The 144,179-nt window shown below is 40.7% G+C and overlaps 3 protein-coding genes and 1 long non-coding RNA gene across 7 annotated transcripts; 2 read left to right on the forward strand and 2 right to left on the reverse strand.

The window, feature by feature from the left end:
• Nucleotides 1-8,123: 8,123 nt before the first annotated feature.
• Nucleotides 8,124-27,322, forward strand: TM6SF1 (transmembrane 6 superfamily member 1). 2 transcript variants are annotated; one of them, XM_033070585.2, is made up of 10 exons: nucleotides 8,124-8,310; nucleotides 10,125-10,228; nucleotides 10,726-10,823; nucleotides 11,763-11,866; nucleotides 12,657-12,739; nucleotides 14,039-14,160; nucleotides 18,508-18,612; nucleotides 20,620-20,712; nucleotides 21,679-21,798; nucleotides 26,947-27,322. In XM_033070585.2, the coding sequence occupies exons 1-10, from the start codon at nucleotides 8,219-8,221 to the stop codon at nucleotides 27,136-27,138; spliced, it is 1,113 nt and encodes a 370-aa protein (XP_032926476.1). In that variant the 5' UTR covers nucleotides 8,124-8,218; the 3' UTR covers nucleotides 27,139-27,322. The 2 variants fall into 2 exon arrangements, with proteins under 2 accessions (XP_032926476.1, XP_032926477.1); XM_033070586.2 differs by lacking the exons at nucleotides 14,039-14,160; nucleotides 18,508-18,612; nucleotides 20,620-20,712; nucleotides 26,947-27,322 and having other exon boundaries at nucleotides 8,184-8,310; nucleotides 21,679-21,850.
• Nucleotides 22,003-65,490, reverse strand: HDGFL3 (HDGF like 3). Its single transcript, XM_033070587.2, has 6 exons — nucleotides 65,351-65,490; nucleotides 43,142-43,218; nucleotides 39,737-39,875; nucleotides 38,290-38,448; nucleotides 36,591-36,737; nucleotides 22,003-29,889 (listed from the first exon to the last, which is right to left on the reverse strand). Exons 1-6 carry the CDS (start codon nucleotides 65,432-65,434, stop codon nucleotides 29,884-29,886), a joined length of 612 nt encoding a protein of 203 aa, XP_032926478.1. The 5' UTR covers nucleotides 65,435-65,490; the 3' UTR covers nucleotides 22,003-29,883.
• Nucleotides 64,972-96,286, forward strand: LOC117001897. Of its 2 annotated transcripts, none has more exons than XR_004419180.1 (4): nucleotides 64,972-65,084; nucleotides 66,943-67,033; nucleotides 67,800-67,942; nucleotides 96,208-96,286. It is a non-coding gene; the product is annotated as an uncharacterized LOC117001897 (long non-coding RNA). The 2 variants fall into 2 exon arrangements; XR_004419179.1 differs by lacking the exon at nucleotides 96,208-96,286 and adding an exon at nucleotides 81,815-82,203.
• On the reverse strand, nucleotides 90,699-111,198 carry BNC1 (basonuclin 1). 2 transcript variants are annotated; one of them, XM_033070584.1, is made up of 5 exons: nucleotides 110,988-111,198; nucleotides 99,116-99,218; nucleotides 98,719-98,954; nucleotides 95,584-97,502; nucleotides 90,699-93,536 (listed from the first exon to the last, which is right to left on the reverse strand). In XM_033070584.1, exons 1-5 carry the CDS (start codon nucleotides 110,994-110,996, stop codon nucleotides 92,855-92,857), a joined length of 2,949 nt encoding a protein of 982 aa, XP_032926475.1. In that variant the 5' UTR covers nucleotides 110,997-111,198; the 3' UTR covers nucleotides 90,699-92,854. The 2 variants fall into 2 exon arrangements, with proteins under 2 accessions (XP_032926475.1, XP_032926474.1); XM_033070583.1 differs by lacking the exon at nucleotides 110,988-111,198 and having other exon boundaries at nucleotides 99,116-100,146.
• Nucleotides 111,199-144,179: the final 32,981 nt, after the last annotated feature.

Here is a 144,179-nt window from a genome sequence, read left to right on the forward strand (position 1 = left end):
GCCCAGGCTCCCGGCCCGCCCGTGCGCAGGGAATGCGCTTCCGGAGCCGCGGAGCGGGAGCGAGGGACGGGCAGGCACGGAGCGGCAGGCACGGAGCGGTAGTGCTGGTATACCAGCGCTGCCCGTGCGAGCGATGGGTTGCTGCGACTGTGCTCAGGCACGTGAAGTGCAAATCCATTTCCATAACGCCCGTTTCGCTGTGGTAACAGCGAGAACAAGGGCTGGGGACCCATTTTACATATTTCTGAAGTGAAGTTGAAACATCGGCAGATTTTAAGGCAGATACACCTTACAGTCCTGTGTGTCTCGGCATTTCGTGTTTTAACCTGCGAGGAGCCGAAGCAGCGCTCGCACAATTCACCGCCCTCGCTGCGGGCGGCCGGATCAGCCTGCGGGGCTGTGCGCTGCCCTCCTGGCTTTTGGGAAAGAAAGGGGAAGGAATAAGAGGTGTCTGCGCTTCCCCTGTCCTGTCGAACCGCTGCAGAGCTGAGGCGATTCCTTTTGCCATCTGCTGGGGTTGTGCTGTAACCACAGCGGCGATTTGCACGGCGGCGCTGGGAGCTGTTTGTCACCGCTCCCGGCTTGTCAGCATTTATGGAAGCGTGTGGCTAAAAGAGGAATAGAACATGTCACCGCTCTGCATTCAGGTTTATAATTAGGACCAAACTGAGACCGAGCAAATGCGGTCCGTTTCGCAGAACAAGTTTTTGAGAACCTTTAGCAAGATGGAAGCAATTTCAGCAGGGTAAACTATAGTGGGAAAGGGCACCAGAAGATATAGTGTACCAACCAGCAGCTAGCTTTGCACAGAGGCTATATTTAAAAATAAAATCGTACTGTTGACTTAGAAGAAGAAGATACCATCTCTGCACTTTTCTTGTCCCAAGGTGGACGAAAAGGGGAAGGAAGGAGAGCCCCACATTCCCTTGATAGCTTAGGGACAGAGATGCGAAACACTGACACCTTGGGCACAAATGGATAATTTTAATTTAAATGGGACCCTTTTTTTTTTTTTTTTTTTTTCAGTGATGGGATGGCCTGGGTATTAATGAGCATTTCTGTCACTGCTGTCTTTTTGCTTTTATTGTTCTGTGCTCACTCACAGGTTAACCTGTCAGCTGAGAGCCAACAGCCATGACTGCTCTGCTTGGAGAGAACCTTTCTGCAAAAAGTGTCAGTAACACTCTAGAGGAAGTTAACAGGGATGGAAGAGGGCTGAAGAAAAAGGGAAGGGTACACCAGAGAAGTAAAAGGAGGTTGGCTGAGGCAGACAAAGTGTGTTAGACAATTTCGGGGATGAAAGATGGCAAAGCTATGCAACACAGGGGAAAAAATGGAAAGACCTGTGTAACGGTCTGAGAAAGAAAATGGAAAGAGAAAATGAGGGGACAGAAACAAAAATGAAATAAAATAAAACAGAAGTCAAAAAAAAAATAAAAATAGGAAAGGAGACAAAGACAAGGGAGAAAGAAAAGGAGAAATGTGACAAGGATGTCCATCTGATCTGTTCAGCTAAATGCCAAATGCACTAATTGAAGCAGTTTTGAAAGTGAGAACTAAGAGTATATTAGTAAAGTATTTCCTTTTGACACTGAGCTTTTCTTCATGTAGACAATGAGCCTCAGACATTTGTTTCACCTTGTTATCTTTGTGTTAGCTTCCTTGAAAAAAAACCCCACAAAACCAGCCGGCTTTTCTTTGACATTCCCAGTGGGTGGATCACAGCCATTTTTAAATGTGATGTCATGGGATTGTATTTGCCAGTCTAGATCTGAAATAATACACAATGCTTTTCCCAAGAGGGCTACAGATGAATGTCACTAAAATGCCACCCCATTATTTGATTTCTTAGTGTGCTCAGGTTTTGTCTAGGAAATATAGCAGAAATTAGTATAGGATAAAAAAAAACTTACATAAGCAGTTCAATAAGACATTCTTTTGTTTGATCTCACGTATCAAAATGGTTACATATCAAGGGCTGCAAACAAAAGTTCAACAGTATTGTATTATATTATGTAGCTGTGAAGGTTGTCCTGATCTCTAGCCAGAAAAACAGAAGATCAGGGAGTGTCTACACTTTTGAGCAGCTAATCTTCAAGGTCTACATAATAGCCTGAGCAAGCCAATACTGAGCTGGTGCCTTTTTTCTGTGGAAATTCATGAAGGAAATACTCTCTTCACCTGTCAGCAGGGAGAGAGAGGACGAAGTGTGTTTACAGGTACTGAAGAAGAAGCAGAGAATGCTGTGACCAAACTGCAGGGATTTCTGAGATACCTGTGATGCCAGGGATGTCCCAGGGACACAGGAATGCTGCCCTGGCCTCTCCTGCCCCTGAAACCGGGCCAGTTCTCAGAGAGCCATCAAAGAGGTTTCAGTTACTAAGAGTATTGTTTTCAACCATTTGTTCCTGAAATGATTTAAATTCTCCTCCCTTTCCTTCTTTTCCCCACATGAACTCAGCTTTGTGTATGCTCCAAGGAGCTGTTTGTTGTTATGATCAGAGTTTTTGAGCTGGCACATATTTTCACAGTGATTAGCAATTGTTCTCATAAGCAGTGAGCATCCTTTCTCTGCTTCAGGAGGGAAGGGAATAATTCAGAGTAAATCACAGATTTGTTTCTGATTAAGCTTCCTGGCTGGGGCCATTTGATGACATATTTTCCTTTCCATGCTCAATTAGACTCTTAAAATCCCCTCCATCTGATCCATGCCATTGCTGTGAATGACAGACATGCACATTACTGTTCCCATCACTGAATTACCAGTAGCATTACAGTTGCTCAAATGTGTAATCTTTAATAACTACAGTTAATAACAACCACAAAAACAATGTTGTATCTCTGGATTTTTTCTTGTGGCTGTTATGGTTATCTTCTCTCTGGCTTGCCTTAGCCTGGACGGTTGGGATGTGGGGTCTGCAGATAACAGAACCAGTTTTTGGAGCACAGGATCCACTCAGGCACAGAAAACTCAGATCTGAGTAACACTGAGGGCAGGGATTAAGTTTTATTCTTATGTCTTATAAAGTGCCTATATAATGTTGATTTTAAAAATCCATAATAAGAGAAACTGGTATTTTTTCTCTGGTTCTGTGTTCTAAAAGTGACCATAAGAATGCAACATTCTCAGAATTTTAAAAATTCGTAATAATTCTTTGCACTATCATTTCTACAAGTAATTCTTGTATCTGAGTATTTAATTTTGTATTTTCAGCTATGCTGCCTGGCTGTCCTGGAGTATTAAGGTAATTATGTATCTTGTGCCCTCTATTATAGTGGTAATTTCATCATTTTTAGTGACAGTTCTAATGATTTGTATTTCAATTTCTATTACTCTATAGTAATTATTACTTACAGTACAGTGTTACCGTAAACAGTCCTGCTAATCAAAGCATTTCTGTGAAATTTTTCAGAATTGTGGCTTAGAGATACAAATGTGGCATGGAAGTTTTTGAGGACTCCAGTTGTGGGAGCAGCTCTTTCATTTCTTGTTTGGCACATTTATGCATTTCAAAAGCTTACAGCAAGGGGCGACAGCAACATTCATCACATCTTTTCTCCAAAAGTAATTACAAAACAAAACCAATTATTTAAGCCATAGAAGATTCTACTCACCACATGCCTATTTTACATATAATTTCAAATACTGACATAGCTGGTTCTATGAAAAATGCTATACTTTGACATATATTTTAAAGAATTAAAAATATTCTGCTACTGCACAGCTGAAGAAGCAAAGGAGAGGAAATTATTTTGTTATTACCATCATGTCTTTATGACTGACCAGTGGCTATTTTGTGAAGCTATTTACCTTTCAATCCCTGCTAAATGTGTTGAGGCTCGGCAGTACTCCAGACAGAATCCTTATTTCCTACACTTCTACCACGGCATTTAGCTAGCAGCTTCATTTCCACATAATTAGCGAGATTCTTACTGAGAAATTGCACTTGCCATTTCCAGTTTAAGACAAATAATACAATTGACAGACTCCCTTTTAATATAATGCCTATTAATTTTACTCTGGCATGTCTTTTTTTTTCCTCTTAGCATCATTGTTTGGTGAATGGTGAGGTTGTAGCACAAAAATCAGCTCTGTTTTTGAGGTAGTGACACTCAAATTTGTAAAGTGGAATGGTCATAGATCACTAATTCCTCTTTGGATTCTTCTTTGATGCTGTGATGGCTGTTGGTGAATCCCCCCAAATCCTCAGCAGATCATCAGCACACGGCCTCCTGACCCCCAGTGCATTCCATGTGAGCTGCATTGTGTTGTCTCTGATGCACCATGCACTCTGAGATTTCCACTACAGCATCACTTAGTACCTGTTACACCCTCAGCAAACACAAAACTCAGAAGAGGTTGGCTTAAAAACTGTAAGAGGGTGGCAGTTATGTGTAGTCTAAGAGCTCTCTCAGAACATGAACACATTAACAAAAGACCTGAACATGAAGCTTTTAGTTCATCTCTTAATTCACCTTTTAATCCACCATCTTTTTCTGGACTATTGGTTACTGACTTCTCTTGCCTTAAAAACTCACTTCCATATACAGGAAAGTAGAGCCTCCAGAATGTATCATCTTAGTTCCATAAAAATTGAATGACACAAGTTGTTTTGTAGCAGGATGGCATTTTGTAGCTGGCATCATAATGCAATGAAAGCTTGCTGCTTGGCAGAGCCCTGTGAACACATGAGCAGTGCTTCCAAGAGATATAAATAGTGTCTCTTAATCCTTGCATTGATCTTCATGAGCTTGCTCAAGGTTCAGCTACCTATGTTTGTTTAGATTTTGATTTAAAATTAAGACAACTATGTTTAATATAATGTTAAATTCTACAAGTAGTCATGATTTAGTGGGCAGTTATTAAAGATAAAAGCTGTTTCTCAGGCTAAAAGTAGACACAAAGACCTAATGGCCAGTTAATCTCCTACTTTGTAGCTGATCATTAATAAATTACCTATTTTTATATTCTCCACAGTATTCTTTTGCTGGCACTTGAAAGTGCCTTTTCATTCCTGACATCAGAACTGATCTGCCACAATTTAGTACAGAGACTGGAGAGAAACAACTTCCATATGATAAGAAGTGATTAATGTTCTAATCAAGAAGCCAACAAACATCAACCCAAACATATTTCTTGCTTGTGAGCTGAGCTTTGCCAGCTGAGGGGCCACACAAGTGGAATGGCTTTTTGCTGGGGCCAGGATTCCCAGTGAGGAGTCTGACATGTGGCACAAGGCTGATACTTGTGATTTGACAGAGAGTTAAGTTGCCCATTTTAAAATGACTATTTTGACAGAAATTACGTAGCGTCTGACACAAGAACGTTGCAGTGGTCAAGGATCATCAGTTTTGTAACTGTGCTGTTGAAGGCACTATCTTTCACATGAAACATAAGTTCAGAACTCGAGGAATTTCTTGTTGTCAATAAATATGATCCTCTGGCACTTTCTGCATGGGAAGGAGTCTCCATTTTCATGTTTTCATTACTGCATTTTGCATTCCTAAGCTTCACTGCAGTTTGTGTAGGATATATGTATTTTTCAATCTTATCTGACATCTAATATTGCTAAACAGTTAAATAGTTGTTTGATTTTCTACAGGTTAGGGCATTCACATGTCTCATGATGGTGTTACCATTTATAAAATCTGGGGGGAAAAAAAGAAAAAAGGATTTTGCAACTTCAAGAAATTAATATAATTGGGTATATGACAGAGCGTTGGGAGGTTACATTTATTCTGGTGACAGCAGCTTACCAACACTGCTTTCATATAACACTTTGATTAGTAATTTTGTTGTTAAAGACACCCTATTCCTACCTTCATTTTTATATCACTGTTCTGGTACATGTGAATAGAGGGTGGTGTTACAAGCAGTTGAAGTTGAAGTTCTTTCCCCTTCCTCCCCCACAAGAACACTTAGAGTTGTCAAAAAATGCATGTGTTAGTTTTTGAGGACTCCTGGTTTTCAAGTGAGGGTGTTGTTTGATCAATGAGATTGTTTGCTGTTTGACTTAATTTCTAACTTGAGCCAAATTTTGAACTATTTGCCTTTGGGGAAGTTGGTCAGTGGTTTTGGACTGTGCCAACCAAGCAAGTTTTCCTTTTTCTCTAGAATTGGTTTCATCTGTAAAAATAAAGTCAACAAGAATGCTGGCGGTTTTATTTTCTTCCTAAAGCCTGAAATAGAAGCCAGGATATTTTGGCACAGAGCAGGAAGGCCAGAGTTAGAAGGAACTGTAGAGCAACAAAAAAGTTTTCTGCTATGGAAAGTGTGGCACACCAGAATCCAGATGTTCAGCACTATCATGGGTGGGCTTGGGGGTCTCCTCTGTCAGGACATGGAAAGGAACAATGGAGCTGGAAGGGTCACTAATGTTCCTTTCATGGGGTCAGAGATGAAAATAAAAGGGGAAAACCTGCCCTTTGAACAAACATTTTGAATATCCCATTACAGGAGACTTTGCTGCTCTCAGATGCTCATAATTATTTTTCTAATCAAAAGTGGATAGATCTCAACACAAAATGCAAACAATGCATCTCTACTGTTGAGTTGCTATGTGATCACCACAGGATGTGCCTTGACATTTTCTACTCAGAAGTTTAAATAGGACTTGAGGAACAAGCTGGATGCAAATCAGAGCTGGAATATGCTGGCAGAGTGGTAAGGAAGAAGTTTCCCATATAAGTGTTTGACTTCAGAGACACAGGAACTGAGAAGAGAAGCTTGAGACATGAATCTTGAGACTGCGCCGTGGCAGCTGCATACAAATAAGCAGCCTATACATTTGAAAGCTTGAGAAGTAAACCGGCTGTGCATTGAAAGGTAGGCATTTGGAGGTGGTAAATTTAGCCCTGACTCATCCAATGGCAATTTTGACACTTGGGTGGACTAAATTACTTTTAGGAGTTGCATCATGTTTTACCAAATAGTTTGATTGAGCATGGTTTAACCCTTTTGTATAGCTATGTCTAGATTCTAGATCTTTCTCACTTGAAATAACTATGCAAGAATTTGTTTGTATAGAACAGATAGGACACAGATACGTTCTGGATCACCAAGTTCCTTTCTGTATTATAGAGGCATTATATCAATTAGTCTATTGCTTAAACCGACCAAATTTACTGTAAAAGTCTCAGGATACCCTTTATTGCTCATAGCTGTTTCTGAAAACTAGTGACAGTTTCTTCACAGCTTCGTCCTTCAAATTAAAGAGTTCTTTCCTCTCGCTGGTGTTAACTCTCAAGTATTTACAGAGAGCACTCTAAGCCAAGTTCTTCAGCTTTTTCTGACAGGCAGGTGCCCTGTTTCCTCAGCCACCTTAGCAGTCCTCCTTTGTATCATTTCAACACGAGGGAGTCTGAACTGTGCCCATTATTGCAGAGGGTGCTTTTTCAACGGTGCTAATTCTTCCAGAAAGAGCTTGCCTGGCACGCTAGAAGTGCATTTGCTGTTTTCTTCAGGCAACACATGCTCACTTGCCAATGTCCTGGAATTAAATGCTCGGTAACTTCTAGGAACAGCGGTTTTTATTTCTGTTTGCCTTGCACACAAGGCTCATTCCACCGCTGACACTTCAGTGTTGATATTGAGGTCTAGGCAAAGTTTGAAGCCAGAAAGAAAAGGCTGATGGATAAGGTCAAACATATACCTAGTTTTTGCTAAATTTTTTTGGCACTTATATGGAAAAGATTAACTCCTTTTCCCCCCAGCATTTAAAAAACGCTAATGTCCTTGCTCTTAATAACCCAGCTAAATACTGAAAGAGATGCATAAATTTTTTACGGGTTTCTCAGGGAGTTCCGCACTAGCCGGACCAAGGACCCTCTCTCCATCCAGCATCTCTCATGAGCAGATCTCTCGGCGGTGCCCCTCGCCCCGGCTGTGGCCGCCCCGGTTCCTCGCCGCGCCCGCAGCCCGCAGTTAACCCGCGCCGCCTCGGCCGGCTGGGCTGTCCCCGCTGTCCCTTGGCACCGGAGAGCGGGGCTGGACCCGCACCCGCTGTCCAGAGGGCGGCATCGCCCGCCGGGCAGGGGCGAGGGGGAGCGGGGCGAGCCCCGGGCGGGCGGAGGCGCTCCCCGAGCGGCCGGAGCGGCGGCGGGCGGCTCCGGTTTCCGAGGCGGATTTAACCTTTGCGTGCCGGGGGGGCGGCGGGCAGGGGCCGGCGGGCGGTGCCTGGGGCTCGGCGCGGCGCTGGGCTGGGCTCCGGCCGCGGGGATGAGCGCCTCGGCGGCCACCGGCGTGTTCGTGCTCTCGCTCACCGCCATCCCCGTCACGTACCTCTTCAACTGCCTGGCGGCCACCGGCAGGTGAGCGGGACGGGCCCGCGGGGTGAGCGGGACGGGGCGGGCGGGAGCGCGGAGAGCGGGGCGGCCTCGCCTCGCCGCTCCTGCTCGGACGGGAGCCGAGCCGGGATGCAGAGACCGCTCGCCCGGCGCTGTGGCTGCCCGTGGCCATCACCCGGAGCGTGGCCCGGCCGTGCCCGGGGGCTGTGCCCGCTCCGCCACCCGCGGGCCCCCGGCATTCACGAACAGAATCCAGTTCTGTGTCAAACGGGGAGAACTCGGCAGCCCCGGAGAGCTCCCGAGCCGCAGGCTGACCCTCCGCTGGAAATGACCCCGTGCCCTCGCTCTGCAAAAACCGGGATCCCGGGAGAAACCGCAGGTCTAGAAAAGGAAAGTCTTTCCTCATGGCAAAAGCCGCTTCACTTAAAGGTCTGTGTGGTATTTTGTGATCCCACAGCCCGGGGTGTTTTGCAACTTTACTGCACAAATATTTGCTTCTTGTTTTTAGGGCTTTGCTACATCTGTTCCTTCCTCATTTTCCTCCTTCTGGCCCATAACTGATTTTTTTTTATTTCTCATTGCTAGAGTAATGTCAAATAACACATGGTGACTTACTTGATTACCTGCCAATATTTATTTCAAATTGATAGACTGCAGTGAAAAGTCACTGCAATATTAACAGCTGTAATGGTATGAAGAAATTCATCACTGGGAAAACAGACTAGCAAAAGATTCAAAGCATAAAATAAATCAACAAGCTAGTACTGCTCATCCTGACTTACACAGTATGTGTGTTTATTTTCTGAAATATTTGGTCTTGCAAATTCTTTGCAATAATTTTAAGTCATGTTTCACTAAGGGTGATGTTGTCATAATATAATTTGTTCATACACAAATTGCTTTTTTGATACAGGGTGGTACTACGTATAAAATGATGTACCAGATATTTTTAGCTTATGCTTCTGGACTTTAACTAATTTTCCCCTCCATTTTTTTTCCCTTGCACAAGGACAGAAGTGAAGACTAAGAAGAAGAATCTTACCTTAAGGAGAGCTGAAGATAATTTACGCCCCTAGATCTATGAAACAATTTTAAACTTATTTTCCTAGTTTGCATTTTCTTGGGGAAGGAGACAAATTTGCTTTGTGCCAAAGATTTTTTGTGCTTTATGCCAGTCCCACTGTACATGCAGTAACATTATAGCTCCATTGAAAAGATCCTTTTGCTGAGCCCACCCGTGCTGATCACTGAACCCCCTCAAGTGGTCCTGCCTTGTAGGGCCAGAGAGACTCTGGCAGCACTTCCAGAACTGAGCATTAAGCCCAGATCCATCAGAGGTGCCCACACTGCTACTCCTATTCCATGGGACTGATATGATTTATTTTTGAATTTTTAATTTCCTGAGGAGATAATTTATTGCTGAAGTTAGACAAAATGTCCCCAGCGATCCTTTTTGGCCTTGAAATCCCTGTGGGTTTGATCCTCATCTTTCATTGCCCTTTAATTTTCCCATAGTTTCTGTTTATTTTAATATGAAAGCTGATTTAGTCAGACAAATCTAGATTTCTGGATATGTTGTTTATCTAGTTATTTTCATATTTTCTTTTTTTAGCTGATCACAAGTGAAAAGAGAGGCACATAAATTCTTCAAAACTACAGAATGAATACTATAGCAGACTATGTAGTAAACTTTAAAATTCATATTTTAAATTATTAAAAGTTACTTTATGAGTATGTGCATTCGAGGATAGCTGGCTGACAAAACAAAATTCTGTTTTTTCTTTTAAATTCTTCCCTTTTTTTTTTTTTTTTTCTTTTTTTTTAATATACTGTTACAGTTCCTGGGTGATCGTTGCAGTTGGATTGCTGGTTCTGGTTCTTATTGCTCTGTCGGCTCGTGTTCTTGTCAAGAGAAAGCCACCCAAAGACCCACTGTTCTATGGTAAGGGTGGTAAAGCTGAATGTCCTGGCTCACAGCAGGGACTGCCTTACTCACAGCTCTGCTCCAGGCTGCTGTGGCTCTTTGCCTTGCTCACCTGCAAAACTGACAAGTCACGTTTTCCCCTCTGCCCCCTTTTTGTTGTCCTTTCTCCTTTCCAAGTGATGACCACAGTCAAGGCTGTGAACTCCATGTGCCCACGACTCTTGAAAGGCTGCACAGCCCTTTCTGCAGACACTGACCTTCTGTGGAGGCTGTGCCTACAGCTCTACAGAACTTCTCATTCCTCAGAAACGCTTCCTAAGAGCCGCGTTGACCAACCACTAATTAAAAAATCCAGAGCTGTGTGGGAAAGTCATATTGTGTGTTAAATATCTGTGACTTCAAAGTTGACACGTCTGGTTCAACAGATCTCTGCCTGACAATTTATTGGACTGGGAAGCAATTGTGTGATTCCAAGTATTTACTAATTTATGTTTTTCCCCTTTTTCTTATTACAGTTTATGCTGTATTTGCCTTTACCAGTGTAGTGAATCTAATAATTGGACTGGAACAGGATGGAATTATTGATGGATTCATGACTCATTACTTGAGAGAGGTAAATAATAGTTTGGCTCACAAATGTAAATAAAATCTTCACTATAAATAACATGGTGTAGTATTTGTCACAGAAAAATAGCCACTTACACATTCAAAATGGTCTTCTTGAATTTTGTAGTTGACTTGGTTCATTATTGTTATGGATAAAACCTTCATTGACCTGCAATCTACCGACTCATTTGGGAGAAATAATGCAGCTTTCAAGCTGCATTATTGTTACACTTTACTTCAGTAGCACTGTTCTGTGTTGACTTCTGTGGGAATTGTGCACCTGATTGCAGAAAACCACAGACAGCACTGGATGAGTGGATGAGTACTACAACACCAAAATGTGTTACCAAGGAGAAAACAAAATTGCCCCTTTATTTTTGCCTAATCACTTTACTAAAAGGAATTAAAGAAGAGTTAAAAATGATGATGCCAGATACCTAGTCAGCAGAATCTGTTGGCTGCTGAATATCAACATCCACCAAAAATAGCTCAGTAAGAGCTTGACAGGAAAGTCACTGAAGTCATTGAAAAGATTCCATGAACTTAAGTGTGAAATGAATTGGACCCTACAAGGTCATATGTCGACATCCATATATTCAGTACTGCTGCAGACCTCTAGGTTGCTACATATATCTGTATTTGTTGTATGCTAAATCTTTATTTTGCAGCTTTTTATCACGAAAAATGGAAAAGTCATATTTTCATAAAGTGGCAGAGTAATGCTGACAGTCACACCTGGAGTTTCCATCTTGCACCCTCTATTGCAAATGTAGAACTCATTCAGTGATGCCTGATCCTGCTAGGTCAGGTCTGTGCTTGGAAATGTGTGTTGTCAGTCAGAAGCTGTACCACTGCTTGAAGTGAACTTTTCTGAACTTGTTTCTTGCTGCTCTTTATGAATTGCTACTCCTGCTCTAAGCCCTGTGTCTTTTCCCAAACCCTGCAGGGTGAGCCGTACCTGAACACCGCCTACGGCCACGTCATCTGCTACTGGGACGGCTCCGCGCACTACCTGATGTACCTGCTGATGGTGGCAGCTATTGCATGGGAGTGAGTCTCATCTGGGCACTGATCACTTGTTTGTATCCTTATATCCTCTACAAAGGCCTTTCTTTTCCATGCAGCACTTAGATTTTTATTTCGGGGTGGTTTCATGTTCCAAGCCAAAGCAACACTGTTAAAATTTCATTACTTTCAGGGGTTCTACTCTTGCCAAGTTAGCCTTTGTCTCAGCACATCTACATGGCTTTGTGTTAGCTAAAAGCTGAAAGATGATGTGCATTAAAAGCATGTGTGAAAAAAACCTGTTTTTCAAATAAAAAATGATGATAGGAATAATGTATTGCTTAGCACCATGATGATCTCTCATACCTGTTAGAGAGTGACACGAAGTTTAAGAGAAAATGGTTATTTCTAGAGATTCTTATGCTTCTTGCTGTTGAATAAAGAGTTTGAGAGAATAAGTATACTTAAATTTCAGAGGCAAATGTACCTGCTGGTAATAGTAGCATTAACAGTATGAAATTAATTATTAATTGTTTTATAGTCTTGTACAGTCTGTGATGTGCAAACTCATGCAGTCAGCCCTCAGAGGAGTGACACAACAGCAAATAACTGAGTATGCCCAAAGCCTGTACTGTCCCTGTGATAACCTTGTCCACACAATTGTAGGATTTATCCATGACCCCTCTCAGAGGCAGCAATCCACTCTTGACTTGTGGTACAGATTTAAAAGCCTCTACTTGGTAAAATATGACCCCAGGAATGAGTATAATATTTAGGGTAGGGAATTTTTAGAAATGGTTCAATAATTATGCCTTGTTTTCTTTTTTTTTAACAGACAAAGCTATAGAACCATTGGTCTGTACTGGCTGGGTTCCATTATCATGAGCATCATTGTCTTTATGCCTGGAAATATTGTGGGTAAGGAAATAATTTATATGACCAGCTTTTTCCTGTGAAACATTTTCTAAATTCAGCATTGTGCTATCTATATTTTAGTGCAGTGTTGGTTCATTTCAGTGTTGGTAATAATATGAAAGAGGAATTTTAGGAATATCAGTAAAGAGACACAAGATATTCTAAAATTTAAATATGAGGAAGAAAAGATGGAGACTGGGGGAAAAAACCCTTTAAATTTACTTTGCTTTCAAGGGGAAAAAAAGAAAGCATTGTGTTTTGATATGTCTGTAAGACTTTAATCTAAACCAGGTTTAAGTAATGAGACAATAATATCTCTTAATATCATAAAAATACAAATCTTACTCTGCATAAAATTTCTGACTTTCCAGCAGCTTACAAGAGGCACCCAAATTACCTTTGAAAGTAAAATCTGGAAATCATTCTGTTTTCAAACTATATTTAACCTTCCTAAATTTCTTACATAAATCTGTGCATAGAGGTGCTGTTAGAGGTGAGGATTGCAATAAAAATATTTACAGCATTGTTACTGGCAGGTGATCCATTAAGGGTGAAACCTTTCTCAAGAAAAGATTTCCTTTTTAGCTAAGCTTAAACTGTTGCAAAGTTGACAAACGCTCAGCTGAGAAAAACGCTGGTGTGTCCAAGTCCTGTAGTCAGCTTTCAGGAAGGTCACTTGGTCCTGCTTTTTCTGCCAGAGGAGGAATATTCATGGCACAGGGTGGGGCCAGCCCAGCTCCCTCTGAAGATATGCTCACCACAGAGAAAACAGCAGGTTCAGTGTGACTGTCCCTTCCCCTTTCCTCTTAGAAAGGCTCTCAGGAGCGTGCCTGCCACCTTCCTTCCTGCCACACAGAGTGCCAGTGTCAAAGACCTGCATTGTCCTGGTTTACCTGAGGCTGAGGAGAGCTCTCTGAAAGTTTTGTCCTCAGTATAGGCCTGTGGGAGAAATCAGCACTTTGGAAAACAAATGCAGTATCAAATCTTGAAAAATGGATACATGTTTTCTCCCATTTTCAAAATAATGAGGTCTCTATTTGAAGCAGATTTGGCTTCCCATCTTCTCAAAAAGTGCCTAATTCTGAAATTGTTTCCTGTCTCATAGGCTCTCTTTGACCTCTGTCTCTACTCCTGTTGAGCATGTGATTTTCAAGAGGATTTGTGTGTTGACAGTGATTTCTAATGTTTTATGTTTGTTTACATTACCATAGTTGCTTCAGGTTTGATGTTACATAGCATACTTTTTAATTCTTCTTCAACAGAGCTTACAAATTCTCATAAATCTTGTAATATTTTTAACAGGTAAATATGGAGCAAAAGTGTGTCCTGCTATTTTCCTCAGCATACCTTATGTCTGCCTCCCCATATGGGCTGGGTTCAGAATTTATAACCAACCTTCAGTGACTCACGACACTCCAGTCAAGGTAATTCTACTGTATTTCAGTGCTGGCTACTCTTAGGGCAGCTGAAATATTCTGGCTGTTTCTGGTGGGTTTTATAGGTCCCCTGGTGAGCATGGAATGTGCTGTGACTGTTCACTCTTATGACAATTGCTGTCTGACTGAAGACTGCAAAAATATCTGTACTTCAGGACTATTTCATTATGGTGGAATAAAGAAAAAGCAAAAGAATCTTATGTCTAGAATAAAGAACCTATTTATAGGTGTAATTGTGTTTCTCCCCTCTCTGTATTCAGTTTCTGTCTGTTTCAGTTTTTTAGCTGATGAAAATACTGGCATTTACCAGCTTCAGAAAGCAGCACAAAGTCCTGTAGAAACACTGCAGGAAAGTACTTTTCTGCAGATAACTTACAGATGATGTGTAATTTAATAATTTTTGTATGTGCTTTCTGTAATATATTAGATTTTACAGGTAAGACACAGTACATAAATTGATATGAAAATTCTTTACACATTTCTTGTAAAAAATCTGTAAAAATGTTTACTTAAAACTTTTTAGACTTTTTCCTTTGAAATAACTAGATGGGTTGTAGTGAGGTTAACTAAGCCATCAAAATAATGCATTAATAGTTTATGCACTGTTTTATATTTTAAAAAATGTTTAAAAATCCCTGTAGTACATAGCACAGAACAGATCTTTTAGCTGCTGTAAGCAAGCCAGTTTATTGCTGCAGCACTCCATACCTGTTGTAAGCAATATAATCAATTAACATTTTTGCATCACAAGAGCTCCTGAGCCTTGGTCAGGTTCACTCTGTAACTGCAGACATGGACAGAGATGAAGGATTAGTGCTGAGCCAGCAGGCAGCCAGAGTGTGAGTGGCACTCAGCAGGCAGGACAGAGCTTCCCAAGGAGGTGTGAAACACAGCATCCAGCCAGCCATTCTTCAGAGGAAAGAGGAGCATGGAGAGATGTTCCTATCTCCTCAGGGCTGAAGAACACCTACAGAATCACAACTTTTAGGGCAAATCCCTATGGAAGGCAAATTGGAGGAATCTTCAGGTGCTAAACCTTCCTGCACAGGCTTACAGGAAACCACGTGTGCCATCCCAAAGCCATTTGAGCTGATTTATTTGAAGGAGTCACTAATTGTGGCCAGAAGCACATTCTTTAGACCCATCAAATGTAATTCAAGGTGTGATGGCAATTTTTACTGCACACATTAGTGAGAGCAGCCTTTGTGTGGAGCATGGATGAAAGTTTCAGTCTGTTTTCCTTGTATTAAGAATACTTGTATTAATACTTGTATTAAGAAATTTTCCTTGTATTAAGAAATAGATATTATAGAAAATATGTGATGGACTGAATACTTGCTGAAATACAGCTTTTTCTCCTGGGCTTACCAGGAGATAAACTGCTTACCTAGGTTTGATATTTTAATTTATTATATATTTTAGAGAAACTTAGATTTTAATATTCTGTTTCAAAAAGAGAGTATAGGAAAAGCTGGTGACCTGAAAACAGGTGAAAAATTTAACATTGCACTACTTCATGAATCCTTTCTTGGAAACCTAAACTTCCTTGCCCAGAAGGTTATAGAAAAAGCCTTGATTCCTTTCACTGGGACCTCATAGCCAACCCAAGCTGTTTGTTTTTCAGAAGTTGTATTTAATCATCACATAATTGTGTTTAATGCTACTAATCAGTGAGCCAAAAATTTTAAGTCCTGAACATATCAGTAGATAATTTGAAATTAGCTGTAAAATGTAACTTCTTAAAACTATAATTATTCAGAGTTGGCATTAAAAGATTTAGGAAGAAAATGTAACAATGGTTTTAAACATGCTATTGTTAGTGTACAGGAAAACACTTAGACGAAAACAACAGAAGCAAAGTGTATTCTGCTGGCCAAGGTATACATGGCTATAATATTATTACAGATCTGTTAATTAAGGAAAAAGTCACAGTGGGGCAGAGGAGAGGTATTCAAGTTTAGGTTGTTTTCTAATAGAGGGGGTGCAGGGGAGTGGAATGGAGCTATGCCCTCATTTGGAATCAAGCCAAGCTGTGCTGCAGTCTTTACAAAGCCCAACAGACTTATCTGCAACTATATCAGCTCAGAAAAGTTAAATATAATTTAAAATTCTTTCAAATTCAGATTTGTACATGACTTCTGAAGGCACTGACTTTTACAGTCAGCACACAAGATTATTCCAGTTCCTTAGAACTGATGATGTAAGAAGCCTCTCAGAAGTTATGGAAAATAACTTTTTCCTGGAAGTGAGAGAAATTGCAAAGTGTGCCTACTCACTTCCTTGCTGCACACAAGAATCCCTGGGGCTGCAGAGATCTGTGCAGAGTTCAATGTTGTTTGCAGTACATGGGAAACCCGTGGCAGGCCAGCTCTGCTTGGCCAGCACATAATTCAATTTAGCATGGGGTGATGGGGCTTTGCTGGGTAAAAGAAAGGTAAGGAGAAACTACTCTGTAGCTGAGGCCTGTCAGCAAAGTGCATCAAATTCTTGCTTCTCCTTTTTTCCTTTTATTTAAAGCTTTGCATTTTCATTTTGTTTGCATGCGTGCATAAAGAAAAAAGGTGTTTTTGTACCCTGGCAACTTCACAGAGTACTGCACCAAAGGTTGCTTCCACTTACACTGGCTTTGTCTCCAAACCCTCTAAGAACAAAGTTCTATTGCAGCTTTGTGAATACAGTAAATACACGCATCCATTTAATGTTTATAGAGGAATACTGAAATATTTGAAAAGAGGAGATTATATATATATATCTATAAGCTTCACACATAGTCCAAAAGGGAAAGAAAACATATCAGCTTTCCATTATCCTAGGTAGTTTACAATTGAAAATTATTTGTAACTCAGCCATAAGTGACTTTTTTCTTTTACAGGAAGAAATATTTGAATATAGGCATTCTTTGCAGGTAATATTAAAAATACTCCTACTCTGAATACTGTGCAGTGACACCATACTACCAAAACCTGTTACTCGTGTTTGAAAATCAAAGGTGTCACTTCCTCTTTTAATGGAAAAATATCCTTTAAAAGAAAATCAGAAAAAAAATTATGAAAGGGATGGCTTATGTTTGCCACAGCCTTATTTTTGTTCATCTGTAATCCAGATCTTGTAATATTTACTGAGAAATTTTGCTAGCAAGATTGATTCTCCTGTTTCAATAACTTTATTGTGAGTAGCTTGATCTTGTGTGCTTTTAACTGTGCCCCTGCACCCTAATTTTTGTTTTGCACTTTGGAGACAATTCCACAAGTGTATAACAGGAAGGAAATCGGGTTTTTCTTTTGCTGTTTGCATGCCAACAAACGGCCAATAAAAAGGAAGAGGAAATGAGTAACACATATACAGAGAGAAGTTTTCCCTCTGAACTACAGAAAGTACTCTGATGTGTTTATAATTTTGTCTGTGACTACACAGTGCAGAAAGTGTAGCTCAAATAATTTCCATGGGCCTTGTAGGTTTTACTGTGTAGACAAAGTGATGCCTTTGGCTCCCCCAAACCTCCTTCCCTGTTAGACTTTGCTCTGCAGAGTGGGAACTCCCCTCTGTCCCTGTAGCAGGGGGGATTCCTGTGCTGAGGAAAGGAGGCACGAGACCAGAGCCAGACCTTGGAGCAGCCTCAGTGCCATCCCAGGAATGCACAGTGTTCAGTGATGGAAAAGGAAGAGGTTTCACATACTCCATACACACACATTTCATTCTCTACTTCTGCATTGCACACTAAGATACAATATTTGCACACTAAGATACAATATTTACTCACTAAACTCAGCAGAGGACTCAACCAGCCACAGAAAAGCTTTTATTTTATGCCAGTGATAGTCCATTAATTTTAATAGTGTCACAAGCTGCTGAAAAGCAGCATTCAATAATGAGATGGACCCAGTCCTTTTACAAAGCATACTAGATTCAACTTCAAATGTTTGAGACAAACCTACATTTCCAAGGCTTTTCTACATAGGGACATTCAGGAAAATAAATTATTTCCAATTACAAAAAGACAGCTTTGAAGAAGTTATGCTGCTTTAAAGCTTTAGGTGATTGCAGAGTTAGTGTTCATTTGATTTAGGTTGCTTGAAATGACACTAATCTTTATTGGAATGGCTTCAGTTGGATCCATCCATTTCTAGAGTTTATTCAGATGAATTTTCCTCACTACATCCTGTAAAGTCTGGAGTCACATTTTTAGGTGGAAATCTTTTTGTCTCTGAAATCAGTGGATAGATGTGATGTTTCATGATGTCTCACCACTCTATGCTCTTAGCAGTGACTGATCTGGAGTTAAATATTTGTGACAGGGAACCAGGGTGTACCTACTAAACACGTTCTGTGTTGCAGGTGGTTCAGGAAGTCCAGAAGAAAGGACTTTTAAGACGACCAATAGATTTAATGTTAGCTGCATACCTCATTCTAGCCACGGGATTTTGCATATTTAGGGGCATGGTAAGTTAACAAATTTAATAATTTAAGCTAATTTTCAGTCAAACTTATAAATTTGAGCCTGTGAAAAAGCACGTACATTGTGGTTAGGGGAAATCTTGTAACGTTTGGGTTCAAACAGGCCTTAGATATAAAAGGATAAATTATATATGATAACTGTTGGTGCTTTGCTTCTCCATTTTGTGCTGTGTGCAGCATGTTTTTCAAAAAGAGGTGCACAATCACCAGAGTAAATAGCATCCCAAGAGGAAATCAACATGACCCAAAACTGTTTTCATTGGTCTGTTGTTCCATTTATGGCCAACAACATGGAGACAAAGCAACTAAAGTAATTGGGTATTCACGTTTTTCTAAGCAGTAATGCATATTTAAAATTATATACAGAACCAAGTAAGCTTACACTGCATGAGACAGAGGCGAACATTTCCACCTAAAAGGAAAAAAATTATCCACATTACCCGAACAACACACATTGTTTCTACTTACCAAGAGACAATTTTTAAAAATGGTTGCTCTCTAAGCATAGTTGATTGACTTAAAATTTCTGAGGGAAGAAAGCAGTACTGAAAATACTTTCAGGAGCAAATCCAGTAGTAGGTAAATCTATTCCCTTGTCAGCTCTAATGCATTTTCTGTCTTAAGCAGAATGAAACTTGTGTATCACTCACTCAGCACAGCTCAAATGTTTAGGCATCTCAGATAACTACCTGCTCTCTTGCTTTTTAGATTTGATCCTTTCTAGAATAATTCAAGTAGGAGGTGATGATAAATACCCACCAACATTTTATTTACCTAGTGCAGATTGTCCTTTTGTAGCTGTGCTGCTCACATTCCTCTCTCACCTCCTGCTTCTCTTAAAACTTGCCTCTCAGAAACATTTTTTTCTTCTCATTTGTCAGACAGTCTTATTTCTTATAGATCATGTTATTTCTGAGCACCACTGGTACAGGTTAAATCAGCTGGTTTACCTGTAATTTCACTGTGGAAAATGTTGGTCTCATGGTCTTACTTGGTTCTGCAGTCTCACTTTGTTTCTCAGAGGAATTTGTTTTGTTGACTTGGAGACTGTGGTATTTTTCTCATATAATTCCTTCACCAAGCAGGAATTGCTTACTGGACTTGCTTATACATAGAGAGATCAACTGAACACCTGTGTTAGGTGCAGGAACCATAATTTTGTGCAAAAGTCCATAAAACACAATCCATTATAGTCCACTCAGACCTGCTTCTTGGATGCCCATGTTGGTAAAGAACAAGGAGGAATATTGACTGTTTGTAAAGTTTTGCATTGCCCCCTCAGAATCACACAACAAATGCACAGGAAATCAAGCTGTGCAAAACTTACTGTTCAACTTACTGTAGCTCAGGCATGAATGATGCCACAGACATGCCCAGGGACAGCTGCTCACATGGATTGCTTGCTCAATTTAGAGCACAATTTTTTGTAGTAGTTTTAATGCCTACTACAAAAAGGAACTATTTTTGCCATCTCTCCATGTTTATTTTCAACTCTTCCTATAGGAATGTAAAATCCAATAATTTCTTCTTTACTACACTCAAAAATTATTACTTTAAATAACACCTGTCTCATGCATTGCTCTCCACTGCCACCTTGTCCCAGTGCAGCTCTTTCCTTGGACTACATCCATAGCTTGCTATCCTAAAACAGGGTGCTTATCCTGAAGTTTCCACTCTTAGAGCAATTTTCCATTGGAAAATTCATTTGGTGGGATCAAAGGCTATTTATCAGAGCACATCAATAGCAATTATACTTTTACAACAGCATAGACAACTGACTAAATTTTCCAGCATTTTGTCACAAACTCATGGAGCAGGAGTTGAGAGGAGGCTGCATTTCACCTTTAAAGTGGTGATCACATGGATCACCTTTGCAGACTCCAGGGCAGCTGTGCTGCAGACCATGAGTGCACCTCTAGGGCTGGTAATACGTGTCAGGTTGGCTGGTTTCAGAACAAATTGATCACTGGAAGTTTTAAAACTTCTTTTCAGATTGCCCTGGACTGCCCTGCTGAACTCTGCCGGCTGTACATTCAACTGCACGAGCCCTACATAAAAGATCCTGCTGCCTATCCCAAGCTTCAGGTAAAGCATTGACCCTGGAGTGGTAAGGAGTGATTTGTAAACTGGTGCAAAGATGAAGCCAAGGGTTTCAGAGATTACAAGATCAACATGGGAGTTATCATCCACGGCAAGTTAAAGGGTATTTTCTAGTACCATTTCTAGCCATTGTAGGATATCAACGCCTTGTTGTGATAAGTTTAACTTAGGTTCTAACTGGTTATATGGAGCTACACATCCTAATTACTCAGGGCTCTTTCAATACAGCCCATGAAACAGATCTACATGCTTTTTATGTTAATTTCCCCTCTTTAGAAAGGCAAAATAGACTTTCAGTCTGGAATTATGGAGCAAGAAGTGGTGCAATAGGACTAGATTCCTTAAGCTCATGTTACTTTTCTGTCCCCAGTGACACACTCTTGGAAAAGGGACTTCATACAAAAAGCATTGTAGATGAGGGAATGTTGTGCTTTAGTTCTGTAGAATTTGATGTTGACATTCTTTTGCAAGCCTGGCTGCTGCACAGGGACAGGGCCCAAAGCAGTCAGAGGACACAGGGGTGAGGAAATGAGCAGGAACCAAGTGTCACTGCTGGATGAGTTCTTTCTGGTAAATGGGGGCATGGCTGTGTCTCACAGCTCCTAGCTGAGAGTGCAGTGGAGCCTGACAGGCTCCCTGTGCTGCATGGACAAAGAGTTAAGCCAGGCCATGCTTTTTGGCATGGCCTCAAGACAGTGAAGGGCAGGAATACATGTCCTGGATGAAGTGGGTATGGATGGGGCAAGGAGACAACAGCCACCAATATTAGGAGAGACCTCAGGGTAGCTGGATCCAGTCAATAGTATCCAGGTGTGATAAAAAAAGCCTGGGAATAATTGCTGCTAGAAGTGTAGTTTTGAGTAGTCTCAACTTCTCAGTAAGCAGCTGGCTGATTTTTAAATGCATCTCCCTCACACTGCAAAGCAGCTAATATTTGTGTTTGAAATGCAGATGCTGGCGTACATGTTCTACTCGGTGCCGTACTATGTGATTGCTCTGTATGGCCTGCTGGTGCCTGGTTGTTCCTGGATGCCTGATTTGACCCTTATACACGCTGGAGGACTAGCTCAGGTATTTCTTTGCAAAATGTTCACTTTAAATTACATTAGTAGAGACCTATGGAATCAATAAGGGGCCCAGGGCTTGATCTCCCCACCCAGGTTTTGTGCTGATGTAATCCAGATCACCTTTTGTATCTGTAAAAACTCCTTAATTTAAGGGGGTGAAGAATCAAATCTACTACTCTCTAATGACCACATTCTTGCTTTAGCAGACTTCTCTCCTTCTACACAATGTTTTTATTGGGCTCATTTAAACCTTATTAAACACCATGCACTCTTTAGCCAGGATCATGAAGGAAGCCCATCTTAAAGCTATGACAGTCCATCATAAAAAAAATCCAACAAAGCCCAAACACAACACAGCAGCACAATACATTGTTTCCATTATATGTGTTGGCCAAGTAGGTAGTTTGAAATATATAAATGGAAAAAGTATCTCCTTGTCACACAAAATGTACAGTATCAGTGGATGATGGAGAGAGAAGTCAGGTGAACCTCCTGGGCCACAAACCACAGTAACACCCAGAGGTGTTTGTGTTGCCAAAGGCACAGAATGATCATGTTTCTTTTACTCATTCTTCTCTGGTTCTCTTAAACAAACAACTGTAGTTAATTACTAAATGGGGCTGATGCTTATGAGAAGACTGACCAAAACAAAACAATTCAGCAGGAACCAGTAAATTACTTATGACAGACAGATGAACGTTAAACAGATGAGACACAGGGACAATTGGTTTGTTCTGTACATAGGAAATGAAATGTGTGTGCTTAGAACATTCAGACAATGCATTAAACAAGCACAACAATCCTGCCAAAAAAAAAAAAAGCACAAGCTAGCTAAGTAGGCAAGGCTGTGTCCAGAACTTTTCTCTACTGACAGATTACTCAGGTTCCATAAATTGCCCAGACAATCAAGAAAGAAACAATTAAACAATTCCTTCAAGGATTTTTAAACACAAGAAAAAGTAAATCAGAAGTCAGAGTGTGCTGACTATCAAACCCTTGCAAACTTACCAGAAAGCTCAGCCTCCTGCTCTGGAGGTGATTTTTTTTTGGTTGGTTTGTTTTTTTGGTTTTTTTTTTTTCCTCCCATTTTATGTTTCCTGTAATAAAGCATCACTTATTTTTTTTTAACAGCCCTTTGCACTTTTTAGATGTGTGAATGCTACACTTTGTTTCTGAAGTCTGTAACTCCTCTGTTGTTCTTTGTGGTTCGGCCTCAGGATGTCCATTTACACATTAGATTAACACCCAAAATTTCCCACTGCACTATTTAAAGCTCATCCTGGCACCAGCAAATACTGTGGGCTGGCAGAAACTGATTAAGAGAACTCTATGTTGCTGTGCACTCTTCATATTTTATCTTGCTTCAAAAAACAGTTCTTGACATTTGCGAGGGTTTTTTTTGTCATTTTGACTTTAATGCACTGCAAGATGAACTTCAGTCATCCTACAAGTGAACGAGTTAATTGATTTGACTTGGTGAACTGTGACCAACCTGGCATATAAAATGCATGTGAGAGTGAATTGAGGATTCTTTCTAGATTATTTGGGTGTTTTGTCATTTTGAGGCAAAAACCACATTTACAGGTTTGTCTACTGTTATCTTAAGTTAAAAACACTTGTTTAATTGATAATTAAAACATAAGTAGTTACCAAAACACATTTTGCTTCCCCTCACACACAAAGGTCCAATAAAGGTAAGAATCTGCTCCTACAGATGGGGAACATGGAGATTTTAATTATTTTTATTTCTATCGTTATGATGTACTTTTTACAAAAACAAGTCACAAAATACCATGTGATGCATCTAAACTAAGAACCTCCAAAGTGCCTACTAGCCTTTCACACAGACACACATTTACTGATTTTCAGAATTACAAATAACTCTCAGCTTGAATGACTCCATTACTAACATTCAGACTCCAAAACTAGTTGTGACCCAATAATTACTAGACTTTCTAAAACTTTAGGAGGAGCTCTTTGAAATTCATATGAGTGAAGTACCAGGAGCTTTGATTATACAAAAGAGTTGGAAAAGCCTCTGAACTTAATGAAATTGGTATTTCCCTATGCAAGTGAGCCATGTGAGAAGGGATGAAGAGCCACAGCCTTGTTAGCCAAAATCATTCTGTCTCACCAGCTCTTTGGAGCCCATTTCTCTGTTTTCTCAGATGTAGAAAGTTTACCTCTATTCCCTCTTAGTGGTTTCCATAACCCTACCATTTTTGATGGTTACTTTCTACAGTGCTTCTTGTGTACTAGAGACCCTAAACCCAAGGAAAGTATTTTTCTAGGTTACTCCCCCTCTATTTGATGGCTTTGTTAGGTTCATGAGATGAGGTCAAAACCCTTCTAAACTTATAGTCTTTGCCTGATTTTAGTCAGTCTTAGGAGAGAAGGCACAGAGTGAAGAAGGACTCCTAACCTTTTTCTGGGTCCTTCTCCATCCTCAACTGCAGGGTAAAAAATACTTGAAATATTGCCTATGATTAGGCAAGAAGGCAAAAAATATTGTAAAAAGTCCAAATCCAGACTGCTTCACACAGACAAGCAGGTCAATGAGAAGCAGGCAGACACAGACTGCAGTTGCCAAGCTGGGCAGTGCCACATCCAGCACCAGGCAGCTTCCAACTGCTGTGGGAATGAATGCCTGAGGAGCAGAGGCCAAGGCTTCAGGGGTAACAAAGGCTGCATGTTAGGCATGTAAGGCTACCTTAGAAGGTGACCTGCAGCATCTCATCTGGTTGATTTCTCAGCCAAGGCTCAGGGGTTTATTGGAGCCTCGAAATTCTCCACCTGGAGAGGGCATCAGCAACAGAAAGCACCAAGGAATGGCTTATTTACTGAGAGACTCCAATCATGGCGAGGTAACACAACACTCAAGGTTTCTCTCACTGAGCACCAGCCTATGCACACAGGCATAGAGCTCTGCAGGGACTGACAGCTCAGAACTGGGGGTTTGGTGCCAGTCTGCCTGGTCCTTGAAGGAAGAGCAGGACTGGGCTACTGGTGAGTGAGAGATCTCTTTTAAGACATATCCCCTGCTCCAAGTAAGAAAAAAAAGGAGGGGAATGGAAAAAAAAGAACTAGCAGCAGAGAACAATCATGGAAGAGAAACACAGGAGATTAAAAACATAATACAATTTTCATGAAGGCAAAACAAATAAATTAAAAAAAAAAAGACTTTACAGACATAAATAACCTCCTTGGTAATAAAAGAAGAAGCCATGTGTTACAGTGAAAAACAAGTCTAATAAGCAATAACTTCATTATATAGTGCATCATTAACTACTAAAAATCTTTGTAGGCTACAGACAGGACATCATGTTACTGCTTTTTGGTTTTACAACAATTAAAGCTCACTAATGTGCCACAACTCCTGTAAGACACAAGACCACACAGTAAGGCTTAGATATTCAGGAATCTTGGAGGCTCTGGGAGTTCTGGGTGTCTCAGAAGCATCCCCTTACAGCTCCTTCTCACAAGGTTTACTGTGAATGATGAGAAATTTACTCTGATGCACAGCTGGCCACTCTCACAGACAGGCAGGGCTCACAACCCTCCACAGAGAAGTAGCAGCTTTGCAGCTTGTTCACCCCAGACAAGGCTCTAAAATGCAACCCAGAGGCTCTCAGTGTCTGGGGGAACATCCAAAGCTCCTGCCTGTGGCCTGCTGGCAGCTGTCTGTCCGTCTGTCTGGGACTCTCTGCCCTGTGCTACAAGAGGGCTTTGCTGCTGGGCTGCTCTGGCTGCCTGGGCTGAGAAGGCTCCCACACCAGCAGAGGTAGCAGGGATTTGAGCAAGCCCACCCAGGTGCCAAAGGCAGGGCCTGCTGAGGCAGGGGAGAACAAACAGGCTGCAAGAGACACAGTGAATTACCAGGCCTGCATAAAAAGGCTGCTGACAGTGTGCCCCTGAACATCTGTTTGCAGTGCAATAGCTATTTACAGAAACATGCTAAGTGGCACTCTGCTGAAGTGTGTTTGTGGATTTGATTTCCTTGATTACTTTTCTTCCTGGCTCAGGTTTGCTCAATGAGCTCTCTCAATTCAGTTGAGGTGGTTGGAATCACCTGAAATTTCTGTTTCTGTTTTGATGGATGGTCTCAGCCTAACCTTTTGCTTGGGCCATGTATTGAAACACCTGCCCTTTACTTCCTCTTCTACTTTGCTGTGACCAGAACTGTGTTCTACATGAGGCCAAAATGACTCCTGCTAAAGCCAGAACAGAAGATGTGACTTGGCTGTAGTGTACTCCTCTATGTTCCTAAAATCCTGGTGTCCCAGTGCTCTCCTTATGATCAAATTGGTATCTTCTCAGATCCTCTCCACTGCTAACTAACTAAATAGTAATAAAAAAATTGGACACACAATAGTTAATGTGAATGAGCTGTGGCTTGAAATAGCAGGTAACAGATGGAAACAAAAGACACTGACTATCCTGACACTTCTATCTTTAAATGTTTGTTTATGCTAAAAATATGCTTCAGGCCAGCAAGCCTGTCTGTGCCTATAACCTTCACTGTATGCTCAATCTATGCTTCAGAACAGCCCAAGCCCGAAACCCAAATATTAATTTTTAATGACATTTTCTGAACTCATCAGGAGTTCTGGGATTAGAATCTGGAACAATCTGGGTTTAAGATTAGAAAATCCAAATCCGAGAACTAACACAGGTTCCAAGACTTTCCTTTCTAACTTTATTCAGAGTGTCTGGCTGCTCCCACTGATGCCTAACTCCCAGGCAGGTGGGTGAGTGCCCTCCCCTGACTGGGCTCTGCAGGGATGTACCCTCCAGTGGCCACTTTTTTGGGGAAGGATTGTGGACCCTCTAGCACAAACTATGATCCAGAAAGTCAGGGTGGAATCCTGTACCTGACAAAATGATCAGTGCCACCATGCGCATAAAACAAACTTCTTACCATGCCACTGATGGTTCCAGTTATGCCTCATACACCAAGATATTAATGATTTTAGTTTAGACCGTATTTTTATATCACTGTGCAAAAGTATGATGGATAATTCTGGAATACGAATAAGGGCTGGCTTGGAAAATGTCACTGGAGATGCAGACTTGCATGCAGCTTATGCCATCTTTCCAAAAATATACATCAACTTTACCTTTTTTTAATATATGTGTTATATACACACCACAGGCTCAATTTTCCCATATTGGTGCTTCTCTTCATGCTCGAACTCCTTACATCTACAGAGTCCCTGAAGAAGCAAAAGAGTTTTTCCTGATATTGAACATAATGTATGGGATTCTTCCCCAGCTGTTCGCTTACAGGTGTGTCAACAAGCCAGAGTTTTTTATGAAACCAAAACCAGAAGAAAAAACAGAATAGCAGAACTGTTTCCAGCTCCTGTCCTTGGCTATGTATATAATTGGGTTGGGATGTAACTGAACTGCTCAAATGGAACCCAAATGAAGCGTGTAAGATGTGTAAAATTGCACAACTGTGTAGTCGCACGGTCTGCTTTGTTTATCCTACTGAAAAAGGGAAAATAAAGACGCTGCCTTTAGCACCACTTCTCAACATTGTGACTCTGCGCGGCAGTGGATTGCCAGTTCCCACAGCTATTTTTAAGTAAGCTGCTTTGACAGTTTTAGAAATACTGCATGAAGTTAAATAATAATAATGATGTCAGTGTTTAGCCTCCGCACGCTGAAGAATAGCAGTGCTAGCAGTCCCTGCACAGAGCTACTGCACAACATGAAGGTCAGCATTGTGAAGCATGAAAAATTAACATACATAACTCTGTCACATGCACATGTTTTATTTGTCAAAAAGTATGTCTTGTGGGTCAACCTTGTTAAAAATCCCAAGAAATCTTTTAAGAAGCAATCAACTCTTATGGTAAGACTCCATAGATGATAAGCAAATCATAAAGTTTTGTTAATTCTCTTCAGGATTCACTTCTGCAAGGACTGCTCACCTGCTTGCAGCTGAGCAGGGGCTCACCAGCACTTGTGGGATGGGCACAGAGGGCTCAGGACCATGAACCACTGGGCTCAGGCCGCTCCTGTGTTTCCAGAGGAGGGGTTTTGGCTGCGTCTCTGCAGATACTTTTGTTAATGCTGCTGGCTCAGAAACAAGCAGCAGCAAACACAGCGACCTTAGTTTGGGCAGCTTATGTTTCTATTTGCAATTACAGCTATTTCTATGCCTTCTATGTGATTTTATATTAAAAGCAGTACACCTAGTGCCTTCTCGCAGATGAAACTAGCTGATACATTTTAATTGGAAACACTTTATTTGGGTATGTTGACTTCTTGGTGTTTTGATTGAATTAATTTTATTTTTAAGCCAAATCAGTAACAAGGAAGCAGTTCACATGCCTGTGTGTTGTACCCTGCACGAGGGGACCTTCAGAGCACTGAGGAATTCAGGCTGTAACACTCTCCTGCTGGACACTGCTGTGCAGTTCACAGCAGCAGTCAGAGGAGAGGCCCCAGGTCTTACACCTCCAGCCAAAGGGGCAGGTCCAAAACAACCACAGCACACCCCAGGCAATGCTTGTTGGCACCCAGCATCCCCAGTGCAGCTCCTTAGGCTCTGGGATAGCTCCATCCCAGTGCCTCTTCCCAGGGAAACAAACCCAGTGCTGCCGGGCTGTCACAGGACACGCTGGCTCACAAACTGGTATTTGAGCTTCTGATGTGACTTCTGATGTCTTTAAAGAAACTTTGAATACATTCAAGGTGAATTTAATGACCTCCCGTTATCCAGAAAAGGCAAAGTACAGAAAAAATAAAGATCTCACCTGCACTTGTATCTATTATGGTCAACTCATGTTAACAGAATGTTTTGCTTTAATACTTGACTTACATTAATACCTCACATTATTACACGTATGAAGCCAAATATGACGCTAACTTAGTTGCTTACAACCTCAAACCTTACTCCCAATACACATTCCAATAAATTTATTCTGTAAAAACAATACATTTTTTTTTGTTTCCTTTTTGTTTTGTTTTGGTGGGTTTTTTTGTTTTTTTGTTTCTTTTTTTTCTTGTTTTTTTTTGGTATTTTTTTTAGTTTTTTACAGTAAACTCATCAACTACAAACCTTGAATACGCAAAAGATGTTCCAAGGACAAGCATAACAAGGATTGATAAAACCAGACTAAATATGTTTTCACAATAAAAGCTGGCATAAAAATAAATAAAAATCTCTATTATCACAATAGCAACAATAATGTACACAGAGTAATGGATTTGGAATGCTTACTTACTAGTCTAGTTCTATTTCCAAAAGGAAAAAAAAGCCAGAATGACAGCATCCTTTTTTAAGCCTTTCATTCTTTAAAATTGATGTTTTGTTTTGGTTTCCCATAGGGCTGTATATCACAGTAAGCTTAAAAATGGAAAGCATCCAAATGAAGGATTTCAAATTGTGTTGGCATTGGAAAAATCCTTGTATTAATCTAAAGAAACACAAAAAGACTTTCACTAACTCCACATATAGGAACTAAGTCAGATAGTGTACATTACATCATGGTTTGGAGAAGTATTAAGAGTATAACTAGCTAGGTACTTCTAATAAGGAAAGGTATTTTATTACATTATTGAACTTGGCGGTGATTTCAACTGAAGAATAATTTTTCTTTTATGTTGTAAATTGATCAAAACCCAAGAGAGAATGGATATAGGAAAATTTAAAATTATGTTTGTATGTGGAAGATAATTGTACCATTGTATGGAGGGGACTCATTTGTAAGATTTAGTTGTGTTTAAAAAATGTTAATTTAGAATGATATAATTTGGAGTTATGCCTTTTCTGACTAGAAAAGGAATCTAAAACATGTTCAAGTATGCAATATCTTCATAAACCTCAGCCACTGGAAAAGGGCAACTTCATGCAACCAAATAATATGAAAATCAAAAAGTAACCCTTAGAAAAAAGGGTAAAAATGTCATTTCTGCAAACACAACAGATAGGAATGTGAATAATGTGCATACAAACTGGGATGCTGTTGATGGTACTAATGAACAGATGTGGTGACTCATATCAAATCCAAGAATATTAGACAACCAAACATGTAACCTTCTTGTGTTTTCCCTTAATATTCAGCAGTCATTATGTTGGTTAAGTCTGAAAGAGAAAGAGAAAAAATTCACATTTAATGTAAGAAATAACATGCTGCATCAAACTTGATACAAGTGATGTCATATTTCCACATTTCAAAGTCACAGGTACAAGTGACTACCTGATCTGTTCAAACATTTTTTCTTCCAGAGAAAACTGCTTTGTTACATCAACTAAACATATCACTACAAAATATTAATAAGCACAGTTTAAAAAGTAAACATTTAGGGCTGTATTCAGTAAGCAGCTCCAGTGATGTATGTGGATGGGTTTTTCCTGCAATCACTCCATTACAAACCTTGTAGCACACTTCAGGCACAACTAATTTTTTTTTTCCACTGCTCTAAATCACTGATGGGCTTCATGCAGGAGCTCAGGCACTGCTGCATTCCTGGATGTCCAGCCACAAGAACACCCTCTCGTTCAAATACATGAAAGCTTAGCAAGCACGAGCAAAGATAAACATTTTCATTGCTAAGGGATCCAAACGCTGCTTCTGAAAAGGAAACAGTTTGGCTCCAGCTCACTGTAAAGTGAAGACAGAAAAGGAAGGAACTCCTACGGCTGAGTCAAGGTCAGCTCTTGCCTTTCCCTGACATTAGCAGGATCAGGATCAGGATCGGGACCAGGATCAGACTGTCCTGGCATGATCATGGCAAGTATCTACAAATTTTGGTTTTCTCAAATTGAACAGAGATGGGGAAATTCACCTGATGGCCCTGGGACATGTTACATTACCAGCAACACGAGAGCATGCAGTGCACCATGACCACCCACCTCTGGCCAAGGCATCCCTTCTCCTACAACACTACAATGTCTTTCCTGTGTTTGGTCAGTGCAGCTCTCTCCTGTGACAAGTGGTTTGTGAACAGTAAAAATGGAAACCTGTGCTTTCCGTGTGGGAGTCCTGGTACATCCTGATTAATGACACACGATCAGGGGCCATTATCAAGTGCTCAGGCATGCAGTGATGGTTTACAGGAACTACCAGAGCCCTGACTCCCCCAAAAGGTGTAACCATGTGCTGCCCATCCAGCACACCACACTCCAGAGGCCTCTCTCCTGTTTCAGAGTCAGTGAGATCATACTTGGAGATGCTTTGGGGAGGTTCACTGCTCTTCCTTTCCCTTCAGACTCAGACACCCACTAAAACAACTACATGTGATCAGTCAATCAAACCCTGCTTTCTGCCAAGGTTCCCATTGGCAGCTACTGTCCAGCACTGACTGGTAGGATAGGATGAGGTAACACAGTTGGTTCCTATTAACTCCCAGATCCAGTACAGAAAGATGTCCTTTTGGAGTATGAAGCCTTTGCAATTATTAACCACAACTCCCTTCTGGGCTATGTCCAGAAGATTGGGTAGGATCATTCTTACGTGGTGCTGGGAACATTAATACTTCCCCTCCACACTGTCTCACAGATACAGTGTGGCACAGGAGGGACAACAAAGAGACAGATAATGCAAGTCATCCTCTAAGGTTTTCACGGTTCCCAGTGCCATGTTCCATCATGGCACACATTTTGCCTGCTGGGTGCACTGCCAGGTGCCCCAGGAGTCAGCAGGTCCCCCGTGCCCAGAAGCAGAGAGCCCAGGGTGGCTGCTCAGGCCTGGCTCTCAGCCCTGCCCTGCAGCTCCCGCCGCAGCCGCTCATCAGGGATGCGGCAGAGCTGAGCACGTCCCCTGGTCTCCATGGTTTCATGTCTCTTCAGAAACACATCAACCCTCAAACATCTTTGTTTGAACAAGTCTCTCAGCTTCACTGTAAGCTATGGTACAACGTGTGCCATGCTGCCCAGCGCTGCTGCACACAAAGAGCACAGGATCTGACTGATTCGAGAGCAAAGCTTCTGTTTATCAGTGACAGCACAGAGAAAACAGAGCAGGGAACAAAACTAAATCCACAAACTGCCCTCTGTTTTTCTGGCATGGAAAATTTCTTCCTTAGCACTGTCTGACAACTAATTCAGCCATCCTGTACTTTAAAAGTGCATTGGCAGAAGGATAATTGTTTACTTGCTCTGTACAATAGCTGTTGTTCCAGGTTGGTTTGAGGTCTAAGTGGTTACAGGATTCAATGTACACAGAGTTGCAAATATTTCATCTGTACTGACTGCTTTAATCTCAACTTGCATTCAGACATTTATTTTTCCTCTGAGTTATGTCCCACATCCTTAGCCAGCAGTGCTGTTATTCTGAGCTACTGGAAGGCAGCACACAACAGAACTCTTTACACCCATATACTATGCCACTATTTGATTCTTACATAGACATTTTTACTGTGCAATGCTTAGACATATTCTTACAAATGTTATCTTTTGCTCTGAAGGGTAGATTTTAGCATGCCTCAAATTGCAGGAAAAGAAAATCAGACAGAAAAACATACTGTTTTCATTTTTTGTACAAAATGCTTTTACATTGAACCAAGCCCTAAATGCTATGCTTTCAATGCTGATATCCTCCCAAACCTGTTATAGAGCCTGAACAATGTTATTTTTGACAAGTAAAGAGGAGCAAAGGAACCAAACATCTCAAGACCACATCAGAAGGACACAGTAACCTGTGTTTCTCTGGCCAGTTGGGCCATTGCACTTGTACTTCCCAGCAGTAACTGGGATTGTTGTTACCCCACAAGAACAACACAACAAAAAAGCCTGGACACAGGCCATTTTAAATATGTTCTCCTAAATGCAATGGTGTCAGATGGCAGTAATTGTGGACCAGATTTTGATCCCCTTATTCATGCTGGCAGTTGCCTCTGCAAATAGATCCACTGACTCAGTTGGTAACTGATTGTCAGTGTGAGTAAAAGGATCACAGTCCTTTACTCCATTTTAATATTCAGGTTGTAGCAGAAGCAAGAAAATGTATTGCATTTCCAGCAAATTTATTCTCTGAAGACAGTAAAATCACTCCCCTCCTGCACCTGTACACCAAGTAAATGCCTCCTTTACCAACACACTGCCCAGACTGTCACTGAAACAGTGAATACCAAGATGAAAACTTGCCACATTACCCTGTGTGCTGACCCTGACCTTCTTTAATAAGGCCAGAACCATAGACAGCTTTTGAACATGAGTATGTGGGCATCCAGAAAGTAAAAGCAAAAAGTAGTTTAGGTATTCAGAGTTACGCCAGCCAAGAAGTAAAGACACAAGTCACCAGAGATTTAAATGAGGAATGTAAATCTGCTGCCATGATTTCACCAATTTATGAGCTAATTTAATATCATGAAAGTAAACAACATAGATCCATGAATAGCTTTCCACCAGAAAATTCTCTTTACGTGTTCTGAGACAGCCAAAATAATTTAGTATTTAACAGCAGGGAACAGTTCTGGGAAGATTCCGTGACTCAAGATTTGAGCAAACTCTGGGATGGGCTGTTTTAGCTAATACACTATTAATTAATACTGGATTATCAAGCCTTGGGGTTCAGGCTCTGCATCTTTCTGAGGAAAGAATCAAAGAACAGCAGTTAGGGAAAGAGCTTGAAAAACAGGTAGTGATGGCACACAATTACCAACTATGGCTGGGACTGAGGTCCCTTTCTTGAGAGTGCCTGTAGTACTCATGAATAGCTCAGAAACTAAGGGATGGAGATAAAAAAAGAAAGCACCTTTTTCTACCCAAGGGATAAAAAGCAAATCACAAGTTGAGCCCTTGAACAGTATGAAATTGACTGAAAAAAATATAATAGCTCTGAAAGTACTTTTATTTGCTCTGGGTTTGAGTCTTCAGGAAGCCATCACTTCGCATTTTCAAGCTTACCTCTACCACCTGGAGGTTAGAACTTTCATTAAAAAATATAGGTGAAGGTGCTCCTGCAATCATCTGACTTTGGCTTTTAGCCCTTCCAGAAGATCCCTATAATGCTGAGGGTAAGAGTGTGATTAAAAGGCAAGATTCCATCTGATCTGAGGAGGGGAGATGTGTCCAGGCATTATAAAAGCTAATTACCACCTCATTATTGGTGGTATTATTAAGAGGAAAGCTTGTCTCCTCGGTGGCTCCAGCGGGGAGTGAGGCCTGGGAGGGCAGAGAGGGGCTGGAGGCCTCTCAGCCCAGGGAGACGGCCCGGGGCAGGACGGCCCCAAGCAGCCGGTCCCAGTGGCAAAACCATGGGAATGGAACACGTCTGTCCTTGTTTTGCCTGTCTGTGCCTTCAGGGTGTCTCTGCACAGCTCATGTGAGGAGCAGGGTGTGCAGGCCGTGCCCACTGCACAGGGCTCTGGTGCCATCTCACGGCCACCCCAACGGCCTGGGCCGCTCTGGGCACCGCGAGCAGCGGCTGTGACAGCGCGGAACCCCATCCTCACCCACGGCCTGCTGCTGGCCCAGGGACCTGCTCACCAGCCAAGTCATTCTCAACAGACCATTATCTCATCTCAGCTCTGCTGGTGACATTCTTCTGAATTCATGTGTGCGAACAGAAGGATCACGTCCCATCTGCAGGTACCTGTCGGTCTTTTCCAGCCTTCCTTTCTACAGCAGAGAAGTCCAAGAGTGTGGGCTGGAGGAGCTCAATGCCCTCAGCAAAGCCCTGGTCTGGGTGTCCAGCAGGTCGTGGCTGCAATGCCCACAGGACAGCTGGCCCCGTGCCCCAGCTCGCCCATCCAGACACGCTGCTGTTCAACACCGACTGAACAAGAACCTGCCACTCTTCCCCCAGTGCCCTCTGTCTTCTAAAGGCAGATGTGAAAACATGCTTGGTCTGGTTCTGAGGAGCAGCAGGAGATGGAGTGTCCCCTCCTGGTGCTCAAAGAGAATTGCACTGACAAAACCTCAGTGAAACGCTGAAGAGATTAATGCGTGAAATGATGATTTTGCAGCAGAAATGCCCAAGGTGAAATATATGGATCAGGATGTGAACTTTTCCAAACTTATCAGTGCTTTTATCTCAAGCTGCCCTTAAAACCACATCCCCACTGACTCTTTAATCCATATTACTAAAACTCTACCTTCTCCATAACATTAAAAGCATCCAAGACCTAGTAACTGACTGGTTGTTCAAGCGTGAGTTCAAGGTTGCATGGTAGGGCTGCAGAAATCAGAGCAGAGCCACCTCCCCTCATGACAGTATTGACTGTGAGTATTTCTTCAACGTGATACTGGCAGGAAGGATAAGACTGTTGACAGTATTTCAGTATTTCAGTATTTCAGCACAGAGGCTAAAATATCTGAAATCCTAAAAATGCTGAGAAGCACCACAATGTTGTAGCATGCTGGACTCTACCTCCCAAGCATGTCACAAGCATGTCACATCCAGAAGAAAGAGCCATACGAATGTCAACAGCCACAAAGCCAACATCCTGTGTGATGTTTTAGCCACTTGACTGACCAAACTCAGTAAACATTTTGTCCGTACATGGAAAATGTGCCTGAAGTTCACAGACATATCCCCTGTCACTGCCACAAACATGGGAAACACAGCAGGCCCTGCTGAACCTCTTGCTACCTCGGTTTTCTCACTCATATACCTATTTGAAGACATGGAAGTGTCACAGGGTTCACTAGGCAGAATGTGGGCCACACTCATCATGCTGACACTCTGTGGGTGAGGAGCTGTGAGGGCACAGCTGGGCAGTGTCTCCTTGCAGCAGCCTCTAGCTCAAGCCAGCAGCTTTGTCAGAGTGAATGGGAGACACTCAGGGCACATTTTCCTCGTGTCCCCATGAGCCACCTATCAAAGTTTTTGTAAAGCAGAGTCACAAAACAATTACACTGCAGTGCAGAGAGACACAGGGAAGGAAGCTCTGGGAGGAGTTTTTTAGCAGGAGACAAGAGCAGCTCCCCAGAGGCTGTGTTTTGTGAGAAAGGGCTGTGGCTGAGCACACAGCTGGGTGCTAAGGCACCTCAGCAGTGTCAGATGAGAGCCTGTGCTGGCTGGTCTCCTGTCACACCTGGGGATTCGTGTCACTCAGCTCCTGTGACAGCCCAGCCCGGCTGCTGCCCACGTGACAGAGCCTTGGCATGGGACCTGCACAAGGACTGGTTCTGAGCTGGAGCTGTAAGTGCTGGAGCAGAGAGGCTTCTGCTGCTCCAAAGGCTCAGAAATAGCAGGGGTTGTTAAAGGTGGCTGAGTAACCATTGGCTTATCCCCCTGCTCAGCAGCCTTCCCATCTTGTTGTTGTGGTCACAACAAAGTGATATTGATATGAACACACAACTGACACAAACACACAAGGAGATTGTATGAAGCTGCTCTGAAACAGACTGTATATCCCATCCTTGGAAGGTCACATCCCAGGGCAGCATCTGCCCTGGAACCCACAGTATGTAGAATCTGTAATGTGCACATGAACTCTCATGAACTCCAAAGAAGACACTGGGACTGCACAAATTAAACAAGTGTGAAAGGGTCAGCAGGCTCCCCCTGTTAGTGAGCCAACATGCATTATGCAAACAGTCTGATTCTGCTCTCACATCAATTTTGCATCATTCCAGCTCATGGTTTTCAGTAGCTCCTCTCAGCTGACATCTATGCAAGTGTCAGAACAAAAATAATGCTCTTTTTCAGTCATTTCTCTAGAGCAAAATTTGTACCACTGCAGGCACCAAGTCCATGTTTCTGTTCTAGACACATTCTGAGCACTGAAATGTAACCCAAGAAGGTGGCACATGGCACACACAGGTCACCCCTGGCTCCAGAGACCCCGGGAGCAAAATGCATGGGAAGTGAATGACAGGAACAGAAGATTCCTTACCCCTTCACTGGTTTTCTGCAAATCTGAAGAAGTGTTTCTTGTGTCATTGCCTGCGTCCCCAGCATCAGAGCTGCTCTTATTTTCTTCCTCTTTGCAGTCCTTATCATCTTCATCTCCAGGAGATTTTCGTGACTGCTTGGAGGATTTCTAAAATAATCAACAACAAAGTTAAAATTAAAACCTGAGCTTCAGCCATAGAAAGACACTTCGGAAATGTATGTGGAATGCTGTCTGATCATGCATTTCCCTGTTCAAGGTGAATATTGGGGAAGATACACAGGGTGAAAAGCATTTTTCAGGTGAAGTGGCTGGAGTTACTGCCACCAATGAAGGAAATTTCTGTGAAATTCTGTGTTCAGCACAGGTTGGCAGCTCAATTGACTGAAAGACAGACACAGTAATAGGAGCTGGGTATTAGTGTTGGGTCACCTGTAGGTTTTGTTAGTTAATGAAACAGATGGTGCCAGCTTGACAAAAGTTTTGATTAAACACAGAGATGTAAAATGAGAATAACATTAGCAGAGCTGCTTTCCATACTTTTTTTTAGTGCTGACAGCTTTAATATATTAACATTAGAGCCATGTGGAACCAATACATCTTTTCTGTTCCCTTTATGTTATGCAATTCTACAGTACAAAAGGATAAATTGTGGCATTAAGCCACCATTTTCATAATCCTGTGTTTGCCCAGAGTCTTCTGGAAAGAAGATGGTAGACCAGACCTGAATTACTAATGTAAAACACACAAAAGGGGTGAAAATACATCTTGTTCTGTGGATCAACCACAAAAATTCACACTCTCCCCCAAACTGTGCCTGGATCAGATTGTTTGCCTGCTTCTCTCATTTCAATTAGTTTTCACTTTCAGAGAAGAATAACATGAATGTGAATAAATTGCCACACTTTCCACAATTTTGCAGGTTAAGTGCAGCTCTGGAGGCACACACAGCACCAGAGGAAGTGACTATAGTGTTGCTCCCCTTCACCTTGTCAGGTGACAAGTGAGAAGTCTGTATGAACTCAAAGGTGTCACTTCTCAGGGGATTATGTCCACCAGCCACTGTGAGACAGACATATTACTCTTAGCTTCCTGATCTACACTGTTACTTAAGACATTAACAGGGCTGGTAGGTACCACAGTGCAGGTCTTACACGTACAAATTGAGCATCCTACTCCCTGCTTAATGAATTAGTTCTGCCTCCTTCCCATTCTGTATCCTGGACTGAAGTATTTTACACTCAGCTACAAGAGGAGCAGCTGAGCACATCTGACCCTAACGGATCTTTCTGGGAGATGGGAGAGGGAAGCTGCAATTCTCCTGGACAGGAACCAAACCTGAACTCATGATCCCCAGGAGGCCCACTCCTAAGGTTTTTTTTCTTCTTCTTGGGGATGGACTTATCTGAAATGATCAAAAACCTATCAATCCATCTTTGCATGGGTTTTCTTTCCAGCCCTTCTGATGTCCTTCCCATAGTTTCACCTTCTTCTCAGTGTGTGGGCACTAGAACAGGGCAGTGTATTTCAACTGGTGCCTCCCCAAAGAGACAAAGTAAAAGCACTCCCCTTTGCCTATTTGAACACACTATTATGATATCAGAATCAAAATGCCAAAGGAGGAAGAACAAATTTCCATGAGGTGAACAGTATTCCAGTTATAAATGCCCATGGGTAACAACAGGAGAAGTCAGAAGATAACCTTTGAAGTGTAGGATTTTTTCCGTTTTGAGCCGGCTTTTTCATTCTTTCTTTTTCCTTTTCCATCCTCTTCTACCCGATCACCTTCCTCCTCACTGCTGGCATCTGCTGTATTTCCTCCTTCTCCTTCAGTTTCTGATGAGCTCTGTTGCTGAATTGCCTTTAAAATAACAACAACAATAATAACATAAATAATAAAAATACCACTAATACTTATTGCTTGATTTTTGTTCTGCATTGAAGATAGAAATAGTGGAAATGGACAGCTTACAATTTAATTTCTATAGTTAGGAAGAGCTCAGGTTATTTTTGCAATTATCATGAAAAAGGGCTGCAAAGGCAATTTTCTCAGTCACCACTTGAACTCAGTTATGAGATGCAGATTCTGGGATAGCATGTTCTGAAGAGTTTACACAGAAACAGAAGATCTGATAACAAAAACATGTTTTCTGGAGAAGAACTAAGGGCTGCTCAGTTCTGCTGGCATGTTCTACTTTGGGAAAAACTACTGAAACTTTTAGACTTTGGCTGCAATAGGAGAAACTTTTTTGTGAGAGAAGATGGCTGTTATATTCCCCTCAAAGGGCAAGACTTCTCTGTTTTGGAAAAGCAAACCCAGACCAGCAGGCTGAGCACTCTTTGACAGCCCATCTCCCACAGACTATTCACTGGATTTTTTAAAAATCCCCAAGTGTATGCAAAACATGTGTAGGACTGAAAATATGAAACAGGAACTGAGAGAGGCAGCAGCTTTTCTGCAGGTGGTCTGTATCTCTGGCTTGTAGGGTTTTGTGATAATAATGTAAAAGGTGTTTGCCTTCTTTTGGAGGTGATTCCTGCCTTCAAAGGACCACACTTTTTTAATGAGAAAAGTTCTTTGTTTTATACAGCCCACCAACTACTCTTCTCCTCCTCCAGCTTCACTGACTTTCTGCTCTGGACATCCAACAGGGAGAGCTGTTGTACAGCAGCAGCTGCGTCCTAAGAGCAGCTTAACCCTCCACCTCCTCACTCCTCTAAGCTTTGGCACTGTGTGTTATACATTACCAATGCAAAAATCAAAAGTGCAGTGACCTTAAGGTCTGTGTAAAATACACAGAGCCTGATATAAAAATAAACAACAGAAAGAAGACAGAAATTATTCATGTTTGTACAGGAGTAAATAAAACCATCCATTTTTAATCTAACTAAATGTGTTGCAGAATTTTCCACTTCACCACCCCAGAATATCATAGAAAGCAAAAGACTCTGCAGCATGATTAAAGTTCCATTTGTCACAGAGTGTGAGACCACAGTTGTCTTTACATTACACAATTACCAGAGCTGGGAAACTTTCTTGCTCCCTCAAAACCAGAACCTTACACATCACTCTTAAAATGCTCATTTTGACAAGCAGTAAAAGAAGAAAACGAGAAAGATAAGGAGCAATAGGTGTGAAAATAATTTACCTGATATCCAGTAAACTTTACTCCAGGGTTGTTTTCTATTTCCCACAGGCCTTCATTAAATCCTTTTCGCTTGTTCGATTTGCCAAACTTATCTTTATATTCTTTATATGGGAAAAGGTCTTTGGGCCCCAGGAACGCACTGCATTTTAACAGAGGTAACATTCAAAAAAGGACTTATCACTCTCCTCTTCAAAAAAATCAGAACAGTAACAGTGCAAACGTTTCCCCTATTCTTCTGTTCATTCCATAATTTCTTTTCTACTTTTATTTTTTTATTTATTTGTCACACTGGCTTTGAGTTACTGCTGTGAGTCTGATTTAATGGATTGGCTCACCATCCTGATGTTTGATTTAGTAAAAGCATGCTGGGTATCTCTAGAAACAACTGAAACATCTCTATTTTATTAACTACTGCTGGGAAATGGCACTTGAACAGTTTATGAAAGTTTATGAAACAGCTTAGGATGTCATTGCTTGTGATAGCAAGGGACCAAACTTCCAATCCTAGTGTTCCAATCCAGACAGGCCTCAAAAATGCCACATGAAAAGTTAAGCATGTAAGGAGTGCCTAGGACCCATGAGCCAAATTTTTTCCCTTGTCCTATGGGATAGAAAAAGCAGTGGCATTTATTATTATCTATACTGCCAGAAAGCCTGGGAGCTGCTTTCTTGGAATTAGCCCCCTGCATCCTAAATTCTGTACAAACACAATAAAAATTCTCTTTCCCAAAAATCTTATAATTTCATATAAGAACAAAAAACAATGGATGAATATAGGCAGATGAGTAATACAAGGAAACAATGAGACACACAGGGTGCTTGTGGCCAAATAGTTTTTTAGACAGCACAGCAAAGGAGGGATTTTGTGCTTTGCTGCTGCCTAAGTCAGCTGCTCACTGGGCCAACTAATTTCAGGCACAAGCACCACAATGCAGGGAAAAATAATTATTAAAAGAAGAAGAGTGATGATTTGTCCTGCTTTTTCCACACACATTACAGTAAAACTCTTCTTAACTCTTAAACTGAAGAAAGCATAACTTCCTTTTTGTTGGGTATCTATATCTACTGTATTCTGCATTGTGGCATTGAGATTGTAATCACAAGTTAAATTAAAACAATGAAGGCAAAAAAATCCCTTCATTCCCACATGTAAAGATTCTGTGTCATCAATGACCAGAGCTGAGCAAGTCCCAGTGCCCTTCACCATAATCACTGTCCTACTTTCCTGATGATCTTTGCAATTCATGTTAACTCTCTGGTCTCCATTACTGTGGGATTGTGGAGCTCCATCATGTCCAACACATTCATTGTTGTAACCTCACCACGGCACTGGGAATCTGCCCTTCTTTGCAGATGGGCTTCTGAGGCACAAAGATTTGTCCAAGGTCAAACTCAAACTGATAGCAGGGTACAGAAGAAAAACCAGCTCTCCTCAGTCTCATTCTAATACCTTAATCACAGGATCATATTTCTTCCTTTCTGCAATCATTATTTCAGATTAATGCCTGATTTATGCCCAACATTTATGAATGTGCAAAGTTCCATTCACTTAAATCATCCCACTGGCCAAGTAGTTTGCCAGTGCAGAGCCAACTGGTTGCTAAAAAGGCATCAGATGACAAGTCCCTGAGGAAAGAGCTTCCTTCTAACTCCATGTGAGACAGCACAGAATCCACACTCAGTTGGATATTGAGAAATATCTTAATTATATAATTACAAAGCCAAGAATGCATTTCTACCTGAAAGCCAAACAGTGATTTCCAAACTAACAGATCTCATGTTAATGTTAAATGCTCCACTGAATAAATTATGTTATCTCCATTTTTGCTAATACCAGGAGATGTCTCCTTGTTGTCAAAAATATCAACAAACAATTCTAACACAAATAACAAAGGAAAACTAGTAGTATGTATAAGTTAGTATGAGCTACCTTAATTTAGCTCAACAGTACTGTATGGAAGTGTTTCTACAGCCTTTTATGTAAAGTAAGCACTGAAAAGCTGTCTACATCTTTGCCTGAAATACATTCATTGCCACTGGGAGAGTATAAGTTTCTACTGCTCTGCTATAAAACTAAGGAGCTGCAATCTACAGTTTATTTTTAACAGTTAGGCTTTTACATTTGTAAAGTAGGAACTGCAAACTTTTTCCTGTTTCAGATGCTAAAGTGAGATCATGAGCTCACAAAATCCAAAACAAAAGAGATTATCTGTTTGGGATTCACTCATTTTGGAATAAAAGTGGTCAGTTTTTTTCTTAAATGTTTCTCAAAAAATGATGCTTCCATTAAAAAATAATTACATTTTGGTTTCTGACTTGAAAGCATTGTAAGTTTATTTAAACTTTATTCTTTTCAGATTATTTTGTGACAGTACTAGTAGACCACAAGATATCAAAATATCAGATTGTTTCATTCTAGCAATGAGAAGAACTATTTTAACCAAAAAGAGGCTATTATGGACTTTATAAAGCATTTTTTAAAATGCCTTTAAAGATTTTTTAAAAATAAAATGCGCTATATGAGCTATGGAGTTTATCATATTCTGGAATAATATTAAAATTTTAAAAATAAACAATATTTTTAAAATAAATCTTCAGGCCTCTAACATTGAATTAAAATATCATCAGAATTTCATTTTTTCCAGTTTTAAAGGAATTCTAGAAAACATGTTACCTTCAAATGATGAAGGAAAAATTTTAAAATTCAAATATTTAATACAAAATTGAATGCGACATTTTTTAACTACCTCAGACATAGTTTAAACTAGAGACATGTACATTATAATCTTGAAACTCTGTACTTTGTAGCAATTATGATGAGTCCTAACTTACCTCTTGTGCTGTGATTCCTTTCTTTCCCTATCAGCTCAGCCAGCTCAGTTCTTCCATCACTTCTGTGAGCTCCATCCTACAACATCCCAGCAGAAATCTCCCAGCAGTGCACAGATTTTAAAGCTCTGTGAGGACTGCCTGAGACTCTGGGCTCTTCTTCCTTTCCTATCACAAGCTACCAAGCCAGTTCTCACACAGGACACGAGCTCAAACATGTCCAAACACAAGATCCTGAACTCTGCTATCATGGACATCCAAGTAAAAAATGTTTTGTCCCTGCCTCTGAGTTCAGGTTTTTTTCAGACCCATTAATGAATTCATGCCAACACATTTCTTTACAGCAAACACAGGATTTTATGTTCAGCTCATGGTAGACCATGAAGACAGCAGCATTCCCAAGTACTTTCAGCTTTCACTCCCACTGGTTAATACAAATGAGTTGGGCTTGCAGGACTTATGTCTAGGCTCCCAGTGGCTTCAGTGAGGATTTGTTCCAATAAAATCAGAGGAAATTATGTTAGCTACAGTGGAAAAAGACATTTTCAAATGAACAGGTCATCTTCATTCACTTACGTTTCATGAGTCCCAAAAAAGAAGATGGGGTATTTATTTGCTGGAGGCTTCACAGCTCCTTCAGGAAGTTCATCAATCTGTAAGACAGAAAGCAGTGGAAAAAAGATTATTCCCAAAAGTGGTGTCCCTCATCCAAGAATCCCTACCGAGCCATGGAGGTGCTAGCACAGGTATCCTGCAGCCCTGGGAGGTCCCACTGTGTGCTGGGCTGGGGAAGGGAAGACAGCTGCTGGTGTTTCAGGCAGGCAGGTCACACAAAGTCAGCACATGACTGAAATACTGCAGGGAGACAGCAGAAAACCCAGGAGCACACACAAAGTTTTAATGATTTCATGGGCATTATAATACACAAAGGCAATAAAATCAAGTCTGCTTAATTTAAGTGTTAACTTCAGATGCTGCCTCTCATCAAAGGCATCGAAGCCCAGAGGGTAATCCTGCCTGTCTCACACAGCCACCTCAATAACTTCTGCAACAAATGGGGAACAGATGCTATCTCTGGGACCCTGCAGCTGGAAAACTGGACAATCTCCCAGTGGTGCTTCCTGTGGTGATGGTGGTACAGAGTGTAAAATGTGTAATGCACACCAGGGAGGGGGGCCAGGGACTCTCCTTCCCCTGCAGCACCCTGATAACTGGTTTTAGTTTCCTCTCCCCTCTCTACCCTCTCTTTTCTTTCACATTTTAATCCTGGCCTCGTATTTCTCAGCATACAGCTGCAGAGCAGTGGAAGGAGGGATGCCGAGGGTGTTCTGAGACAGAGCTGGTATTGGAACAAACCCCTCAGAGCAGTCTGAGCAGTGCCCAGACCCCTTCTCCCAATGTCTGAGTGTGAGGCAGGAGGTGAGGCCCAGGACTTAATCTTGTCTATGTCTAATTTTGTAGTCCTCTGCAACAGAAATAAGAGAGTCCAGGTGCCAACCCACATAACCCAGAAACACAGCAAAGCTTTAAATAAGATCTAAGAGCCTGCCTTCCCAGAAATGGCACTTCTGAGCATATGTGGGTGTGTGAAATTAAGTGTCCAGAGAACTCTCTGGGTAAGAGAGAGCCTAATGAATCTAGATATCTACAGGGCAGCACCAGTGAGCAGGTGAATGGCTTGGTGCCTGGTCTAAGGCAACTCAGTCTCGACATAAGCACATCAAATCCTGCCAAATGTCACTGCAACTGAGAGCAAAGTGCTGACATAACAGTGCTATACAAAATCTGCTCCTCAGCAGAGCACAGGGATGGAACCTGCATGCTTTCACTCAGGAGGCCAGATCCACATGTGCTTTCTTTCTCTTTTCTTGCTGAAGGACCCCTAACACTGAATTCTTATTGATTAATAAGCTCCAGATTGTTTTCAAAGGATGTCCTCTTTCACGGTAAAGCATCTGCTTGGCTACGCAGCTTTCAAAGGAGTATGAGCTTTGGTAAGAATTCAAACCCTTTTGGTGTTTCTGCAAGGACACCCCTTGGGGATGGAGAAACGAGAGCCACATGTGGAACTGTAACATCACAGGACTCCTTTCTGTAGAAGAAATGGATGCCTATCTTTTAGGTCTAACTGCAACATTCTCTGAAGCTGCACCAAAATCTGGAGATCTGAGGGCACTTCCAACCCGTTCCCTCGGGGGTGTGTATGGTGGGGCTCTGGCACACTGGGCCATGTGTCTCTGCGCATCCACTGCCCAGTGCAGTCTGCAGGAGACAATCCAGGCCTGTCACAGGTGTCACATGCCTTGTGGGCACAGCAATTAACTGTTTCTTGTACTTAACAGAGCTAATAATTTGATAAATAAAAGGAGACTCTATTATTTAAATGCACATAGAAGGAAAATACACACTGATGGAGAATGAACACGTGCATTTGCTTTTAGCTCAGCTGTGTGAAAGGAGGAACTGAAACAACATGACAGGTTTTTTGGTGTCCTCTTTATCATCAGGAGTACATAGAAGAAAGGCTGTTAAAGATATTACTTTAGAGTTCATCCTTTTCTGACATTAACTATGTCTTTTTTTTTATAAAAAATGCCCATAATGTTGCTATTTGCTCACAATTAATTATTTAAATACAGGTATTAGACTTATTGTAAGAGTGATAAAAAGACTGCAGGTTAAAAACACTGCAACTCCCTTTCCAAACTGATAACAAATCAGGGAGATACTGCATGTCTGCAAAACATTTTATGGCTCCTTAAAGATGGAAGTATTTACATGTCAGAGCAAAAAAGGCTGTGCTGGCAGTTTACCAAGTACAGGGAGGGGTGACACACCTCGACTGTCTGGATGTCATAGACATGCTCCTCTTTATTGTGACAAGGAAGATGTCCAGATACCAGATCCCAGAAAAATGTGGACTCCTTTGACTGAGACAAACAGTGTCTGCTGGGACCTGAGTGCAAATGTCATTTGGCCACTTGAAACACGGCGCCAGCTCTGGGCTGCATTACAGAGCAGCACAGCCCAGTTACTGCCTCAGCCCTCTCAGAATCTCTCATGAAATAAACAGCTGTAAATGATCAGTAAAGCGGGGGGAATGAAGACATGCTTAGTAGGGAATGTTGATCAGAAGGGATTGGGGATCTTACATCACACAATGTGCTGTGCTCTAAAGCAGTGAGGATCTCCTAAGCAACATCCCAAGTGGAGTTAAGCCTTCTCTCTTATTCCCAGCACTTAATACTGTTAGCTAAGGAGCGGCACCAAATCAACAAAGGACAGAACACACATCTGTCACGCAGCTCACCTGCTCCCCATTTTGTGGCATATTTCTTTATTCATCCAAGTATCCCTTCTGACTATGTATCATCACAGGAAACCATAAAAAAGCTTTTCATAGCTTTTGGGAGTTGGCATACACATACAAACACATGCAGTATAAATCTGCACCAAACAGCTCAAGGAGAGACTGTTAATGCTCCCACTCTAACATTTCACTCTGCAGCTGAGGTCAAGACTTTTCCTTCCTTCACTGATATTGCTCTGAGCTCCCCAGCTCTGGGGCTTATGTTGCTAGTACTGTAACAAGGTTGGATATAAAGTGACAGTGTTATCTTAGGGCCATTGAACTCTGTGGCAGAAACTCCAGGGAATTTAGTGAAGGATGAGACCCTGTCTGCTATTAGAAAAGATCTCTTCCCGTTTTACCTCTTTCACAGAAATCCCTGCATTAGAGACTGTGAGAGATTTGCCCAGTCTCCCTATTGCCAGTAAAGCCATCTTGGTCCTCTGAACATGGAGTCCCTTCGTGCTTATTTAGCTGCAGAACAACCCTGCACTCCATGACAATTGCTGCTGTTCTGTTGTAGCAGAAAGCAAGCAATACAAGCAACCACACTGCAATCTCCTGCTGCTGCACTCAGTCACAATTTATTCCCATTCTACAGGATGTTTTGGTTAAATATGCTGCAGATTTGGATCCGATATTTTTCCCCATATCAGCAAGATCAAAGACAGAGAGAGGGAGGGAGGGAGAGGAAGAGAGTGAGCGCATGAGCACAAGAGCAAAAAAAGCATCGCTGCCTTGAACCAGGAACAAAAGAGGGAAGAGCACCCATAGTAGAACACAGTGTTGTAGTCACAGAAACCTCACTAATGACTAAAGCATCTGTCTATCAGAGAGCCAGACTGCGACTGTGTTTTGCTCCTGGAAGGAAACAAACAGATTCTCAAGTACCCGCTATAACCTGCAATCAAACAGAGCTCCATCCCTGCCTGAACCAGAGCGGGCTGGAGCTTGCTGCCACAGAAATCAGTGTGAGCAGCGCATGGCGTGCAAATCTGATATGTGCATCAGCAACACCACGGGCAGCCGCTTCAATTATGGCTAAAATTAAAGCAGGTGGTTTCAGATTTCGAGTTTTATCCCCTTAGCTCCCGTTGCTGTCATCTGCTTAATGAATAACAATTGCTTTCTTTTTGCACAACCTCAGCAGAGCTGCACTGCCCAGCATTTGTTTGCCAGCCAAGCAGCAGAGCTTTAAAGATGTGACTGCGAGGTTTTTTCCGGTAAACAAATGCCAGGCTTCTGGGGTCAAGAACACTGAACAGAAAATTCAGCTCGGTGCTCTCCAGCCAGAGCGGGGCTTTATCAAACCGTGTTGCTAGTGACTACCAATGTGGAGGCAAGAGATCTGTCAGGATCCTCACGCTGCAGTTCCCCGGTTAGGATGTGTGTGCAGCTCTGTGCTTTGCTCTCAGTCGCTGACTTCTCAGGGAGTATTTCGCAGTGGCTGTCACGGGGTGGCTTTGGCAGCGCTCACACCGCAGTGCTCCCTTCCACGAGGTTACGGACCCTGGGGAGCGAGGCGCTGGCTGGGTGGGCTGGACCGGCTCTGCAGAGCCAGAACCAGTGAGGACAACAACAGCGGCTCCCACAAGCACAAATCATCCCCGTGCCTGCCTGTGGGAGAACGTGGCGTGTTCCTGACAGGCGGAGGAGCTCGCTGGGAGGGCTGCTGCAGAAGCAGAGGAAGCTGCACCCCCTCCGGGTGCTGTGCTCTGCAGAGCTCTGCATTCCCTGCGAAATGGGAACCATGTCTGTGCGACACGGAGAGCCGGGCACGCTTTGTGTCCGCTGGGCTCGCACATCGCTGTGCCCTGCTGATGTTACTGCAGCGCCGGGGAAGGGGCTGCTCTGCCCGCCAGGGCATCCCGGAGCCATCCCAGAGCCATCCCATCGCTTCCAGCTGCAGGGCAGCAGGTGTCATGTTTTATGGCATCACAAAACCTCTGTGCTCTGGATAAGCTGCTGTTCAGAAGCAGGAATTCCAGGATGTCAGAGTGGCTGTTGTGTTCCAATAGAATTTTACACCAAAATAAAAAAGGTATTATGCAAAAATACCTATCAGGTCCCCATTTACAGAAAAGAAAACTTGACATCAGCATGCAGGGATGCTTATGTGGGCACCGAAACCACAAGAACAAGTCCTTTTATTTCACAAAAAGAGGGAATTAAAACTGCAGAGCAGTAATCACTGATTGTTTTGACACAGTGTAAATGCCTTTGATTGGCAAAAGCACACAGAACCATTGCCGAGATCCCTATCTGCCACTGAAATCCCTGGAGTCGCTGCACAGCAGTCGAGCAGAGGCCTGGAGTATTTGCTGGAAAGTGGTTCAAGTTGCTTTTTATTGCCCAACACATGCAAGCAGCTTAATCTTTTGCAGTTGGCTTATTAGCAGAATTCTAGATGGATAAAAGCAATACTCTTCAAAATCCATTATTAAAATAGGATATTTTGCTTTACTACAACATTTTTATTCCAATGGATTTATTATGCTTTTTAATAGCTAATGCTACTGGGAGTCAGCAGTATAGCAGTATCTTTTCTAAACCATTATTTAAAATACTGCTCTGTAAGATGTAAAATATTAATTTTTTCCCCCCAGAGGATCCTAATATGTAAAAAAAAAATATATATAGATATATATATTACATAAAATTCAACCTGCTTCAAGCTAAAAACTGTGACTCAAATTCCATAGTGCTTAAAATTGAAGAGCAATCCAACTAAAGCTGATTGGAGGCTGCTGACTTTTTCTCTCATGTATCAGGACTGATATTTGAAGCAGAGCACTACTCCCCAATGTACATCACATACCTGAACTCGTAGTGTGGAATGCTGGCATATGCACTTTTTCACCCATTAAAAAAGATAACCCTGTGAAGGGTGAGACTTGAAGCAGAATTCAACTTAATAAGGTGGAATTGCACAGCTACAAAAGTAAAAATTAAAAATTTCTCTGGGCATGGAAGAGTGCCACCAGCAAAAACAAAAAGCAAAACAAGATTAAAACCAGCAGAGCATACTTTTGAGCACTGCTGAAAATGGCTGAAGGGTATCCTGCAGACAGCCAGAAATGACAATATAAAGACATCAATCCTCCTTTTTTTTTGTGCATGCTCAGGACCTCAACGAGATAGAAGACAATGAAGGGTTAGTTGCAGTCCAAACAATGCTGGCAGCAATGTCTCACTAGGAAAGATCAGCAGTCTTGAAGCTGAGTTCAGCCCCTTTACATCCCTAATTAGCAGCATATTTTTAAGACAGAAAGTTGAAATACACTTTCTGCAGAGCTGCTTTAATCTCCAATATGAAAATGGGGCCAGAGCTTAGTTCTGCGTGACTGGTATCTATATGCATGGCTTTGTAGATAACTGATCTATTCATGTGATTCAAGTCCTCTGCATTTTGGGGCTGCTGGATGGAAGACTGTCAGAGGAGGAGACTCAGGGGATACAGAGACAAGTCCTCTCTGCCACTGGCCCCTGGGATGACCTTGGCCACATGAACCACTGCATTCACTTTGGTCTCAGTTTTATGAATGGGGACTATGGGACTCCTTATAAAGCACTGGAGGTCCACTGCTAAAACGAGAGGAATTCCTAGTAACACATGCTTCCAGCTCTGTCAGAGTTGCATTTCAGCTTACCAAACTGTAATCCTCCCAGTCAGTACACCCCAAAATCAGGCTGCTGCAGAAATGTTCTGTTTTCTCCAAATAAAGTGTATCCCTGCTACTGTGAATGAAGCAATGGTGCTACCACTAGGATTCTTTTTTTCCCAGTCTCTTCCCTAAGGAAAGAAAAGGATGTAACTACATTGTTTTCAGTCTGACTCTTACCTGCAATAACTCAGGGACACATCAGCCAATTTTGCCAAACCAGACAAAAGCAGAAAGGCCAGAGAGATATTAAGTTTCCCCATGTTTTGTGATAAGTAGGCTGTCCAACAGAAGATGGGCAGACAAGTAGTCCATATGCTGAGAGACAGCTTGCAATGCAGGCTGAATCAAAACATCAGACACTGGGAAATCCACACAAAAGCAATCCAGAGAAAAATAAACTTCTTAAGTTTCATGGCTCACAAAATTACTTTTTATTTGTGTATGGGCGGGAAGAGCTTGTTTATTTTAAACAAATATTGCCAGCTCTGAGGCATTTAACATTTACTTTTCTTCCCTTTGAGCACAGTAAAGGCTTGGTTCTCCTTCATCTGAATTATTTCTCAGATATCAAAATATTGTTTGCAATGTACACCCACCAAAGCAAATCAGGTGAGCCCACTAACACCTAACGAAAGCATTTTCTGATGACAAAATTTTGTTATCCTGCTTTACCATCTTACCACAAATATTTTTGTCTTGACATATACAAGTGTGCAAGAAATGCACATATAAAAATGTGTTTAGAAGATATGCAGCAAATAAAAAATAATTAACCACTCAAAACATCAATAAGTAAGAAATTTCAGGGACTGGACATTCACAAACATTGTATTTCTGCCTTCCTACTCTCTTCTAAAAGACCAAATAACCTTCCTCCCCAAGTGTTCAGATAAATCCTGCCACCTTCTGTATCTCATCTGCTCAAAGGAGTGCATGGATGGTATAAGAACTCTACAGACTGAAGAATACTTTTTTGCCTCACAATATTTATACTAGAATGTTACTACTTCATTGATTTTGTTTGGTTTTAAGGAAGAATGTTATACTCATGAGGTAGGATTTTTTTTGCCAGTTAACTTAATCAAAACATTTTCAATTAGATGCAGCCAGCCTAGAGTGTTGACATTCGGTCATACACACAACAGAATTTATACTTGAGGCCCATTTGTTCCACCCAAAGCTCCATATTCCGATGCCCAAGCTTTTATTAAAAGAAGTGTTGCTAGTCCTTCTACTCCTATCAGCACACTTAAAGCCAAAGGTAAGCAAATTTTCAGAAGACTGTGGTCTCCTAGACTTGGCTGGCTTAATTTACCATTTCTTTTTCAATATCATTTTCTATCCCAAAAAGTCAGTTGAAAAAACCAGATTTACACAATATTTCCAGGCTTAAGAATATGGAGCATCCCTGTGCAGTATTTAGTCCAGCTTCCCAAAAATACACAAAACCTTATTGACACTACAACTTGTGGCTAAGATTGTTTTGGGGAAGGAAATGTGATTGATGGAGAACACAGTCCTCCAGTTTGTGACAGGGTGGGCACACACACACCAGAGACAAGGAAAGGAACAACCTCCTTCACTTACTGCAGACCCAGCTCCTGCTAGGGAGGATTCAAGCTTGAGACTCTGGAGATTCCACTATTATCTGGGCTTCTGGGTACAGAAAACCCTCCTGTTTGTCTCCTCTGTGATCTGTTTTCTTACCACCAGTTGCAGCTAAGGGGGGCCTGAAACACTCCTTGCCACTGAACAAGTGCCTGCATACAGAAAATGCTTACTGTTGTTACCTGGGAAAAGAACACAAAATCTTTGTCCCTTGAAAACACAGAACATTTTTAATAACTTGTAACCCTCTGAGGTTCAGGTGCAGCAGCAGAGATGAGACTTTGAATGTCCTACCAGTCCTCTAGAGGGAATGGAGACACAGCCAAGCATGTGTTTGTCTTCATTATGCCGCTCTCTGCGGACCCACAGAACATCAAGACTCATGGTCTTAATGTGCTCACACCAGAACATCTATTTGCAAGATTTAAGCAGCTCATTCCAACATCCAGTTCTGTTTCCCAGAACCATGAGCTGATGTGCCCTGTCACCCACCCAGGCTCTGCAGGCACAGGCAGCCTGCACGGGCTGAGCTGCGCACGCAGCGCCGCAGCCACACAACGCGTCTGCAGGCACCGGGGCCGGTGCAGGTGCCTCTGCAGCCTGGTGCTGGCTGCAGCACGCTCACAGCACCACACCCCAGCACCCATGGCTAGGTGGTGGGCTGGGAGAGGCCTCAGGCTGGGTATTGAGGCTATGGATAGGTCTGATCACCCAGCAGCACTGGCACACAGGTCAGTTGTTTTGCTGTGATGCAAGTGACACGTAAAAAACAGCAGCATGTACGCAAGCTGGGAATGAGAAGCAATGAAATCTAATTGCAAAGGCAATGAAAGGGAGTGATTTGCAATAATTTTGCCAAGGCAGGTTTTTCTGTTTACTCTGCTGCCAAGCTGCAAACGTGTTCCTGCAGGAGGGCTCAGGGTCTCTGAAAGCCCCTGGTCACTCTAAACCTAACAACTGTAAATAACAAATAATTGTTTCCTTTACTCCCCCAGCCTCAGCCACCCTGTACACAAAACAAGCCATTAAACCCTCAAACTACTTTGCTAAGATGGAACTTATGCCTGTGTCGACTGGGTTGCTAAAACCATGGAATGAAAAAAGATACATGGAATCACAGTGGTCTCTGTGCAGCACTTGGACCCAGCTCTGCTATTTTTACCGGGTTTGCTTTCAGTCTCTGCTGGTATTTCCAGGGGCTGCCATTCGGGTGCCAAATGCCTTCTTTGCAAAGTCCTCCACTCTTGGTTAAACTCTTAGGAATTTTAATCCTCCTGCCTAAAGAGACTCAGGAACAAGTTTTTCCAAGTCAAATCATAGCCCTCCTCACCTGCCCATTTTTTGGCTTCCAACACCTCAGAATGAGGGTTTTCATTTAGTTTTGACTCTAAATATAATGTTGTTGAAATTTACTTAGATAGTCCCTAAAGAATTGCAACCTTATTTGTTAAAATGAACATTTTCCTCAAATCCAGCCCCTCCAAACTCAAGCAGCAGCTTACAGGAATGAAACTATATTAAAATATACAAAGCACTCTATTATGTACTGTAGGCCTATGAACTTAAATCCTAATTACTAAACCATGTTAGGAAAAAATAACTCAAATGAAGTAATCAAAACATGAGAGACAAAAAGATGTGTTTTTAGAAATACAAGTGGCATTAATGCCAGAGACAAGATGAATGCATCAATATGGTAGTGACCAGATTTGCTAGGGTGGCAGCCCATCATTATAACGAATATATTTTACATCAAAACCACTAAATAAGTGTTTTAAGCATGTGAGTACTCTCTTTTAATTCACATGGATTAATCATGGGCTTGAAGTTGCCTATATGTTTATATTTGTGTAGGATGAAGAGTTACTTTTTAATATCCCTTGTTTCTATCATATATGTTAAACTGAATAGATGTATGAAGCATGTGTCTGTGTTTTGTGTTACTCTCAAAGAACCTCTCAGAACAGGGTGTAGCCACGAACACAAGTTACCTACAAAACCCAGTAACTCAGCTGCAGTTATGGCACAAAGTTTACCCCAGAATCTGCTTTCTGTCTCTGATTTTCTCCAACTCCCCATCTCTATACCTTCTGGCCATCACTGTTTCTCATTTCTATCCCAGACTTGGAGAGGTAACCAGAAGATTAATTTCAGGGATCCAAGCTGTCAAGGAACAAATTACGTGTGTGGAACTGTGATATTTCCCACATACATTAATATTAAATTTTTAAAACCTATGAATCAGGGATGGCATCGATACTAAGCATGTTTTAAATCAGGTTGCTATTTTGTTTTAAAAAGCAGCTATAAAGAAACTGCATATTATTCTAACTCATGTTGTGCAAATAAATGGAAAAGGCAATTACAAATAAAAGAGGACTTGGTTAGTGATACACATATCTGGAACTAGGAAGGACATTAGAGGAGACTGCACATAGATTTATACCAGGATCCAGACAGAGTGTTTATACAGACCTCATACAAATCAAGAAAATCCAACCAAAAGCCTTTTCTGTCACTATTGAAAATTTAAATTCTGTCACTTGCCTTTACTTTCTAATGCAGTGGTGATGACAACATGATGTGTCCAAACCATGCCCCACAACCACAGCATTTTAGCTCACATTGCTTTAACCTGTCAAGATCCCCAATTCAGCCTCACATGCAGCATTCAGGATGGCATAATTTTCAATAAATCTGCCTTGGTTCCAACCCTGACACCCCTGTCATTATAGCAGGTCACTGCCTAGCTGACATTTGACAAACAAGCAAATACCGTCATCTAGCAGCAAATGTTTCAGAAAAAGTATAAGCTTCTCATGAAAAAATTGTTCCCCTTCTCCCACATCTGCTGAAGAAGCTGGCATATCTTCTGAACATATTGCCACTAAAATCTTTATTATTATGGCCTTCTAGAAAGTTAACAGCTAGAGGCTTGATCCTGCAAGCACAGCTGGGCATACAGTTTGGCAGCATAAACAAAGCCATTGTCTTTGTATGATCAGATCCCATCCAGCACAATAACATGGCAATTATATACACAGGTGAATCCGTTCATTTGCAAGGCAGGAGATGGCATAAAGTATCTTCTAAAAGATAAAGAGCAAACATTCACAGCATTTTAATGCTGAAGAGCCCCATCTGACAAATGTGTCTTCTCTAATCTGTTTTCATCTTTTAACAAGGAGTTCCTGTCATTTTACCAGAAGTACCAATGCAAAAAACCTGTTCACAAAACTGACCCACTACCTTACAAACATTAAAAAGCTCCAAAGCAGAGCTGCACAAGTAAATGCAAAGAAAACAAAATATTATCAGATAGAACAAACTTACTACTTTGCAGACATTAAAATTCTAACCATGAGGCTTAATAGCTTTATGCTACCTTCTTCTACAAGCTGTGATAGAAATACTGACTGTGACAAAATAAAATAAATTTTGCACAAGAGGAAGATTTTGAAAAAGAACTTCTGATAAAAAGCAGCAAAAGGGGTACCTGAAAATGTGCACATATGCAAGTCACCTGATCCAGACACCATACGAAAAGAATTATCTTTTGAGTTTGCTGCACCAATAATATCTTTTAAAAGTCCTGGTATCTGGAGAGGCACTGCAGTAAGGAGTGTCAGATTTTATTTTTCTTTTTTAAGATGAGCGTCTGGCTTCTCCCTTAGGCTACAGTCCTACTTTATGTTTCTACAGGCATGGCAGAACACATGTAAGCAGTTTTATTGAAATCAAGGAATCTTTATGCAGTCAAACTCATTCTCTGCCTTTGGGACATGGTCTTTAGAGAGCCAAATACTGGGATAAGGTATCATCTTCCTTCTGCTATTCCATAACACCCAGGACAGCCATAGAGTGCATTTGTGCAGGGCAACTAACACATGAAATTCCCAAGCCCTTTCCTACTGGGGGATAATGAAATACAGCAGTAACAGTATGCTGCTAACAACACAGGAACCTCAATTCTGCAAACACTTCCACATGTGATTAATCCTGAATGAACACTACTTAATTGGATTCCAGATAATAGAGTCTGAAGAAATCCTAACAGAAATACAAATTTACACTGGCTCAGATGGAAACTATGACATCTGGGCTGAAAACCAACAAGCAACTAATTATGTTTAAGAAAAAGATGACAAAAACATGCCACTACCGTAGGACACAGTGCCTGGCATGAATGCCTTGCTTAGATGTATTTTTTGCCAGGATCTGCCTCCCTTAGACCTTTTTCCATCTTCTGGAAGTGGCATTTGGGACAGCAAGGTGGGAACCTTTGCAGATATTCAAAGATAGTCTCAGGTATGTATGCAGAAACATGCAGTCAATTCCCTACACCCAGTGATTGTAAACCCAGTGACAACTGACTCACAGTCCTGGGACTGTGAGAAACACGAGCTGCACGTAAACTGAAATTCAGTCTGCAAAAGGAAAAACACAACACAGCTGGGAAAAAGTACTGGCAATGTCAGAGAGAGAAAGCTGGAAGCATCAATACTACAGGAAGCCAATAGTGGACCACAGTTACATTTGAATAACCAGTGTGCTGCAAAGGTCATGGCACTCTGCAGCAATCCCATATACCAACACACATCCTGCCAGCATGGGCAGAGCCCACAGGGTGCAACAGGGAGAATGGTCCAGCCTTGTGCAGGACAGACTGGGAATATGTTAAACGAACCTAAGGAAAAATACACAGACACTTAGGGCAATGCACACACCAAAAGCAATCAGTGGGGCTGGTGGGATTGATTTAGTGTTCAGCAACCAATTCTATCTCAAGAAAGGAAGGAGGCCATACATGGACAGCTTTGCTTTTCTTTTGAGGGGTGCCAAACACAGCCCTCCACGGCTGCTGGCTTTGGAGCCCCCACTCAGCCATCATGCCTGGCTGGTCTCTGCACAAGCAGAGGTAGGAAAGAGAAAAGCAAAACTCAAGAGAAGGAAGGATACAAATCTCTGGAGGTACAGTGCTCTGCTTTCTGGCATCACCTTATGCTGCTGTGTCAGGCAGCCCATGGCACATGTGAGACCAAACACTGCTCCACTGACACCTCCCTCCCTTGCTCCCTCCCCACAGAAGACACCCACAGTGCCACAGAAAAGAACTGTAAGTGCCCTACATCCAACCATCTCCCAGAGGATTAAGCGGAAGAGGAGCTGCAGGAATTGCCTCCTAGTTACCAAACAATGAGTTAGAGACTAGAGTAACAGGAACGGAGACATGGATTCTTGTTTTCTACATGTGGAAGAGATTCCAGATGAAGAAGATACACTGTCCTCCAAGAATTAAAAGAAAGGGTTGACAGTAACCCTTTATGGAGGTGTGAATGCTGTAAAAGATAACTTTTGTGAAGCTGAAGAAAAACTAGCAAAAAAGAGCTAGTTTTTGGTTCCAATGACTTTGTATGCAAAACACATCAGCAGAGCAAGGAAATAGCAGCAACTCCAGAATTGCTCCTTGCAACCCCAGCTTTTGCTCCTCTCTTTGCACTTTCCTGCTTCTCCCACCTGGATTGCATCTCCAGACTGATGCTACACATCTCTGTAAGGTCACTCCCTGTGTTATTATTAAGTTTCAATATGTACTTATATTTAGTACATTCAGTAATCCAGTCTGATATGGGATTGATTCCCAGAAATGGTTTGCATTATTGTGCAATTGTATCTTGAGCTCTCCCAGACTTAAAGTTTCTTTTACTCATTGCCTTCAGTGTAGTTTTCCTCTTTGTATTTTAAGTGGTTTCATTGGTAGGTGCCTTCCAAGACCAAGGAGGACGAAGTTCCTGACTTTAAAGGCTGACACACTGTTTCTTAGTTGACATCAGTGACACCACAGTGACATCTGTAAGGTCCATACAGCCTGGAATTTTTCCTTCCTCTCCCGCCCTCCTTACTCTGCTGTATGTAGGATATTTTGTTAACTGATGGTCTTAAGGAAATTCTTTGGTGCATGATATTCCTTGTCCTGTTTTTCTTCTTTTGTTATATGATGTCTCCTATTCAAGCAGCCAAACCTGGGCTGGCAAACAGCCTCTCTCTAGGTTTTTTACACATTGCTGCAAGGCAAAATAAACAGTTATTTCCAGTTTGCATTGTCGGGGCTACAGATGTATGCTAATTAACCTTTCAATCTGCTGATGGAAAGCTGAAAAGAATTAAATGTACTTTTCTAAGGCAGAGACCAAAGTCTTTGGACACCTGTCCTTTCTAATGCTGGGCTCTGTGTGGCCCAGAGCAGAGTACGTCATGTCCTCCCTTTATGTTGACTCTGAAGGCATTTTCAGATTTCAGCAGAGCTTTACAAAAGGCAAGGAGGCAGAGATAAAATCCTTCTGAAATTCAAGGACATTACGTGTCTTTTTGGAGAAACACTGATGCCAAGGATAATATTTGGGTTGACCTGAGGCCACTTGAAGGCTGGGGAACTTCAGACTGGGGCGATAGGAACTACTTCATAACACGGGAAGTTCACTGTTTTGTTAAGATGTTGCAGTATTAACTCAAATTTCTTACCTTCTTTTTATTTTCTAGAACCAAAAAAGCCACAAACAAACAAACAAACAAAACCAATCCCCAAAGCCAGGTCTTATATATCCTTCAGGCAAAAGTATTATCAAGCTTGTCCTGTCAAGCAGTCTGAGAAGAAGAAAGGAAAACGAAATGAATCTGCAGTTTATATCCAATTTCAGTATCAGGTTTAGAACTGGCTGCTACACAAATGAATGAAACAATCTCAGATGTGCAAAGCCAGTACTGCAGAGACCTTCCCAAGAGGAGGAAGCAAGGATCTGTTTCCTTCTTTAAGTTTTAAAAGCTTTACCTCATGACACTGTCTTGTTTGCCAAATATTTCTTGGAATCTTTCAAATAATTGTTCATTCTCACTGCTCCATTGTGCTTCAGCCAAAGTCCTGGCTGTTGATGCTGCCTCTGCTGGAGCCCAGAGTGAGCTGATGCCCTGCCCATGTGCTGCACCTGTGTTTTAAGCATCCAATCTTCTCCACGGGAGGATGTGTACCTGTGCACAGGACAGGTGTGTCTGCACACACACGGACACATCCATGGGAGGTGGGGACCAGAGACGGGTGGCACAGGGACAGCCTTGGAAAGTACCAAAGTACCTAAAGAAACAGCACAGTACTGATGTTCAGCTAACTCCTAACACCTTTAAAAAGCCATCTCCACAACCTCTTCCTGCCTGCTCCACACAGACTACTTCCCAGCGTTTGCTGCTATATTTATCATCAAATTACAGTATTACTGAGAGGCCCCAGGCAGCCTCATTCTCCCTTATGTCTCTCAAGTACACAGTGGAAAGGTTTTACTGCTCAGGCATTACCATTTGAAACCAGTTAAAATGTCCAGCCTTTCCCCATTGTTATCACTTCTCCAGAATTACCAGGAAGTCCTTTCATCTATCTTCAAATGACAATTGTATATACTTACTGTCAGCAGTCACTTGCTTACAAGATTTTTATTACCCTAAATGCAGGAAGACTTCTTAATGTGTTGCTATGACAGGAAAATTAAGAGTTAAACCTAAAAACTCTGTCTTCATTTTGCTGTCTACAAAAAGTTTATTCTGGTTGGGGGTCCTAAAAGGTTCTTTACCCAAAAAAAAAAAAAAAAAAAAAAAGATTTGTCAATTCATGAGAGGAAACTAATTATTTCTCCTATGTTTTTGCAGTAGCAACATACAGATTGACTAGACAGGCTACAGATGTTACTGAAAGGGGCAGTATTCCTTCATCCAAAATATATATCCAATGATTTCCATGAGATCAGTTGATGAAAATTATTCAGTGGCTTCAAAGTAACAAGGAAATGTATCTAACAAAAAGTCTGTAGAGTATGGGTATGAAAAACTTTAGTTGCTTATTGACTCAAAACTTCTGAGACAACTGTCTTTATTCTGTGTTAGCTTCATTTGGACTTAAAGTTGTGACACTGCAGGAGAAAATGTATTCATCTATTGTCATCTACACAAAAAGATCAGACTTGCACATTTGGGACTAATTATTTAAACTAATTACAAGAGGAAAAAAACCACAAAGAGATTTAAAGAACTGAATTTTAAAGATGCTTCACCATATACCCTTGCCATGCTGACAACAAACATCTTGGCTCCAAATTTATTTGTTTGCCAAACAAGAGCAAAGGTTTTACTATAAGCTATGGTTATAAAACTATGACATTTCACACTTAAAACTGATTGCAGGAGGACAGAAAGAGACCATCAGCTACTTAAGTTCCCTACTTTCCAAACAGTTGGAGAATTAATACTTTGCTCCTTGTTATTTTTGTTTTAGGAAATGAAGTAATCAGTACTCAATGAACTCATTAAGTCACTAAAAATGCATTGCCCCCTACTCTAGCATATGTCCCTAAACCAGGACACTAGGTATCTGCAAATAAATTTAAATGCTGTCTAAGCAACATGCATCAACATGGTGCAGAAGAATTAGAAAGTACAAACTATTCCATAAAGGACTCATTGCCTTAAATGTGCTCTTTTCCCATTCTCCACGGCGGAACTCATGGAAGTGTTTCCTGAAGCAGCCACAACCTCATCATCAGTTCCTAGGATAAGCCAGACCTTTGCAGTGATCAGCAAATCACGTCTCATCTCAGAAAGGAACAAACAGAGACCCGCCAGGAAAAATCACTTGCAGATCTCCAAGGACTGATGTATGAGTGAGGTACATAATTAAAGAGGGAGAGAGATTGAAGAAGCTCTGAGTTGGTAAAGGAGAAGTCACAGGGGACTCATATTTAGTAACGTGGCAGAAGTGAGGTCATAAACCAGAGCAACCAAAAGGAGGAAAGGAGAAAAGCACATGGTGAAGGACTGGACAGGTCCCAAATGGCCAAGGAGAAAAGCTCAAAAGACTACAGACCAAGTTTTGGCAGAAAAACACAGAGAAAGATCTGTTGTCTATTTCGATGGACCCTTTGAAGTTTTCTGGATCTAATCTGATTTTTGTGTGTCATTCTTTGCCAAAAAAGATAAACCCTGCCAGGGAAAAACCCACCTGCCCTTATTCTTATATTAATACAAAAACAAATGGTCTGTTTTAAATATCAAACACTTAAAACGCAGAACCTTTCTTCTATGATGTGTTGGAGAGTTCGATATTTGCAAGCTGTCATACTGGCCATTATAACACACCAAAGTTGTTTCTGTACCTTGTGCTTTATCAAATGATGTCAGAACATAAACCTTGGTCCTACACCTGCACCAAAATCAACCCACTGGGTCCATCCACACTTCACTGAACTGGATGTCAGGAGCTTATTTATTAAAATGTCTGCATAGGAGTACCCAAAATATATGTTTGAAATTTTTTTACTGATACTGAAAGTCTTTTGTTACTCTGTAGCAGTAATTTCTTTTCATAGTCTCTAACATATTACATTACGATACCATAGTGTTACGAGCCTTTCTAAGCTGTCATCTAACACAGTCTTCAGGCACAAGCTTACTTTTAAACCCTTCTCTTGAATTATTTTAGCTCATACTTTCAGGTGCCTTACTTTCATGCCTTGTTGGAGGGGGGACACAGTCAACAATACTGAAAATACTGAGCTAAAAACTGCCATGTAATCACTACATTATGATGGCTCAGCCTGCACTGCCACAGTTCCCATTAAAATGACAGCATTTACTATGTATTACTCTAAGCAATACACTGAAAATTTCACATCCATTTGCAGCTAATACATCCAAGTGCTCCAAATCCCATTCTGCCACTGCTATTGGCAGATGTTTTTTTAACAGGGGCACTCATGGGAGTATTGTTCTAAGTAGCAAATTTGGAGTTAAAGTATGCGTTAATTCAGAGTAGCAATAAGGGATCTGGACAAGACAAATGGGAGTCCAGGAAACAGGAACTTCACCCTGACAAGATAGTAAATACACCTTCATAATGGTGTGACACCAACACTTTAAAGCACTTTTTAAACACCATGTTCTGAACAGCTTTAAACATCCATGTGTTTTACAATAAAATACATTGTCTTACCTGCTTGGGTCTCTTGTATTATCTCAAATAAACTCTGTCATCCCTACACAACCTCCTGCTGCTTATCCAAATACAGTTCTTGTCTCCCCAGCTGCACAATCCTAGACTTCTGTTCAATAATGGCATCAGCCATTTATTTGGGCATGTTCTTATTTTATTGAGGTCATTCCAGACTTTTTCTCTGCTCTCTACAGTTGCATTAACAGCTTCCTTCCTATTTTTAAATCTGCAGCTAATTTCAGCAACTAAGTGCCTATTGTTTCTTCAGGGTCACTCATAAAACAAACACCATTATTGATCTTTCTGAATCTACCACCAGTTTTACCCTTTTATCTCATCTGAGTGACTATTCAAGGGGCAATTTCTCAATAAACCAGGACATTTATCCTAGATAAACTAGGGTAGCTGAAGAAAGAGATTTTTCTGTCTGTGTGTGCTAATACTGCTCCTATCACTGCAGTATCAAAGAAACTCATAAATGTAAGGGATTTTGTCTCCACAACCTTTTTAAAGGGATAAGAGTTGTTAACTGTCTTTTACAAACAAGGAAGTAATACACAGGGGGATTTAGTGCTTCAAAGGCAAAGACCACTCATCATATGTACAACAAATTAAATTCTTATTTTCTACATTTTAACCACAATGACATCTTCCCTCTATTTTTGCATGCTCTCTGGATACACAGTTATTTGTTGGATTGACGACCTAGCCAATTTGTATTTATTCTGCATTTTTGATGAACATCTGAAGACAACAGACATTACAGACAAACACAAAAACCATGTTAAACCAAACTTTTTTTCTTTTACCATTATTATTAAACTTCAATACAATTCTAAATCTATTTGTTGTCCTCCAGTCAAGCTAAAGAAATTTTGACTTTGCACAAGAAAATGTGATACCAAAATGCAAGGCAGTCCTTCCAGGTAATAAGACCTAAGTGACCTCTTTCAGCCATCAGGTATCTGGCCATTATTGTTTTGTCCAAGTGTGGCAAATTCCATCCTTCTCCAATGAACTCTAGACCAATCCACAAAGAAATGTTAAACGCAGTTTGACTGCTAGGGCACTCCATCTAGAGCACTTATACCACTCCATTGTGTAAGACAATTTTCCAGTGGTGCCCTGGCGTTCCATCACTATTTTGCCACCTTCTGCATATTTTTTTTCTCTTTACTCACAGGGATGGAGGTCAGGTTTGTCAGGCTTGTTCTTACTGGATCAACGCAGCTCCAAAGAGAGGAGGTGGAAAGATGACACAGGAATTGAGAGGGTTGCCTGTGCTGGGTTTTTCTGTGGTGCTGGGGCACCTGGAGCTGGCTGAACCCACAAACCCCATCCCTGTGAGACAGGAGTCACCGAGCTGCTGTTGAAGCCTCTGGGATCTGCGGTTCCTCCTCTGCATGACACTACCCACATGCTCAAAAATACAGGGCTGATTCAGAGCCAGGTCAGTTATGTCTGTGTGTTTCATTAAAGGGCAGGCAGATCACTTCTGTCCTGCTCTAACACTTTGCAGGTTTATTAAACACAGTGTAAGAAGTTTGTCCCTAGACAGGAAATTCATGCCAAAGGTCTCACTGATGCCAAACACCACTTGGTAGGAGCAATAACACTGCCATTTAAATGTATTGTTATAGTATTACTAAAGCTACTATATTAGCATGAAATATATAAGTTTTTTATGAGAATACAAAGATCAAACATGCTAATTGCATAATGAATAGAGAAGTAGCTAGCAACCACTCAAGGATCTGGAAGCAAGAGAATTCCCTGGATAAAAGGCATTCAGTTAATCACAAGTATCTGAGTTGCATTCTCAACTCAAATATTTCTTTTCTCCTTATTTGTATGCCATAATGTCTACTGAGAAGCAAAATAAAGACTAATGCTCTCACAAGGTTTTTCCTTCATTGAAGAAACTGTGCACAGGCAAAACTTGGCAACCAAGATGAAGAAAAGTCCAAGCAAAGATGGCATGAACTGTAATTTTAACAAGGTTCAGGCAGGCATCAGCCTGATCTACCATGAAGTTGCATGTAACAGCATCACAAGGCACAAGAGCACATTCTGTGCACACTCTGCTGAACTAACACCCAGCACTAATGCTCCCCTCTCCTGAAAGATCTCTTCCTACCTGATGGCAGACTCTGGGCTCTCTACAGGTTCTGCCTCTACTTGCTAAGTCATGTTAAAACTAGAGACTGCTTTGTCTTCACTTTAACTTTACATCCTGTTAGTCTGCACAAAGGAAGTGAGTTATGTGAACAGCACACCTATTTTTTTCCTAGTCATGATGTACTTTGTTGGATATTATTGCCATTCAGGTAGCTATTTAGTAACCCAGTCAAAAGCTATGACCAGCTGCATAGCATGTAATGATTTTTTGAAAGGAAAGAAAATGCCATTTAAAACAAAAGGCCCTGTTCTGCTTCTGAGTAAACAAATGGGAGTTTTACAAAGGCTCAAAAAGGAAAGGGATTAACATGCTTCAACGTAGTAATGGTCTCAACTGCTCACATTAAAATTTTCACAGTAAATTAAACCATGACAGAGGTAGGAAAGAAGTCAATTTTCAGAGGCTCATGCTGTTCTGCTGACATAAATTGCCATTTTTTAGGTAGTATATCCACCAACCTGTATAATGATAGAATTACAAAACCACAACCCGTTGTTGATTATGTTCGGCCTTTTGCATGCTAATTTTAGCCTGCTCTGCCAAAATAATTGCATGCACCACCTCATTACTAGGCTTCTGGATATTTAGAACCCTGTTGCTATTCTTTTTTCACCGACCTTTGCTTAAGCCTGCTGTGTTGGCCTTCCCTCCTTGCACAGTGTCTGCTGTTCAGTAACACTTCAGCTTCCCAGTTCTGCTCAGGACACCTTTCCAGCACCCACACCCATCCTTTTCCAGGGCTGTCTTGCCAAGGGTAATGCTAAATGTCAGTACAGTCCATCTCTACACTGCTCATCCATGTTTCCCTGCAGGTTGCATACAACTCTTCACTATCTTCATGCTCTTTACAGTCTCTAAAGAACAGCAACTTTCCTTGACTAGCGAATGATGGCATGAAGCACTACCCAACCATCCCAGCAAGGCCGGGGAAGACAAGTAAATACAGACTCACTGTTTGATGCCTGCCAAGAGTTCCCACAACACGTGTTACTTAGTGAGTTTACACAACAGTGACCGAAGAGGAGTGAAGGGACAGGCCGTGCAAGTGTGCCAGTACCAGACCCCCTAGGGAAAGCTCTGCCCTGCGTTACTGTAGCAGCACCAGAAATGGATGTTCAAGTACAATCAGCGCTGATCTGACCGTCAAATGACCACGGTGCCTTTGCACCTCAGTTGTACCACGGCAGTGTAAAACAAAAAAATGACAAAGGCCTGTGAAAGAAAGTCAACCCAGTGAAGGGCAAGGTGCGGCGGAAGGCGCGGGAGACCCAAAAAGCCTGGGAGCAGTGGGGGCACCAGGGCTGGGGGGCTGCCACAGAGCCAGACCCCGATTCACCTCACCCAACCTCCCCAGCCCAGCTGAGCCCGCCGCCCCGGGACAGCCCCAGCCCGGCCCGGGGCCTCGCCCCCTGCAGACCTGTCCCTGTCCCTGTCCCCGTCCCCTCCGCAGGTGCCCGGGCCCGCAGCGCTGTCCGGGCCGTGCTGGGCCGCGCTGGGCCGGGGCGGCGGCCGCGCTGCCCTGCCCTGCCCTGCCTCCCCCTGCCCGGGCCGCGGGGGGCGGCGGGGCCCCCTCAGCCTCCCGGGCCAGCCGCGGGCCGGGGCGAGGGAGGGCGCATAATAAACAGCATCGTTTTCATGCAGGCAGGGCTGCCGGCTCCCCAAGCCTCCTCCCCGCGATAACAACCCAGGTACAGCCCGCGCTCGCCCCCCTCCCTCCCCCTTCCTCCTCCTCCTCCTCCACCTCCTCCTCCTCCCGGGGGGCCGGGGAGAAATCTACAGATCAAAGAAAAGATGCACAATAATAACGGGGTGGGCGCGCACCGCGGCCCCCCGTCCGGCGGGGCCGGAGCCGGGGCCTCCGGCGGCTCCTGGCCGCGGCCCGGCCGCTGCCCGCCCGGCCGCGGGGCGAGGGGGGCGGCGGCGCGGGGCCGGGCGCCCCCGCCGCGGTACTCACCCGGGCCGGCCAGTGCGGGTACCCCTTCATTTTGGCGAACACCAGGTCTCCAGCCTTGTATTCTCGGGGCCGCGGACGAGCCATCGGGAGCCGCCGCGGGAGCCGCCGTGTGTCCCCCCGCCCTCCCGCACGCCGCCCCGGGGGCAGCCGGGCGAGCCCCCGCGGGGTGCGATGCGCCCGGGCACGGGGCGCAGCCGGGAGCGGGGCCGGGCCGCGGGCGATCCCCGATCTCTCCGGCGGCGGCGGCGGCGGCGGCAGGAGGAGATGGGGTGTGTGTGTGTGTATGTGTGAGTGTGAGTGTGTGTGCGTGTGTCTGTGTGTGTGAGTGTGTACGCGGGGGAGGGGGAGGCCTTGGACACAACCCCAGCAGCCCCCGGTACCAGGGAGCGGGCTGGCCGGGCGGGGGCGGCCGGGGAGCCCTCGCCCCGCGGCGGCGGCGGGCGCGGCGCTGCCCGCGGCCCCCCCGTGCGCGCTGGGCTACGCCGCCCGCGCCGCCCGCTCCATCCCCGCCGCAGCCGCCGCGGCCCCGGGAATATGGAGCCGTCTCCGACGAATTACTCCTCGGGCAGCGACCGAAAACAGGATCTTCTTATCCCCCCCACCCCGCCCGCGCCTCCCCCCGCGCTTTCCCTTCCTGTTATTTTCTAGGTACACAGATCGGTTTCTATGAAAATAGGAGAGCAGAGAGCGCTCCAGTCCCGCCCGGCCCTCCCTTCCCCGCTGAAGCATGACATGGTTCTTTATGCGCGCCCGACATGGAGGCAGGGCGGCGAGCAGCAGCCGCCCGGGGTTGGCAGCCGGGCCCCTTGGGCCTGGGAGTGCCCTGGCCCCGCTGGCACCGAGGCCCAGGCCGAGCACGGACCGGCTCCTCCGGGTGCCCGCACACCCCTCCCGAGCCCTCCCCATGCCAAGCAGCCTGAGCACACCCTAGGCAACGGCCTGGCTCCTAAGCACAAGGCTGTCCCAATTTCTGTACCCAGACTCTCCTCCACCTGCCTTCCCAGCTTAAAACTAAAACCCACATCCACCAAGCCATGGACCTCGGAGCTGCACAATGGTGACTTCCCCTCACAGGGTGCTTGGGATCTCTTGCTTGCCAGGTGATGCCAGTTTTTCCCCGTGGAAGGGAAGCCCTGGTAACTCACAAATCCCAGATATTGCTGCTTTTACCATTATGTTATCAGTTCAGCTGTAATGTTCAAGCATTAATTATCATTGACATTTATTATACTCAAGTACCTCATCTAGTAAAACTAGATAGGCACCTGCAAGGTGGGTCACAAGCAGCAAAGTTCAGGAAAGGTTTTTCTGCAGGTCTGGCTGAAACTCCTAGCAATAGGTTCCCCAACCACTCCCACATTTAAGATAGCAACTGTCCTCTTTGGGTTTAGGGAGACAGCTCTGGCTGGTACTCCCTGACTCCCAAGGAAAGCACCTGGCCACAGGCAGTTCCTGTTGCTAAAGATGGAAATAGATGGCTGAAGACTGTAAGGTCACATTTTGAGGAGGGAGTAGATGGACCATAGAGAGCATTTCCAGTCTGAAATGGCTGGTAATGGCAGAAAAATAAGATGAATATATTCTGCTTCTAGCACCTGTTCCTGGGCTGGCACAGGACCAAGAAGACTTGCTATTTATGATACCCCCAGATGTGGCTCTGGAGCCCAAATGCTGCTGTTGCTGGTATGTAAGTCAAGAAAGTTTTTGCTCTGGGTCATAAAAAAGAATAAGCACTTTGCTGCTAGTGGAAACACTGCTGTAAAATCATTAGCTCAGGTATCAGTAGCAGACTAATAATGGAAAAAGAATTCCAAAAAGCTGGATAAACATTTAGATAATTAGCCTGCACTGTGCTCAGTGCTGTTACCTGTTCTGAAGTACTGATCAGTGACAGGGTTGCCGATGCAACCATCTGCAGTATATACATCTGGCCAAACAGCTCACTTTCACTTTCACATCAAATAGGATTTTGTATCCTCTTAAACTAGTACCTAATTCCCTTCAGAAAAATGTAATATAAAATAAATGAGTATAGGAGCTGGGGACTCTGATCTGACTCTCCAGAATAATCCTATGTGCTGTTTTACACACATAGGATTACTTCCCCAAACCAGCCTTCCCTCCAGAATACTCACTAGAGAGGTGGAGCTGCCTTTTTTTTTCTCCTTTTTTTTTAAAAATTAATTTTATTTTTATGCATTGTTTGCTTTTCATCTCAGACATGAATACCTCTTTCTAGTAACTTATTTAGTGACCTTAAATCAGAAAGGAGCAGGACGTGTGCCAGTTTCTTGCAGAAGGAAACTCTACAATTTAGGTACACACCCAAACAACAATGTATTGCTAATGTCAAAATAGCAACATTCAAAGTGACTAGATAGAGAACTGAAACATCTCATTGCAATTTGCACATTTTTATTTCCTTTTGTCCCAACATTGGTGTCTGCAGAAATGCAGTGAATGAATAATGCTTCTAGTCTGCAGTGAAGATAATCATATACTAGAGCTGCAAAGAAAACTCATCCTATGGACATGAAAGGATGCAGCTCTTTTCCTCATGAATTGACTGCAAAGGATAAATGAGTTGCTAAGGTAAGAACTCCTTAACGTAAAAACTCTTAATACATTCTGCAGATAGTTCCTCCATCAAGCTATGGTTAAGATGCTGGGAAAACATGGAGAAGAAAAAGCAAATTTCCTTCCTGACAAATGAAAAACCAAATCAAATGTTCCACACATTAAGAGGAAAGTAAAGAACATTGGCACAAAACGCAAAGGAGTTTGGTAGCGTGCGTAACCCCCTCAGCCACTCATCACAGCATCAAAAGCCTGAGATCTCCTGCTAGGTCACCTGTATTCTGTTCCTTTCTCTTTTCTTATGAAGGAGAGTTCATCTACTCCTTCCATACAGAAGTGGAAAAGAGGAGTGAAGAGAGTTTTTTCCAAATACTTCAAGAGCAGTTTCTGACCATAACAGTGAATGGAAGAGTGCAGAGGCTTGCTGATATATGCACTGCACGAACATAGGCCAGGTCCTAATTCTACAGAAGCCAAGAGCTGTGTCTGCTTTGGGCACAAAGGTCAGCAGGCCACAGAGGCTCCTTATGGAGCAAGGGACACCTACTCCCTAAACTCCCCAGAATGATCATACCAAGTTCTCTCTCACTTCTCTCTCTGCCAGACAGGTGCTCTATTCCCAGAGCAGGGCAGTACACACAAGTATGAGCAAGGGAGATGATAATGACAGAGGCCCAGCAGGACCTTGAGGGAGGGCCAGCAGTGTGGTCAGCAGTGAAACCCTGAGTCACCCAGGACAGATGGAGTCTGAGATAACTGCTCTGAAGTCATTACCACACTACTGAATTTTGCTTTCCCAATAATTCCCAGGAAACAGTGTTCTTAAGCTGTTGAGAAGCTTTCAGCTAGTTCTGATCATTTCTCCCCAATTCATATGAGGAAAAGAAAAACTACACATTCCTGATTGAAAACTTTCATAGTGAAAGGGTTTCATTGATTTGAAGGTGTAGATCAATCTTTAAGAAGAGAGCATGTGGACAAAAAAGGCCTAATTTCAAAAAAACCTTACAAAGTCCTGAATAAATTTTTAAACATACCTAAGTTTTGCATTAAATTCTTCATGATAATGGTTTTGCACATGCCTATTTGCATGCAGACAGTCTGGAATGTGAATCCTGTTCATGCTGGTATCATGCACTTGCCATTTTTTGAGAAGCTGCCTATATTGTGTCTGTTGGAAGCCACATGGATTATTGCATTTGCCTCTAACATTCTGTCCCTGGCCACCTTACAATTTTTGTTCTCCCTGCCGAAATCTCTTCTGAGATCAGACTGCAAATGCTCTTCACATTGGCCCCCTGTACAATCAACTTTACTGGTAGATAATGAAATAAAACTATTTATTTTTATTTTATCTACCTATGGCTGGTATATTTTCTTTCCTTCTGCATTTCCTTTTCCTATATGTAAAAATGTGTCAGTAATGGTTACCATTATTAGTATTTTGCCTATGATCACAGTAAAGTAGTGCTTTTCTGTTAAATATTTTAATAGGAAATTGTTCTGAATCACAATTGAGCCATTCCCCTGTGCAGGACATGTCTGAGAGCACTGTCTGAAATCACAGAGCTACTTCATGTCAGGCAGAAAGAGGCCATGATGGTTTATGTCCGTCCCAACATGCATAGAAAGGCACTTACCATGCCCATTAGGATATTCTTAATTACTGGAGATAAGCAGCTCACCAGGGGATCTCAAGCTTTCTCTTTAATAAGCTTAGAAAGGAGAAGGGTGTGTATCATAGCTGGAGCAAGTTATCTATACTCAGTTTCATGAATCTTCTTATGTTATACACTCCTAATCATATTAAATTAGACAATCTTTAAGGTGATTGCTTTACATGTTGCAGAGGTGTGAACACATATCCTAGAGGCAGAAGAGATAGAAGTACTTCAGTTAAAATTAACTTCTGGTTGGGAGCTTTCCACTCTAAGCTGGAAAGGTTTGTATGGGATGGAAATGTTATTAACAAGTATGCATTGCTGCCATTCCTTGTTCTCTACAGGCATTTCAGCTAAAGCTACAGCAGGCAAAAGATGCCTACAGTCAGTGCTGCTTAACATGTTCCAACTCAAACCTCTGTTTCTAGTTTCTTTCAGATCTTTCATAATTTAACCATTAGAACTGAAATTTTCAATGAATCAAAACTCTCCTGACAATGACAGTAAAAGAAATAATTGTAAAATTACCGAATTTCCAGGTACCATATAAATGCAGCTGAGTTTCAAGTGCTGAAAAGCATTTGTACACAGTCAACAGGGATTAATAAACAAGCTTCATGTTCTGTCTGGACTAAACATGCTCTAGGCTAAAGTGAATGTGATTCAGCTCATGCTGGAGATGACTGTGGAAGCAAAGCTCATGAGAGGAAAAAATGGCTCCCTGTGAGAGAACTGGGGAAAGCTGGAAGGGAAGCAGAAACTAAAGCCTGGAAAGGATGTGAGAAAAGCAGAAAGGGATTAAGAAAGAGAGGTAAAAGCAGACGTGTATAAGAAGACAAAGATTTCAGAGTATCTTTGTATAAATCAAGAAAACCTGCACATTATCTAACAAAATTCTGTAGCCCAGTACAGCTCACTCTCTGCTGGCAAGTTCTCCACACAAAGACTGATGACCTGTCACTGTGCTGTCAGTGAGCTCATCAGATTATGTGGAAATCCACACTGCATGCAAAGGTATTGGGCTTTATGATCTACCAGTCTCTTCAGTGGTAACCAGCCTGAGATTTTCTATGGGAGGGGAAAACAAATCAGAAGGAAATTTTTAAAGATTGTATCACAAACCTTTCCAGCAACCTTAGTATTTCACAACATTAACTACTGACTTTGCAACTTCACTGTTTGAATTTTCTTTTGTGGCATGTGAAATGTTTTAGCAGCCATTTATTGAGAAACACTCATCAAAATCTAGTACTTCCATAAACATTACACATGAGATGAAGATTATCTTGATAGATAGAAGTTGCACAATTTACTTTGCTGTTCCCATAATTTGATGTGTTTGTTATAATTCATTACAATGAAACTAGTGACTCTCATTTCCATTTGACAACTAATCTATAAAATGCTTCTTCAAATGGCCAGGTGAGAAACTCCACCTCTAAAGCTATAAAGCCATAATACCTAAGGAAGAAAACGTGCAACAGATATTTCTCCTCTGGAGAAATATTTTAGATGTGTCATCTAAAGTCTGAGATTTATTGGGTGAGAAGTATGTTGAGAGTTGACAAGAACAATAAATTTAGTGCCAGATTCGTGACATTTACCCTATCGTAGTTTCCCTTCATAAATACTGGAGAAAAGGATTTCTTTCACATGCCCTCTGGTACATTCATCAAAATGCCTTTTGAAGTGTGACTTAATGAATAATTACATCCCAACATGGACAACAGAACATATTTATTTAAGGAGATTTGTAACTTCATTTTTGTCTCACCTGAATGACAGTGTCAGAAGCCAGGAAATAGAAAGAAATAATGCAGCTAGCATGCAATTTCTGGAGATTGCTGCTGCTTTGTACCATAAACCCCTCTCAAGAGCAGCAGAGTTTGATGCTAGGATGTGTCTATTGCTCAAGAATTCACACTTCCAGAACCCAAGCCCTGAATCTCGTTTGTTGTCCTGCAGTCTGGTGCGTGTTATCACAGGAAAAAAAAATTCTGTCAGGAGTTTCTTCTTGAGTAGGTTGGCATCAGCAAGAGTTTAATAGAAGGCAAACTAAATGACACAAGACTGTCATTCCAACTGTGTTGGAATCAGCAGAAAAACTCTTAGCATATCACCTCTGAAACTGTCTTTCTTTATTCCATGGGCAACATCTCCAAACTCTCAGTGACTCAAATCGCTAAAACGGGTCTTATGCCTATCCTCCCCCGTGTCTTTTACTTAGGCCACATCCAAATCTCACTGTCTTCATTTTTCCATGAACATTTTTCATCTCTGTAAAGGCATTTTTCTCCAGATATGACCTCTATAGATCTTTCTTGACCTTTCCCATCCACATGCCCTCTTTCTCCAGTTCATGTGAAGCAGTGCCTTTGAGGATATGGCCATTCTTTATAAGCACTTTGCTTTGCCCAACAGTCACTTGGAAACATCATCTTCCTGTCATACCTGTGTTTTACACTTTGGCTTCACAGGTCCTGCTACTTCTTTGTTGTGGGTTAACTCCAGCAGGAGCCAAGTCCCACACATCCCTGTGTGGTCAGCACCACTTTGGGCACAAATCCAAAACACAGCACCATATGAGCTACTATAAAGAAAGTTAACGATATCCCAGCCAAAACCAGAACATTTTCTCACCTTATCACCCCCATCCTGCCCAGACTTACTATTATCATCCCCCTGGCTCCTGGATGATGAGTCCTCAAAGGGACCTGGGGGTCAGGACTGAGATACTACTGGGTTTGAAGCATTGAGGAGATTCCTCAGGCTCTGTGGTTGTGGTGATGCTGAGGGTGATGACCACGTTGGCTGCAGGAGGAAAACATGCATGAAGGAGTGCCTGGGGAAGTGGATATGGATGATATTATACCTGATGGGCTGCAGGGAGTGTCATCAATGATCAGGCAGAAAACAGGGCAAGTTACCTTCTCTCCCTTCATCATTCCCAACAAGTAAGGACTCAGCTCTCTGGGCAGCCATTCCTTTCCTCTCCAGGGCATGATGGGAAGCTGGGATACAGGGACCAAAGTTGTTGGATCCACCACCACCTCACTTGGTCTGGCATGCTATCACTTAAACCTTGTGGTGTACTCTTAAAGATCAGCACACCACCCTGCACAATGCAAGAACTGATTCCAGCTGGCTCCTGTGAGAACTTCTTAAAAGCACATTTCTTCACACATTCCACATACCCTCTACCTCCAGATCATGTTTCTTGTGATGGCCTGCAAGTCTGCCCCTTCCCACTTACATTTTGTCATGTGGCAGCCATATGTTGATTGTTTCTCCATTAACCAAACCTAATATCCTGCTCACCTATTTGTCTCTCAGAGACCTCCAGCCTGTACTCCTGCTCATGATATGTCCTTTTAAGAACTGTAAACTCATTTCTCTTGAATTCCTTTCTCAAAACTCCATCCCTCCCAGAAAACTTAGGATAGCTGATTAGGTCTACCACACCTCTAATGAGTGAGGGTTTGCATAGGAGCTGGGAATTAAGTGGTACAGAGACTGAATAGAAAAAGTGAGGAGTAGGTTGTGAAGGAGGAAAGGAAGTTAGCATGCTTAATAACAATTAAGATTGAAATGTATAATTAATATTACCTTGCCCAGTGTTTCAGTGATCCTTTGTTGTATAATGTATCTCTTTCCCCACAGTCTGACTTTGTTTTTCTCAACACTACTCTCTTCAAAGAAGGCCTCTTCTTCTTCTGAGTTTGGAAAGTTACACGTTTATAAATAATAAATATTACAATAAAAAATCAGGGCTACTGCACTTGCTAGCAAACAGTCAATATGCACTAGGTCTCTTAGAAGTCAGAGGTCTGTTTCTGCTGCTGTTTGTGCCACTTTATCTACTTTGATGCAGTGAAGCTGCACCTGATTTGTATCACTGAAAAACTGAGTTGCTAAAACGTAAAATCACAGTAAGATACAAAAACAGTATAAATATTACAATATTACATCTGCTAGGATGTGTATTATTTGCAGAGATTTGCAGAGACATCATTGTAAGCCAGGAAACATACATATTTCTAGAGAAGCAATAGCATTGCAATGTAATGAGAACAAAGAGGCTTCATAAGGAAATGGCTTGTTTCTGTCCACTTCTCTTTAACTATCATGTTAAATGGATGCTATCTTACTGAACATGAACCCCAGTTCAAACCTTCCCACTGCAGTTCAGAGAACTACAATGTTTCAGAATAAAAATATTTTCAGAAGAAAAATTATAACCTATCTTCACTGAGTAGTAACAGCAAAGCACTGCTGGAAGACAAGCATAAAATATTTAGGCTGGTTTTACTAAGAAAGTCAAAGTGAATATCATGACATGAAGCAGCCAAACAGAATTGGCAAGGATGGTATTATAAGGGAGAGGTATTAATAGACTGCTACTCCCACTGGACATGATGCTCCTGTCTTACTCAGGCAAACCTCCCACTAAAACTTTCAAAGGGCATAATGCCAGTGCAGAGCTGCACAGGAACTGTGGGACCAAAAGCGAAACCCAAATCTTCTGTCCATTCATGTAATGCCTCTGTTAATTGCTTGTACTGCATCCTCCCTCTGCAACTTCATGGGGCCTGGCAGCTGGAGGGCCTGGCATCTTGCTCTGCTGGGCAGATGCTGGCCCTCTGAAGATAAAAGTCAGAGTTTGTTGCCAAGTGGGCCATGGTGCCTAAAGAGGAGAAATAGCTTGAACATTCACAGCTGCTTTTTTGTCATCCAGAGATCAACAGTGAACTTCTGGAGCATGGCTAGCAGAAGATCAGTAGAAAGGCAAGAATTGAACAACTGGTTAGGCACCACAGACCTTTAGTTACATTGTGCTGTCCCACAAGCCTCAGTTTAAGCAGAGCTTTGGACCTACCACAGGAAAAGATCTACTTTTCCATACTTCTGTGAGAAGGACAAATCTCAGGCAGCAATAGTATGAAATTGAAATGAGCTGCAGTTTCCTTTCCCATGCAGTGTCCTCCTCTTCTCACTCCCAGTCTTCCAGGACAGTTTTTACCTTACACTGGTAGCTTAGGGAAGTCATAGGATGTAAACTTCAGCATCCAATATAACAAGATTCAATGTAAATTATTTACATGGATGTCAGTATTATCCACATAATATAAAATTAACATTATTAACAGGGGATAAGAAGAATCGAGATTCAGGGCAGTAATCAAAACAAGTAACAGCAGGCTATTCTATAACCACAAGCTGTAAGTTATTTTACATCTAGTGCTGGCCATTATATAAACTTTGTGCAATTTGTTTGTCTGTTTGTTTCAGCAATGGGACTTTAAATGAATAGGCAAAAGATGATTCTATGTTGTGTTAATTTCCCCAGGTTAATAAAGTGTCAAATTAAAGCAAGGAATTAATTTCTCAGCAAATATGTAGTTTACAAGAACTGTAGTTGCAACAAAGGTCAATAGACCAAATGGCCCTGTCTTGGTGCAACTTTGCTGAAGGTAATACAAGAAATAATTTGGCCACTGTGTATCTGGTGTACCTAGTTCTTTGCTGCACAAGGCAATGAAAGGAAACACACTCATGCAAGTCTGCTGAGTGTAAAGCTCCCATAAATACTCACTGTGCTCTTGCACAACCAGCAAGATCCTGCTTTTGAGTTCTCTGGACAGAATTTCATTCTTAAAATACTATGTAGTTCTCTACATGTATAGACTACTAATGAAAAACTGGTAGATGAAATTTATACTACATGTTGTTTAAAATGTATACATATATCATGTAAAATGGTATGCAGCAGAAAAAAAATGTAAACCCTCAGGCATCAGACATTGCTGTATTTCACTGACTATGAACTCGTTTTCTCTCTCATACACCTTCTCACACACGCACTGTAAGGAACCTACTGGTTCTCACTGATCCTGAGCATTCCTGGGGAGCTGGCAAGGTCCAAAGAGCCTCTCATAGTAGATCACTCTGCCATGTTTGCCCTTCCACACAAACATTTGCCAGGAAATCTATAAATTTATCACCTTGAATGCAGCACCGTCATGTGACATGACAATAAAAATGTTTATGTGCAGTCTCACTCAGTGTTTTGCAAACAAGACAGTATCTGAAGGAATGAGGATACTACTGTACCCTCTCTCCCTCTCTTTTAACTACTCCTCTTTTTTTTTTTTTTTTTGTGCCAATGGCTTTGATCCTTTACAAGTGTCCTTCTTCTGTCAGTAACCACTCTGGTTTGGATTAAGGACAAATATGCTCCATTTCCCTGACATTTTTAGTGAAGCACAGTTTGTTTGAAGCTTGTGATTCACTTAAAAACTAGGGCTTTGAGCCCCTAAATGTTAGGTTTCAGATTCATGGCATGTTCATTGCTAGGCATGTCAAAGGCTGCTGCCCCACCATATAGCATGGCCAGCTCCAGTCTTCCATGGAATGGGCAGTGGCATTTGGAGCTGCTGCTGCAGAAATGAGCAGAAGCCAAGTCAGAACATGTACAATTATTACTGCAATTGATGAGAATCTGGGTTATGCTGTGATGCTCCTAAGGCCTGGAGCTGTATTGTTACTGTCTATCCATATACTGACTGAATCACTCAGATGTCCTACAGGAAGCTCCAGGAATAAATTACTGAGTAGAATGAATGTTGTAGTAGAGACAGCCCATGGCAAACTAGACATTCTTACTTCAAAAGGCTGAAGATGCCATCTCTTGATTTCGTGTCACCATGCACTGGGATATGCCTGGGCAGTGTCAACAGCTGAATCTCCACCGGATTTAGTGGAGTCTTCCCTTTTCTGGCTAACAAAACTGCTGGGAATGGGTTGGCTTTTAAAACGTTAATTAATTCCATTTTAAAGGCTGATTACTCCAATGTTGGGCTTTTATTTTTGGGCTGGTCTGAATTCTTCATCTAGGAGAAGGTGTCAATATGGTGGCAAAACTGGCTAAATTTCTAATCTGTAAAATCTATATAAATCACACAACTGTGCCCTATATTATGGCATACACACATGCACTCTTGACCCATTGCTCTTGCTGTTTAGAGGGTAAGGTTGTTCTACATTTTGGTGGGTTTTGCACTACAAGTCAGGGAGGCCCAGCTGAGGGCTCCTGCACTATTTAAAAGGATACCGCAGGGCTGTTTTAGTGTAAAAGTAAAAACAGATGACACTATGTGAAAGGGGCTTCTTACTTGCTTGCCAAAACCTCTACAATTTCAAAATTTAGCTATGTATCTTTTAATATTCACTTCTGTGATCATTTGCAACATACAAATGCTTTTAAAGTGGCCCCCAAGACTTTCTAAACATTCTTGCTTTCTGTTGTACTTCTAATCCTCTTCTTTGTAGGGTAAAGGAAGATAATTTTGGCTTTCTCTAAAGCTGGCTTACTTTCAGGAATAAATTACTCTTGCTTTCCTTACAATGCTAATGATGTGCATAACAGGTAAAAATACTAATACAAACAATGGGTATTTTAAAGGGTTTGATGGGCTACATGTTCCTTCCCTCTGCAATCTCAATTATTTCATCAGAGTTGAGCACAATAATGTAGGTAAATTTTTGCCTAGTGTTTAATCCTCTGTAAAATAAGGGAGTCAATTTGCAGCTTTGTACTGACTATCCTAAGCTGGCCACACGTTTCTTTATGAATATGGATTGCAATGCCAAAAATGCTCAAATTATTTTCAGTTTGAATTACTCGACCTTTCAGAATATTTTTGAAGATGACATGGAAACCAAACATTTGGAACATCTTATATATACGAATTTTTCTCCTTTGACACTAAAATGGTCACCAGAGTACTTAAGTTACCTAAAATGTCAATGCAGATCTGAATGTGCACAAGAAAAAGCAACACAAAACTCAGTAAAGACATGGTTTGGAAAATGTTACAGTGGAGTGAATACAAATTTCAGAAACTTTGTTTGTTCTGCACACAGCCCAGTGGAGCTTATGTCTGTGACAAATGTTTGTCACAAAATCTTAGTACAGACAGGTTATAAAAACTGATGGCATCTGGAGAAATGAACAACATTCAGGTCCAATTATCACAGGAAGAATTATCACAGTGTGAATTTTATTTATGAGGAGTAGGAAATAATGTAAAATAGTTTTGAGTGATTTATTCTGGCACGACAGGGAAACTAATCTGTATGAATGCAACTCTGTATTTTAGGGAATACATTCTTTGTATTTTAAGTATTCCAGGCTGCATATTCTGTCTACCACAGAAAATGAGTATTAGTGTAGACCCAAGAAGAGTCAAACAATGTTTTAGGAAGGAGGTATTAGAGGATATAATTAAACATCAGTGACTGGGCCAATAGTAGTAACACAAAAGTTGTAAGATCCATGGTTTCTTCTGCAAATGAAAAGCCAAGCAGCCCAGGAATTCCTAAGATATACCTAGGATTGGTGTAGAAGTGGTTTGTCAAATAATGAGGCAGAAAACTGACTGAGAAGGAATTTTGAACAAGCAGTTAGATATAGAGGCTGGACTTCAGGGTTGGCTGCTGAATGGGAAGCTTTAGGCCAAGATTATCTGATTTTTTTCTTTAAACAGAAAATCTGTGACTCTTGATATTCTTTTAAATGAAGACGTGTGTGAACAGAACTAGTTCACAAGTATTCAGTATTGACTGTGTCAGCAGGAGCAGGAATGTGTTTGTATGAAAATCAACTGACAGACACTTTAACCAAGAGAATTATAAAACACCACCAAGTTGGGATTTCTAAACTGGGATTTGGTCTGAGGATAAGACAAGAAAGTTTTTGTAGTTTTTTTACAAAAAATGGGAATTCCACTGGGAAGCTTAAGTTTAGAAACTAATATCCCAACTTCTACAAGATGTCTGTCAAACTGTCACTCACACTGAGAAGTGCACTACCATTCCTTGTACACATGGCCACCAGCTACACTCTGCTGCGTTCAAAGCAGAGAAAACTGCAGTTGTAAATGCCCAGGGAAACTACTGAAATGCATCTACAATGTATGTGTACTATGCACATGGGGGAGATGCTCTCTTTGAGCACAAAAACTTGAAGGCAGTAGAATGCAGAACCAGATCAACATACTGACTGATCAGCTTATACTTCTAGACATTTTGTTGTAAATTCTTATGGATTTGGGGAGAAAATAAAAACACATGCTTGAGAGTTTGATTTTCAGAAGTGTTCCTGTATTTTTAAGCTTGAATCCTGTTGTCAAGAGATGAACTTGGGACTCTTCAGAATTGTGTGTGGTGGACAATTGTTGAACCTTGGGGGCTTTGCTGGTTTTTCTGCTCTCCCACGGTCCCAGAGTAAAACCAGTTTCCTTTTCAGAAAGATGAAACCAATATTTATGACAGTTACCAGATTTTACAACCTACTGGCAAAAACAATGGGGTAAAGCCCTGCTTTAGCTTTATTCAACCTGCTGTGAGCTGAGGCACTGACACTGTACTGCAAGCTGTTCATTGTGTCCAAAAGCACAACTAATAATAGAAGAAAACATCTATGAGGAAGCTTCTGAAGGACAGACTAGCACAGGAATTGTGGCTTCAAGATCTCACTGATCATTTGTTGGTGCAGGTAATGGCTCTCTCTGAAGCTCCTTAGCACACACTGGTGCTACACCATGGTGTGGATGCCAGGACTTGTCCCACTGGGCTTTCTCTCTCCCTGGGGTCTCTGTGTTAGCCAGAGGTGCACCCCCAGCACAGCTGTTGCCAACACCGTGGACACTGCAGTCTGCTAAGGCACTGCTGGGTCAAAGGGACTGCTGCTTCCCAGAGGCAGCTTGAAGGGTTGCCATTGTTGTACTTGTCTACAGATCCAAGTCAGTTTGTTTATTTTCTTTAAAGAGAGTCATTCAGCTCTCCTAGAAAGGACAGAGAGAAAAGCCACATTGAAAATATCTATGTTGCTGTTAATGTAGACCTTCCCAGGCCTCTGACCTTTCCCACCAGGAGGGTTTTCCAAGCTCTGCTCCAAAATAAAGATCTGTATTTCCCTGAAATACTGAACAATTTCCACCAGAGGTCTCTGTCTACTAATAATTCCAATCTGGTAGGATTGCTTATGCACTGCAGGGCTCCCAAGTCAGTGCTAGGCTTTGTCTCTTCATAGGAGTAAGAAACAAAACTAAGCCTTCCCAAGTCTGAGTGCCTGGGAAATCATCATCATCTTCTTTACAGGGCAGTAATACCCATCTGTTACATACACAGAGATTTTCAGGAAAGGTTTCTTTCTATAAGTTATTTAAATAACTCTCTTGAGCATGTGTAGCCTATCTATCAAAACCAATGTTTCAATGAATTTAAGAATTAAGAGCACTTCATCAGAGAATTATTAAACTGTAAATATGCTTTTGCATGCAAAACAGGTAAGTTCATTTGGAACAAAGAAAATAAACTTCTATCTTCTCAAGAGGGTACTGTAATCCCTAACTTGAGATCTAACTATGCTCAGGGGGAACTGCTCCAAGAGATTTAGCTTTCAGGCTACAATATCTTTGCATCTCATCTGGCTTTCATATAAGTGTACCATCTGCTTATGACAAAATTATTTATTTTTATGCCTACATTCCCCTGTCTTTGTTTTATTTACTAATCTGCTTCAGTCTATGGGATGCACTCAAAAAATGCAAGGTGCTAAAAATAAGGATTAAACATTTCTACCTTGAGGTGTGTTCTCTAATTGCTCTGTGCAGCACCTCAATTTACCAAGAAGTCTCAAAGAGAGGCTCTTTTGAAGCTCAAACAATATTATCAGGGTGGGGCAAGTTCCCTTCCCTCACCTCAGGAAAGAGCCTTACCCTTCTCTGTGCCAAGCCGTTTGCTGGTGTTTTGTTATGGCAGAGGATGGTGTGACGTGAGAATCTTGCAGCAGAACCACCACGATTTCCCCAGCTCACAGTACAGGCACAGCACCTGCTTGTGTGGCACATTACACTCAGTGTGGTACAAACAAAATGCTGCTAATGGCTGCTCACCCTGAAATCATCTCAAACATACCCTGGTCTAGTCTCTCAACTGAGATGTGAAAGGTGCACATGCCTTTCATCTCCAGCTGTTCAAAAGCCATAATTCCACATATGAAATAGAAACATGGCCAGTGACCAGTCTAGCACATCTGTGTCACCACCCTGAAGTTCTCTAAAGAGAAGACCAATGGACAAATACCATGGGAGCAAGGTCTGATCCTACCCAGCTCAGTGGGGTAACTCACAGCAGTAGTTTTTGTGGAGAATGCCTGGATGCATTTCTCAGCAGCTCTTACTCGTGTCATAAAACATACCATTATTGTATGCTAATACCATGTACATACATACATACATACATGCTCTCAGCCCCTTCATTTCCACAAAATATTACAAGTTGGGGCATCGAGGCATCTCAGTGCAAATAGTGCACTGAGAAAAATACTGAAAACAAATTCAGCCTTAGAGCACAACAAACAACAGTAGCAAGATGACAAAAGGTATTAATGCTCTTTGCAACACCTGGCACAAGGCCTACAACTTACCTTAGCCAAGGAGCAAAATTTACTCCAACCTACCACATAACTCACACTGGAGTTAAGGTGGCATTATATGGAAGTGATTGCAGGCTGAATTCCAAGAGCACTCTAATTCTTTGTTCAGCTTTGACTCACTCCCTTCTCTTCATGCACACATAGCAGAAGGGGTATTTATTGGATGAACAGACTGAAAATGTGCCCACTTACTTAGTGTCCGCTGCTGTAACAATCCCTTTGGGATCAAGTGAAAGAGGAGGAACTGCTTGTGATTTAGGACAAGGAATTTTAACCAAACAGCAGAAAGTTCCACTGTGTCTCAAACTGAATATTTTAGTCAAATCAATGCCTGCACCTGCCTTCTGCTTATAATTCACCATGAGACAGAAGTCCCTTGGTAATCTGGTAGAAATTCTTACAGCCCTTTGAAAAAATCACTTGTAACTCAGTAGTTCTTTGATTTGCAAACTCTGGGTAGAATTTGATTCATGTTTCACTCACTCTTTTCCAGCAAATACCCACATTCCAGCTAAAGCTGGTCCTCTGCATTATTAGTGTTGTCTCTGACTTAAGATGGCATGTTTCTTTTTTTGGGAATGCACCATAATCTAACCTGCCCTACCTTGCATTTAGCTGAAGAAATGTGTTGTAATTGTGATAATGGTGAGATGACAGGCAGACCTGGCTATCAGGGTTCAGTTCCAATTCTGATACTTTCCAGTTTGATTCTTTTCTCCTACACAGCTGTTGCAGGCCTGGATGACATAGAAGATCCAACTCCCTCCTCTTTCTACTCTGCCAGATCATGTTATAACTGAAAGTCCCTGTGAGAAGCTACAGAGGGAGAGAGGATTCTCTGGGAACACAGGGATTTAATTTGAAGTCACAACAGTATCAAATATCCCATCTGAGAAGACTGTCCTTCCCTTCTCTAAAGCCAAGATCAGCAATATTCTCCTTTAGGCCAAAAATGACAAAGACAACTTCATTACAGCTCAAGAGCTCTGCAGCTTTGACCCATATGATGGACCAGAATGAAGAAATGTATCAACTAAAGGATACTTTGGTCCTGTTTTGTGTCCAGAAGAGACTCTTATGTTCACTTCATGTGAAAGAAGCAGAGAGATAGAGGAACTTTTTAGTCTCTAAACAAGTTACCCTCCTTCCTTTCCCACTGCTCCTCTAAAATTTATGGTCTTTCAGTAGCCTACACTTAACCTTCAAGAAAATAAAATAGGGCAAGAATGGACCAGGAACCCAGCAGAGCATGAGGCATAACCCAACCAGCAAAAAGGGTTTGTGAGTACTTTTTCCTGGTCTTTTTAGGAAAATTCTTTCATAGCAGAGAGGTTCAGATCCATCTTACCACATACCTTTCTCCAACATCTATTTTTTTGCTTTACACCTCATAGCAAAACATTTAGAAGTGGCCTTCTATTGATAGAGATTGCTATTGGCCTGGAAAAGACTTCCCCCCCCAGCAGAAATCCACACTTATGTGAGAGCAGAATCTGAGAATAACAGAAGACAGAAATGTACAAATTATCCAAGATCTTCACTTCTAAACTTGGCATGTGGTCCAGCTTTTAGCAAAAAAAAAAAAAAAAAGAAAAAAAGCTCAACAATAGCAAAAACATTGTCAAACAATTTGGAGAAATGCAATGAGCAATGAGATTAAAATTCTTTACTCTCAGTTTTTGAAGCCATAGACATTAAGATCTCAGCAAATATTTCAATACTTTCAGAAGAAGAGAACTCATATTTATTCCACCTGTCAGATATTGGGCATAATGCTGTTTTACAAAACTGAGTTCCATTAATTCAGTTACCTGTTGGTGTGAATTCAAGGCTTTTGACTGATGAGGCACTGTAATTCTAACAGTCCCTGCCAATTCATGCATGATGTTGCACGTATTCATTTTTAAAAACTAAAAAATGATGTACTTTTGCTGTTTGCTGCTACCAAAGCACTCTGAAAGCGAGAGTCACCTTTTCAGGGCAAAAGGCCTGAGAAAATAGGAAGACCATGATTTAATTATGTGCACAGTCTTTCTTTATGTCACAGTCCACATGAGAAAGATGTTGCAACATGGTCCTTGAGTAAGGATGCAACACTGGGCTTGGTTTTCACAGTGTAAACAGCAGATAAAAATGGAATACTAAGAAGACTTGGAATTGTAATGCGTTATGTTTTGGGCTGGCTGGTTGGTGGAATACAGTGATGAATATCTGAACTTTCCCAAACCACATTTACTGTAATGTGTTGGTGGCACTAATTTCTCTAAGCTTGGGTCCCTTTTCTCACATTTCAACTCCCACTTAGCTTTAGATTCTGTAAGATTTCTCAGGACTAAAAGTAAAACTCCTTTTTCATAATTTAATTAAATTATAGTTCTGAAGTTTTATATTGGTGCAAAGAAGCCACATAGCTAAGAAGAGTAGTACAACACTTTGTGCCAGGAACCTAAAGCTGGAAGAGGGGGATGAAAAAGTCCTTGTATCACACAGAAAAAACCTCCAAGTACACCCAACCCCACTATACTGTGGGTGCATTTTAAGCCCTGAAGTTTGCAATGAAAATAACCCTGGGTGCATGCCCTTGTATGCATTAAGGCACTAGTCCTTGAGACACAACAGGGCAGTGAGTTGAAACCTGCACCAGGACAGACACAGGGTCACCCACCTGGATCCAAAAACTTGGACTATCCTCCAGGTCAAACACAGCTTACAACTGTCTTGAATATCCACTTACCCCTAGCTGCTTCTTCCGTGTGGTAACCTTCTTCTTCTAACATGGCAGCAAATAGTTATTCTAACAAGAACAGCAACAAAACAGCATTCAAACTGTCCTTATGACTCAGTTCTGGGCCTTCAGAGAGGCTGCAAGGCCAAAACTCCAGGGAAGGAGCATTCTCTTTGCAATGTATGTTTCACTTGAAAGCACTTGCTGTATGCAGAATTAAACACTTTTATCTTCATTAAAATGCCCTGAGACTCTCTTTTGATGTTAAGTTAGGAAAAAGGTGCACTCTTGGCTGTTCACAGAATTTGTGCAATTTCGGGATTTTTCTACTTACACCCATGTTAAAGCACAAGAAATACATCCAAGAAAGAGCTGTGATTTAATATGAAGAAAGAAACTGTAAATACAAAATGAGAGATTGGAAATCAAATCTCCCCTTCTAGAAAATCATCTCTACTTCATAAGGTACTCCGAATTTCAGAAGCAGGGTGCCAAGCAGGGTGACATTGCTCATCTGCTTGCCTAAACCATGTTCTGCAGAGATTTCTGGGATACAGTATGCTCACTTTAGTTTGCAGGATTCTTTGTGGTATTTACATTAGTACAAAATTTGTTGATGTAATGTCATGATGGTGGTCTCCTGCCCAAATCAAACATGTAATTAATGTGATTAAAACCACAACTTTTCAAAGAAAATTTGGCATGCTTTTCTAGAAAGATATGCAGACTTCTTATGTTTGTAGTACGTATTTGAATGCAAATACATGTGTTTGATTTCCCCTGAGTGCTGTGTGAACAGTTATTATTACTGACCTGGAAATTATTCTACTTTCCCTATTTGACTATTGTTTTTGTCTGGGTTAATGCATCCCTGAAACCAGATGTGCAATGCTGGATATATTTCCATTATTTAACATGATCATGTGTATTTATTATCCTGATGTTTGAGGCAGTAACAGTTGGTTTGTGCTGCACACAACCTTGGTATGGGTACAATGATCAACAGGCCTCACAGTAGAAGTGCTGTAAGGAATCCATGTCAATAAGGCATTTCCTGGGGTATTATTGCTATGAACCACTTGAACCAAAAGGAAAGAAAATTTATATTTTAGTTGTCTAAAGCATGCCTCTTTAGATTTTGCTCAGGCATCTACCATATGGCAGAACCAGCATCACCTTCTGTTAGCAATGAAAAGGTTGCTTTGGCCAGTTCTATTTCCAGCCAGAAGAGTGCAGCAGGACGTACCTGTGTTGAATATCTCACAGAGCAGACCTAGAAAATGGCTAAAAAATTTTTAAATATCACCCACTCCCTACAATAGCCTGACACATAAAACAAAATGAATGCCAGTTAGCAATGAATTGATTTCTTTCAGTCACAATAGGGCAATACAAAGAAGAGGATAGTTGACAAAACAGTGGTTATTGCTCCTTAACTCTAAACCCAGTAATTTACACTGCTGTAAACAAAAGACTAGTAATGAGGAAGTGATGGTTTGTGAATATTGAACATTCTTTTTTAAATAAAGACTGGCAGAATATAACGCCATGCAAAAACTGTATTTGCAATAATCCTCCATAGAGATACAAAAAGGGTTTTATGGAACCAGATTTTTAAATGTTCTGCAATATCACAGTGTACAACCAAGCCTTTGTGTTACCCTCACAATTTTCTTATGAGGTAAAAAAACGACTGCTCTGAGTGTGCAGTAAAATGCATCTGCAGATTGTTGCATAATTTAAAGCAGAAAGTGAAGAGTTATGGCTGGAGTTTTGATGCCAACCAGCTCAGTTACCTGTAGATAGCCTTCCCCTCCTCTGCATGAAGAACACGCACCAGACTCATCTTACATCTGCTCAAGGGCACTAGCAAGAGAGCAGAATGTGTGAAGTGCAGTGTTGGTAGCTCCATTTTTTTGAGTTTTGTTTCCAGCTGAACTGCATGGTTTGCATAAGGGGAAACCCCCATCCCTTTATCATAAAATGATAAAGATACAGAGATACAGGTTAGATACAGGTTACAAAGATACAGGTGAGAAACTGAGACTGGTTTCCAACTGTACCCTTAAAGGGGTTTCTTCATACAATCATAGCAGAATACAGGAAAAAAAAGGTAGAGCAGCATTCCCAAATGCAACAGGGAAAAGTGTAGGACCAGAGAAAACAGAAATTTTCCCATTCATCTTAACATGCAGATATTCCTCCATTTCTGCTTCATCTCCCACGCACTGGCATCATCTACTCACTGGCAGTAGCTTCTCATGCCTGCATAGCTTCTATTCAGTTCCTGCTGTTTTCTTCAAAAAAGAAAGGTCTTCTCCCTTTCTGCCACAAATAATATTCATTAAGGAGCTCTTCATCAAAGATTCTCTCTCTGTGGATGGTGGTAACCAAAAAAGTGCAAAAATGCCACCCACAATAGTAACTCTGCTCCATGCACTCCTTCCCACTTTGGAACCACCCTGTGGCTGCTCTCAAAATTACAGTCCCCCAGTTTCATGCTCAGCTACTGCTCTTCTTCATTCTAGTTTGTGCAATGTAAAACAGAGAAGAAGAAACACAGAGACTGGAGATTTTCGTTAAACTCCAGAGAAGCGAGAAAAACAGAGGTGCACCAACCCCTCACCTCCCCTGGAAAGGAAGGAGATAAAACAGCTGAATGATAAGGATGGCCAGAGCAGAAGCTCTAGCTGCACTGTCCTTTGTAGTCAGAGAGTGAAGGCATTTTGTGCTAAAGCAGGGGAAGCAGAGTGCTGGGAAAGCTAAGTAGATGGTTTCACTCAAAGGAGTTTTTCCTGGATAGTCTGAGGAACACAAAGGGGCTCCCAATCTGCAGGTCATTAGCAAAAGGTGCAAGCTCTGCACACTGACTTTCCGAAGAGAGAGAAGACCCCATTTTGGTAGATATCATTAGCAAGCCTTGCTTTACTTTGCACAGCGTAGCATTAGGCAAGTTGCTGGCTTGGGGCACACTCCCTTGGAGCTGCTTGCAGCCCGAGAAGCCTGCGTGCACCTCTCGCTCGCACATGGCCTCTCTGTACTCAGGAATCCAACGTAAGGTTTATATCATCCCACACAGAGGTGCAGATGTTGGCTTCCCAGAGCAGCAATAACATGTCTCCCCTCCAGTAAGTTATGTTGTTTTCCTAGCGTCTCCTCTGAAGTCACTCTGGCTGCTCCTGGTTCTTCCACATCTCCATACTCCATACACTCACACATTTTGTTCTCTTTGAGAATTTTTGGCTGGAGACTGTCAGAATGTCATAAGGCATATCTGTCCAGATTTTGAACTTGCTTAAACTGGCCAAGCTCAGAGTTAGTGTTTTATATCTATGCAGGATCTGTTTCATGCTTTTACCAGCAAAGATAACACTAGTACAGTTGTTACATTGGACATGTAGAAATATTGCTTCCAAGCTAATCATTTATAGTGGAGATGGGGGCGTAGAAATGAGTAAAAACTTGTTTTTTCTTTCATAGTGCAATATTTTGACCTGTTTTAGTAAGTTAGCAGTTACAAAGCACTGTAAGCAGCTGACATGGGGCTGTTTACTCACACATGTAACTAATGATCCTTGTTGAGACATGATTCCAGTATTATAAGCCCTGTTATACTGAATTCATTGAAATTGCTCCCAACTTACATTACCATAAATGAGAACAGAATTAGGTTTAACATGAATATGCAGCCCTATGCAGATGCAATTTTACTATGTATTGATACATATGTGTGCATAAATCACCTATGCACAAAGTGTATATACATATTGTCCTTCTTATAAATCAGCAGATTCAAATAAGATATTTTCCTAAAAAACAGCTTGTATAATGACTATAGTTAGAAATAATAATAATTTTGGAATTAAAATGAGAGCTCAGATTGAAATCTTTTCATCTGCTCAGTTTTACTGCAGTGCAAGTTGCTCAGTATGTACCTTAACAGTAGTATATTATTTGCAACATGGGATTCTCTTGGTTAAAAAGTCAGGAAACCATTGCAGTTTATTGTGACTGAACAAATGTTAGGACCAGCTATTTCTGAATTTGAAGGGATACAAAGAGGAGGTTAAGAAAAATCCAGGGTAATTCAGTTCATCCTTGACAGTCACCTCATTGGCTTTAGGCTTCAGTGAGAAGGGCAGACTGGGCTTCTGGTCTTGAGAAATACTGGTCTGTGGCAGGAGATGTACAGACAGCGAGTGAGTAGGAAATGTGTCACATATCTTAAGAACTTACAGTCTGACTCAAAGACTGAAAAAGGGCAAGGAAGCTTCAAAAGTACAGAGTTCTCTTTCTCATATCGTATGACAGGGAAGCTTCTAAATTTGCAAGCTTCTAAAGAGTGGCAGATGCAGGAGTTAACAGCAGCAATATTATAAAAATAACACATTTTGGAAATCCCTACACTGAATGAGAAGGAACTACAGAACAAGAAGACTAATGACCAAAGATTTAAAAGACTGAAGCAAAGAATCAGCTCACACTTAAGACATGTTTAGATTGGCCTTAACTTATTGAAAAGAAAAAAGATATAAAAAATTGTAGAATGAAGCTGATATATGGTACTCTTCACAGTCCAGATTAAGGAGAGTTTTGCTAGTGACTTTGGCAAGCACAAGTTTGAAAAACTTTCAGTGCTGCACTCAGCAGTCAAAGCAACTTCTTTGCTTATTAAGCACAAGCATCTGCAGGCAATAATAGATAGTAATTCACAGTCAGTTTTACCAGTTTAGGGTAGGAGCTACAGAGACAATATAAAAGGCTACAAATGCTTCCATGAGGTTTTAAACCAGTGCAGAATTAGATGAAGTGCTCACCAGAGAGGGACTGTCACTTCACAGTGTTACCTTTCCTTTGCCTCTTTACAGGCCACACATGAAAGCTGGAGGGTGCTCACAGGGAACAGAGCTGACAGGGCTACAGTTTAACAGGGTGATGTTTCAACAGTACATTTCCAAGTTAGCAACCTCGCATAATCCAAGGACTGCCAAAAGGCAAGGGGAGCCAGGGGGTGAGGGGTGAAGGCAAGGGGAAATTAAAAGCCAGTCTACCTTCAGAAACATGCTTGCTGAGGTTATGTGGAAATCTCTCTAGCCAGCAATCTGTTCAAGAGTTTTCCAAAAGTTTTCCAAGTCATTCAAAGCTAACTCAATCATGCTATGCATACCTAATTTTACTTCAAACCTTGTCTTGCCCTCCCCTCAAATCGGGGGGGACTGGCAGTAAATGCTGCTCTGAACAAAACCTTTGATCCAACCTTCCTCCTCTCATTGCACTGTTGTCTCCCTCCCAGTTCGACCTCTCATTTCAGCTTGGAAATGAATGCTCACTTGCAGGCTGAATGGAATCCTTATGGGCTGTATCTCAAACTCTAAAGGTGTTTTTAGTTTAGCTGCTTTTCTTAAATCTACGCTTGCTGATTAATCAGAAGTTGCTCTTGAACCCTTTTCAAAGAGGACCTGGCACTCTACCTAAAAATCCCTGGATTAAGTCCAAGTAGTTTAGCTGTTTTTAGGATTTCCCATTCAATGCAGGGCATCAGACAGGTATTTTCAGAACTTGTTTCTCCACTTTGCTGGGTTTTGCAGTGTATAACTTCAGTAAAGATTCACTAGAAACAGCAGCCTCTGGTTTTGCCGCAGTTCTTTTCAAAGTACTTAGAAAACTGCAGCTATAAAAACAGATCCCTTACACTCCATTCAAAACAGATCTCTGCAAATACTCCTGTAAGCACCAGTACACTCATAGTTCCAGAGGGACATAGATTTGCTACCACAAACTATTCAAAATACCTGTGTTCTGAAACTGGATTCTCGGAGTGGCTACCCCGCACTGTGCACCCGTGCCTTCTCCTTTGGAGTCACAGAAAGACGACAGGATCTAGTTTTTGAGGCTCTTGTTTTCTAAAGGAGAAGAAAAAAAGATAAAAATAAAAAAGGAGCAACATACTTGAGTAGTAGGGGTGGGCATGCCCAGGCCCAGTTCAAATCTCAGGAAAAGATTTGAGCCCCCAACTGCACATACTCACAGATCGCAGATGTGAATGAACATCTCTGGAACCGAGCCTCAGCCAGGGGAAGCTGCTTTAGCTTTCCAGACCGACTCTGAAAAGCTCCAAAAATAATGGTACTACTATTCTGAAGTGAGGTTACTTCCTTCAACATCTGTGGTGAATATGTGATACGGGCTGCTATAAGCATCACACGTATTTAAAACTAACAGGAGATGTCAAGGCTTGGTCCAGCCACATTGTGGTCATTAGGAGGAGGGAGCTACACAAACGCTTCATGAGATACATATGCTGCTCCAGGGGGACTGTGCGTTAGCCTGTGCTGAGAAATCTCCCATCCTGCCCAGATTTTTGAGAAATCACAAAAATCCCCCACCAAACCCTTCAGAAGTATAAAGAATAAAGAGAGCACAAAATATCTTTCAGTGTAGTTCTCAATGATGAGATATTTACCTTCTGTTTAGCTGACAGCTTTTAAATGAACCTCTAACCTTGCCTACTGCACAAAGAAAAAAAACCCAATAAAATATCTGACAACATTTATTACATTACTTCTAATGGCTCATTAAAATAATGACACTTCCTTATTATGGATTAAGTTAGCACCACTGTCAAACCAGTGCTCTCTACAGACAGAATGTGTCCTCAGAAATTGTTTTTTAAAATAATAATTAAGAATTGCAGTATTTTCAAGCAAAAAAGCCTACTTTTCTGAACCAACCAGAGGCGTTATTATTGGTTTTTATTAACATACAAAATTATTAGGGTATACAAATGTGTTTCTTTTTTTTTTTTTTTGACACAGTGAAAACTAAATAAATGGGCATTACATTTGTTTACATCACATTTTGTTTCAAAAAAACAGTTAATGATTAAACCAAGAAATTTATATATATGTGTACATATAAAAAAAAAAGAGCTTGAAATAGCTGGATAACAAATAATTGATTTATACGATCAAAAGGCTGGGAGCAATTGTGACTCCTGTGATTGTGCCCTTAGCTTTCAAACTGTGACCCCCACTGATAGGAGTTTCTATCAAAAATCCAAAGAAAACAACAATAAAAATCCTCAACAAAACAAACACCACCCTACTCCCCCCAAAAAACCAAAACACCGATTTCCCCCAGAACACAAAACCTCCAAGCAATGGCACAACTTTTCGCAGGCTAATATTTTTTCCTGACGGCTTCAAGCACAAATGGATTATTTTAAATATACATAAACCTACAGTAAATTAAAAAAATAGAAGATTACTTTACACAATGCATGGAAACCATTTCTAGTGAGCACAAACATTTACAACTGTGTCATGTTTTTTCCTTGCATAACCCATACTCACACACAAACCAGTTTTCAAAAGAATTGGTGAAATATTCAGTCTACATTTGTTTCTTTTATACAATATGAAATGGTTACAATACCATAGGATTTTTTAGAATAAGTTAAACATCAAGACATATGGCAATAGCATTGTACTATTCTTTCTACATACATATGAAATCCTGAATTTCAGTCTATTTTTATTCAGTCACAAAAATGAATAAAGACTAATATCCAGTTAAACTGGAAAGCTAGACTAGTTTAGAAACCACAAATACTGTAAGCACTTTGGTATAATATCTACAGATTGTGCTGTCAATGTCATGCTTGCATACTAGAATTGATCAACAGATTTCCACTGGTGGAATAAAGTAAAAAAGGTACTGTAAGACTTGCTCTCTTATTTCTTTTCCTCTTTGCAAATGATTGAAAGAGGACACACCACAAGTACACACACAGCATTTGTATGATGTGACTGCAAATTAAATATTAAAGTGTTTTTAAATACAATGCAAGGCCAGTCTTCTTAAGTGCATAGAACATAATGCAGAATACTGTTAATTACAGGGGCAACTACAAAGATATGAAACATTCTAACGGATATTGAACAATGTTCTTACAAAAAAAGAGGTGTGAATGAGAATAAGCATTCTATTGTTACAAAGATCAACACATTTTATCCCCCACTGGTAAGAGAAACTAACTGCTGCATCATAAAAGATGTATCTATCTACTGCATCCATTTTATCTCTTTCTCTCAGAGGCTTAGAATTGCACCCTTAAGCTCTTAAGCAGTTTGGATATTTGGTTGGGGTTTCTTTCTTTTTTTTACCCCCCTATTTTTAACAAAAATTTTCTCTTCCTGAAAGCAGAATTCAAAAAGTGCATTTTAAATTAAAGAGCTCAGTTTCCCCCCCCGATTTTATGGAGGCATTTGCTATAGTTTAGAAATTTTAGCTTAGCCTATTCATTCTTTCTACCACTACAGTTTATCAGAATGTCTCAGATTAATTCAGGCTATTCTGCCAACAAGTTAAGTAGCCCCTTTTCTGCAAAGCAAATGGTATTAAATTCTAAGAAATGCAAAAGACTAATCTTTACTGAAGTGAAATGCAACCTTAAACAGTAAGGACTGCAGAATTTTCTGGACTGTATGCAGTTTTCTCAAATTTGTATTTTCTTCTTTGGATTTTGGGATATAGTTAAGTACATATATTCTGTTCTACTAACACTGTAAGTCAGCTTCAGACTAATGTCTCAGGAATGAAATGGTAGTCTCAAGATTCTCAACCCAACCAGAGGAAACTCACCTCAATCATTACTCATTTCTTACACAACACAACAACCCATTTAACATGTAAACACAAGCAATGATGGTTCTCATTTGAAGCTCCTATTGTGGCAAGTAATACTTCACAGGTATCAGAAACACTTTAGTTAATGTCTCCGTATTTTCCCCATTTCTAAGATGTTTTCTTTCCCTTACAGAAGTTTTAGCTGTTCAACATCAAACCAAACAATTGCACAAAAACTACAGCACCAAGCTTTGCTAACTGAAACTGCTGGAGAGCACACACAGGAGAAAAGAATTTGACTGTGGTTGCTGAGTGAGATAGAAGTCAAATGAGTTTAAACAAAAGTAATGTTAACACATTCTTTAATTGAAATGATTAATTCTTAGCAGAAATAAATTAAGATCAGTCTGATCTTACTGTAAGCTAGTTGGTGACCCAGCCAGACTTTTGTGCAGATTGGGGTTTTGACTGTGCCTGTTCCGACTGCGAACAGATGAAAACATTGTGTTGCAACCTGGGACTTTGCATTTGTGGAGTTGGCGGAGATGCACAGTTTTGTAATGAGCCCTGAAAGTTCCTTTATTACTGTATGTTTTTTGACATATATGACAAGTTATTGGCAAACTGGAAGGTAAATTTATAAAGTTTTGATTAGCTTTCTCAATTAAAGTACAGTCTTGGTAGAGTTCATCATTGGGCATTAGGCTGGGTCCTTCACAGCTTTCATCACTGTCATCCAAGGGCATGGTGCATATTTCACTTCCTCCATCAGAATCCCAAGAAGAATGAGCACTGCTCTCAGATTTAACGCTGGAAGTAGTGCTTAGATCCAGAACAGCTCCATCATTTAATGGATCATATCCATAACTCTCAGAACAGGGTTCTGCAATTTTGCTCATTGGAAAAACATAGCTGCCTGTTCTGTTCATTCCTTTGAAGATTACAGAAGTATGTCCAACGTGTTGTTTTAAAGAGACATCTTGGCAAAACTCCTTAGCCATGTCTTTCAAGAGGTATGTTGCATTGAAATGGTTGTTGAATTCCAGTGTATCTTTAGTCAGAAGCTTATGATGAAGATTTAGGTTTGAACTATGTCTAGAAGAACAAAGACAAGCTTAGCAAGAAAGTGTTTCACCTCACTTAACAGTTGTTTCATAATGATCATAAACAAAGAAAGGAAAAAAATCAATATTTAGTAGCATGCATGAAGTATACTTCAGATTTGACCAACTGCCACACTGGGAGTGCAGATGGATAATTTACACATGTGACTGGGTTTCTGAACTTGCTTTTACTGGCATATATCAGATTCTATCCAATAACTCTACAGCAACCAATGTTTCAGATTCTCTCCTGCTTTGGGGATAGCTGTCTGATCTGCTAGATCTAGTGCTAAGCCTAAAAGAGGTGGGGGACAGACTAAAAACCAGTAAACTGAACTGAGATCAGAGAATGGACTGAGGTGGGTAAGAATAAAAATTCTTTTCCAGTGGAGCAGGCAGGAAAGGATTGACACTTGAGTCTGCAAAAAATGTTGATGATCTCAAGTACTGTAACATGTCCAGGATGCACCTGTATACATCAGTGCAGAGCCTTTTCTTGACAGGAGTTTCCTTGGAAAAGGAAAATTGAATTATATGCAACTTGTGGTTTTCAAATGGGCATGTCCAGGTTCAGTTTAAAACAACCAAAACATACAGAATCACTGCTCCTCATTGAATATTATCAATCAGCTCACTGGGAATTGCAGGCTCTGTCTAGAAGGCTGAGTTTATTGCAATACTGGCAAAACATTTGTCTCTCTTTGCCATCATGGTTTCATCAGAACCATTAATTGTTCAGAAAGGCAAATAAATATTTAGCACTTGTAGTCACACTATGTTAAAGTCTAGAAACATCTGCAAAGTTGTTCACAAAGCTTGTGAAATGTCTTCTGAGCTCACTTGCCTTTTTAAAAAAAAAAAAAAAAAAAAAGAAACCCATCTTCCAAAAGCACCTATGTTCAAACTTATCTCAACATATTGGTGTGGGAAGGAATTTGTGGCATGTGAATGCAAATCTTACTGCTGGCCTTCTTTCCTGTGGCCCATATCGCAATTACAGTGGAGAGGAATTCACATCTGGGAAGATGCAGGCAGCAGGGTATGAAGCCCTGCCAGCAGCAGATGATCTGTGCATCTCAGATGCAGCGGCCAGTCCTCAGGGACCAGCTCATCCTCTCTGGATTGCATCAGCTGGCTCCAGCACTCCTAGCAGATTACAGACAATCTAAACCTTGTGTCACTCTGAACTACTATCCAGGCATGCTCCTGCAGCCAAAAGCTGCCCTAACACCACTACAGACCTGGAAAACTTGTAACACTTCGTTGTGCTGGAATAGATTTGTTACCTATCCCTGACCACTTCAGATGCATTACTGATGGTCAACAATAAAGCTTCAGTCTTGCTGCTCAGTTTATGTGCATAATAGGCTGAAATAAAATGAATTATGGCAAGGCAGTACTGAAATGAACATTAAACTGAATCAAGTTCATGCTTTAGTTTAGAAATTAGTATTTAATCTCACAGAAAAGCACTACTGATGTGAATACACATCAGATAGTGTTAGTTTGACTACCACTGCACAAGGTTAATTTTGGGCTGACAAAGACTAATCTTGCTTTTCTTATGGGCTTTTTCTCACCAGTCTGTTCCAAATCCTTGAGTAAAGAAAGGACAAGTGCAAGTGAGGATTTCATGAATTGACCTCATTGCCTTTTCATTAAAAACCACTGTATACATTAAAATACACATGAAAGTACATATTAAACATGTAAGTCCACACATGCATCTACTGGAAAATTGCTGAATTCATACCCTTATGGCTTTCCCTTTATGTACTAAAGTACTCTTTCAACTCCTGCAGTCTTTATCAGTTATGAAATTTTCATGGCATTATTTAATACCTTGTAGTCTTGTAGAAAGGAAATGTTTCTTTCAATGGATTTTCATTTCAAGAACGTTCTGATAAGTTATCATACCTGTTATACGAGGATACACAGAAAATATTTGTAGGCTCCATTCCTCAAACATTCATTTTAATTTCAAATTAGGCTCCATTGTGATGGTAAAATAAATACAATTTTGTTTATAATTTTCTTACCTGTCTCGACTTCTACGAGAAGGGAAAGCAGCATTACAGCCCTCAACTGTGCAAATATGCATTTCTTTGAGATGTACATTTTTGAAATGCATTTTTACACTGTAAGGGTTTTTAAAAGTCTTCTTACAGATGTCGCAATGAAAGCGGCTTTCTTCCTTCTGAATCCCTAGTGCATGTTGACTGACATGATCCATATCTTTAGAGTCTTCAAAACAAGGAATGGCAGCACCCCTGTTTGACAAAGTGCTGAAAAAGCCCCCGGTCAGCAAGTGGTGTTGCAATTCAGGGCAGTCATTTTTAGGAATCCTGTGCTTTGACTGCTCTTTAATATACATGGGGGGTTCAGTCATTGGTTTTATAACATCACTGTGGTGGTGTTTTGGATCTTCATATATAATCTCATGGGAAACTATTTTTAATGGTTGGTTTTCTTCTGGTTTAACCTCTTTCTCACAGTGTTGCAATTCATTCTCAGAGATATCCTCGATGTATTTGTTATTTGGTGCAAAGACCGATTCAAAATACTTTGGGCCCTCTACCCCAGAGAGAGATTTCCATGAATTACCTGAATGGGGGTGCTTTTCCACCCTGTCGGTCACCCGCTTCTCTATCTTATGCTCACAGGTCTCAAGCTCTCCATCGCTTACCCCCTGCAGACGTGAATCATCTTCAGAACTGGCAACATCGCTACTTTCATTGGGTGTCTCAACAGCTTCTTTCTCTATCTTAATGGGCATGCTCGACTTTCGAGATTTCTTCTTGGGGAGCATGTCAAATGGCAACTCATTGGAAACAAGCTGCTCTGGTATTGAGGAAGAAACAAGAGGCAGAGACGGAAGAGTGCCCGGAGTATTGGCAAGTTCAGCTGGTGTGACTGGACTACGGTAAAAAGGAAGAACAGGCTGCACTGTCTTCAGGTTTGGAAAGAGGACACCATTATGTCCAATACTGGAAAACCCAGCCTGGCCTTTTGAATCTGTACAAGAGCTGGCATAGCTGGAAATAGTTCTGCTATCTGGAGTTAAAATTGTGAATTCTGTCCTTTTACTATCTCCAGGTCCAGCAATGGTCAAACCATTTCTTAGATCTTTATCCCTGTTATTTCTGTTCATAGGCATATGGAGCCTGGGGTTAGGATTTGCACTATGACGGTTTCGACTCCGCAATGAGCTAAACACCATATTGCAGCCCTCAATGGTGCATTTGTGCTTTATCTTCAGATGAACAGCATTGTAATGTATTTTCAAAGTACCTTTGTCATAAAATGTTTTTTCACATGCAGTGCAGAAGACACGCCCTTTCCTTGGCCCAGCATTTTTTTCAACAGATTTCATTTTGTTTTCTGGAGACAGTGCTGTCATTTCAAGCTTGGCTGCTGTATTATGTGAACTGGAATCACTTAAAAGGGCATCATCTTCCGTTTTAGTGACATCTGGACCATTTATGCTCCTCTCATTTTCAACTTGAAATGGTGCAGAACTAGAAGTTAAGAAACTGCTTTCAGAAAATAGCTGAAGATCTTGTTTGGTTTCGTTGCTATGGTCTTGACCTTGCTCAATCAAATGTCTTTCTGGTGGTGAACCTATCAAAGGTGGAGGCACTGGACTGAAAAACTGAAATGGCAGCATGAAAGCCATGCTATTTACAATATTCTCAAAGGGATGAATGCTGGTGGGACTCATTTTGTCCAAGGAAGCAGAAAAATTAGGGCTGTGTGGGCTGCAGCTCTCAATGAATGCCCTAATATCCAAATTGGCAGTTGGTGGTGGTATTATGATTGACTGCCCTTCTTTCTCTTGAATTGCCATTAACTCTACAATGGACTTAGTTTCTCCAAAGCGAAGAAACTGCTGCAAAGTAGCCAGTTCTTCTTCAGTGGTCATTATGCTCCAGTGATCCAGCACCTTTCCTGAAGCATCCTAAAGCCAAAAATATTTAAATGAGTTAGAAATTAAGGCAAACAAAAAACACCTCCCCTCAAACTGCTCATTTTTTTTTCGGGGACTAAAATTTCTTCTCTACCAAAAAATTTTTAAAATTCTGTTTAATTAGATTAATGCGAAGTCTGTGATAATTTCTTCCAATTTTTGCCACATTTGGTGGTATTATTTCTTCCTGAACTGACATAAATACTTTCCAATAAACTATTTTTTCCACAAAAATTAAGACATGGTATTTGAACAACAGATAGTATCCTGTAAGCAAAGACAGCAGAGATGGAGCAATCAGACCAGGATTTAGCTCCTCATTTAAGTCAAGTATTCTTTCATTGCAAGTTTAATAATCTTCCAAGCAACTAAGATCAGAGAACAAATGAACCTATATTGATCTATTGCCAGTTTTCACAGAGCACAGCTGTAATTACACTAGTGTTGGAGTTCTTTCAAACTCTAGCTATGCCTAACTTTTCCCAATAACTACAATAAATATTTTATCACAGAACATGTATTTGATGGCCTACTGAGATTTTTCACAGTGCACGTAAGAGTTTCTAAGATGATGAAGAACGTAACATTATAAATTTTTCATGTGATAGAGGTTCAAGGTAATTGATTCCATATTTTTAATCCTAACACTAAAAAGCAAGATTATCAAGACCATTAAATATTGATTCATGTCATAATGTAAGACCATAATGTTACTTTACATAAAAGGTAACTTCCACAGCAGCAAGGACTAACATCAGTGTAAGCATATAGGGCCAAATACACTCTGGCTGCAGCTCCAGTAAGGTCGATAGCACTACCAGAGATGAATATTGTCCCTGGTGTTTTAAATAATGGTAAGTTTATTTCTTGATGTATTATTCTGCTGTATAAAAGCAAACTCACTGTTTAAATAATACTGGAACAAATTCCAAAGCCTTTACTTTGATACATTACCAGCAACTTTTGATTTTTATCTTTGCTTACCTTTGTTGTTAGATTTGAGAAAGTGGAAAGACTTCAATTAAGTCAAACTAAAAAAGAGAGCAATCACCAGAACCCACCCTTTCTTTTCTGGCATTAAGCTTGTACAGGTCTATTACTGCCTTTCAGATGTGCCAGACTGTTAACACACTGTGAACCACTGAGAAGATTAAGCTAGAAAACTACTTAACTGTCATAGTTCTATTTAAAAAGCCCCTCTAAATACCTGTAGCACATATCCACGTATATAATCCTGCAGTGTCCAATCCAGAGCATGGAGAATCTGTATCACCTCTTCCTGCTTCAGAACACTGAAAAGCCGATCGAGCAGAATTTTAAGGCGCACAGGAATGGCTTGGGTTCCATACAACATGAGGCTACTGATATCAAAGACAACATTGGATTGAACTATTTCTACTTGGCTTGATGGGTAGAGGTTTGGAATTCTTAGTTTGCTCAGGGCTGAAAATAAAAATCACAAAATGTAAATAAACTTGAGTCCTGAGGAAGAGAAAATGGAATGCAACTAATACTGAGGTGGGGGTTGAGGAGTGACACAAAAAGCATATGATAGTTATGAGGATCCTAAATGGTTTTCTATAGATTGTAAAAACAAGTATTACCATGTGCTACCCATCCATGCCGGCATTGGTCACATTGTCGCTGATTTATTTTCCCAGGTTTGAAACACTGACAACTACAGTTCACCAGAGTGCACCGGATAGCCTGGAGATCAATGGAAAGCAAGACAGGTAATGTATAAGCACTGTTCAGAGTGTGCAGATTATACATCTACAGTACCCCCATAAAATCCACATGAAGACAGAGTTAACATACCAGCACAGGCCTATCAATGTGCAATGTAAGTAATCCAGGCAAAGTCTGAGTTATAACAAGGTTACCTCTGCCTGGAAGAGTCAAGTCACCAGCAGAAACACTACAGTTATATGGAAGCAGAATATTTAATAACACACATAGCAACACTTCTGTGGATTTATTTAGGCTGAAGCACCTTGATAGTAATTGTTATAAATTATGAATTCATCTGAGCTATGATCCTCATGTATGATCACTTTCTGAGAAAGGTTTGAAAACAAAGATGTACAGATGAAATACTCCCTCTCTTGCAGTTTTGCTGGAACTCCATACTAAAATATAGCAAGTGCTAATGAGCTCTGCACAGATGCCATGCTGTACACACCCAGAATTCACATGGAATATTTGTATTCTGTCAAAGACAGAGGAGTTCACTAATGGTTCTCAGTAACAAAGTTCACCAAAAAGTACTCCAACTCCTCAAAGACTAAACAATCACATTTTGTAAGGGAAATGCTTGAAAGCAAAATAGAGCACACAGAGAGCAACCAGTTGCACAGTTCAATTTGTACATCACTTTAACCTCACCAAGGTCACCTATAATGCAAATCAAATTAGTATTCATACGTCCTTAATCAGTGGGGTAATACAAATTGGCTTCCTGGAATATATGATTTCTTCTGTATGTGCCCATCTGCTGGAGAAGACAAACACAACTTGGAGGTCCTAGTTAAAGCTCCAGAAGGATTTGCTACAGAGCAAAGCTTTTGCAGGATTCTGCACACTGCTTGGATCTGGCACTGAGAATAGTTCCTGCATAAACAGAAAATTTATTGACAGAGGGAAAGGAAAGAAAGTCTACACTGAAATAATAAGGAGATCATGCAATTGTAAAATGTCTGCATTTTTCTGCTTTTAAATTAATGTTCTGTCTCCTAAGGTTTTATGCAAAATGGAGACTTCCACTCCTCAAAATTCCTTTTAGAAAGTAAGATTTTAAGAAAAAAGGAAACATGGCGTTCCCACACTGGTACTTCAGAAAACATACAAGGAAACCTAATTGTCCAAAAACTTTCTAAGAAAGATGGATACAAGAAACATTTGAACTCAAAAGTACATGGCAGAAAGTTAATTTCACAGATTTGGAACAGGCATTTCTTTAGACTTGAAGAATCTAGCTAACTCAGGGCAGAAGAGGACACTGCATACTAAAGGTTACAATAAACAAGTGTGTTCATTTGGATATCTAGTGCTTCACAGTAATGGATTTGGAGTGAGATTTTAAAATCTCAGTATCTGGTTTATCCAGAAGTTACCTTACATGCACATCTCCAAACTGCAGTCACTTGATACTGAGATTTGCCTGTATTTGAAGAATTAGAACAAGTGGCAACAGGGCTCTTGAAATCTCTGAATCACTTTGCCTTTAATCTTTTAAAGGAGCCATTGCAAAATCCTGTGTTCTTGAGAAAAGCTCTGTGCTCCCCATAAAGTCATAAAATACACATCAATATCCTACGCAGTGTCAATTGCTTCATTTTAATGGAGGATATATTTTCACTTAGATGCTAAAATACTTCCATGCAACAATAAAAAGCCATCAATTTCTTATGGAAGGGTTGGGGGAAGAAAAGCTGTAGTTGATGGCAGATTCATTTCCACCACAAGATATCAAACAATAATGCAGTTTGAGTCTTCTGCCTCTCTGCATATGTAATATTCTGTGACTTGCCTGGACTGAAGCCCTTCCACAGGCAACCTGCTAGGTTCAGTAAGGTACAGTGCATTCCATAAGTGCATCTTTTACATTCCCTTCAGACAAAATTGCAAAAGAGTACTTCCTTTTTCTGCAAGAAGTAACAGAAATCTGCACAATGAAAAAAGCTGTCATGATGATAAGTTAATTGAGATTTCAAAATTTTTTTCATTCCTTTTCCTTTGGACATATTCCACAAATTACTGACCTTTAAAACTGTTTTTTCTATTTAACTTGTGTACTTGGACACCACACCAAATTTTACATTTCACAGTTTTCTATAAGAGCCTTCTTCTATATGGTACGTGTGTTTATTTTGCTTTCCTGTGTATGTGTGGAAGACTGCACATGCCAAAATGGGAACAAGTAAAAAGAGGGCATTTTGTTTTACATACATGAAAGCACTGCTACAAAGGGAATAGAGTTCCCCTTCTATTCTAAATATTGAACTGAACCTTTCTCAAGTCACATTATTGCTTCTGGAAACTAGAAGGAATTAGCTTGCATCCTGCTAACATATCAAAGGTGCACCCTCAAATCAGGGATCTTCTGCTGACTTGAAAGAATCCCTAAGAAGAAACAACTATGATTTTTCAGGTTTTTAGCATTTCCCTTCATGTGTGCTTGTCACAGTCTGAAGTCTTCTAAAGCTTTTCTAGCAACATTTATGATAATATAATATATATAATACAGTAACAGAGAATATATAACAGGGCAAAATTACCTTCTGAAATAATCAGTCAATCACAATTTTATATTGTCATTGATCAACTTAAAAAGGCCTCTGTAAAAGATGCACTTTGATTATCTCCCAAATTAACACATATCAAACTTTAATGAAAAGAAATTCATCAAAACTTCATGAAAATAATCCCTTTTTCTTTTGTCCGTTAATCCTACTATCCTTAATACACCCATTCTAAGGTACTGTAATTATATCAAGTCTTTTAATAAGCTTTATTTTCCCAACAAGTAGCATGTACACACAATTTCATTCTGCAGAACAAAGGAATAACTTTCTGTATTGCATGGATACAAAGCTTGAAAATTATAATTAAAGGATTGGAAATGTAGAAGGAAATCACAGTGGAAATTTTTTTAAAGTACAATCCTTTCATTCACATCATTATTTAATTTCATTTTCTAGAAACAGAAGGCAGATGGTCTAAAAAACTAAATCTTATTCTATCATCAAGGATCTCGGTATTGCTTTCCAGTCACACTCTCCTTCACAAACGGATCTTTCCTAATCCATTATCAGCCCCACTTTCCTAATTCTCTTAAAAAATAGAGTTGAAAAGACTGATCAAAATTTTCTGTGGTTTTACCAGCATGACTGTGGGAATCTGAATGCTGAACTTGAAATAAAATGATCCCTCATTACAAGACAGACATTAACCATTAAACTGGTCACTACAAAACATCTAACTACTAATCACTGAATCTTAACATCTGCTGCCTGAAAGTCACGCCTGCTCACATCCTTTTTTTGCCAGATATTGATGTGGCTTCAATTATGCTTCAAAAGTTACTGAATGTTTCTTTGCAACCCACTCACAGCCCTCACAGCAAAGGTAAAGCCCAGGCTAATGGGACATACTCATGCTGATTCTGGGTATATAATCAGGCTTCATTTCACAAAGCAAGTTTGAGAAAGTCTCCTAGACCTACGCTCACTTGCAACATACAACAGGTTTTAAAAAAAAGCAGCAAGACAAGAAGGGTACTATAAATGTATCCTATCTCATTCAGTGTTAAGTGGGTTCTGGTTTGACAGCATTTTGGCTTGGGAAATAAATTAAGAAGCAAGGAAATAATGAAGATCTTGTCAGGACTGAGTTGGAGATCTCATGCTGAAAAGCTGCTCTGGGTGCAGACACCAGCAACATGGGGTGTTATTTAACAACAGAAATGCACAGGTCAGCACCCCCACTTCTGGCACTGTCTGGAATGTAAGAAAAACCCTTGCTTTTTTTGCAGAAAATCTCTCCCCACTTTAAAAACTGCTGCTTTTCTTTTCAAGCTACTGCCATCACACAAAGAGTTTGAGAGCTCCCTTGCTCTGCTATGAGGATTACTGACAAAATGGTGTCATCGATGCCAGGTTACAGGAATATTTTTGTAGGCAGGGCTTAGAAATTTCTATCAGTTTAAAATGCAAGTTTGAAGAAGGAATAGGAGTCATATGAAACAAATACATGAGAGAAACTTTCATTAGATGAGCCATAGCAGATACTGCTTTCATTGCCCTCTCTTGAGGGTTTCTAGCAACAAGCCGTATCTCCTATGTCCATCTCATCATCATCCATGGTAATCCCACTGAATATATGTAATCCACCATGGTATGTACTCTGCTGAGCACTAATCCTATAGCAAAGAAGTGGGACACATCACATACTTCCAGAATAGACCCACGGTGGCTCCACAGTAATAACACTTGTGGAGGAAGAGGCATGATTTACAGTGGGGGGAAGAAATAAACATGGGACATATGTCTGGTTATTTGGAAGTATTTTCTTGCTTGCTTCTTGTAAAATATTTGCAAGGGAAGTAAAGGGATAGATACTTTTACCATTTCTTAAATTAAAAGTACAGCCACAGCTAACTCAAAGGCCAAATCCATATCTGTGTGTACCTTTCACAGAGAACAGTAACTATAAATGAGTGTGAAGTTCCCTTCTGGTCCAGTTTTTTTTCCTTACTGTTTTTATTGTAATCCACCAGGTTTCTTTTGTTTGCAGAGTTTTAACAAGTTCCTATTTCCTCACTGAGTTACATTTGATTACTTTTGTGTTTGAATCCTTTGCACAAACACCAAAAGCAGAGACAAATCAAAAACCCCTTATCATAATCATCTCTCTCAGTGCCATCCTTTTCCAAAGCTTTGCTTTGTCCATTGTTTGTCAGGCAACTTTTGCCACTTTCCCTTGGGATATATTCTGCTGACAAATAACACTGACTGTCAGCTTTGTCATGATTTAGAACAAGTTCTCAATTCACATTTTGTTCACTTTACTATCACTGTATCACAATCCAGCTTAGCCATATCACACTAATATCCCACATGCATTTGTATCCCCCCTGTCCACTCTATAGAGCATATTTAGCCCTTGTGTCTGTTCTTCCTTAAGACAGACTTCAGTTTTTTATACTGTTAAGCTGTCTGTAGTGCACTGGAACTAAAATACATGCCAGCATGTTCCAGGTACAGTCACAAAACATGCTGGGCTGCTCCAGATGGTGTAATTGTTGAAGGCATAGCCCAACAATTAGGCATGAAATGCATGTTGATACTAAATCTGTTAGATTAAGCACCTTGTACCTCTAATCATTCCTTGAAAGTCTCAATGTACTCCCAGCTTAGTAAGGCTCTGAATCCCACCTGCCTGTGGAGACCATTAGCAGGGCTGCTGCAGCATCTTCAAGGAAAGGCTCTGGGCCATTTTCTTCTTCCTGACATGCTCACTTCAAAGAGGTAACGAGATGCCTGGAGGATGCACAGAATATGGAAGCCCTTTGCTGCCTGGAAATGGAGCTGGGAAGGCACACTGGGACTGGGAAAAGGGAGGAATAGTGCACTGCAGTGCAGGTCTGACAGCAAGGCCCAAGTGGGAGTTACTCTGCACAAAGACTTGGCCCGTGCTACAACCTGCACGTGTTCAGCTCAGTAATGTGGTGGCTCCTTCTGGCACGTGTTTAAGGTCCTGGGAAGTTCCCCACCACCACAGCACAGAAACACTGCCTGCCTTTCACAATCTGAGCCCCCAAAACAAAGGGATTTCCATCCAACTACATTTCCACCTAGTCCACTACACTTGGTTGCTGCAATTTCTATTATTTCTATACTAAAGTTTAGAAAAATGTAAAATAACTACACAAAATTATTAAAATAATAAAAATGTCCTTATAAGATTTCTAATTATATTGGACTGAATGCACATATTTCTACAGTTTTATATCAAAACCCCTGTTTCTTACAAAGTAACAGTTGCTGTTAATAGTTCCTTAATAAACATAAGTAACGACCAACAACTTTCCTAAAAAGCAAACCAGCTTTGCACCTTGTTGTATACAGAAAACATATCCGATATCTTCTGTATTTTGAGCTTTTAATTAAGTACAGTTGTATGCAGATGTGACAGAATAAGCAGCTGACCAAATAACTCCAACCTTCTCCATTTAGACACATTAAAAATGCTGGCCTGAGACAATCCGTATGGCACTTCTTATTAATAAAATTTAGCAAATTTACTACCTCCTGCTTAAGAGATCGATTACGAGACAGACGGGAAAGGTGGAGGTGGGCCACAATTTGCTTTTCACAGTGCACTAAACACAAAGTTACACTCCCAGCTCAGTTCCTGAACTGACGATGGCTCCTCGGTAACCTGGCTGGTTTTCATTCACACCAACCATCTATTCCCACCAAACTTAGGAGGTGCAAGAACCTTTGAAGAGTCCAGACAAAAAACTTTTGGATTAGATTTAGAAATTGAACTTAACACCTATTCTACTTAAAATTTTGGCTGGTGCAGTTACCACTCAACTCCCACTTACCCCTGTTCTGTGGGAGAATTATGTTATGATTTTTCTTCTAGAAGTACACAAAGGCCACAAGTTGAATATATTTTCTAGATAAGACGATGGAATACAACCCATTAATTATCTGGATTCTTTTGTATATATCCATACTGTTTATTTGGGGTCAGATACCAAAACCTGACCTCCTTTTAAACATCCACAGCCTAAGAGTACACATAATCAGGATATTTACAACCCAGAGCCTGCAGCAAGTTGCATTACCCCATTACTCTCTCCTTCAGTGGGGCTGAACAAAACAGATTTTTGCCTAGAATTTGACCAAATCTTTCTCCTGTGGGAGCAACTGAGCACCTTGATTTGAGAATGTTTAATTGTCATTGTAATAATTGACTAAAGTGTCCTCAAAAAACACGAGGAGAGTGAATAAGCTCAGTAAGATAGAAGTGAAATAAGGTAATGCCTTCACAGGATGGCACCACTCTGTCAAATCAACCTTTCTTGTGGATTTAAAGGACAGTCCCCATGTCACCACTCCATTAGAAAAGTTTTTCTACGTGAGAAGAGTCCTAGGAGTGAGGAGCTGAGACAAGAGACTGAGTTAAACACAGCCCCAGAAGCCAGCGCGGGTTCGGGCCCCACGAGCTCGGGGCAGTCTCGGGCACTGCAGCGGGCGAGGAAGCACAAGGAGCTGGTTCTGACAAAGGCAGCCAGGCCAAACTTTAATCACAGCATAACTCGTGGGATGAAAATCACTCCTCATGCATGTCACTTACCCTACAGGGCCCCTTAGGGCAACTCTTATTAATGGCACTGTCAAAATAATTATAAAGAGAGAAGAATGTGTGCGTGTGTGAGTGTGAGCACACACACTCGAGTGCTACTCTAAACAAAAAGCACTGGACAGTAAAACTTCATTTTGCCATTCAGCAGTGTGGCTGTAGATAGACTGGATCATGGCAGTAATTAATCTCACTTGTTAACAACAGGTAAGTGCTGACAGACAGCTTGGTCCACCTCAGGGACATAGGCAGAGCCTCTCTTATGGTTTGGTTTGGAAATGAAAACAAGAAATACAAATTGAGGAAGGAAGAACACCACGTTATCATTATCTTAGAATTGTTATTTACTTTTGATTCTGAAACAGACTGTGATGCTACAGGTCCCACAGCATACCTGCCCTAGCCTGCATAGGTCAAACATTGTGCTGGTATTAAGCAGTGTCTCTATCACAAGATATTAAAATCATGTCCCTTTTTAACAAATTTACAGGAAAAATCATTCTTATTAGTGCATTGCAAAAATGAGTAACAGATTGCTGTATATTGATGAGAAAAACTGGTCAGACTTTAGGGGTAAAGATAAGTCACTGGACAGAAATGGTGTGAAATTTTATCCAATAAAGCACTAGATGCTATTTAATCTAACAAATAAATTGTGCACATACTACTTATCCATACTGACATGCTAAGCATGCTACACTAAATGCTGAAGTTACAGATCTAGCCATGAACCGAAGATGAATTAAATATTTAACTCCAAGCCCTATGCCAGCAAGAAATAAGTGTTATTAACACAAATGCGCAAGTATCAGAGAAATGAGGAATATGAGAATACATCAATTGCAAGGCCTTTAAAAACACATCTTTAACTCTTTACCTATTTTATAAAATAGTGCATGTGTGCAATGTGGATGAGGTAATGTTTTAAAGACAATCCTAAATTTTTCAGCTCCTCACACCGCTGCTTAAATTTCCAAGCCATAAAAATATACATCCTTAAAACTTCTTTTTTCCTGCTAGGGAGTGAAGACATGGATTAAAGAATAAAAGTGAAATAACAGTTCTCTGAAATATTTAGGGTTACACAATTCTTTTGAATGCAATTTCATAAATTTTAAACCCAAACACTATTTGTACACACACGATATGGTGCTACAGTTATGCAATGTTTTACGCAACCGTGTAGTGCCATTGGTAAATTTCACAATTTAAAACTCAGTATTCCTTTATTGAACACAGGTGAGGAAATTTTCACCTGGCTTTCAGACATCAGCTGCTCTCACACGGAAAAATATGTTTCTCACTGATGATCTTCTATATTTGAAATTTGAAGTAAAAAAAAAAAATATAATTTTTCTATTTTTTTCCTCTTTGTTTAAATTCTATAATGGTTTTCAAGTGCAGAATGAAATATTGTTCTTTATACTAAAATTACTAAAGACTATTAAAACCTGCCACTTTTCCTCATTCCCTCAATAATTTTTTTTTGAGTCTGAATATTGAAATTTCAATCTCTAGGATTTTTTAAATGACAGCACAAAATAATAAGAAATTAAAACTAAAAAGAAGACAGGCACTGCTGTAAAATATCAACTATAGCATCTGCTAGGACAAAACCTGCTGGCTTCCAGCACATAGGAACTGTGAGAGTTCCTGCACCACTGAAGCCAGAAAAGACAGGAGATGACCCAGAGGGTGAAATCAGTTTTTCCTCCTTACTTTTGGTGGATATTTTACCGAATAATGAATTCAAGATCGTACCTAAACTTCAGCTCAAATTTGCACGAAAAATATTTATCATCCCAAAATGCTTTTACAACATGTAACAAAAGCTGGAATCTAAAATAAAAAAAGAACATTTCTGTTTTATCAGAGGCGTATTTAGCATCATCGTAATGAAGTCTTTATTACTGCAAACCAAATAATTCACTGGCTTGTTGAATTGGAATGACATGCTCAATATGTAGGAACAGATCTTTTAACAGTATCCCGAACAGACACGGAAGCTGGAAGTCAAGATACTTGGTATCAAAAGGCCAAACCTCGCCACAGCCTCAGGAGGCAGAAGTGCAAGTAAAAGCCTGTGAAGTGACCCAATATTTGTAATAATTTCCCCTATTTCTGTGAAGATTCAGCTCTCCCGAATGTTTGGATATGTTTGCAGATACAATTATTCTCAAGGCTCTGAATGCGTTGTAGATGGTTCAGTAGATCAAAGAATAAGCAGAATAACTACTTCTAATAAATCAATCAAGCAAAAATCAATCCATATTAAGTGTAACAAAAATGTATTTTCCATAAGATTAGTTATATTTTTATGTGTTCACTTATTGTTAAAAGTTTGATTAAGCTGCAAACGGCTCAAAATTCTAGCGCTTAATTCAAACAGAGTTGCACAATCACACTGATTATTAAAAAACCCCACTATCAGCCCTATACACAGTGGTAAATAAACTAGTTGAATATCCGATACGTTCTTCGAAAGTCTGTGTTTTTCCTTTTCTGTCAAAGGAGCAATTAGAAAGGTACTCTTCAGTGTATATTGTTCTAATCACTAGAACAAAGCAAACCAACACGCACTGTTGTTAGCAGTTAAAATAATGGTGGACCCACTTTGCCCCATGACCTGGAGTGGAGTGAGACTCCCCCACCTCCCACTGCTCCAGCACTGAGAGCTGAGCCACAATTTCACTGTTTTAAAACCAAAGGACAGAAACAGAGACTCTTGTCTAACCTAACGCTTGCATATCTTACAACAAACTGCGCTTATTTTCCAAAAGGATGTTAAAAATAGAAGCATATGATCTTTTCCCACCTAGAATTGTATCCTTACAATTAAAGACTATTAGCTGGCATCCCTTTTAACCGTCAGACTCAGACAGTGGCAGTTCTATAGCCACAAAGAGAAGCAGTAAATGAGAAGAACATGTTACTACACTGCATTTGAGAAAGTTTGGCTCCAAGCTATGCACTGATTAATATCAGATCTCCTTCTTTACTTGCCTCTTGACAATCTTGTCACATCTGGCTGACAAATCCTTACAAGCTTATCCAAACCAAGGCAGCCCAGATCATGCTCCGGGAGTAGCTTGAAGGAAGCGGCAACACCAGCCATGTACTGATGTGCCATCATGAAACTAATGAAGCTGACTTCACTTGCAGACTGCAGGAACACGAAGAAACACAACATGCCCCAAGGTTTTGCAACATAACGCAGAGTTAGCTCACCAGAAGATAAGACAAACAATCAGCTCCCGAGGTTCAAGAAGCCAAGTAGTTACATGAATTACAAAAATTTTTATGGAATTGCTTGAACAACAATCTCAACTAAATGAGCACAATAAAATCCAACTTCAGATCAGATGTAAAAATTGACTGTTAAATGCCTTTCAAGCAATGGTTTGTTTTAAATTAAAACAAAACTAGTCTGTTTTATTTTCTCTTTCCCACATCCTCAAAATACCAGAATGTTGCCTGGCTCCCAGGTTATTCAAACTGAAAAATATCTAAAAAAGAAAAGGAAAAAAAAAAGAAAATAAAAAGAAAGAGGGAAAAACAGTGTCACTTTTTATACGTAGGATTTTACAGAAGGATAAACCACAGCCTGTGTATATCAGTAGTCCTCCCCTGGGTTAGTGATCTGCCCTCTCTTCATTTTTAAACCAAGAATTCGTTACACAGAGGACTGGAAGTATTTGACCAATTAATAAACCAGAAAATAAAACGCTGTATCTTAAACACATCTAACAAAACCTCATTATGTCTGAGCTGACAATTAAACCATGTTTATTTTTCTAAGTGATTAAAAAATCCAAATAAGTAAGTTAAATGCATCACAAGACACTTAATTAGCACAATATATTTAAAAACCCAGACCCCCCCCATACACACACACACACACAAACCCAGACACCTCCTTCCCCCACCCCCCCCCTCCCCCCCCAAACACAAACGGACTGATCCTACGAAAAGAATTGCTGGCCTTATTTTCTGGGTGCTAAATAGTCAAAAATACATTGTATACAAAGGGCATACATTACACTCCACTTTAGTAGTAATTTCTAAAGAACTTCATATCGAAATTACATTGTTGTCTGCTCTCTAGTGCATTTATACGTCATGATAATGATAATGTATCTGGTTAAAGCACTTGACTCAAAACACATCTGAGTCACAAATCACAGATTTTACTGCTATTAATGTATATTGAGGACTTGTACAATTAAACACTGTCAAGTATTTATGATTTACATGCTACTACTTCAATTGGAAAACAATTACACAAGTGATGGCTCTGCTTATTATAATCAGCCTGCAATTCTGCATTACTTACTGTAGAACAGGAAAGTCACACAGTTGTTTACAGTGCACAGCAGAAAGAAAAAATACATTTTTTTACAGAAACTAGTTTTCTACTTCTAACAGTATCTTTTCATAATTAAGAAAGGGAAAGCATAGCTCCCTACAGCTCTCATCTCCATTGTTCATTACCAAAAACAACACCATTGCAACATTTTTTATATCTCCACAGTGCATAGTCACAAGTAAAAGTTGCACAGTAAAAACATACATTCATATAGAACTGCAAAGAACTTTCCTTACCTCAGACATTCTTACTGTGCTTATGTTTCCAGAGCTATAAAACAGTTTCCCATTCCCTCAGTGAGTTGTACAAAGAAGTACTGGAAACACTCCTGCCTGTACAAGTACTAAGGCAGAACCATCACACGCCTCTTTACTCTTGTCTGACTCTGAGCACCTCAAGGTCTGATGTATGCTCAGGCTGTGCACAGGGGAGTGAAATAAGATCCTCCCCCTTGGTGTTCTCCAGACCTACAGTACGAAGTTGTGTCTGCCTCTCACCTCTGCAGCCAGCTCTCACCTCGCTGCCCCGGAGTGCTGTGCTCCAGCGCGCTCCTCCAGTCGCAGGGCAGTCCCCTCACAGCTGGCTTGAAGAGGGCATGACACTCATCTTTCACAGAGATTTGATCAAAAGGAGTCACGGAGGCTTGAGGCGCTCCTAATGCAGTGCGAGGAGATTCTACCTCTGCTCTGGCAGCCTAAGTAATGCATTAAATCAATGCAGCTGACCTAGGGCCTATTACAATTTTTTTTTCTTCTTCTCAGAGTGTACAACTATCTGCAAATAAGCTATGAGGTACTTACAAGTAAAATTACTTATTTTTAGCGTCAGTGTTGTTTTTCAAATTGCAGCTGCTGCAGGTTTTTTTTTTTTAACATTTGCAGGTCTCAAAGGTTCAGTGAGTGGGGTGTGTATTTTTTAAAGTTAAAACATTTCCCCTTATCAACTGACTTTTGAGTTAGGGCTGAATTTTATTCCTTTTTATGAAGTTGAAGCTTCCTATTAACAGCAGTACAGGTCATAAAGACAGGAGAAGAATTACTTTCTAGTAATTGGGCCAAAATCTGGTTTTAGTTATTCAGGTGTTGGGTTGCATTCATGAGCTAGAGCAGGATTTTTGTCATAGTCCTTTCTCACCTATTTAAAAAACCAAAACAACCCCTCAGGACAAAACACCTCTTCTCTCCTTTTAACTCCTGTAGATAATTTCTTTGCACTCTCCTTACCCAGGAACACACTGTAGTAAACCAGAGAAAGACATGAGCAAGTTGCAGTGAACTCAGAGGGAATCCCTGTAGGAACATACCAGGACAACATCTGACCAGATGAATACCTGTAATCCCATAGGAAAGGCAGTAGGAAATAAGATGGCTGTAGGGAGAAGACAGCTAACATATTATTATTGCTGGTTTATTAGTTGTCTTCTACTAATCCTGTTTACTATTCACTAGATAAATGCACAAGCCTTAAGGAGAACCTAATTTACATTTAGCTAAATACTGGCATAGAGTTAATGTTAAGTGCGTGGCAGTAATTGGAATCAGACCAGGATAAGGCCAACATGATTCCAGAATCTGGTCCTACAGAGCATGACAGGAAGCATATGCTTTCCTAAATCCTTAGGTTACTCCACCCTGTACCTTGTTTCTCCTGCTAAGCAATTAACTAGATAGAAAAACATAGATGGGGATGGAGTTTCCTAGAATGGTCTGACAGATCCTTCTGGCAACAAGCATTCAAGTGTGGCAAGAGTCAGCCACCAGTTGTGGCTTGGTCCATTCCCAACACAGCCCCACATGGAGGCTTCCAGTGCCACCTCTGGGCCCTGCAAAATGCCCCAGGCACTTCTCTCTTGGGGACACAAGGCAGGACATGTGGATAATCACTGGTGTTGTAAACTGTGGGAAAAAGTGTCCAAGAAGTCATGGCCAAAACTGTGTTATTTGAACTGATTCTTAACAGCAGTGCTTTAAAAGCATCTACTCTGGGATGGGCACAAAACCTAGCTGCTCTCTCAAGATGTTAACTCAAAGCCAAAGGCACACCTTGTTACTAAAATTGTATTTCCTTCTTAATGAAATAAGCAGTGATGTTAACTAAAAAGGACTCAACATGATTGAGAATTCTGCAACAAAGGTGAGAAGAGTGGCTTAAGATTACATAAACTGCCAGGAGCTCTGAATTGACTTCAAAATGATAAGTGACTAAAACTTAGATGTGTGGAGAGCTGCTCTTCCCTCTAGCGAGTTCCCAGGAAAAACCTATTTACTAGCTATCTGCCATTTGCCTAGAAGATGATAATTCTTATTAAATGGGCTAACTATCCATAGCAAACAATTTAGGACCAATTTACTGTTTTCTTAATTAATTATCTACTAACAGTCTTTTATTTTGAGCATTGTTTTCATTATTCAAGCTTTTTCAATGAATATTTAATGGGAGCATATTCATGCTCTTTTTAAATTGTTCACTATTTCTGATTAGCAATTTTTCAGTGTTTTACCACCTGTGCACCTCTTAGACGAATCCAATGATACCTAGCATAAGGTGACTTTTCCAAGGCATGATTTCTATCTGCAGGTCAACTTCTAAAGGAATACTGGTACATTAACAGTATTTTTAATGATTTCAGCTGATTCATAGCTCAAGCTTACTTGTACAGAGCAGTTACCAAGATGTATCTTAAGAATGACCAAAATGGAAAGCAGAGGGTGACTTCCCTAAAGCTTCTTCCAGTTCCTGGAAAAGCAGCTTCTTGTGAAAAGAAACAGACATTGGGACAGGGCACCAGCCTTGAGACAGAGGTCCTGGACTTCAGTTGAGGCTCTGTCACTGAACTGCTATTTGACCTCAGGCAAGTTATTTAAATTGATTTATATTTCCTTGCTTCTGAATTACTGGGTTATTTCTTGTTTTAAATCTATGTAAATTGTAAGCTCTTTGAGGAAACTATAGCACCTCATTATGTTCTCAGGGACAGTGCTGAAGGCAAAGGAAAAGGGTCCCCAGCTCTGAACTCCACCTATGTCATAACAAATACCTAAAATCACAGTGTAACAATGCAGCCCAAGGAAAGCAGCTTTCTCTTCCCACCTGCCCCAGCCTGTTCCTTCTCCATGTCTCAGCCTGTGTGCTCAGAGCAGCATGAATATAGGGGGATGTAGGGCAGACTGAATGCTAAAACTTCTTGACCAAATGCAAGAGTATTTATGGTTTTGAGAAGAGTTCCAACACATGGAACTATAAAACTATAAACAAAAAGTTGCTGTTCTTAACTGATTTTATTATCTACAGTACTTTAAAAATGGGTATTAACTGTAGGGAATCACTACAAACAAAACTGAGTCATACAGCACAAAGTCCAATACAATCCCCAAGAAAAGATTTCTCTTGACTCTTAAATTTAAATCATGACCTAAATTTTGATGTTTGATTCAAAAAAATCATTCTAAATAGACTATCAGGAAAACAGCCAAGCACTGACTAAACACTGGGAGTAGGTTTGTTCTGCCACTGCGTTCTCTAGGCAAATGGGCATGTAAATTCTAAATTCCCCAACCACAGGCTGCTGCCTCATGCTGTTCCTCCCAGAGTTCGCTGCACAACGGCGTTAACCTCCATGTCCTGCCTGCTTGGCCTAAATTCCAATCACATAATACACTATGTCCCTCTTACTTAAATCAGTGCTGGCAAAGATCTTTGCACTAATTTAATGCTTTGCTCACTCGCCTCGGAGAGACGTGTGGATTAAACATTTCTCAGAAGAAAGGTGAAGCAATGGTCAGCCCCATGATCCTGCCACTGGGCCCTGGGTCACCTTTCAGGGAGAAAAGCCAACAGGAGTAGGAACTGCTGTCCAGGACTACAGGGACACAAGATTTTGGGGAAGTAGGAGGGGAAAGAAGAAACAGACTTAGAAATGAGGAGAACTGATAACCTATCAGCAAGACATAAAGACAGTTGTGGGTTTCAAACCACTTGCAAATTCAATGTTTTTTAAAATCTAACAAACCCATGTACACACGAAGATGAAAACAGATTTAAACTTAGTGTGCTGCAGCACAAGTTTTGAGCACTAGTCAAATTACAAACAGGCCTGCTAAAGGCATAAAGTACTTGATAAAGTTTCCTAAGATGTGTGGAAGGACAGGGCACTCCAGTTTTCACCAAGCAACAGAGAAACTCAAATTTCTTGTTCAGTATTTCCACATAGGTTGATTTTGTAAGGTAGCCTAAGCTACAAGGTGTCCAAAACTGTTTTCTGCTAACAGTTTAACCAGTTTAAATGTTTACCCCATCTCGCTGCTTACATCTCCTTTAGGGAAATTAGACAAATTCAACCCAGCAAGATAAGTTTGAATACTCTCAGCATTTGCACCCCTGCTTCAGCACTAATTTTTGTCTAACTGTTCACTGCATTACTTTTCTGTAGCCCAAAACAGTAGTGAAGTTATTACAAAATGCTACCATTTAAAATGTGTATGGCAAACCCAGAGGCACATCACCCACACCAGTACCACTGACCCATCCCTGTGCAACGGTGCCTCTCTGCTGCCTAAGACCAAGAGACTGCAATTAACAATTAGGACTGGCCTGGACAGCGAGTTCCTTTTTAACTCTTATTAACGGGTGCTGTATGTCACAGTGTATTTGCCTCTGAAAAAATTGGTTATGTAATACCTTTGCATCTAACAAAGTTTTAAGTTACAGCCTTTTTCAAGGCAAATCTCTCAGTAGCATATTTATACAATGTGGCATAATTATGCATTGAACACCAAAACCTTTTTAGTGCACTGGTGTTAAAGCATATAGCTTTAAACCATGAAACATAATAAACCAAAGGACTTGGTTTGACTCCTCTGAGCAATTCAGTACATTTGTTCACATCATATCTTATTATTATTCACTACTTGAGATAGTCTGCTGATAATCCTCCTACCAAAGCCTTCTCCCACTTCCAATGATTTCTATAGTTGTGTATTTAATTCTCCAATTTGGATTATTCATTCTTTGTGTAAATCTTTTTGGAGGTATCTTAGGATCACCAGAATTATACACTGCCCCACTTAACACATTGCTAGCATTAACCTTGAAGTATTACTCTATTCCACTCTTTCTGGTGTTTCAGTGTCTATCCTTCATGCAGCTTTGCACTGAACAAAAGACATTTAGCATACATTTGATGCCAAACAAGTACAGCATTTTATCATTCCTAATGAAAGCATTTTCACATATGCCAGAGTGGTGAGTTCACCCAGTTCTGTCATAACTGTGCCTTTCTGTTGAATGCTTACAATTTCATTCTAGGACCCGAGAGCATTTATGAAATCTCCAAATTAGGTTTATTAGATTGCTTTGGAGAGTCTGCACTAAAGGACTCTTTTTTGCTCCTTCCTCCCACTGCCCCCCACTCTGGGCTGAGATAGAAAACTGGCTAACTGTTCTCTACCTTTCTAAACATTTTCATCTACAATGAAGCATGCAGCTTCTGTCTAAATAGATGGCAAAAGACTGCATCATTTTTCCATATACAATGCAATATACATGAATGAGATACCCACCCAGTAGAGATAGGGCTATAAAGAGTGAGATGGGAATGCTGCAGCAAAAACACCTCCAAAGGCTCCTGGCAGCTCTGCCCACCTTTCTTTGCATGATCAGTCCAGTTTGGGATCAGTTTGCATGAAAGTGCTAGCAAAAAATAAGAATTTGCAAAGTTGAGTTCATTGAGAACTTCCCAAAGATGAGAAAGGTGCTAGCAAGTGAAATGCAAATTTCCTACTTTATCAAATAACCAAACAATAATGGGAGTTGAAGTCTTTTACTGTCAGAGATTAAGATGGGTGCTGTATTGGCTACACATGTCCCTTTCTGCACAAGTCTACCAACTGCCCTCTAATCTTTCAAATATTGTGAGGACTTTAAAACATTTAATTGCTAACTCTGTTATTAAGGAATCTACCCTGTCAGACTGCAGCTCCGAACAACGTTAAGTCTCTTAGAGCAAATCAGTTTTGATACTGATGTTTCTCAGAGGTGCAGCATTTAATCCTCAAATTACAACACAAGTTTTAACAAGCAGTTTCTGCCTGTCACCAAGATTTAGTAATTGACAAAAAAATTCAAACCCCTTTCTAACACTAATGGTTTATCAAAAGAATACCAGTAATTTCAGTCAAGCCATTCTGATGAACCAGGCAGAAATACAATGGGGAGACAGACATGTTTATGCTATCTGATTGAAAGGGCTGAGACAGAATTCCAGAGACTTGGTGTTGTCATAAGAGGAACAGTCAGGAACCATGATTGTGCCCTGGGGCCAAAGGGTGTGACACTGGGCCAGAGGTGTGTCAAAGTCGGAATAAAATGCCTGCCATAAAACTGGTAGCCACTCATATTCACATGGTTAAAGAAAGGAGAGTTGGCAATATAACACCTGAAACAGTAATGTTCTTTGTTCTTTTTTTCCCCAAAGATGATGAATCCTACCAATACAGGAGACCCTTCACCTACTCTATGGAGCTTTGTATTTATTTTCACAGCCTCCAGCCTCTTCCTTCCTTTTGGTTATGGCTTTGTTTCTTATTTTCTCCTCTTTTTTTCTGTCCTTTTTGTTCTGTAATACCAGGTAGTGGTTTTTAACCGTTTAAGCCATGGCATATAATAACTGATGAGTAACACAGCAGTAATAGCAGTGGTGGCAATTTTGCTTTGTTTCATGGGAGTGTTAGAGTATTAGAGAGATGACTAGGACATGTCTCAGTGGCAGACTGATAAAATGAAAGATGAATTTTCCCTGCCTACAACTCCTGCCAAGTTTTAATCATAAACATCAAACAAGTTACAGGACATGTTTTTCCCAGGCAATGAAATAAAAAGCTAACAGTCTGTATTTTTTTAAACAAATTTTGTATGAAGAAATATTGCAAAAAAACAATTACTAATTTATCTAGTGAAGATTCTTTTGCAAGCTCATCCGCTACAAATTTCTGACCACATGGTTGAGTTTAACAACCATACTTAAAGTGCTGTCACTTCTATGACAATCAGTGCTTGTCATAGAGGCTTATTTACCTGGTCTCCCACTCTGCTGAAGACTTTTCTTACAGCTTTACATGCTAACTAAAACCTTAATTCTCAGTTCTCTTCCCATCTACATACTCTTCTAATTGATTGGGAGAAAATTTCAGTTCTTATTTTACAGTGACATTCCAAGAAAACTTCCTTGAAAGCGTTACCCATCCTCCATTAGTAGATTTCTTCAAAGCTGCCTCTTTTACTAACTTAGTCCAGACATGTGCCTGTTCTTTTTATGTCTAGAATATGTGTTAAACTTCTGAAGTTTACCCAGGAGTGAAAGCAGAAGGCATAGCAATGTCCTGGAGAAGCCTCTGACTACCCCCTCCGAGTGGGATAGCACATCGATACCAGGACGGTTTGCAGAGAGCTGTTTTTAATGGACAGCTCCCAGGTGACAGCAGACACTGCTGCAGCAGCAGCCGCAATATCATACATCCTTGATTGAACTTTGATTAATTTTCCAGACTTTCAGAGCCTGTGGCAAAAGGATCCACAGCGGTAGCCAGAGCCATTAACTCCATCTTTTGTGATTTCTCCTTCTTCATTATGTTTGGGTCTTGATTGAACTTTGTTCCAAGTTAGTAGCTTTTGGCTATGGACAAGGGAGATAAGACTTTAGAAATGGAGTGCAGAAGGATAATATGTGAGAAACTTGCAGTAAAAGCTGCCTGGCTACTTGGTGGTAGCTTTGGATATACCTTGATGATGTGAGTAGCATTAACAAAAATGCTGGAGCTCTGGCTAACACAAACCATCACTTTATGCAGTCACAGTCCAAATGTCTTCCAACATTCATGCACAGCAGATGCTATTTTATTATGTTGAACAAATTCAAAATTATTGTGTTCACACACTGAATAAAATTACCATTCCTGGTCAAAGCTGAAACTTCACAGAAGCACTTGTTAAAATAAATTAACAGTCCTAGTGGCCTCCAATATTATTTACAGAATTTGGTGCTAAATTGTGCAAGCAACTATCCTACTACTGATATGCTCAACAGAACAACTTTATACTGTACAGTCAACCTAGTGTCTGTAAGATTATCATATCCAAAAAACCAGCTTAGCAACAGCTAGGACAAATCCTACTGTTACTGGGAAAAAACCAAAACCGACAATACTTAACTGAAAACGTTACACTGAGTTTCTCCAAAAGATCCCTTAGTGTTTTCATCACATTTCTGCCTCCATCATTTTTGGTCACAGAATATCTAAACACTTCATTAGCAAAGGGACATTTCAATTCTAAGATTACTTCACAAAAAAAGAAAAATTGTCATTTTCTTTTTCTTTTTTACAGTTACTTTTCAAATCTACCACTGTGATAACATCTTCTGAATCACTTATATCTAGTTTTATTGCCTATAATTGGTATTTGCCAATGGAGGTATATAGAAATTGTATGCAGAGGTGGCTGTAATGATCTATAGAAATTTTTGTCCAAACCTAGAAAACCCCTTTCAAAGCCCCTTTCAAAGCATGAAAACTGAAACTTACTGATGGGAAAAATTATTAAACTATTAGGGGTGATTCAAAATCCACTATAAATCAAAGATATACACGATGTTTCCATAACATCTGACACAATGGGGCTTTGTCCCTACAAGAGGCCTCTGGGCATTCCTGTGATATAAGCTATAATAGATTTGTCTCTGTGAAGCTTTGAGTTATTGTGGCACCTCCAATAGAGGCAGCATCTGAAATAATTTAAAACCTGGAAATAAGAGAAACCTTTTAAAAATAAAATACATATATACTTATACATACACACACATATATAAATAAATATAACTTTTCCTTGCTTTAAGCTTTATACTCATTGCCAAGAATAGCTGGCTGAGGAATTGGCATCTGCCGTGAGCTCTCATTTATTTTCCGATGCTGCCTTGCCCCATTGCCCAGGCAGCCTCCGCAGTTCCCTCCTCTCATCTCCTCACCACTTTGCCTTCCTCTGAACCCAGGATACAGAGCAGACTTCCAGCACAGAGCCCTTCTCTGCTTACAGGCTTTCCAGCCCCTTTCCTCCTTCTGCCAATCCCTGTCTCAGCTTTCTGACAGGAGACTGTATAGAAAAAACAGAACCTCTCCTACCCGGTATTTAGGCAGCATTAACAGACTTGCATACTAGAAATTATCAGCTTAAATGTGTTCAGACTGGAGCTAAACAGTCAGCTCAAGTTGTATCTATCTGAGTGATCTGGACACCAGACTTGGTTAAAGTGGCTGGGATACCACAGACAGCTATCAACTTTGGGAAGCAAATAACTTGTGGGAATGTTTGAGTGTTGCAACAGAGAGAAGCAATTCAAGAAACACAAAGCTGATGTGAATTAAGTATTGTATTGGCTACTGAGTCCCTTAAATTTTACCACTGATGCTTCTTGAAATGCACTTGAGCAAGCACAAGCCTATTTTAGGGTGAAACCAGAGCTGCCCTGTTAATAACTTTGAAGCCCTGGACTGGTTACCTGGGCTTTCCCTCCATTAATACCGTGGTTTAAAATAATAGGGAAGTATGCATAGCACGAAAAGTGGAAAAGAAAAGTGCTTCAAGACCAACCACTTTTTAGTGCACGTTTGGGAACTGCTTGGAGGAGTGCCAGGGCTAGAACAAGGTGCGAAATCATACAATCATAAGAAGGGTGGCAGGTGTAAAACAGAAGTCTCTTATGGAGCAGTGGTTTGGGGTAAAATATCTGCAGGAAGCTGACTGCCAGACCGACACAGAAGTGATTGAAGGAGGAGGCCTGGCAGGATTACCACAAGGAAGTAACGAGCCTTCAGGTATACTAAACACATACTCCGTTTGTGTGACTTTTCACAAACCTCCTTTTCTCTTTTATGTTGCCCTAGTATTAAAATAAACCACACAGTGGTGGCAAGAAGGAGTCTGGGGCTCCTAGAGAGACAAGCTGAATGGTCACTGCCCTATACGATATAAAGGCCACCACCCTGCAACAGCCCACACTGGAGCAGCATGGGGTTAATGGCAGCTCAGGATTACTTTTGATGCCTTTTTCAATGGCTGGGACAGGTGTCCCCTCCTGCTGAGGCTGTCCACAAGCTGAAAGACTTTATCCTGCCTTTGCACAGCCAATGTGACTTGTGTCCCTTGCTTGAAGGGAAGCAGCATCAAGCCTTCCAGCAGTAACCGTGAAACAATTTTATTAGTCCAGCCACATGCTTTGCTCCAAAGCCCCCAGCTTGTCATAAATTTTTCTGCATTAACTCTTCACCCAGATATGGCTCTAACATAAGCTCCTTGTCCAACAGATTATTAAGAGAATATTCTTTTTGAACTGTCTCTTCCTCGAACAGGAGATGCAGCTGGCATCCAGCCCCTGTGACTTCTGATTAAAGGAGCACTAAAACTCCACAGACAAAAACCTGAAGAGGGAAGAAACACTAAATTCAGCCTGAGTATTTAGTGCTATCCTCTTCTGAAAACCCCCATGCTAAAATGAGGCTGTGGTATTGTCAGCACAACCTCTATTAAAAAACTGTTGCAATTTCAAATAAAATTAAATACTTGGTGTGATCTTTAACTTTCCCTATATAAAGAAGGACTACCAAAGAGATGCCCTTTTATACTCTGAATGCATTAAAACCCTCATTGCTATAAATCTGTTTAGTTTCCAGAAGTACAATTTATACCAGATTGGGACAAAACTCCATACACCTCTGACACCATTCTTTTCAAGTAATTTCAACACATTTCATTAAAAAACCCTACCAATAAAACATCACAACTCTCACTGAAAGCATATCTCCTTTGATCAATCCAATAAGTTTGTGATTTACCCAAAATTATACAATAAACCTGGGACAGAGACAGCCTGTCATTCAGCCAGTTTTGTGGCTTCATCCTCTTCCCAAAAATAGCACTTTCTCCTGAGCTCCATTTTAGTAAATGAGTGGCAACCACTGCTCACAAAACCAGCAGAGTACAGGTGTAGCCCCAATTGCCTTTGCAAACTCTTCCTCTATACACTCAGTAAAAGATGTCTTTGTGCTGAACCAGCATATTATACTGGCCAGTATAGAGAAATAGAAGACCCTTTGCAATATGTCTATTTACAAAAATAGGCTTCTTTAGAAAGCTCTAAAAACTCATTTCTAGCCATAGAAATTTCATATTCTGTTTATCAAGATGCTTTCTCCAAACTACACAACCTGGATGACATTCATTGTGAAGCATCTGCCTCACAGAATGAGAAAGACGTGTTTGCAAGGAAGGGGGGATGCAAGCTACTTTCATACACAGATTTTGTGATGTAAATAAGTAGCTGGAAAGCCAGTTTGTGATAATGCCAGTATTTGGAGCTTCTTTAGTCTAATTAGAAACTGCTCTGTACAGTCCAGCCATTAGCAATGGAACACACTGCTTATTTTATGTACCAATTAAAGTGCTGCATCACACCTAGCCAGTTAGAATCAGAAAAACTGGCCCAAGAAACCTCTGTAAACAACATTTGTGACCACAAGTACAGCAGATACCTGCTTTATTATCTCTCTTATAAATAAATGTAGTTTGATACAAGTGTTTACCAAAGTTTGCAAATCTCAGGTATGTAACAACTGTACCCAGGACTGGAAATTGCCAAGCTCTGAACAGTCAGCTGGACTTCGAAACATGACTGATAAATAAATGAGCTGATAAAGGAACAGTGATCTTGGGAAAAGAAAGACATCCATACTGAAGAGCATTTGCTCCTCCTCTCTGAAATCAAACACTTCTTTATCAGGAAGCACAAGCATCACTCAAGCACACATGTAGGGAAGGTGGAGGGGACACCAGGTCCAGCATCCTGCTGTGCTGCCTTAGGCAAAAACACACCCAATTAGCAAAGCCAGTACCTGGCCCCAAGCTGCTACAGCAGGAGTGGGGTGGGCACTGATCTCCTTTTAACTTGCCTATCAGTATTCCAGATTTTTTTTAAAAAATTACATTTTTAAGAACAATGAACTAGATTTACTTAATATTAACAGCAAAAAACATAGACAAGTTGTTTTCCAATTACAGTCTTGAAAAGGTATTTGAGCAGCTCTTCATAAATTTATTTTGGATCAAACTGCTTAGTCTTTGTCAAAATATTTCAGATTCAAATGGTTTCTTTAAAGTTAATTTTAAGCATAAACATTGTTAACATTTTTAAAATACTTAACTGACTTGTGTGTCGCTTATAAATTTTTACTTTACAGATGAAACTGTTCAAAGAATGCCACCGAACCTGCAATTAAAACCCAACTATAACCCAACCTAAACAATACAAAAAAGTTTTTCTCCAGTTCTTGCAAAAAATTCTCTGGCTACTCATAAAACAAAACTCACAGGGCCTGTGATAGCACAAGCAGATATGTAAAACTCTGTCTTATTTTAGCTGTTGAGGAAAGGCATCACACAGACATTTGTGGGGCCTGCAGACCGTGCATGCTTTCCTACCCTGTCTCATCTACTACCCAAATAATGCCTTGGAGAGTCAACAATAAGAAAAATATGTTTTCTTTTCACAGTTCACTCAAGTCCTTGTTTTCCCCAATGCTGTTGAACATGATTCCATTTATCAAGAAAAAAAATTTCCAAGAAAAAAAGATGCCAGTTTTAGCCATGTGAGAACTAAAATGAATCCATACAGAAACTAACTGAGACCAGCCATGATTAGTGAGGGTAAAGCAAGGCAGCAATCCATCCCATTGTAGAGTTACCTGCACTATGTTTTGTGAAATTCATTCTGCTGTACAGTGTGCTCATGTAAAAGAGTGATGAGCCACAGGTTCTCTGCGGAACAACAATGGTTCTTATTTGAAGAAGATGTATTGCATCGCCAAGTATTGAACTATGGGAAAAAAAAATCTCATGTTTGTACTTCTAAAGCCATGCAAGTGATTTTAGGCACTTCTTTCTATTACACCTGAATTGCCTATGATCTATCAAGAATAGTTGAAAAAAACAGAAGGGTGAACTTAAAAGTGAAGCAAAGCAGATTTTGATGAACCTTTGTGCTTATGCTCACTCATTTTAGCATCAGTGAAATATTTCATCACTTCCATCAGTAACATGGTGAGAACACCAGCTCTTTCATGTTTGGGGACAATAACAGACACTGAATAGAGAAGTACAATGGGAAAGAGACACAAAGTACTGAAGGAAAAGAATTACACCAGTGATGTATTTGACTTGCTGGTTTGCTTTATTTATTTATTTGGGGGGGATTATTAAATGGGTTGTTTTGGTAGTTAACTTCCTGGATGCCTCAGCCCAAGCTCTTTTTGGTTCTGTGTATGTGCTAAAACACATACATACACACACACACACACTCCCTTTTTAAAATGGATATCTGTGCTCCAAAGCACACCCTTGGGCAGCTGTTTGTATCCCAGAAGAGCCTGCATTCCTCTGACCTCCCTACAGTGTCTGTTAAAGGCTGCTGGAAGGGATGGGCACATATTTTGATCTGCAGTGTCACATTAACAGGCAGATAATGTACAGCCACAGATCCATTCCTCAGTGCATGACAAAGACAGGGGACTTCACAAAACAATCTGACTGTGACTCATTTCAGGTTAGCTAGAAGACATCGGGGTTTTTGGCTGGAGAAGCGTTTGGAGGACTGAGCAGGAGCAGTGCCTGCTTTACATATGCACTGCCTATTCTTGGCTTGAGGGTTTATATACAGCCGTGCTCATCTAAAGCTGCCTGTTCATGGCTGGGGAAGAGACCCTGCCGATTCACCTTGCCTTGGTCACCTCTGTACAAGATTAATGCAGTGCATTCCTCTGAGCTGGGCTGAAAGTAGAGCAGGTGCAGAAAAGCATCTGTTTTCCCCCGGAGCAGAGAGAACCTCTGTGAGCAGGCAACACCTGCACACTGCCCGGTTGCTGGGCTCGGGTGGCTTCCTGGAGCCATTCACTGTGTTACAAAAGTTTCTTCCAAGTCGTGTGTAGTTCTAGACTCACTCCTAAGTGATATCCCTGCACTCAAAAGTACTGTCACAGCTATTAAGATCTGCCAGGAAGCTCTTGCTCTAAGACTGAGGTAAGACCTCCTGGGACTGGCAGGCTCTCAGCTAATAGTCTCAGTCTTTGAAATTCATTCCCTTTGGCAGCTTCCCAAAGCCAGATGCTAATGACCTTAGGCATGATGCAAGACCTTTTTATTGGTGTAATTTAAGTTTTTTAAAATTTTTTTTTTAAAGTTTCTGAAGTGGCAATGAAACCAGACATGTCTTCTCTTTTGAGCAAATGTCCATTTTAGCATTGCAAGTAACCACCTAACTTTTGCAGAAACATTGTCTGAATCCATCTCACATGTGAAAATGTAACTCACCTCAGCAGCAGTCAACAACAAAAATTTTGGAGTGGTTCTCTACATAATGCAAGTTTAAGTTCAAATACATTTGGACTTATATCTATTTATTAGACAGTTTCCCAACAAATTTGGCCTAATGGGCTGAATGCTGATTTCAGACCATATTGAATTAAGGGCTGTTTTAGAGCCAGCCAGCCTCGTGCTGCTGTGCCATTGCTTAACTGCTGGTAAAGTTTTGAAAACCATACATTCAAATGAATGCAACTTGAGTAAGCTTTTCTTAGGACAACAGTTTCCTGACTTCTTTAACAATTAGTAAGCATCAGCAGAGGATATTCTGAAAGTTTATTCTGTCCAGGCTTCCTCTATCTTTAGGGCAGAGGGAGAGGCTCCTTCTGTGGGTGTTTCAAAGCAGGAGCCTAAAGCAGATATTCTGCCTAGTTCTACACAGGACTCTACAGAAATGTTGACACGTGGGGCCTAGGAAGATTAACTTCAGTAAGTATCTTTTCTCCCTTCCTTCTCTTGCCTCCAGACACACTGAAGAAAACACTACCAGATCAAGATAATAGCATAAAACTTCAGATTCCTTAGTTTAAATTCCCTTTCAAACTTATTTAACATTAGCTCATAGTAAGTTATCAGCAATAAAAGCAGCAAGAGTGACTGTGCACCTGCACAAAGACACACTGAGTAATAACAAGACCGTGTTATTTTGTGGTAAATTTGAGTTTGAGACTTAAATCTTGACTATTTTCTTAGATGGATATTTTATATCAAGTCCACAAATGCTACAAACCTTAGAAATGAGTTCTTGCTTTGCATTTCAATCAACTGCCATAAATATAACACAAGCACATGTGACTCACTTTCACAAGAAAATAGGCACAATAAACAGGTTTTTTCTCCTATTGCAGGGAAGTTCAGCTTCTAAACAGACCAACCACCAAGCTAATGTAAAACAGAGAATGAAAGACTCATCTGTGTGAATCTGCAGTTCTAATCAGAAACAAATTCAGACATTTTTCCTTTAAGTTTAAAACTAGAGAAGGAGCAAATTGTTGTTTCTGGAGTTCTTTGTTTAGCTTTAACATCTCAGCATTAGGTCATCAGTGCACAAACCCTCAGTGGCAGAGTTACAAAGATGCTGCAGCGCTAATAGGTGAGCATGGAAAGGAGTGCTGCACACCACTCCTGCCATCAAGAAGTCACTTTCAAGACCAAAGGAGAGGAAGTAAAATATGTTTATAAATCTTCATCTTTAGAGATTTGCACCTGTTGATAAATCTGTTTTTTTTTTTTTTTTTGAATGGGCAAATAATTCATTCAGCAACTTCACTCTAAAATTCAGTGAGCTGCATCTATTCATCTCCTCCAGGAACCTACACAGGTATCAACATGGAGCTCCAGTTAAAGGTTTGGAAAACCAGCCACCACATTAGCTGTTATCTGGAGATGAGGCAGGATCACGAGCTCTGCAGCCGGAGCCAAAGGATGGAGCCTCCCGCCGCATTCCAGGGGCAGGCTCCTGATCTGTGTGCATTAAAGAAATGTAACCTCAGCCGAGCACTGGGGTTACGCTGGACTTCCTGCACTTGCCTACGAGAAGTACCGGGCACAGTTTGCCACACTAATGGTATTTCTGCTCTTTGCAGAGGTTGGTCCCTGAAGACGTGACCGGGGACTTTCCCACCCTGCTTTTATGCTGGCTGGAGGAGCTGATGCTGCAGAGGAAGGCAAGCACTCGCTGTTAAATATTCTCTCCCTGACAGGCGCTGCTGCAGCACTCAGTAGGATTCTGATCAGCCACAGCGCTTTTACAGTTCAGTTGTGGATACTTTCAGAGTATTTCTAATGATCTATTATTAATTGCCAAGAATTACATTCCAGTCTTAAATTCAGAGAATGTGCAACTTTCAGCTGTCAAGGACAGTAGTTCAATACTTAAATTGTAAGTGTCAAAAGCTGTAAGTGGAGTGATTTATACTAATTTGAACAACCTTGTTCATCTAGATGAAATAATGAAACAAAAGCAGGGAAAAGGCATTTGAGTAACTGGTGTCACCAAACCAGCATACAAGTGATTAACTCAGTGAAGTGTGCTGGTGTCAGTATTTCAGTGAGAAGTGAGGACTACAAGCTGACCACAAAGTATAAAGAAAACGTATTTTAAAAAAGGTCAAATAAAGGGAAGAATTCAGATTTACAAGCCAGATCCTTAGTACACCTCAGAGTGGTATAACACCACTGAAGTTAGTTAAACCATGCCATTTCCCACTGAGTGGAGGCTTTGTCCCATGTTTGTGCAAAAGAAAACGACAATGTTAACTGATTGGTAAAGTAAAAAACTGGCAGATCTGCAAAACACTCCACTGCTTGGCTCTTTAGTTAGGGTATGTATTCCACGGCTGTATAAAGGAGGGGGGAAAAAAAAGGAAAGAAAAAAAAAAGAGGACTGGAAACTCCACCTGGATGCTATCAGTCTTGCCCAAGTAAACAGTACTGACATTAGTGCTAGCCTGCTGAGTGGTACAGGTTAGGAAGGGTCACAAAGGCAAAATGGTGACCAAACGTGCCTTGAGGTAGAGATGCTCTGGAATCTGTCACAAAAGGAGAGAGCTGAAAGCTCATTTTATCTAGAAGTCATTTCATTTTAGAGTTCAAAACAATTAAAAGACATTGAAAGAATTGTACAAACATGGATTATAGCGAGACAGAAACAATCTCCTTTTTCATATAAACATGCCCTCAACTACATGCATACAGTGTGATGTGTATTGTTCTTGAGATAACAGTGCAGCACACCATAAAGTGACAAGGGAATGTGTAAGAGGGATAGCAAAAAAAAATCATAAGTAGTTTCTCATAATATTAAACACTCATACCCATAACATAATTTTAAAAACTTGTCTAAAGGGAAAAAAAAAGCAAGCAAATGCCAAAGAATTTAGTTGTGATGTCCCAACACCTAAATGAAATTTTTTGCTGAAGTCCCTTGAGATGAACTTTCTTTTGACACTCAGCTTGTTAAGTTGCACCTAAATTTGCAAACCAGAGAAATATCTAATAGTATATAATAATCACTTATCTATTAGTATATAATAGTCACTGAGTTGTAATACCTATTTCATGAGTATTTTTTTTCCATGTAGCTTTAAATTCACTTGAAAATGTTAAGGGAAACAATCTATGATAATTACTCGAATTTTCTAGTTTGTTTTCTTTCTCTTTTGTCTACAAAAGCAACCCTAAAACCACATCTAGGAGTCCCAACTCCTGAAAAATAAATTTTACCAGGAATATTTTTGTAAGAAAAGCTACATAAATGAAGGATTTTTTTAAAGTCACTTCCAGTAATCTCTCAATGTTTTAGTCCATACCAAGGAAACAGAACAAAGAATGAGAGATACTTGCACGTGGTATTAAGCAACAAGACTCAGAATTCAGATTTGGACAACTGTCCAAGTGTCCAATGAGGCTGAGAGGACATGGCCCACTCAGAAATGAAATGGTTAATAAACCTTAAACACTGATCCTTTTCCAGGCATGTTCAAATAGCACAGGAAAAAAAAAAGTCGCAACAGTGAAGTGAAGTTCTGAACTAATTTTACTTCTCCTGCAGCATGCCAGGAAGTGTATTACATGCCATTGGCGAGATACCAAACCTGTGACTCTGGGGGGATGACTGAAGGAATCCTCACAATTCTACATCTTGGAAATAAATTCTGTGCTAGAAGGAAAAGCTCTGTAACACATGCCATCTGGTACCCTTTGCCTTCTTTTTATGAAAAGGGAGAGAAGAGGGAGAGGCTGCTTCCGCATGTATAGACCAAGACATTGTGGGCCAAAACCAGCTTGGGGTAAGAGCAGCACAAACAGCAACTCAGCAGGTGCTTTTCTCTCCCTGTTGCATCTCTGCAGAACAGGGCATTTCCATAAGTCTCAGTATCAATCTCAGTTATCTCCCTGTTCATATCAGGAAGCTTATTATAGTAAGTGGGAGTGTTATTTGGTCCATTAATTGCAGGAAAATAGCACCTAATTGCATTGTTAATGCCACTATACTGCACTGAACTCAGTTCTCAATTATTGCATGATTTTTCCTTTAAAAAGTAATTTGTCATGCGTCTTAAGCAAAACCCAAAACTATGCTCAAAATTTAAAATCAACTATTTTATTTAACCTTAAAATAAGTAAATACAAGCACAACTGAAATCAACATTATACCATATTCTGAGAATCCAGATGAGAAGCAATTACTACTTCAGGATTAGATTACCAAAAGGATAGTTCAGTAATTCTTTGAGAAACACTAAGTAGCAGAGAAAAATTCAAATATAGGTAAAACTAATCCAGACAGGCAAAGAACTGTCTACCATTCATTCCCAGTGCCCCAACAAGATGTCCTAACTCTTCTTTATCCTGCTAGGAGTTAAAGTAGAAATGGCTATGAGCCAGTGTAAGTTAGCCCCAAGGAAATTCCTGCAGAGTAGCAGGAGGCATATTGGGGACTGGCTTCAGCATTTCTGCATTCCAGCTCTCTCCAGTGGCTGTAATGACCCAGCGGGGCCATCTGCAGCCACATTTCAGTTTGGGCAACACCCAGGCTGCTCTAACCTGGGGAATGGGCTGAAGTAAAACTCATCTGGCTGAGGAAACAGGCACTGAAGTGATACAAAGCTCCTTTCCATGTATATGAGCTCTGCACTGATACAGTGATTTATTTGGGTCATTCATTAAACTCTTGTAGGACTTGTCCCATATAAGTTGGTGTTCAAATCTCATGAGACAAAGAACATGTTAGGAAATCACCAGCACAATAAAAATATATAATTTACATTGCAAGACCTTGCAATACTATTGTAACAGTTTGTTCCACAATAAGGCAGTAAAAGCTATTAAACAAGCAGCGCTTATTTATATTATGTAATATAAGCAGTTTGTATCATATCTGGGTACTATTTTCCTCTGAGTGCAAATATTTAACTCCCATTAATGTTAACAAGAGGTTACCTAGAATGTACTTTGGCAAGAGAATAAAACCTGAATTTTAACATTAATCTTAAGCAAGCTTTCAACTTGAAAGAATCTTGAGAGTACCTTGTTTTAACATTATCTTAATTGCCCTGAAATCTGGATTTTGCGAGAAGCATATACACAGATAAAGCTAACTTGTGTTAACTTTAAATTGCACATTTTAGGATAATGGGAAATAACTGTGTCACCTTTCTGTAAACTGCATAGCTTGCACTGTGAAGGCACTGTTAGCAGAGACAGTGATAACATCTTTGAAGAATTCTCTCTGTTTCAAAGAACATTTTTTCCCAAGAAGAAAATTAACTCACTATTTTTCACAGCAAGAATAGTGGGGGAAATTCCTACTACATTTGCAAATGAAACAACTTTTTGGCATTCTGTATTTACAGTTTGGGGAATCTCCTTGTTCACATTCACACTCTCAGTGAGGACAGTGAGGTAGCATAGATACAAAGCACAAGCAGAATCTGGGCCTTTTCATTTTGTGAAAATGCTTTGATCATGATTCTCTCAAGACATTATTTTAAACTCGAATGCAATTGACCGCTATTGCACCATATGTTCCTTATGTGTGAGCTCTGTCTTGTTCATTAATTTTTATGCCACTACTGTTGGAATTCAGCCAGTGTAATGTGGAGGCAATTAGCAATGTCAGAGTGTTCATGCCAGCATATAATGAGAGAGAGAGGAGAGAGAAAGAGAGAAACGGGGAGATTATGCTTCCTGCTACAGGCAAGGGTCCTTTTCAGATGCTTTTTTAAAAAAATGTTATTTGAAAACTGAAATATCTAATAAAAAGATGTGACAAGAAATAGAAGTCTCGTTACAGAAATCAAAATTACTTATAAAAACTCTACTACAAGTTTTTAATATGTTCACCTATTTTCAGAGGATTAAACCAAAGATGCCATGTGGTCTGATGACTTTGTCTTTTAAGCTCACAAACACTGTGGTCTGCTAAAGCTCTGTATCAAAATGCTCAATTTTAGCCTGCAAAAGAAGATGCACGATATACTAAAGCAGAAATGTGCATTAAATAGTAAGTGTTCTAACAATATGACCAAAGCCGTGGTTTTTTGTTTTCTTACAAAATTCCTAGTACAGCAAATCTTGCAATCTGAGATTCATGCCATTTGCCATTCTCACTGCTACTTGTGTTAAGTTCACAAGATAAAGAAGTATGATATATATCTGGAGACCTCACTAAAGCCTCCACCTTCTCCCATTCTCAGTGTCACACACACAGACACCCCCACCTTTCCTTCCAGTGGCCAGTTTCAGAACACAGCTTTTGCCTAATCTCAGAATACAAATACAGCTAACAAAAACTACAAAAAACTCTGCAGTATTAGAAATCTTGTCCAGAAGCATAAGTCCAGAAGCAGGAATCCACTAGAATTCTCTCTCACAGTATCTTCCCACTGAACTCCATATTATTCTCCCATGCAAGCAAAGATAAAAACAGAAGCCCCTCCATAGTGCAAGACTTGATGGAAACGTTATTCTTATGTAAACATCTCTAGGTATATTTGCAAAGCAGATAACTCAAAACCCTGACTAATCAGGAGAACGGCTCAAGTTAAAAATCTAGACCCATATTCTCCAATGGTTCCTTTCCACTTCACATTGTGATTCAGACCCAGGCTTGGTTTTCACAGTCCATTAAGAAGACAGACAACTTTGAAGTTCGCTGGGGACATAGTTCTCCATTCTACAGCTTTTAACGGTTTAATTATCTATTTGCATGTGAAGTCATTAAGCAACTCTGTACTAATATGGTTATTAAGAGATACCTCCCACTGCAATCATTTAAATAACAGTTACAGTAGCATGGTGCTGCTTGTGGTAAGGGTCTTGTGGCTTAGTGGCAGCCTTTCGCTTTTGAAAGCTTGGCAACTGTATAAAGGCAGTTTGACTAATTCACCTTAATTCGTCCCAGATATTTACCCTCCTCACAAAAAACACAGCATCTGGCCAGCTTTGTAGAGTCCAGCCATCTTTACAGAACCCCATTCAGAGATCTGCAAAGGCTTTGCTGCCCTGAATTCAGACAAAAAGAACGTGCTCCAAAGCCCATGGAGGTCCAAGTCACGGCTTATTGGGCTCAGAAGACATTTATGCAGTTTGGCAGCATAGCCTGCCTAGGATCCAGCTACTGTCATTTGTTCAAACTTCATGAGCAATAGAATTCTGTAATTTGGAATTACAGAAACTTTTCAGTAAGTTCCTAAAGCAGGTCACAGAAGTATCAAAAACTTTCTAAACTGAAAGAGCTTTAGTGGAACTTGGTCTAAACCAAATGTTTTAGCAGCATGCCATTAGACAGCCTTATTGAAAAGTTGGAATTAATCACTTAGCTTGAATTGAAATGTTTTTTTTGAAAGTGCCTTTTTATCCCAAATTAATTTGGACTCTTACATCATATACTATACTTAATTCTGAGAAATAATTGTGGGAGAAACCTGGAAACTTCCAGAAAGGATTTTTGTAGTTTAGCAGCTTCCCCCTACCTCTTGTGTCTTCTTCAGTAAGTGTAACCAAGAGACTTGCAAGGCTATTTAAAGCAAGAGCAAACCCCATCTTTATGTCAGTGACAAACAATTAGATCTAGTCATTACTGACCATTTACTTATTCTACTAGTAAGGGGGAAAATCATGTGTTGTCCTAAGTTCAATGAAGTCAACTAAATTATCAAAGCAATACAGTTTGGATAACAGGAGTGAGCAAAGTAGTAACATTTGAAAATTACGTTCTTTTCTTACTTCTATGTTATTTACAGTAATAATACAGGAGAGTTTCACTTTAATTGCATGTTGAGAATAGAAAAGGAAGGGGAAAGCTTCAGAGCAGTCATGAGGTGATTGGATTAAGAAACAAACCCAAGCACTGTTGAATAGCAGGGTAAATCTTCAGTCAAATGTTATTAGAACAATTAATGGAGTCCCTACACTTCAAACTAATCCAGTGTTTTCAGTTTCCTCTGTAAAGATTTTTTTAAGAAGTAGCTCTGCTTGCATGTTGCATGCAAGACCAATTTAGCCAAAAACTTCTATAGTTTCACAGAAATCTCACATTCATAGCTAGGTTTAACTCACAGATTGTATTAGCTATGGTGTCTCTCGGGCATGCCCACCCAGTTTTAACAAGGTGTCCTCCAAGAGGAGCAGCAGCGAACTCTGCTCGCCGAGGTTGCGCAGTTGGGTGCCTGTGGCTTTTCCCTCTGGCACTCACTGCCAAGGCCCTCCTCCCCTCAATGCTCCTAATGTGTTCAGACACCCGGGATGCAGGGAGAGGCTGTGCATTCAGCACACAGCATGACAGAAATGCCAACTACAGTCACAAACGTGCCCCAACCAATTCTGCTTCCGATATAAATTGTGCGTCAGACGCAGAGCTGGCAGGAGGCAATTTCACAGGGAAATGGCAACAAGGACAACAGAATTTTATTTCTGAAGCAAATCTCTATTTCTTCCAGTCTTTGTCTAGAGTTCTCTCCAAAGCCAAAGAATTCACACAGTATGAAAGACAAACTCCAGTTTTTCTGCCTCAAAATCTAAGGAATGTGCTGCATGCTGCAAAACTGAAGTGAGCAGAAACGGTGCAAGGAGGCTCTGTTTCTGTGGAGACCCAGGCACAGATAACATTCGGTTGCTGAAAAGACACCTTCTAACATGTAATGTGTAATCCTCCCAAAACATGCATACAACATGACCCTGGCACCTAGCTGGGACAGCACAAGTCTTCCCGAGCTTATATTTATGGGTAGCTGATACTTAACTGAAGATTCCTTTCTAGCTGTAGATTTGTCAGCAGGGGTTCCTTTGTCCTTTTTGAGACCCCTTTCTGAGACTAACACAGGCACAGCAGATACAGGGTATCTGTTCAGACACGCTGGCTGAATTCCAACCACTTCTTCCCACTGCTGGATTTCATGGATCAAGCCCTCAGTAGCACTGGACACTGCCAGCAGCACACTGAGCAGTGCAGGTATGTTCCAGAGCTACTGCCTAGGAATCGCTGCTATGGAAACTACCATACCTTCCAAATCTATACTCAGGATGCATTTTCAAGCTTTCCCCCTCAAAGCAAAGACCAGAAAACCGCTCAAATCAGAATATGAGCTGAAATTCAAAGATAATAAATCAATTTCAAAAGAAGTACAAGGCACAAAATGATCTAGTTGTGCCTTAATGTGATTCACAAAAGCAGATGGCAGAAGAAAGGAAATCCAGAGGTCATCCTTTTGCACACAGATTTCAGAGGAAGGAATTGTAGTATTTACTTTCTACCTCAGTTCTGAAATTCATCTGCTGTGCACTTTTGAGCACACCACTTAAAATTTCCATACTTTCCTTTTCTCATATGAAAAAATAATGGATATTGGCTTTCATCTGGCCCACTGATCAGGTTGGATTTATTTTTTGTGAAGCACTCAAGATCCTTTGGGATAAGGTGCTTTATAGGTGAAAACTGTTACTACTCTATTCTTGTAATAACTCCAGGGAGTCAAACAGCAAGGCTGTCCCACTAAATACAAAAACAGTTTTACAAGAAGTAAAATTTAAAATAATAAAATCTGGACATTCATGAGAATCAAATAAGAGACCAGCTTGTAGTTTTCAAGTGCAGTCATCTGAGTCAGCTCTCTAAGGAGTGCCAAGGGCTAAATTCATCCCTGAGCTATGCTGGCTTCTGCCAATGTAAACCAGGCCACGCGGCCTCTGCCAGCAAAGCAGGGAGAGGCAGCAGCAGTGGAAAGCACCCACTGCCTTCCTCTTTGTTGGGGGTCTGAATGCAGTGGCAGCAGCACTAAGAGAGGCCTGGCAAGGCAGGTTCACAGCTGTGGCAGCCCGAGGTGTCATGGTGTGCACATGGGAACATCTTTTACTCTGGGCTCTGTTACAGAGGTTTAAGGAGATTTAAAAGCAGTCTTTGGCAGAGCCTACTGTAACCAAACCTCTTGCAAATCAAGGCAGGGGCTTATAATGGAAGTGTCACTGACAAAAAGAAGAGTAAACCCTTGAAAGGAATGGGATTTTGTCCATCTTCAGATTCCTCTGTGCAGTTTGTATCAGTGGACAAGTTTGCCAGCCTGTGTTGCATAACACAATTTAATGTGCAGTGAGATTGAGTCTGTGATTTAACTGGGAAACAGCTGTGTGACTCAGATGTTTTAAGGGAAAGGCAGAATACTGTGTACAGAAAACTGTCCTCATTCCCCCGTGAACAAAGAGTGGCAAAAACACAGGCACCTCCACTATGCCAGCTGCAGTGTAGCAGTCCTCACTTGGCAAGATATAAAAAAGAAGATTAACAAGTATAATAGCATTTTACTGCGCTCTTTAGAGTGAAAAATCATTTGTATGTTACCACTACTGATGGTCCAAAACCACAATGCTGAAACTAAACAGAGAATACAGATAGGAACCTTCATCCAAACCCCACCCTCAGTTCTTTGTTAGATCCAAGACTGGAAGGTACCTATTTTCTCTTCTGGGAGGCTGGTGTTTTGCAAGGCCCCAAGTTCATATGCTTCACAGCTGAAAACCTTGAGAGAATCTCAATTTTGATAGCCACAAACCAGACTTGCCAACCTAACTGGTAAGCCCCAAACTAAGCCTCAACCCAAAGCATGCACCACTGCCCAGTCTCTCCCAGGTTGGAGCTCTGCCAGCAGATGAGGCCAGAAGCCGCCCAGGAATACCTTACATTATGAGGATGGCTCCAAGTATAATCCAGGGGAATACACAAAGATTTGGCTTCATGTAAAGGCTAAGTTGTGACTGAGTGTCTCATCTTGGTCCCCATTGGAGCAGAGCCCAAAACCACCACACGCTTTGGCACTGTTTGTTGTACTTGGCAATGCTCGCTCAAGCTAGGTGGGTGCATTGGCAGCACTTGTGAGGAACCCCTCCTCTTTAATTGGTGGGAATGTACCTGTAAGGCTGAGCTGTGTTTGGTAAGGCTAAGTGTTCCCGCAAGGGAAAACGACTCGAGACAATGCAGTTGGTGTTTAGAGTAACAAGACAGAGGATGACTGAGGCACTCTTTCATGTTACCTGGAGGGCCCTGTTAAGCTCTTACTGCTTTCTGTTGTTTCACCAAGAAACTGTGTCCCTTGCTTTAGTTAAAGGGAAAGCTGATGAAATAGTGAGACAGCCTGAAAGAGTTTTTCCCCAGTAATTGAGAGTAGCCTGAATGACATTTAACTTCAGTCACTATTTTGTTCCATGTCAGAGGTTAAAAAAACACAAATACAGTTTTTGTCTTGAACTGTCTAAAACAAAACAAAAAAAAATAAAAGCTAAAACTGCTGCTCTTTTCAATTTATTAAAATAATTTCTTACAAACTGGAACACTATATGAAAATCAATCTTTGTTCTACTTACAGGCTGCCTAGTGCTTTGTTTTGGGTTTTTTTATGTAATGAGCTGGTGACATTCCTGAAGCTAGGCATACATTGCATGCATTGACTTGAGAGCTATTAATTCTACATCACAGGATATAAGGGGTTTAAATGCTGTTGTGAACATTAGGAGTGTTTTCTCCAAGCTCCACACCTCTGCATTACATGACAGAAGGTTGTATATCACTTCCTGAGAAAAATTAAAGTACAGGACCTCTACTGTCTGTTCTAATGAAGTATCGGACGCCTCAAGACTGAAATTATTACAGAAACAGATATCTGAAAAATCATCTCTCGTATTCTATTCAGTAGAGGGCAGTGGCAGATAAAAGCCATGCACACCTATTAACTTGTCTAAAATCCTGTCTCCAAGCTGGTTGGCTGCCATGAATCTAATGGCAGCGAACACACCAGGCAGGCAGAAAGAAAATGGTGGATTCAGTGCTTTTGGTCACAATCCTTCACTCACTCTCTCCCATCTCCCCCCACCATCATCCTCCCCACTTTTTTTTTCCCCTTCCACGATGAGTGTTATCATCAAGGCCAAATGCCTTCTACAAGGTGTTCTCCCTGAAAAGCCGTCAGGAAGTAAAAATGCTCAGAACCTTAAGTTCTTAATGGCTCTAAATGAGAGTAAAATAAACACATGCACATGTGCATGCATGCACACACACACACCCAGCACCTATTTGTCAGACCTTTTTACCAGACAAGAACACAAGCTGGAAAAAGACTGTTGCCTAGTGGCAAAGGCACTCAGAGACGTGGGGGAGTAAGTTTTAGCACAGTCTTTGCACTAAGCAAATTAATCAATTCATTGTTATGGTTACAATTAAATACAAGTGCCAAGAAATACAGCAAGAATGTTACATTTTACTCCATTACCTCACAATTACACATGCAGTGTCACTTCATAAACACTCATTTCTCAACCTGTGCAACTGAGTAAGAAAAAGAAGCATGAATTCACTGTTAATAGCATTATAGTGTTGGACATCTAAATTTACACACATGAATATATATGAACAACTGTATATACCCTAACCTTTCCTGATCTAAAATACATTACCCTGACAATCTTTAGGCACAAAAGAAATGAAGGAAAGCCTTGTATAAGTGGGATCCCAAGTTTGAGAGCAAGACCAAAAAAACCAGGCCAGGTCAGGAACACTGGAAACAATTCTGAAACAACTCAATTTGTTTTCAGAGAAAAAAAATGCAGTTTCACTTAGTTTATTACAGGTACGGAACAATTCTGCCACAATGGAGTATATCTTTATGACTTATTACAATTATCTCAGAGAGAATTACTGTTGAATGAATGCAAGAAGCACGGTGCTTGTATGTCTTTACATTCTTGAGTAAGCTGCTAAATGCTGACTGGCAAGAAATACTGACTCATTTAAAAAAATCCCCTGCACCATAACTGGTGGGGAAAAAAAGGCAATGACTACTTTGCCATAAGAGCAAGTCACTGCAGCATTTCTAAAGATCAGACAGGTTTACCTGCCTGGCTGCAGAGTGGACAGGACAGGCATGTGGCACTCGGGTCTGACTGCCGAGTGCTGTCCTGTCAGGCTTTGCCTCAGCATGCCTCCACCTGCATCCCCTCCTGGCTTCCCTCTGGCCTACAGCCTTTGCAGAGACCTATCTGCAACTGCCAGCCCTTATAACTGCCAAATGACACTTCCTATCAGCAGCTACTTAATGAAAGAGGCTTTCCAAGAGAAGGATCAAGCGTCAGCCAACTTTGTCCTTGTCCTTCTCTTCTGGAAAACCATACAGGTCCAACTGAGAGCCTGTTTAGCTGCCCTGCCACAGGACTCTACCTTTAATGCTTTAAATGTGGCCCAGTTTCATCACTGGGCTGTTAACTCTTCAGCTGGAATGGATTTTCTAGGGGAAAGCACAACAACCTTTCTTCCCACCCAGCAGCACTGCTGAGGGCACTGCTTGTGTTTGGGAAAGTCGCAGCTCAGTAGCTCTGCCAACCCATATCCAAATGATGGCTGCATCTAGCCCTGCTCTTCATCCCAGTGCCTTCACCAACAGAGCCCATGAATCAGAAACATCTTTGGGAAAGATCCCAAGTGTGTAATAACTTCTGAAAGAAAAAAAAAAAAAAAAAGGCAGGTTGTGCTTCACTATCCAAACAATGAAGTACAGCTTTATTCTGCTCTCCTTTCAAGCATTCAACATTTTGAGCTAAATTTAGCTTTGCATTGAGAAACAAACCTATATTTACTATGCTAGATGATGCCATTCTGCTTACATATCTACTTGTATATAAGCAGTAACATCATTCACTTTTTAGCTCCAATAGGCTTTGAAAGAAAGAAAAAAATCAAAAATGAACAAATGCACACTGGTGCAATCTACTGAAACATACACTACAATAAAGTACATATTACAGCAGTATAGAGATAAAACAGCCCGAAAACAACACAGAACAGGTAAAATTAAACCTCTGGGTTTTAGCTATGTATGACCATCAGATTAAGTTAATAGCTGGTATTCATTGCAATCATTTGAGGCTATCTGAGAATCCTGTGTAATTTTAACTCCTCCATAAAAATATCTGGAAGGAAGCCTTTCAGGCTATCATTGACTCAGCTACTTGGTGACCAGCTGCTTTGCTGTGGTAGCGGTGAACTGCAGAGTCCTGTACTTACAGAACACACTAAACACCAAACCTTTGTTAAGTACAGAAACAACACACTCAGCAACTATTTATTTGCTACCTTGTGTCTCTGGGAAAAGCCCTGCAACTTTCTCATAGCCTGTCTAGCAAAAGCCCTGCATGGATTTCCTTCTACATGACACATGGGAACCTACTGCTTTCTCAGGAAGAGCCATAACTTGTAATCTTCGCCCAGATTTGTACATCCAGACATGGGGTTGGGGCTTGGCAGTGGTCAGCATGCAGAATTCTCCCACACACCTAACCTCAGAGGGGAAATTCATGGAGAATCCACCTCATGCAGCCAGCAGAGGTAAAGCACAGCTGTCTGCAACCATCCAAACGTCTCAGCCTTGGTCATCTTGATCTTTTTAATGACCCTGCATATCAGCAGAACACAGGCATCTGTTCAAAAGAACCTCACAGCTCCTGACAGAGCAGAGCACACATCAAAGTCGAGTGGGTCAGATTCTGCCCTCACTAGATACATTAATTCAGAATAACTCAAATGAAATCAACAGAATTACCCCTCATTAACACTACAGCAACCAAGAACTAAATTTGCACAGCTGTCTTTGCACTATAACTTATACAGATGTGCTAGTTTTTGTACTCCAAAATAGTTATGTGCTTTTTAGCCTAAATAGTTTTCGTTTTACTCTGGCAAAAGAAAGGATAGTTTCTAAAGAAGACAAGAGACTGACGATCTTTCTAAAAGAACTTTTTGTTGCTGGCAATAGTGAAATGGCAGCAAATGCAACAGATCTGTAACACATCTCAGGGTACAAAGAGTTAATCTCCTTTCTTACAGATCATCTGTATCAGTCCAGATGCTTGGTTGGAAGGAAATATAACCCAAGTGCCTGGTCTAGTACAGCAGACTAAAGAATAAAAATATTTTTATGTTCTGTGCTTATAAGATATTCTATTTGCTGTGTAGTACCAGTTATGTTTAGAACCTTCCTTCAAAGATTTTCTTTTCATATTGAGAAAAATAGATCCATACACTCCTTGTTAAAAAACACCCCTGCCTAAATGTCTGACCTCCACTGTGAAAACTGATCCTTTGGTGTTGGTCTGCATCTTTATTGTGCCTTCAAACTTAAATGTTAAAATAAAACCAAGACAACAGAAATCACAGTAAAGTGCCACTTAAAGTCAATGTAAAGTTTATAATCCTATGCAGTGCATTCTTCTATTATGCTGATGACAAGTTAATTTGGCTGATAAAAGGGAAACAAAAAGCAAGGAAGTAATCCTGTTTTACAGAATATTATTCAAACAATAATAACTTCCTTTGCATAACACTTATTTCATTCCATCATTACTACTATTATTACTATCTTAAGCTATGACAGATTGTGAAGGGTCAGAGATAATTTTTATCAATCAGCCTCCCTTTGTCTTTGGCAGGTTTAATCATGTCACTTGGAATGTAGCATGAGGGGCCTGATGAAATTGGAAAAGCATGTGAAGATAAAAATCACTCTCAGATGAATTCAGACACTTCCTGCCACTCTGCAGATGCCACAGTGCTGCAAGCCACCCTCCCAGGAGAGATGATTCACCTGGAAGGAGGGCCAGGCTCTGCCAGATGTGTAGGAGGCTGCCTGAGACCCACATGCTAACACTGTCTCAATTGTATGAAGCATATGCTTTCAGTCAAGGGTGAAAAATGCAGGCACCAGCACATGCCAAAAGTCTTTCAAGCATGGCCCACCAGTCAGCCTGAAGCTTAATGCACTGATCCATCGAGTCAGCAGATGTGTGTCACCACAGTACAAGTTGAAGCTGGTTAAAGCTATAAAAGAGTGAAGTGACCTAATCCAGACATTCAAATTTCACAAAGAAAACCATATTGTTGTCACTTTGGGGGCCTTAATGTGGGACTTTAAGCACAAGCACTGAAAGCCTTCTCGGAGTAAAAAGGTATGCTGCTGTGAAAACATAAATCCCAACCCTAAGCTACACTTGTACTGATTTCAAGTTGATCTGATAAAAGCATAGCACGGCTTTCCTTTTTAGTACTGCACATACAAAAAAGAACATCTGCAGAATTTTATTACTGGAGCCATAAATGCTCCTTATCCGCTTGGTTTGAGGCAGAAGTCCAAAAATACCTTGATAGAAAGTTTATTTGCAGAGTACCACGATGTACTTGGTAGAGCCAGTGAGTTATACAACATATTCCTCCACTCCTGGCTAAGTGCTGTCGGTGTCAGCTAAGAGTCCAGCTGTAGAACCTGGCTCCATAATGCCTGGGAACTCCTCCCTCCTTTCCATTTAATAATCATTTAGTGGGTACAGTATTTCCTGACACACTCAAAGTCAAAGCACACTTTACAATGAAAATATTCACCTTGTTCACATGTAGAATGATTTGTTTAAAGAAACCAGATCTCCTTAGCACTCAGAGATCAACCCAACACTGGACGTGTGCAAACTCACTTCACTGTCAACACAGTTGCTTCAAACAGCTTGTTCAGAGGTGGCTGATAAGATGTAGTTCTCACTGGGCAAACACAATTAGGCAGACAAAGATTTTTCTTCAAGTCTTTTCTGTCTATCATCTGCAATCCAGTCTACAGATCTTTCTTAAGTATTCCTGTCTGTAACTGCCAGGTCTCTGGAAGAATACTGATGTTTCACAATGACCTCATTGTGCTTTGACATAGCTTTCCTGAGCTGTGGCCTGTGGCAAACACACACCTGCTCTATTTATGCCCAAGAGGCCAAAAAAACCAAAAAACAACCAACCCAGCTTCAAATAATATTCAAGTTCAAACAACAAGCAGGGTTCTTCTGCCTTAAGAAAAGTCCATCTTGCAATCCACTTTGCAAAACATGATAGCTGGTCATTTAAAAGTTAACTCTTAGGAGCCCTTTAGATAAGAGTTACAAAAACTCATACCAGCTTGAAGGGGGAGAACACCCACAGTGCATCTGAAGTTTTGTCATGTCCCCCCCATTTCTCCATTTACAAGTGTTGATTATTATCACTGATCCATAGCAGGGGCTTCCCATAACCTAAGATCAGGACTAAGCCTGAGACTGCACCAGGAATTAAACATCTGCATCACAAAAACATCACAAACCATCCTGTAAGTACAGGATAAAAAGCAACAAGAGAGATGACACAGATGGCAATGCCAGGAACAGAAGTAAAAAACAAGAAAAAAGTGAACATAAATACAGACAACTATACTTTTGCCCCCTATATTGATCCTATCTAGATAATGAAGAATGCTTTAAATGATGTTTATAAAAAAGGTTTTTAATTAATTGGGTTGGGTTTTGGGTTTCTTTCAGTTTTCTGATTTTTTCATTGTCATGCTCACCTGGAAGTTACACTGGGCTAAAAAAGACTCCTGGCAACTACCCTTACACCAAATACCTTCTGCATGTCAGCTTTGCAATACTTTGCATCATCCATAGTGTTCATTAGCAAATTTGCCCTTTCACCTCAATAACACCCATCTGACATTCTCAGAGCTTCAGAGGCTTTCCTTCCTCCACCAAAGCATGTTTTGGAGTGGTTTCAGGGCAAATGCTTTGATTCTGGTGCTGAAACATAAGTGAGAAAAAAAAATTAAATAGGAGAGAACAGTTGTATCTTCCAAGCGAAAAATGAATACAACAAAAGTAGAGCTCCAGAACTATGGTTTTTTCACAACTCCTTTCCTCACATCTTTTGTGAAAAAAATGCTGACTTCTGGTTTCCCTACTCAAAAAGCTTTTATTCCTCAGAGGAATAAATAATATGCTGTGACTCCAATGGAAGATAACTAGAGACTAACAGAGGAATGAAAGTGAAGGGTGCTAAAGACATCCCTGGTGGTGCTCGAAGGTTTTGTCTTCTGCTGTAGGGGTAAGACTGGACTCCACAGGAGCCAAACTAACAGTAGCAATACTTGTGCAACCTAAAAACAGTGTAAACAGGGACAGGAAGGAAAAGACAGCAGTGAAACAATAGAATACAAAGAAATAGCAGGTATCAAGTTGAGTTTTCTTTCAGTCTAAGACAAACTACACCGCTGCACTACCTAAACACTATTGGAAGCTCACATGATAGCATTTGTTTTCATGGTTTATATAAAACCATACATGCTGCCTCATAACCCATATGAAACCATATTAAAACCCCACATAAAACCATATTAAAAAAGCCACATAAAACCATAAAAGCCATGTAAAAGCATATGTTACCTTCAGTATTAGCTAGGGTAAAATTAACTTATTATGCATTCACAAGATATTAATCATTTTTCTGTACTATGTGCTGTTGCAGCATTCACTGCTCAATTTTTTTTTGGGACTAATATGGAGAGAATCAACTAGAGCTCTCCAGGCTTTACCAGTTCTTCCTCCCCAAGTGAGTGAGTTAACATCACAGATGATGGTGTGTACTCTGACCCCTGCTATCATGCTCCTGAAGAGCTTAAGAAAATAAGAAATTCTGCAGAACAAAAAAGTGTATTGATTGAGATATGTTCATTTTTTTTTTGGCAAAAATAACTGTTATTAAAGAGTTAAGCCACTGTATGTGTGGGCGAACCACTTTTTGTAATTGCTATCTACCTACAGATCTTGAGAGAGATGTTGATCTTCTGAAATGAAGGGTGCAGACGCAAGTCTTTTTAAACCAATAAAAAAATACCAACATTTAAGAGGGTTTTTTTGCCATAGAGCCTTTGTATGCAAATCACTCAGATCAGATAGATAGAAAATTAAAGACTTCTCCTTGGACAAAACATTGTCATTTGAACTTGGGAAAATACATGGCTGCCAAAAGAAATCTAAAATGTATTTTACAAAGTTCTTCACTTTTACATCACAACTTCACTATACGATGTTTATTTTCAATGTACATGTATTAATATAAAAAAAATAATGTCTATCATTTTCCTGCTTCTCCA

This window comes from Catharus ustulatus, chromosome 12 (genome assembly GCF_009819885.2).
Source record: "Catharus ustulatus isolate bCatUst1 chromosome 12, bCatUst1.pri.v2, whole genome shotgun sequence".
Lineage (NCBI taxonomy): Eukaryota > Metazoa > Chordata > Aves > Passeriformes > Turdidae > Catharus > Catharus ustulatus.

Excerpts from the sequence above, each read along its gene's own strand:
- TM6SF1 (XM_033070585.2), top strand. The coding sequence starts at position 8,219 with ATGAGCGCCTCGGCGGCCACCGGCGTGTTCGTGCTCTCGCTCACCGCC. Across the intron at positions 10,824-11,762 it reads TGACTCATTACTTGAGAGAG|GGTGAGCCGTACCTGAACAC; the intron begins GTAAATAATAGT and ends CAAACCCTGCAG. Across the intron at positions 12,740-14,038 it reads TATGCCTGGAAATATTGTGG|GTAAATATGGAGCAAAAGTG; the intron begins GTAAGGAAATAA and ends TATTTTTAACAG.
- HDGFL3 (XM_033070587.2), bottom strand. The coding sequence starts at position 65,434 with ATGGCTCGTCCGCGGCCCCGAGAATACAAGGCTGGAGACCTGGTGTTC. Across the intron at positions 39,876-43,141 it reads TTTTTTGGGACTCATGAAAC|TGCGTTCCTGGGGCCCAAAG; the intron begins GTAAGTGAATGA and ends GTTAAAATGCAG. Across the intron at positions 38,449-39,736 it reads TAAAGTTTACTGGATATCAG|GCAATTCAGCAACAGAGCTC; the intron begins GTAAATTATTTT and ends GTTATTTTAAAG.
- BNC1 (XM_033070583.1), bottom strand. The coding sequence starts at position 99,284 with ATGTATAATCTGCACACTCTGAACAGTGCTTATACATTACCTGTCTTG. Across the intron at positions 98,955-99,115 it reads GCATGGATGGGTAGCACATG|CCCTGAGCAAACTAAGAATT; the intron begins GTAATACTTGTT and ends TTTTATTTTCAG. Across the intron at positions 93,537-95,583 it reads TCTCGTAGAAGTCGAGACAG|ACATAGTTCAAACCTAAATC; the intron begins GTAAGAAAATTA and ends TTGTTCTTCTAG.